Consider the following 144,179-nt stretch of genomic DNA (forward strand, 5'->3'; position numbering starts at 1 on the left):
CCAATGGACAATAAACCGATATCATTCAAATTTGTCTCCCATTATTTTTTTTTTTTAGTCCGAATATTCTCTGTGACCCGGGCTGGCCCCTTGGATTTTATTAAAATCAAATAGAATGAAAACAATACAAGAGGGGGGAACATACCCGCCTTACCCTTGGCCAAACTCAAATGACACTCACAAATTAACCACAACTGCTCCAAAGAGCCTTCCCCCGACCCACCTGAGCACTCTAGCCTAGTGCCTAATAATCGGTAATCCCATAGCATCTTCGCGGACAATCTGTCGAAGCTCATGAGGCAGGTTTAACTCCCCATAAAGAACTAAATTCCTCTCCTTACTGCAGGCTAAATTCGCCAAGCAGTCCGCTGCTCTATTTCCCTCCCGATAGGTAAAAGAAACTGTTGAACCCAGTGAATTAACCAAATCCAATACTTCTTGAAACTAGTACCAGCATTCCCAGCTACCATGAGTTCTCTTTGCAATGCTCAACATAGTAGTCATCGAATCGGAATTAACCTGAAAGGTCTTAAAACCCAGGCTTTGACAGAGTTTCAACCCATCTCTTAATGCTCTTAGTTCTGCAATCGTGTTAGTGCACTCTCCATAGCATGTGGCAAGGGCAGCAACCACACGCCCTTCCCTGTTCCGAATTACCCCACCAACCCTCCTAGACCAGGGTTACCTTTACAGGCCCCGTCCACATTAAGTTTAATGTTCGAGGTGGGAGGGCACCATGAAACAGGAATTGGCGTTCTCAGAGCTTTGGGGCAATGCTTTAAACCAAAGAACTATAGAGTAATTTCTTCTTTAAAGGAAGGAAACTTACCCAGTGATAAATTGAATGGCGTTTCAGCAATCCATCTTCTTATAACCTTGACGATGCTGCTAGCAGGTCTCCCTTTTTCCCCATGCCTTCGGTTGTTTCGTTTTATCCATAATTCCCATACAATGAAAGAGGGCAGCAAGCCTATAATCATGCCATTTAAATTACTATCCTTCGCATGATTGTGCCAATGCAATATACGACTTCTAACATCCTGCAATGGAATCAGCTCCACATCACATAAAAGTGAAAATTTTCTAGACTTTACTTGCCGTTCCACCTGCAACCAGCACATGAGAAGCCGTTTCACCCCTTGGCTGACCACAACACAGACACTTCGATGCCAGTGGCTCCCCCATCCTCATGATTGCATCATCTGTAGGAATCCCCCCACACATAATCTGCCAGGAAAAAAAACCCACCTTGGATGGGAGTGACCGGTTCCAAAACCATTTTGCAAATGGCTTGACACTTGATCCTTGTCTTACTTCATTCCAAATCGATTTAGTTGAGATCTTGCTATTTCTCGAAGGGGTCCAAACCAGATAATCCTCCTTATTAGAAAGAACAAACATACCGTTCATTAAGCTATTGCGCACCGTATCTGAGCCCATGTTCCATGTCCCATCTCTATTTAGCACCTCATTAACACGAATGGAAAGGTCCAGCTGCAGCGCCCCCTCTACAAAATCCATCAGAGCGCCCCTCCCTGACCAATTGTCCACCCAGAATAATACTTCCCCTTTCCCCAAAAGCCATTGCGACTTGGGAAGAATGAACTCCTTTTGGTGTAGAGCCTTCCGCCAAGAAATTGAGCCTGCATCACTCTCCCTCTCCCTCTCCCTCTCGTACTTTCCCAACCCCCACCCCACCCCACCCCACCCCACCCCTCCCATTATTACAATAAACAAATATATAGAAACTCAAACTCAATCCCATGCTCACGATTGAGAATAATTCTAAAACCAAAAATAAGAAATATACTAATAATAGAAATACTAGGATGGGAATGTAATCAAGTTTATTTTGGTATGGAATCCTCAAGATATGCTCAATCCAATTAGCCACGTTGGCTCGAATCCTCTCAGAACGCCTCAGCACTTTTGGGTGGTTGAGTTGGCTTTCCACTTCAGTCTCTAATGCTTCTCGGCCTGCATCACTCTCCCTCTCCCTCTCGTACTTTCCCAACCCCCACCCCACCCCTTGCTGCAACACTAAACAAAAGCTTAGGAGTTTGAGTTGCAGAGATAGACACAGGCACTAGTGTTCTTGGAGATTGTGATTTTGTTTAGCTATAAACAGGAGCAGATGAAGGCTAAGCTTCTATTTGGTGTTGCATCATGGCTGAGAAATCGCAACAGGGGGTGGGGCAGGGGGTGGGGACCGGTAGGGTTGCAGGAGGAGGAAGAGGGGACAGTGATGTGGGTAACATTAGGTTATTATATTAAAATAAGGGGAAAGGTTTTGTACACGGTCGTGTAAACCGTGTACGAAACTTCCCCCCCCCCCCCCTTTACTTTTTTTTTTATGAAAACCCCCCTCCTCTTTCCTCTCTACCATTCTTCTCCTTCACCGGCTCCCATCCCCCTCCTCCTCCGGCTCCAGCTCCCTCTTCCCTTCCCTCCCTCTCTCTCTCTCTCTTCCACAACCCTCCATGCCAGTAAATTACTGCTTCTTACTAACCAAGACCAATTCGTTCACCAATTTGAAGATCCTCCCATGGAATCTCTGCTACTTCATCTTCCGACTCCTGCATTTCCTTGATAACTCATCTGTTGGAATTTTTCAAAATATTGATGTGGACTTTTAGTCCCACATCGGCTATGAAAGGAAAGCTCATTGGGTTTATATGTGTTAGTAGTAAGTAGTTATTATTATCACATGTAATGCTAGAAGAGATTGTACGGTGCACTTGCGAGTGAGGACGGTACCCGTCCGAGCGCGTATGCGGCGCGCGTGCGTGAGGCGCAATGTGGCACTTTGATGGCGCACTTTGCACTTCGCACGTGCGCATCGCCGAGATGTCGCCTTAATCTTTTCGGGATCGACGGTGTCCGATCAAAGGGTGCTTAAGATCGATCCGACCGCTGGATCGGTGGCGATCAAAGAGGGAGTGCAACCCTTGGTTTAACATTGACCCCAAGAGTTGCAGCCGCAGATGTCGCCTTAATCTTTTCGGGATCGGCGTATCCGATCAAAGGGTGCTTAAGATCGATCGGTCGTTGGATCGGTGGTCGATCAAAGAGGAGTGCAACCCTTGGTTTAACATTGACCCAAGAGTTGCAGCCCACACGAACAGCCAAGGAGCCCACCCAATAGTCATGACTGTCGGTCAAGTCATATGAGCCAATGGGTGTGACCCATCCGAGCCAGGCCTTGTGGGCCTATAAATGGAGCCGAATTCTCTCGATCCGGATGATCATAATATCTCGATAGCTTCACGGTATTACGTCTACGCAACCTTGATAACGATCACTTTGATTTATCTTGGGAGGCGGGTTTGCTGCAACCCTTTGCCGAGGATTAGGAGGGTGCAAATGCATCTTAAGGATGAGCGATTTCGTTCGACTCCGAGGCCTTCTTTCTGTCCTCTCCTTTTTGTTGATTTCTAACAATCTTAAGGCATTATTTGCTCAATGGAGGAGGCGCAATCATGAAGATACAGGAACGAGATAAGCAAACTTGAGAAGTTTGATGGGTCATTTTCAAACGTTGGAAAGGAAGATGTATTTCTTCCTCAACGCTTTGAAACTTGCTCATGTCACGAACAAAGAGAAGCGATGTAGCACCGACAGCGACCGATTTACACCCCTGCGAAGCTTCAAATGGAGAGACCGGTGCGGCAATGACGCCAGTGGGAGCAAGGCGACTTCATGTGCAAGGGCTACATCCTCAATGGGTTATCAAACACACTTTATGATGTGTATGAGCCCAAATTTACAGAACGACACGCCGAGAGAACTATGGGAGGATCTCGACAAAAGTACAAAATTGAGGATGCTGGCAACAAGAAGTTTCTTATAAGTAAGTTGTTTGATTACGGGATGGTAGGAGATAAGTCTATTATTTCACAAACCTATGAGTTGCAAGGTCTCATGAATCAAATCATCTCTGAGGGCCATTCTCTTGACGAATCTTTCCAAGAGTCATCTATTATTTCAAAGTTACCTTTTGCTTGGAAAGATTGTCTAAAGAGTTGAAGCAGGAAGAAGGATGCATGATGACTATGCAAGAGTTGATTAAGTATATCCAAGTTGAAGAGAATTCTATAAACTGGATAAACTTGAATTGGAGGAAAAATCTCCAAAGGCTCATGTCATAGAAAATGCATCTTCTAAGGGCAAGAAGAGAAAGTATGATGGGAAAGGCAGCATTTACGAGAAGAAAAAGGGTACATTTATTAACCCCAAAGCGGCTTCTTTGGAAATGCGGAAAAGCGGTCATTTTAAGAAACTTGATGCGAGTTTATATCAAGGAGAAGCAACAAAGGACCAAGCCAACATGATTGACAATGATGATCGGGCTGCTATGATATCCGGTATATGCGTGGGTGATGATGAGGAATGGTGGATCGATTCGGTGCAACCAAACATGTTGCCAAGAACAAAAATTTGTTCAAAGTTTATGAACCTATAGCGGATGGACAAGATCTCTTTATGGGAAATTCTTCATTGCTAAGGTCATAGGTAAAAAACACGATGGTTTGAATCTCACATCCAGGAAAAAGCTTACTTTGAATGATGTACTTCATGTTCCTAATATTAGGAAGAACTTAATATCGTAAGCTTGCTTGACAAACATGGATTTAAAATCTGTTTGAGTCGGGAACATCATAGTGTTCAAAGGGGAGTTTATGTTGGGAAAGGATATGCATCGAACGGGATGTATAAATTTAATATGATTAATGAAAACTCATCTTCGCTTTACATTGTTTCTACTTTTGATACGGCATTCTAGACTTGGGCATGTTAATTATAAGTGCATGAGAAATATGGTTAAATTAGGTTTATTACGAAATGCACATCTTCTAGTCATGACAAATGTTACGTATGCATCAAGTCTAAAATTGCTAGAAATTCTTTTAAGAAAGTAGAAAGGAATACACAACTCTTAGAATTGGTACATTCGATTTGTGTGAATTAGAAGGTATTCTAACTAGAGGTGGTAAAGATATTTCATCACATTTATAGATGATTGTTCAAAATACACATATGTATATCGCCAGGACTAAAGATGAGGCTTTGGAGAAATTCAAAATCTACAAGCGAGTGGAAAACCAATTGGATCGTAAGATTAAAATCTTTAATCGATAGGGGAAGAGAATACTTCTCCACGATGATTTTGTGAAGTTTATGAAATTATCCATCAAACAACGGCACCTTATAGTCCTCAACGAATGGAGTAGAAAGAAAAATAGGACTCTAACGAAATGGTGAATACACTTTTACTTACTTCGACTTACCAAAGAATTTATGGGGGAAGCATTAATGACGCTTGTCATATACTTAACCGTATACCCCATAAAAGACTAATATCACTCCCTATGAATATTGGATGAAGAGAAAACCTTCTCTTGGATATTTCAAAATATGGGGATGTAGAGCATTGGTAAGATTAAGCGATCCTAAAAGACCTAAATTAGGTGAAAAGGCAATTGAATGTATTTTCATTGGCTATGCCCAACATAGCAAGGCCTATAGATTTCTAACGATGGAATCTCTGAGACCGTTAGCCAAAATACAATTTTAGAATCTAGAGATCTTGAGTTCTTTGAGGATTCATTCTCTAGTAAACGGAAGAATGAAAATACAAACAAGGAGGATCAAGATATTGTTCAATCAAATTAGAGAATAATGAGAGTGTTGAACTTAGAAGAAGTAAAAGAGTTAGAGTGGAAAAATCCTTTGGTCCAGATTTCTATCAATTCTTGGTAGAAGGAAACAGAAATGAAGTTACATATTCTTGTGTGTATAATGTTGAACATGATCCATTGACTTTTCAGAAGCCATGAATTCTCAAGATTCGCTTTTGGCAAGAAGCTATAAATGATGAAATGGATTCTCTCATGGGTAATAAAACATGGGTTTTACAGTTTACCTCCTGGTTTTAAATCTATTGGTTGTAAGTGGATTTTTAAGCGAAAGCTTAAAGTGATGGAACCATTGATAAGTTTAAAGCTAGGCTTGTAGCAAAGGGCTTTAAGCAAAAAGAAGGCATTGATTATTTCGATACATATGCTCATTGCTAGAATTAGTACAATTAGATTGTTAATTGCTTTAGCATCGATTAATAAACTTGTTATACACCAAATGGATGTTAAAATCGCTTTTCTAAATGGAGATTTAGAAGAAGAAGTTTCATGGAACAACTTTGAAGGGTTTGTTTTGAAAGGCCAGGAAAGTAAGGTTTATAAACTAGTCAAATCTTTGTATGGTCTAAAACAAGCTCCTAAGCAATGGCATGATAAATTTGACCAAAAGGTTGTAGCAAATGGATTTAGAATAAATGAATCGATAAATGTGTTTATTCTAAATTCAAGAATGGATATGGTGTTATAATATGTTTATATGTTGATGATATGTTAATCTTTGGTACTAATGCAAGCCATCGTTTTGGAGACAAAGGCTTTCCTATCTTCGTGTTTTGATATGAAAGATATGGGTGAAGCAAATATAATTTTGGGAATCAAAATTGTTAAATCCTACGATTGTATTTCTTTAACACAGTCTCATTACATAAAGAAAATATTAAAGAAATTCAATCATGAGGATCGTAAAGCGATTTGCTACCCCATATGATCATTCTATTAGATTAAGCAATAGAATGATCATATGGGGTAGCAAATCGGTTTACATCCTCATGATTGAATTTCTTTAATATTTTCTTTATGTAATGAGACTGTGTTAAAGAAATACAATCGAGGATTTAACAATTTTGATTCCCAAAATTATATTTGCTTCACCCATATCTTTCATATCAAAACACGAAGATAGGAAAGCCTTTGTCTCTCAAAACAAAGGTTTTGCATTAGTACCAAAGATTAACATATCATCAACATATAAACATATTATAACACCATATCCATTCTTGAATTTAGAATAAACACATTTATCGATTCATTTATTCTAAATCCATTTGCTACAACCTTTTGGTCAAATTTATCATGCCATTGCTTAGGAGCTTGTTTTAGACCATACAAAGATTTGACTAGTTTATAAACCTTACTTTCCTGGCCTTTCAAAACAAACCCTTCAAAGTTGTTCCATGTAAACTTCTTCTTCTAAATCTCCATTTAGAAAAGCGCTTTAACATCCATTTGGTGTATAACAAGTTTATTAATCGATGCTAAAGCAATTAACAATCTAATTGTACTAATTCTAGCAACAGAGCATATGTATCGAAATAATCAATACCTTCTTTTTGCTTAAAGCCCTTTGCTACAAGCCTAGCTTTAAACTTATCAATGGTTCCATCACCTTTAAGCTTTCGCTAAAAATCCACTTACAACCAATAGATTTAAAACCAGGAGGTAAATCGCAGTTAAAACCCATGTTTTATTACCCATGAGAGAATCCATTTCATCATTTATAGCTTCTTGCCAAAAAGCGTAATCTTGAGAATTCATGGCTTCTAAAAGTCAATGGATCATGTTCAACATTATACACACAAGAATATGTAACTTCATTTCTGCTTTCCTTCTACCAAGAATTGATAGAAATCGGACCAAAGGATTTTTCCACTCTAACTCTTTTACTTCTTCTAAGTTCAACACTCTCATTATTCTCGAATTTGATTGAACAATGTCTTGATCCTCCTTGTTTGTATTTTCATTCTTCCGTTTCCTAGAGAATGAATCCTCAAAGAACTCAAGATCTCTAGATTCCAAAATTGTATTTTGGCTAACGGTCTCGTAGATTCCATCGTTAGAAATCTATAGGCCTTGCTATGTTGGGCATAGCCAATGAAAATACATTCAATTGCCTTTTCACCTAATTTAGGTCTTTTAAGATCAATTAATCTTACCAATGCTCTACATCCCCATATTTTGAAATATCCAAGAGAAGGTTTCTCTTCATCCAATATTCATAGGAGTGATATTAGTCTTTTTATGGGGTATACGGTTAAGTATATGACAAGCGTCATTAATGCTTCCCCCATAAATTCTTTGGTAAGTCAAGTAAGTAAAAGTGTATTCATCATTTCTGTTAGAGTCCTATTTTTCTTTCTTTACTCCATTCTGTTGAGGACTATAAGGTGCCGTTGTTTGATGGATAATTCCATAAACTTCACAAAATCATCAAATGGAGAAGTATTCTCTTCCTCTATCGTCAGAAGATTTTAATCTTACGATCCAATTGGTTTTCCACTCGGCTTTGTAGATTTTGAATTTCTCCAAAGCCTCATCTTTAGTCCTTAACGATATACATATGTGTATTTTGAACAATCATCTATAAATGTGATGAAATATCTTTTACCACCTCTAGTTAGAATACCTTCTAATTCACACAAATCGAATGTACTAATTCTAAGAGTTGTGTATTCCTTTCTACTTTCTTAAAAGATTTTCTAGCAATTTTAGACTTGATGCATACTAACATTTGTCATGACTAGAAGATGTGCATTCGGTAATAAACCTAATTTAACCATATTTCTCATGCACTTATAATTAACATGCCCAAGTCTAGAATGCCATGTATCAAAAGTAGAAACAATGTAAGGTAAGATGAGTTTTCATTAATCATATTAAATTTATACATCCCGCTCGATGCATATCCTTTCCCAACATAAACTCCAACTTTGACACTATGATGTTCCCCGACTCAAACAGATTTTAATCCATGTTTGTCAAGCAAGCTTACTGCATTAAGTTCTTCCTAATATCAGAACATGAAGTACATCATTCAAAGTAAGATTTTTCCTGATGTGAGATTCAGTAACCACCGTGTTTTATTTCTATGACCTTAGCAAGTTGAAGAATTTCCATAAAGAGATCTTGTCCATCTCGCTATAGGTTCATAAACTTTGAACAAATTTTTGTTCTTGGCAACATGTTTGGTTGCACCGAATCGATCCACCATTCCTCATCATCACCCACCGTATATACCTCGATATCATAGCAGCCCATATCATCATTGTCAATCATGTTGGCTTGATCCTTTTGTTGCTTCTCCTTGATATAAACTCGTGACTGTTTCTTGAAATGACCGACTTTTTTCGCATTTCCAAAGAAGTCGCTTTGGGGTTAATAAATGTACCCTTTTTCTTCTCGTAAATAAAGGCCTTTCCCATCATACTTTCTTCTTGCCCTTAGAAGATGCATTTTCTATGACATGAGCCTTTGGAGATTTTTCCTCCAATTAAGTTTATCCAGCTTTATAGAATTCTCTTCAACTTGGATATACTTAATCAACTCTTGCATAGTCATGGCATCCTTCTTCTTTTCAACTCTTTCCGACAATCTTTCCAAGCAAAAGGTAACTTTGAAATAATAGATGACACTTGGAAAGATTCACAAGAGAATGGCCCTCGTGAGATGATTTGATTCATGAGACCTTGCAACTCATAGGTTTGTGAAATAATAGACTTATCTCCTACCATCCCGTAATCAAACAACTTACTTATAAGAAACTTCTTGTTGCCGCATCCTCAATTTTATACTTTTGTCGAGATCCTCCCATAGTTCTCTCGACGTGCTGCTCATAAATTTGGGCTCATACACATCATAAAGTGTGTTTGATAACCCATTGAGGATGTAGCCCTTGCACATGAAGTCGCCTTGCTCCCCACTCGGGCGCGCCGTTTGCCGCACCTGTCTCTCCATTTGAAGCTTCGCGCGGGTGTCCGCTTGTCGGTGCATATGGCTTCTCTTCGTTCGGACATGAACAAGTTTCAAAGCAAAGTGAGGAAGAAATACATCTTCCCTTTCCAACGTTTGAAAATGACCCATCAAACTTCTCAAGTTTGCTTATCTCGCTCCGTGTATCTTCATGATTGCGCTCCTCCATTGAGTAAATACTGCCTTAAGATTGTTAAAAATCAACAAAAAGGAGAGGACAAAGAAGGCCCGAGTCGAACGAAATCGCTCGTCCTTAAGATGCATTTGCACCCTCCTAATCTCGCAAAGGGTTGCAAAGCAAACTCCGCTCCCAAGATAAATCAGCGATCGTTATCGCTGCGAGACAGCAGAACACCGTGAAGCTATCGTGAGATATTATGATCATCTCGGATCGAGAGAATTCGTGGCCCATTTATAGGCCCACAAGGCCTGCTCGGATGGGTCACACCCATTGGCTCATATGACTTGACTCGACAGTCATGACTATTGGGCCGGGCTCCCTTGGTCGTTCGTGTGGGCTGCAACTCTTGGGGTCAATGTTAAACCAAGGGTTGCACTCCCTCTTGATCGCCCACCGATCCAACGGTCGGATCGATCCTAAGCACCCTTTGATCGGACACCGCCGATCCCGAAAAGATTAAGGCGACATACTGCGATGATGCGCACGTGCGAAGTGCAAAGTGCGCCATCAAAGCGCCACATTGCGCCTCATGCACACGCACGCGCACGCGTACGCGCTCGGACGGGCGTCCTCGCTCGCAAGTGCACCGTACAATCTCTTCTAACATTACATGTGATAATAATAACTACTTACTACTAACACATATAAATCCAATGAGCTTTCGATACATATGCTCCTGTTGCTAGAATTAGTACAATTAGATTGTTAATTGCTTTAGCATCGATTAATAAACTTGTTATACACCAAATGGATGTTAAAACTGCTTTTCTAAATGGAGATTTAGAAGAAGAAGTTTACATGGAACAACCTGAAGGGTTTGTTTTGAAAGGCCAGGAAAGTAAGGTTTGTAAACTAGTCAAATCTTTGTATGGTCTAAAACAAGCTCCTAAGCAATGGCATGATAAATTTGACCAAAAGGTTGTAGCAAATGGATTTAGAATAAATGAATCTGATAAATGTGTTTATTCTAAATTCAAGAATGGACATGGTGTTATAATATGTTTATATGTTGATGATATGTTAATCTTTGGTACTAATGCAAGCACTGTTTTGGAGACAAAGGCTTTCCTATCTTCGTGTTTTGATATGAAAGATATGGGTGAAGCAAATATAATTTTGGGAATCAAAATTGTTAAATCCTCTGATTGTATTTCTTTAACACAGTCTCATTACATAAAGAAAATATTAAAGAAATTCAATCATGAGGACTGTAAACCAGTTGCTACCCCATATGATCATTCTATTAGATTAATTTCTAATGACGGGAATTGTATATCTCAATTGGAATACGCTAGTATCATTGGCACTTAATGTATGCCATGCGTTGCACTCGTCCCGATATAGCTTTTGCAGTTGGTGTTTTGAGTAGGTTTACTCATAACCCTGGACAAATTCATTGGAATGCGCTTCTAGAGTACTTAAGTACTTAAAGGGCACAATGAATTATGCATTAAATTATAAGGATTTTCCCATAGATCTAGAAGGATATACAGATGCTAATTGGATCATAGGATCCGATGAATCAAAGTCCACAAGTGGTTGGATATTTACCTTGGGTGGAGGATCAATTTCTTGGGGATCCAAGAAACAGATCGTAGTTTCACACTCCACTATGGAGTCTCGAATTTATCGCTTTAGCAATGGCGTAGGAAGCAGAATGGCTTAGGGACCTCTTAACAGAGATTCCTCTGTGGCCTAAGCGAATACCTGCTATATCAATATCTTGTGATAATGAAGCAACATTATCAAGGGCGCACTTTGCACTTCGCACGTGCGCATCGTCGCAGTATGTCGCCTTAATCTTTTCGGGATCGACGGTGTCTGATCAAAGGGTGCTTAAGATCGATCCGACCGTTGGATCGGTGGCTGATCAAAGAGGGAGTGCAACCCTTGGTTTAACATTGACCCCAAGAGTTGCAGCCCACACGAATAGCCAAGGGAGCCCAGCCCAATAGTCATGACCTGTCAGGTCAAGTCATATGAGCCAATGGGTGTGACCCATCCGAACAGGCCTTGTGGGCCTATAAGATGGGTAGGGAATTGTTAAAAATCTGAACAAAAAGGAGAGGACAGAAAGAAGGCCCGAGTCGAACGAAATCGTTCGTCCTTAAGACGATTTGCACCCTCCTAATCCCGCAAAGGGTTGCAAGCAAACCTGCCTCCCAAGATAAATCAGCGGATCTTTGGTTGCGAGACAAGAACATCGTGAAGCTATCGAGAGATATTATGATCATCCTGGATCGAGAGAATTCGTGGCCCATTTATAGGCCCACAAGGCCTGCTCGGATGGGTCACACCCATTGGCTCATATGGCTTGACCGACAGTCATGACTATTGGGTCGGGCTCCTTGGCTTTCGTGTGTGGGCTGCAACTCTTGGGGTCAATGTTAAACCAAGGGTTGCACTCCCTCTTTGATCGCCACCGATCCAACGGTCGGATCGATCCTAAGCACCCTTTGATAAATCGTCGATCCCGAAAAGATTAAGGCGACATATGCGACGATGCGCACGACGCGAAGTGCAAAGTGCGCCATCAAAGCGCCACATTGCGCCTCACGCACACGCACGCGCACGCCAAGACGCTACGCGCAGACGCGTGCTCTTATTGGACAGTACCGCCCTCGCCGCAAGTGCACCGTACAATCTCTTCTAACATTACATGTGATAATAATAACTACTTACTACTAACACATATAAATCCAATGAGCTTTCCTTTCATAGCCGATGTGGGACTAAAAGTCCACATCAATATTTTGAAAAATTCCAACAATTTCCCCCAATTTTTAAAATAATTGAGCCTCAGTCAATAAACTCTCTGTACTTCTAAATCATACTTACATAAAGGTGTCTTTCGACTTGAACCTTTATGTTGTCAAAATACATTAGTACTTGTCAAAAACGAAGTAGCCGTAGCCTTGAACTTAGAATTTTATAGCGACAAATCTAATATACTAGACATATGACTTACTTGAACATAGTTTCAATAACACCCGCACATTTATGGCCTTGTGCTTTCATCTTAGGTTTTCATAAGTGCCTTAGAGACAAGCTTTGAATCTCGCAGAAGCGGCCCCACTTCCTGCACTTATATAGGTGAATCTAATCAAATGCAATTGTATGACTTGCATTTCCTATAAGGCATAGACTCATTGAAGGATTGATCCTACCCTCTGTCGGTTTCTCCATACAAACATGCACTACCTTGAGATGTCAAGAGATCTTATCTCTACTAGTTGAGTGCATAACCGGTTATTACTACAAGTGTTTTTCTATTGAACTAGTTGACTAGATGTTGGTCTAGTGTCTAGTTGGTTTCCACTTGCAGGTTACCTCTCATTTAAAAGCTTTAAACCCCTCTCCCCGGAAGTCTTCCATACCACATCCCTACCCAGGCCTTTTGTAAAGGGATCAGCCAAATTTTCCTTTGACTTTACATAACTAATAGTCACAACTCCTTTGATGAGTTGTTCTCTTACATAGCTATGTCTTAAACTGATATGCCTTGACTTTCCATTGTAGACTTTATTATAAGCCCTTGATAATGTTGTTTCATTATCACAAGATATTGATATAGCAGGTATTGGCTTAGGCCACAGAGGAATCTCTGTTAAGAGGTCCCTAAGCCATTCTGCTTCCTTTACTGCCATTGCTAAAGCGATAAATTCAGACTCCATAATGGAGTGTGAAACTACATATGCTCGAACGTAGTTGGAATTTTTCAAAATATTGATGTGGACTTTTAGTCCCACATCGGCTATGAAAGGAAAGCTCATTGGGTTTATATGTGTTAGTAGTAAGTAGTTATTATTATCACATGTAATGCTAGAAGAGATTGTACGGTGCACTTGCGAGCAGGACGGTACCGTCCGAGTGCGTATGCGCATGCGCGTGCGTGAGGCGCAATGTGGCGCTTGATGGCGCACTTTGCACTTCGCACGTGCGCATCGCCGCAGATGTCGCCTTAATCTTTTCGGGATCGACGGTGTCCGATCAAAGGGTGCTTAAGATCGATCCGACCGTTGGATCGGTGGTCGATCAAAGAGGGAGTGCAACCCTTGGTTTAACATTGACCCCAAGAGTTGCAGCCCACACGAACAGCCAAGGGAGCCCAGCCCAATAGTCATGACCGTCAGTCAAGTCATATGAGCAATGGGTGTGACCCATCCGAATGTGCCTTGTGGGCCTATAAATGGGCCACGAATTCTCTCACCAGATGATCATAATATCTCTGATAGCTTCACAGTTGCATTCTCTCTCGCAACCAAGAATAGTCCGCCTGATTTATCTTGGGAGGCAGGTTTGCTGCAACCCTTTGCAGGATTAGGAGGGTGCAAAATCGTCTTAGGACAGAACGATTTCGTTCGACTCAGGCCTTCTTTCTGTCCTCTCCTTTTTTGTTCAGATTTCTAACATCATCTCACCCCCAGAAAAAACATTTTCAAGTTGCTTTGGATCAGAGCCAACTGCACATGGTGCTGGAAACTTCTGAATTTTTTCTTCACATGCAGTTCTAACCAAAGATGAAACAAGAACAGGAAGCAAGCCTACAACTATGGAACCATCCTGGGCCATGTCATTACCTTCATCATTAACCAACATAAACCCCTCACCTCAAGCCATGGGAGGTGAACAAACACCATGGCTGATAGTGGTTTTGCCAACAACATTATGAAGATCTGAGCTGGCAAAAGTAAAACCTGGTTTATCTGTGATTGAATTCAGAATTGGTTTCTCATCTTTAAAACTAGCTGAATCAGATGCATTCTCTTTCTTTTTTCCTATCATCTCCCCTGTTGAAGTTTGTTGTCTATCTTGAGTTACTGGGTCCATGCTGAAGCAAAACTTATCATGACAAAATTCTTCCCCATTATCAATCTTGTTCAAATCCATAGACTGGCTTTGACCAAGCAAGGTATGTCCTTTCAGGAATTGGGGAGTTAGATCAGAAAATAAATCTGCTGCATGAAGTTCTGGGCAAATTCTGGGTCTTGTGCCGCATTGATCACATATTCAGAAACATCCTTTAATTTCATCTTTTGGACAGATGAAGCTCCTCCACAAGTGCCAAATGAATTTTCATGCGGTTTATGCAAGGATAGAAGAAGCTTGCCAAATTCATACTCAAATCTCTCAGTTTGATTCTTTTCAGAAATATTTGCATCTTCCTTCTTTGCTTGAATGACAATATCATCTGACAAACTAACTTTGGAAACATGATCTAGGTGTCCAAATATAGTTGCTTCACTTGTTTGATTCTCAAATTGACAATTGAGCTTGCCGAGTGCAAAACATGAACCCTCTACATTCTGTGCAATGTTAACAGAGCTCCGTACATCTAATCCTGGCATGGAGGGTTGTGGAAGATGAGGGGGCGAGAGGGTAGGAGCCGTATGTGGAAGAGAGAGAGAGAGAGAGAGGGAGGGAAGGGAAGAGGGAGCTGGAGCCGGAGGAGGAGGGGGATGGGAACCGGCGACGGAGAAGAATGGTAGAAGGAAACGGAGAAGAAAGAGGAGGGGGGGGTTTCATAAAAAAAAAAAAAAGTAAAGGGGGGAAAAGTTTCGTACACGGTTTACACGACTGTGTACAAAACCTTTCCCCTTAAAATAATAAAAAAGTTATTTAATTGTAAAGGTAAAATTGAAAATAAAAAATATTGAGTAAATAGATTAATTATAATTCAATTTAGGTATTCCAAACATAATATATGAAACGTTAAGTATCTAAACTACATTAGGATTTTTAATTTGTTTGAAATTATAATTCAATTTAGGTATTCCAAACATAATATATGCAAGCAGCCAATAAGAATATGCTGACATCTCAGGAAATAGAATTTTTGCTTTTCATGGGGGTGGAACGGTCATTTTAGGCTCCCATTGTGTCTGTGTCTAAGGATGACCTTTGGACCCCACCCCCCACAGAGAACATTTTCCCATAGTCGGACATGGTGACTACAGTTGACTTCTCCGTAAATGAGAGTTGATATCCTCTCCACATACGCTGTGGCAACACCTCTCTTTTATTTTCATACATATCTCTCTTTACCTATTAGATGACAATAAATAGAATATATGTTGGCACCTGGACGTGCAACAGAGGATCTGAACCTCGTAAATGATATATTTTAGCCAGTGGTGTCAATTTAGAATCAAAATCAAAACCGAACATTTTAAGTCGAACTAACCAAAAGCTGATATATTTTTTATTTCAGTTTGATTCGGTTTCAATTTCATGACTAAAATCGTTTGAATTGAACATTATTTCTTGCTTGTTTGGGTTCATGGAGGGTTTGCGAAGGGGTTGAGGGAGGGGGACTATGTGAAGGGCTAGTTTGGGGTATTGTGACAGATGAAGGGACTACGCGAGGAGCTACGGGAGGTGATCACAACTGAAGAAAAAGAGAGTGCCACAAGATCTGTCGGGCATGAAGTTGCTTGGTCATCAGGGAAGGGGTTGCGGAAATTGTAGAGAGAGAGAGAGAGAGAGAGAGAGAGAGAGAGAGAGAGAGAGAGCAAAACGCAGATGTGTATACTCACAAATTTGGCATCGACGCGATAGATTGTGATGTGCGGGTGTGCCAGAGTCACTAAGATTCAAGAGATGATCGAATTGATCGTATTCAACTTCTAATCAAGACCATATGAGATCTTTCCAATGCCTCAATTGCTCCAAGGACTTCAAGGAAAAAATTCGTAATGGAAGAAGCAAAAGAAGAATATTGAGAATTAAATTGATAACTTGACAGTAACATAGCCATTGAAAACGTTTACACTTGGCCGTCTACGGACTGTTGAATACATATAACTTGGTGTTGAACTACACTAAAGTACTAAGCTACACTAACCACACCAAATCTTTTGTTGCCAATAGCGCAACCGTTGAAATGTTCATATCTTGCTTAGCGATGAACTGTCGAAACTTGCAACTTGATTTTGATGATTGCCTTTTGAAGCACGGGCCAAAAAATAATATTTCTGGAATTATTCTCCTAGCAAAACCTACATGAATGCCTCTTGAAATACGGATCAATGAGACATTGGGAACCAGAATCTAACTCTAGCAAAAATTACAGGATAAACATCTAATTTTGAAAAGATGAGATGATGAAAGATAGAAAGATAAATTGTAAAGAGTGTTGTTGACAAGAACCCATTCTTCTTCGTATTTTCTTCTTTTATAATTGCTTCCTTGGTAGTTGTGGGTAGTTCTAGTAATTTCCACTTCTCAGTTTGAATTCGAATTTGATACCCTTTAGGTGACTAAGTAATTGTCTATAACCTCCTACATCACCTCCCCAATTTTAACCCTTTCATGGCACGACCTTAAACCATCATGGTGTTTTGGTCACTCACCGAAAATTGAAATTTTTTTTTTGTAAATTTAAGGTGTAAACAAGATGTAGCCGATAGAATAGAGGGCGATAGTCAACCGTCAGGACAAGACAACGAAGAGGTCCAGCAGTGCTACGCACTTTATAGGCAACAAGAAGACCATATTTGTTTCGTTTGCTGTAAATTATTTTTTTATTTCCCATTCATTCGAGTCAGAGGCGGTGGTGAGGCGTGTTTTTTGGAGGAGATATGGGTAAAGTTGAAAATATGAAAAAGAAACCACAAACATAATATCTTAAATGTGAGATACCCCAGAGGTAATTTCATCAACAATAGGTCCTTCAAGTGCTATTTAATCCTATAATTAATATGGAAGATAATGATGTTTTCCACAAGCCCTGTGGCTATGAGTGGAGCTTTTTTTTTTTTTTTTTTTTTTTTTTTCACTGAGGTGAGGTAATAGATGAAGAAAGTGATTGGATATGATTTTTTTTTTTGTTAATAAGAGAAAATTATATTCAAAAACGATAATTTACAGATGGGTTTAATATACAAAAATATTGTTTTCCAATAATAGCACAGTAAGCTAGATGCTGCAAAATAGAAGTAACTGGATCAGGTTATAATCAATAATCTTCAATTGAAAGAGACTCAAAATGTGATGGAGAGCTGCGGGTAGTAAAAAAGATGGCCAGTATTCATTTGAAGTCATTGGATATGTAACATGTTAGATTTGGTAATCTAGCTCAACCATATGACCTATTATATATAGAATTTGTTTTTTTTATTTATTACACTCTTTATTCAATCTATCCTAGAGGCTCAAAAAGAGATCCTCTCCAGCGCACTAGCCCCTTCAACGCGCATCCAACAATTGGAGACACTCAAGGTGCGTGCCTGGCTGTCTCCAGCCGTTAGTTGTGCATTGGAGGGGCTGACACGCTGGAGAGGGATCCGGGTCCGTAGAGGCCTTGCTTGTTTTATTAGAAAATTTTCAGGAAAACTATACATTGGATAAGGTTAGAGTTTTATAAATATGTAGAACCTGTATGGCTCCTATTCAACAAAGCATTTGAAAATTCAAGATTACTCTTGAAAAATCATAAATATGGAGAAAGGTACATACATAGGCAGGTATATGATTATATGAGTCTGAAATTTGATGTGGCTAATTCACACCATTACCTAGATGTCCATATGGTTGCAATTACTAAATCACCTTACAAGTAGCAAAAATCAACGTGCTAGTCTAGGGATCCCTCTACATCTGCTAGTGTGGAGAAACTTTTCGCTTATATCTTGTCCATCATTTCTCATATTCTATTTGGTTGACAGTGAAGCACATTTAAATATGGTTTTAATGAGTGAAAGATCTAGTTATAGTTATATCTTACCCAAAAATAAAAAATAAAGAAAGATCTAGTTATATGCATGCGGGTTTGTTTTGAAAATTCAAAAGATGTTTATTGCATCTGTTATCCATGATCATGGGGTATACCTGAGCTGGTTGCTGAAAATCTTCTTCAAGCATCGAATCGGAACCTTTTCTATCAAAAAAAAAAAAGCCAAATGTTCTCTGTGCGCCGGGGCACCCAGACACATGGGGTGGACGAAATGACCACCCTGCCCCCCCTGAATGGCAGGTCCATGTGTCTGGACGCAGGCTGCGCTGAGGCACAAAGAACATCAGCCCCCCAAAAAACAGGGGAACCTTGGACTACCATTAAATATGTTGTCATCTTTTTCAAATGGAACCTTTATTTTCTTTGTTAAAAAGAAAAGAATATGATTGCAAAATGTATTAAAAAGTTAATATTCAGATTTGGAATGTTTTGAAGTTAGTTATATAATAATGATAAGAAAATTTCAGTTTAGTTTTGATTTGATTTCAACTTTCCTTTGATAATAGATGGAGCCTAAGGGATGCCTCTGCATACTGGAAATCTGAGAAAGTTGAAGCTTTTAATTCTCCAAAATCCCACAAAATTTCATAAACTGAGAAGAATATCATGGTCACCGAGTTTATGTTGACAATCCAAAAAATCATAAATTATTGGATAATTTGCTGATTAAGAGTAATCACAAAGAATGTAGAACTAACTAAAATCTTATACTCATACCGGGAAAAAAAAAAAAAAAAAACTAAAATCTAATACAAGAATTACAGATGGAAAACCCAAGTAATTGAGTACTTCTCGGGAAACACAAATCTTTGTTGAATAAAAAAAGAAAGGGCGTACCCAATGGACAAGGCTCCAGCCACTACGGGGTCTAGGGAGGTTCAACACAAATCTTTGTTGAATGCTGTCAATAATGTTGGTGGGGAAGCCTTCACACCATTTGTGACTTCTATACAGATTCAAATTGTACATTCTGTACAGTTAGGATGGGATAGAGATAAAAGGCTCCGTCCAACACCCCAAAAATGTTGTTTTTCAAATGTTAAACAAGAAAACTATGTTCCTCTGTGTTACAAGAATAATGTTACAGATAAATTGGCCAAATGTAATCACACTCGCAACCAAAGAATGGGATACAGGCAAACTTCAATAGGTGTTCAGTGGTAGCTCTTTCAACCATTAAGCAGAGAGGACACATCCTCTCTATATATTTTGGTGGTGGAGAATGGATCAGTAACCATGATTCCTACACAGGTTGAACTTGCATTTTCTCATGTATGTCTACAATAACATCATGCAACTCAGGGAAGACTGATACAAGTATCTGTTCCAACATTCCATATGCAAGTTGTTTGATACAGATAGTTGACTGCAGTGTGGGAAAAAACCACATTGTGAAAATAGGAGCAGATGAAAGAACAGAAAAAGTAGAGAGATTGAACTTATAATTGGGACAGTGAATGTTTAAAAACTTTAATAGAACTTACCTGAAGAAAATAATAAATGTCCTTTGCACAACGTTTGTACTGTTTATTCCCAATCAGGCTAACTAACGCAGTAGGAGTTCCACCTGAAATAACCAAATTTCTTTATTAATTGCATCTGCCTAGTAAGTAAAACTCTTCTGTCTCCATGGTTAGGCAAGAAAATGGAGAAAAGCTAGCTTTTGCACGAAGGTCTCCAGTATTAACATCCATAGAGTAATTTTAGAAGGGGTGGGGGGGGGGGGGTTGGGAAACAGAAATTTTAACAAGACAAATGAACAAAAAAGGAAGGGATATCCAACCCTCACACAGAGGAGGGAAATAAGGTTCATTTATTGGTGCTTAAATTTCACATATTATGCACAGAATTTTCAAATTTTCAAACCATGCTCTATATACAGAAGGTAAATAAACTAAATCTCTCTTTGACAAAAAATATCTTTTCAGTCACAGTGAAAGTTATCAAATTTCTGGTGCATAGGATTGTATTACATGCAATATTAGAGAGATTGTTAGTGACATACTAATAACAACAACACTGACGATAAACTCTACTATTGCATGGTTTTCCAAGCAAGCTGGAAGAAAGAAGAAAGAGAGAGAGAGAGAGAGAGAGAGAGAGATGATTGGCTAACTAAAATTGACCTATGCTCAGAAAGCGACGGTAGAAAGTCATTACATAATGAAGTGGCAGACAATTATGCTAACCATGGTTGGACAGTTCAAGCCAATAACATCTTCCAAGCTACGACGCTATCACCAGAAAAGGAAAGAAATGCTGTCCTGTGTGCAGGGTCTTTCTCCTTTGTCAGTAACATCCATTAGATTACAATCAGAATAGAAATCTGTTTGCCACCGTTTCATCTAAGCTCGAACTTTTAGGGAAGGGCAGCGTTAATGTATACATCAACACTTCCCCACATGTGCAGGCCAAGATCCCATGGTCCTTGCATGTGGAGCTCATGTGGCATTTCCTTCGCACAGCACCGAGGGAGTAGAAATGTCGGGAAAACTCTTCCGACTCACTTCCCAGGAGTTGAACACTCGACCTCCTGGCTCTGATTCCATGTTCGCTACCATTTCATCTAAAAGCTCGAACTTTTAGGGAAGGGCAGCATCAATGTACACATCAATAGAATCTGACTCTACCGCCAGCCAATATGACTTGTAGACAGATAATCCTAAGAAATCCTAACGACAATATGAAACTGTATCTAGTACAAAAGGAAATAGCAATGTAAATCAACAAAACATCCCACGATGGTGAGGTCTATGGACACCCATAGACCTCCAATCGACACATATACTGTAACATCCTACACAATAGCCATAAACCTAATGCTTGGATCCAGGTTTTAGATGAGTTCAGTTTTGTATTAATCTTTTTCCTGTGCCAACTCTATTAGATATTCTGTAAGGCCCTATCCACAAGGTGTACCTTCTCCCCCCCCCCCCCCCCTTCTCTTGGTATGTCAAATTTAAATCTGCACCTGTAACATCCACTTCCACCCCCCCACAAAAAAAAGCGCAATTCTAGAACTACATGCACTTTAATCCAGGGTATTGCCGCTAGCCTTATTTCCCAAGGAACAATAGAACAAAGGTGGGGATGTTGCTTGAAATTATGGTGTTTCTAGAATTTTCCAGGAAGATATTAATAAGCTGTTCTCTTCTCTTATACACTATGAGGTGTCTTGGAGGATTCATCATTTGTAGACCTTGTGAAGATTCTCCTGGATGCTTGCTAATGACATCTAGGAATTCCATGATGCAGATCCAAGCATCACTAAGAAGAAGAGACGGCCCTAAGCTTATGGCCGATTGGATTGAGGAGCCTTAGTTTATTTTCTGTTTTCTATACTTCGTTTATTTTGTAAACTTAAATTGAACCTGGTTCAATTTTGGTTCAATTTAAGTGAGTCAGTTCTATTGGTTAGACCTAGTTTATTTTGGAACTTAAACTGAACCAGGTTCAATCTTGGTTCAATTTCCGTGATGTTTTCTATTTCTATTGGTCCTTAAGAGGATCTTTAAGTTGTATTAGGGTTTGGGCCTATGGCCATACTATTAATAGATAAATCGTGGGAGGCTTCCCCACAATTGAAGTTTAAGAAAAATTCTGTTTCAGCTTTGCTGCCATGGCTGCTGCTGTAGCTCCTTTGTGAGTGTTCCTTGTGGGTAATATCAAGAAGACCTTGTGAGTCATATCAAGGTGGAAGGGATCGGTGGACTCCGATTGACTCCTTGCATCTGTTCAGATCGGGAGGTCTTGCTCAAGCTCATCTTCAAGCTACTGTCTTGCAATCTTTGCAAATCAGTAAGTGTTTACAGTTTTTCTGCAATTTCTTTCTTAAGATTCAACTTCTGTCCATCACTTCCAGCCATTAGAATCCATCCAACTTTTAACCACAGCATCCCTAGGCCATCCCCTTCACTCGATCCAACTTTCGGCCCCTTCCCTCTTGCAAAACCCTAAAATCTACCTTCTCCCTCAAGCTGCTGAAACCCTAAAATCCCAGCTGAACCAATTCCACCATCAGAATCTGTTCATATTTCAGCCACAGCCCCTTTACCCCATCCCCTACACTCGACCTTGCTTGCAACTCCCTCTTCCCATCACAACCCTAATTTCCCTCATCTCCCATTAAACCCTAAAACCTACAATCCTAGTTAGCCAATTCCAACCATTAAAACCCACCCATATCTTGGCCGAATGTTCAGTCCTACCCTAGGAGAACTTGATCCAAGCCCCTGCCCCCAAATCCACGTCTAAACCCTAGATCTCATCATCCCCCTTTTCCCAAAACCCGAAACCCTTCTGCTTTTAAAATTCTCACTCAAATCTCTTCAAACCTGTTTCATTAGCCTTCCCTAGACCTGCCCAGCTTTACCAAATAAATACAACCCCATTCCCTAAACCCTAACCCTAGTTTTGACCAAATTCCTCAAATCTGACCCTCCAAACTAGCAGATTTTATAATCCTGATTTACATGGCTCCTAGTAGATCTGAATCTATCTAGGACTACATTATTCCATGTCTCAGAAGAAACATGATGCCTTCAAGGAGTAGCAGCTGCTTCCCAAAGTTTTGGATGATTTGGGAGGAACTTTGATTAATTTGTTCTTTTCTTTTTCTCCATTAAGAAAACAATTGCGAGTTTGTTTAATCATTCCATGGGTCCGGGATCCTTATAACTTGCTGTGCATCGCACAATGAGAAGATTGGAACCCACTGTTGTTTGGGTCCCAGATATCTATCTTTTGAAGAATAATAACTGTATTGTATTAACATAAACCAAGAAGGAAAAAAAAGAGGCAACCTTTGCGAGGGTGTCATACAATTAACTGAGTTCTTAAGAAGATACCCCTTTCCAATTGCAATCAGTCCTTAAAAAAATAACCCAATTAGTCCACGACTAGTATTCTGCCCCAAGTTCTGGGACAATAGACTACCAAAGAGAAAGGTTGGATTTTTCTTAGCCACTCTATACACATACCTCTGTGCATGTCCTCAAAATCCTAGCATTCCTCTCCTTCCAATACAAAAAATGCAAGTAGAACACCTGCTGATAAAGTTACCACACAGACTGTGGACCACTCTTCCAATACAGACACCAATATAAAAAGGGTGTACCCAGTGCATGAGGCTCCCGCCACTACGGGGTCTGGGAAAGGTCATAATGTATGCAGCCTTATCCCCGCTTTGCAGAGAGGCTGTTTCCCGACTAAAACCTGTGACTATTGGGTCACAATGGGTCAACCTTACCATTGCACCGAAGCCTGACCTCTTCAATACAGACACCAATGAGAATGAAAAAAAATGCAAGTAAAACACCTGCTGATAGAAGTTTCCACACAGACTGTAGACCAAGTGCCTTTGGTTTGCCCTATATGAGATGCTAATTTAAAAGGAAAAAAAGGCACAAATGGGTGATTCCAACAATGTGTTTTCAGTCTCATCCATTTAAATGGTCCAGAGGATCTTCATAGGTATTTCAAAAAGAACCAAAATATAATATCAGATCGGATGGTAAAAAGTAGATAGATCATGTTATTCTAGGATGTGTCTAATCTTTAAGATGAGACATAACATGTTATTGGCGTCTGACTTGTGTATAGGTCCTGTAGCCCCTGACCTGAGATGTTTACTTGCTCCAATGGTGTAAAGCAATCATTATCAACTCAATGAGTCAAGTTGGACTTGGACCAAGTCCAACATTACAACTCACCCAAAACTAGCAACTTGAGTCATAGTTTGAAATATTGGTCGAAACCTCCGACATTTCACAAAATATTTTGTTCTCAATGAAGGTCGCAATGAACATGGTGCAACTCAGTAGGAAATAAGAATGCAAGGTTTTGACTGAAATTTTGGTTTTGGCACAAAACAATGCATATAAAAGCACTGTTCCGATCGAAATGCATTAAAATTTTGACCCATTTCGTGAGTTTTGAGTGGTTTTTCTTGTTAAAGGGGGAAAAACTCCAAAACAAAAAAAAAAACCATGATGTGATATTTTGGTCAAATCACCCACATTTCTTAGTGGAACAAAATGTTGGGGACTACTACAATGCATCTACATCGACGATTTCTGCATTTGAGTAAGATTTGTATAAGTTTCAATCTTAAAGGTCTACACTTTTTCTCCAAAGGTTAGCCTTCCCGGAACTCTATATGGCACTGACGTAGAGTTGGAGGACGATTTCGTTGAGGTGTTTTAACCTTGATTGTACACTTGTATTTGACTACTTGTAGCACTGTTTTTCTAAGTTGTAACACTTTGACATTGTGCAATATTAAATGATTTTTCTTCATTCCTAATGCATATTTTAGTTGTTTTCTATAATTGTCAAGTCACCTTGGTCACCTTGTGTCCAAGCCCCCTCCAATGCCTTGAATCGTCTAGATGCTGTGACAACTATGTTGTTTTCATTCAATTTTGTGTGTTCTAATACTAAATTATGTATAGAATAGGATATATTTGAAAAAGTACATAGCAGGGCACGACATATACTACCAACCTAGGGTATGAAACCAAACTACCATTTTAGGTTTTTTTTTTTTACAATCTAAAGATTTCTATATGTTTAGAAATGCTTGATTAGGGTTTTCCTAAAGTTTCAGACCAAAATATGGCCATTTGATCACCGAAACGGCCAGCGGAAACATGCAAAATTTTGGTCGAATGGTCAAAACTGAAATCTCAAACCTTGACTTATGTCACTGATTTCACTAGAAATTGGATCAAGCTAAGGCAACTCGTTGAGTTTTAGAACAGTGCCTAATATAATGCATCATTTTTCAAGCACACTGGTGCAAGGCACCATTGGTTCCAACCGACCCTTTGCAATTTATAGGGTATGGTAACCATGTTTAGTGGCTAACAGTACCCACATGGTTTATCTTTTCACAGAGTTAAAATTTTCTCTTCCGAGATTGCAAGGTTGTTTTGTGACATTCTTTTATTATTATTATTATTATTTTGGAGGAGGGTGTTGGGTCTTAGTTTGGTTGGTTTCATTTGTATTGAATTTAGGTTTGAACATTTTAGCCATTTTCCAAGGTCAAAGTTGAGTAATGGTATTATCCATAATTATTTTCTCCTTGTTCTCTCTTTCAATCAGTCCAAATGATCATGCTCATCAGATATTTTTCCTATCCTGCATCACATTATTAGAGATTTATATTACTGCTAAGATCATGATAGTTACAAGACTTCCACTGGAAAGCTGGTATAAAAGTTTTATTCTAGGTTAGTAGGTTGAAAAAGGAAACTATCCCAATGAACAGCAGGAAAGCATGTGACCACTCATCAAAAAGTGCAACCAAGAAAACTAATTCATTCTAGGTCTTGTTAATGAAAACGGATTCATTCTAGCTCTTGTTAGAGAGTCTAGCTCTTGTTAGAGAGTAATTCTCACCAAGGATCATTTTTTTGACATCACTGGCTCTACGAGCCGCCTCAAGCTGTGACTCAAAAGAGCCTGGTCTAGAGATCCTATTGCCAGCTAAGCTTTTTGCAGTTTGTGCTGGTTTCTGGCTGAACTCAGAGTTGCCTATATCACCTTGAATGTTATCCAATTTCAAGAAGAATGTGCCGTTGGGCCAGAGAACCTGTCAAAAGAGAGAGACTCAAAATTTAGAATAAAACGATAAATTTTATCAACCAGGTAAGTTCCATAATAGTTTGGATATTATACAAAGCTATCTCCATATCCTGCAAATATATTATATCCGAAATCTAAAGATAGCTTCTTGCTCGCAATAAGATTTTGAAACTAAAAATGGTAATCTTAAGTTCTTACAACAAAGGTATAATTAGTTGTAAATTTGTTTCAGCAGCTCTTTCAGTGTGCTACAACACAAGTTTTTGGTATTTCAATAATTTCAGTTAACTTTTCAGTGAATTATTAAAAGAGTAAGTGCTAACATGAAAGAAAATTGTAACATAACAAAATAAAAATAAAGAGTTATAACCTATTAGATGACACTGGCATTAGCTACAGCCTACACATCATCAAAGTAGCAAGTAATTAAAAAAATACCACCCATTCGCCACATCAATGCAAAAAACCTTAAGGCATCTTTCTACAACTCATTAAGAAACAAGCAAATGCCAACTTTTCTTACCCAAGACCTGGGTTCAAAACCTATTTTCATCGCTAACAAGCATGGACCAGCTTCCACACATGCTTCCATGCACAAAAAGCAGAAGATGCTAAAGAGACAGCCTGGATTGAATATTTCAGAGAGCAAATGCCAAGAAGCGATAAGGATACATAATATTTCAAAGAGTTCTTGCCCACTCATGTACGAGAAGGAATTTTCTGCAATTAAGATATTGGAAAGAAACTCAGACATACATAGTGGAAAAAATAACTCATTACTTAACGAACTTCAAAACTTTTTCCAGGATCATTTATTTCTGGACTTCAGACTGCTTTGATTGTGGCTTTCCTTAAAACATCTGCTCTACTCATGGTTCATAATCTGGGATCGGATAGGCCGATACCAGCCGGTTTGGATCAGTATCGGTCGAGGCTGATCCCGAGATTAGACTGATCTGGCAAGGTTTTACTGGATCGTTCCCTGGATCGGCTGATCCAATCCGATACTCCTCATTTTTTGGGTTCTAAAGCCCATATTTTTTCTTCGTCACAAGCCTTTCATATTGTGATTCATAGATTTGGGGTTTTGAATCCGAGAGAAAAAAGGGGGGATCTTACTGTTTTTGACCAGGGAATCGATTAAGGGAATATTTCATTCCATGTAAACATTGATCTGCTTAAGGTGGTCAGGGTTTTAAAACCCAGATTTTCATGTTCTTCTTTGTCCCGAGTCTTTAACGCCGTTATTTAGAGATTTAACCTCAAGTGAAAGGGGGGGGGGGGATCTTACCGTTTTGGACTAGGAAACTATTATGGGAAGATTTCATTCCATGAAAACATTGATTTGATCCCACGAAACCTGGAGTTTTTTTAGATAATGGAGGTAGGGGAAAGGTTGAGGAGGTGGAAAAGATAAGCTCAACCTAAAAAATAGGATTAGGGAAGCCGTCATAACAATGATTACCATTTTTTCAGCCTTTTTTTAATTTTTTAATTTTCTTGATTTTTTAATATTTTTATGACCAATACAAACTGTTAGAGTTGTTAGAATATTTTGTATAAGGGTAGTTCTGTCATTATCTTGTTACAAGACATGACTAGTTGTATTTTTCCATTCTTTTCTTATTTTCATTTACCTCCCTAGGGAAGTCTGTGTAATTCATAGAAGTTAATTAATGAAGCTAATATGTGTGTTGAGAATCACTCCACACACAATCGATTCTCTCTCATTCTCTCTTCTCTTCTCCTAGCTGTTAACCCTTTGATCTCTTACTAGAATCGATCCATTTCCAGATTTAACTACAACAACCGATCCAATAAAACCTGGATTTTAGTCATTTTTGGCCGATCTAAGACTATTTTAACCGATCCGGATCGATATCAGTCTTGACCGATCCCGAGATTAGGAAACTTGGCTCTACTAGAAGGCGTGTATGATCTTAGTACATGATAAAAATAAATGACTTGTGCTGAACTGCAAAAAAATACCAAGAAAGTCCTTGCAAGGAAAAAACTACCTTTGAGGCTGTGATTGCCAGAAAACACAAGATCTGGAGGGAGTTCTTCAACTGACAAGGTTCCAATTTGACTAGATAGTCCTTTTAGAATTGTGAGGTTTTAGAAATAAAGGATAGTTGTTACCAAATGTCTGTTTCTAGAAAGAGAGTCTTTAGAAAATCTCTGATCAATTAATCTTCACTGCGTTTTGCAAGAGACACTGAGAGGATGGAGGGCCAGGTAAAGAAGTCAGTTAGGAAGAGAACCTGAAGTGTTTTCTCTTGTTTGTAGAAGAGAAACATTGATTGGGACGCCACTGTATTTCATTTGAGATGGCAAAGAATCTTGGGAGGTGTTTTCTCTAGTCTGAATGTAGCACAAATCATTTCAACTGGTTGTCACTCTCTTATTTCAACACCAGCACCAGAATTCCAGTCTTTTTGACTAAAACATAATGGTGCATGTAACTAATAGGTTGCATGCACCAATTAAAACACATTTGTTCAGAGGAAAAGCATTTTAAATGCATCAACACTCACATCTCAGAGCAACATCTTATTAACAAAACCCAGTATAATTTTTCCCTTTCAGTAGTAAAGCAGTACTATTGAAGGGGGTGACAGATGCACAGAAAATAAAAAGTCTTTAAATACTGTACAAGGATTAAAGGACCCTAGAAAAGTATTGTACAACAAGTCCTCTCCTCCTTCCCAAAAGTAAGGTATCAAGAAAATGAATCTCAGTTTAGAAAGGCCTGAGTAGTGTCATCGTTCCTTCAAAAGTCATACTATATGAAAGACGGTCATACTCTTAGCCCTAGAACCCCACAACCCAAAAAAAAAAAAGAAGTATCAGAAAATGAGTCACAGTTAAAATGGACCCCATTGGTCAGATGTTCTTCAAACTCATACAATATCAAGGACGGTCATACTCTTGCCACTAGATGGAAATACATAACCTGCCTCAGCATGGTTATTGTAGGTCCTACTGTTTCTTCGAGGCACTTTAACTAGACTCTAAAATACTGGCCTTAATACTATGAGAAGTTACATGTAGATCATCAGCATCCAGAATATTTGCTCCCTTAAGCTGTTGTACCTTAACCAGGAGAGAATTCAAGAAATGCCAAAAACTGTACCTTGAGATGACCACACAATCATCCCCTTAAAACCTATTCTTATACACCACTACGTATAATGTGTAAAGGACATTACTACAACGATACATTTCACTTATCGAAAATTTCTTACTGCTTTCCACTATTGAAAAAAAGTCATGTTCCTATTTACTACGTGCTTAAAGTATTTCAAGTTTCAGATGCTAATATGGAGTTCAGAAATTTAAAACGGGATAGTGATGATAAGAATAGATTTAGGCCTTACATTTTGGACTCAATGGATAGAAAATTAAAACGGGATAGTGACGATATAAATAGATTTAGCCCTTACATTTTGGACCCAACGGATCCCTTGAGCAATAACGTCATCTCTCCGAAGCCACTGGATTTGCCTCAAGAGGCAGTCCTCAATAGCATCTTCCATTACCAGCTGCAAAATTTGCTTCGAAATCCAGAAAACTTGCCTTCTGCAAAAGGAAAGATAGCACGTAGATCTCAGGTTGATCACTAGTGGCAGGTAAAATGACTACAAAATTTTTCATTAGAAATTTTTTTTTCAACCAAAGTTCAGGGCAACAGGACAATAGAATGACAATCTTAATCCATATGACTCTGAAATACTACAGAAATTACTTATATCGAGGGAAGATAATTAGCATCCGATAAACATACAAGGACAGACTTGGTATCAAATTTTAAGATGGGAACATAGTTGTCACGGTGACAAGGAGACCCAAGGCAGTGGAGGGGTGCCTATGCGCTTAAAAGACAAGGCGCCCAAGTGTTATTTTTTATTTCTCCTCTTTTCTGACATTATTTAGTATGCTACAATATATATCCTTATATCATAAAAAATCAACATTAAGTCACATCAAGTCATTAAAAATCAACATTAAGCCATATTAAGTCATCAAAAATCAACATAGAAGTGATAGAACTAGAAGGCAGCAGAACTGAAGAAGCAAGCTATTGAAAGTTTGAAACAATCAAAACATACATTTGGTTTATACTGTTTTTGGAAACGATCATTGTCCAGGTATACCTAGTCTCACATTTGGTTTATATTGTTCTTGGAAAATACGATATTATCTATAAGTCATTAAACTGATCTTGATTTAGAATGTTTTTGTTCTCTAATAAGTTTGACTGATCAAATGAGTTTTATTTTTACTGAGACATTTTGTATTAGGTAGATCACAAAACCAGCTTTCCAACAAATCCAAGATTGCTTAAATCTGATTTATATTGAAGGAATTATGTTCCGGAAAGAACCTTAATTGGTGTGCACAAATGTTGTTTAAAATCACCCTGAATGGAAATAAAATTTTAGACATCAAAACAAAAGATTATTTTACAGCTCTATCAGTTTTTAGTGATGTTTGGGTAAAATAAGATTTATAGAATTTTTTATTAGAAGAGTGAATTGGGAGAATACTTGAGTGGTCGATTAGATCAGTCAAGTCCTTTATTTATAGAATGAAAAATACAAAGCAAAAGTCCTAGTCCTAGCCGAAATATGACTAGGAATCTAGGAATACATAAAACAGAATAATAACATAAAATCAAAAGGGAAAAAGGACCAGAATACCCCCACGGTTGGAATTTTGGTATATCTTAACACTCCCCCTCAAGTTGGAGCAAAGATATCAAGCATGCCCAACTTGACTAGGTTAGGATGAAAGACCCGTCCAGGCAGTCCCTTGGTGAACATATCAGCAAGCTGATCAGCAGACTTCACATAAGGAACAAAAATAAGGCCTTCCTCTAACTTTTCCTTGATGAAATGCCGATCCATCTCAACATGCTTCGTGCGATCGTGCTGTACCGGATTATGTGCAATACTAATGGCAGCCTTGTTATCGCAATACAGCATCATACGAAGGCGAATAGCAACGCCAAGATCTTGTAGCAAACCTTTTAACCAGAATAGCTCACAAATATCATGTGCCATAGCATGAAATTCGGCCTCAGCACTAGAACGGGCCACCACATTTTGCTTCTTGCTACACCAGGTGACAAGATTACCACCCACAAAAGAACAGTAACCGGAAATAGACTTACGGTCTGGAGAACCTGCCCAATCAGCATCAGTATACGCCTCAATGCGTAGGTGACCATGGGGAGCCAAGAGAATTCCTTTCCCAGGAGCGGACTTCAAGTAGTGAAGAATCCGAAGAACAGCCTCCATGTGTGAAGTATAGGGATCATGCATAAACTGACTGACAAGACTAATAGCAACCGCAATATCGGGACGAGTAGGAGAGAGATAAATCAACTTTCCCACTAGTCTTTGATATCGCCCTTTATCAACTGGATCACCCTCCTTTTCCTTGAGACGAACATTTGCATCCATAGGAGTATCGGAAGGACTGCATCCTAACAACCAGTCTCAGTCAGTAGGTCTAGGACATACTTTCGTTGGGAAAGAAAGATGCCTTTTGAAGATCTGGTAACTTCAATCCCAAGAAAATACCTTAGTTTTCCTAGATCCTTAATTTCGAACTCTTGGCCAAGAAATGTCTTCAACCTACTGATCTCAACACTATCATTGCCAGTGACCACAATATCATCAACGTAGACTATCAAGATAGTGAGTTTTTCGCCTACTCTCTTGATAAAGAGAGTGTGATCTGCATTACTCTGCTTGTAGCCTACAGAAACCATTGCTTTGTGAAAATGGCCAAACCATGCTCGGGGGGACTGTTTCAACCCATAGAGAGCACGTTTCAATCTGCAAACCTTGCCTCGATTATTGTCAGAAGAAAACCCTAGTGGAATGTCCATGTAAACCTCTTCATCGAGTTCCCCATTGAGGAAGGCATTCTTCACATCAAGCTGTTGTAAGTCCCATCCAAGATTAACGGCACAAGATAATAGTACTCGGACAGTATTCAGCTTAACGACAGGAGCAAAGGTCTCCTGGTAATCTATCCCATATATCTAAGTAAATCCTTTGGCCACGAGACGTGCCCTATACCTATCCACAGTTCCATCCACCTTCTGTTTCACTACAAACACCCATCTGCATCTAACAGTTCGCTTCCCTGGTGGAAGAGTCATAAGCTCCCATGTGTTATTTTTTTTCAAGGCGTCCATTTCCTCCATCATTGCAGCCTTCCACTTTCCATCTGTAAGAGCTTCCTGCCAATTTTGAGGAATACGAACAAAAGAAAGCGAGGAAACAAATGCACGAAAGGATGGAGACAAAGCACCATAAGAAACAACATGAGATAAAGGGTGTTGAGTGCAAGTTCTCACACCTTTGCGAACAGCAATGGGGAGATCCAAAGAAGAAGTATTACCAGGTGGAGAAGTAGGTTCCGGAGCCGGAGTTGGCAATTGGACGGGAACAGGTGTCACAGTGGATTGAAGCTCCCTAGTTCTGGTCCTATTCCTTGAAAAAACCTTCAAATTTGTTGCATCAATCCTTCGCTAAAATTCACCAATGGTTCTCTGAACTAGGGTGACCTCCCCTTGAGCAGGAATTGTGGGAACCTCCCCCTGTGCAGGAACATCTCCCCCTGAAGGAGAATGGGGAACCTCCCCCTGTGTAGGAATATCTCCCCCTGACGTAGAGGGAAGGGTAGGGGTAAGCAGGGTAGGCATACTCGGAACAGCAGGAGTAGACTCCTCATAAACATGCCTAAGAGGGGGCTTAACGGTCAACACATCTTTACTAGGACTCTCCCCTTGAAGAGGTGGGGACGAATAATAGGAGAGAGTTTCGTGAAAGATAACATCCATACTGACCATGGTACGGCGGGCAGGAGGATAATAACATTTGTACCCTTTTTGGGTGGCAGAGTAACCCAAGAAAATGCAGCATAGACTGCGGGGCTCAAGTTTGCTAGGAGATCTAGTATCCCTAGCATAACATACACACCCAAACACCCTAGGGGGAACAATATAAAAGGAAGAGCCATGTAAAAGCTCAATAGGGGACTTGGAAGCAAGAACCCGAGTCGGCAGCCTATTAATCAAATAGGCGGCAGTAAGGACAACATCCCCCCAATAAAAGGATGGAACATGACGGGCAAACATTAGGGCCCGGGCCACCTCCAAGAGATGGCGATTTTTCTCTCAGCCACACCATTTTGGGCTGGAGTATCAACACAACTAATTTTGTGTAAAATGCCATGGGCAGATAGGTATCTTTGGAACTGACCGTCCATATATTTTGTCCCATTGTCATTCCTCAAAATCTTGAGAGAGGCATTAAACTGAGTTTGGATCATTTTATGAAAATGCTGAAAACAAGAGAAGACTTCACTCTTGTTATGCATAAGGTATACCCAAGTGAAACGGGAATGACAGTCAATAAATAAAGGTAACAAACCATCGCTGGCCATGAAGAGGTCTTACGACTAGGTCCCCACACATCAGAATGAATTAAGTGAAATAAGGAAGAACTTCGTTTATTAGATATACGATAAATGGATCGTGTCTGTTTGGCCAAGACACAAGGCTCACAACAAAATTCTTCCTTATTACAATCTTTAAACAAAGTAGGAAACAAAGAGCTAAAGTGCCCAAAGAGGGGTATCCTAATCTAGAATGTCATTGGTGTAATTCAAAAGAAAAGGAAGATGACTGACATAATTGAGAAGGTAAAGCTTGTTGCGGTCCATCATCAAGGAGATACAATCCACTATGCAGCCTACCCAATCCAATCGTCCTCCCCGAGTCCAGTTCCTGAAAAACACAATGAGTAGGAAAAAAAGTCCCTTTGCAATTTAAATTTTTGTTAATACTACTAATAAAAAGAAGGTTAGTAGTAAATATTGGAATGTGCAAAATAGAGGATAGAGTAAGTGAAGGGGAGCAACTAATGGACCCCTTGCCTGAAACAGAGGAGAGGGAACCATCAGCCACCCGAACTTTATCTTTCCCAGAAGAAGGGGAATATGTGTAAAAAAGGTTAGAAGAACGTGTCATGTGATCAGTGGCACCGGAGTCTATAATCCAGCGAGAGGAGACAACCGATGCACAGTGACCAGCAAAAGGGATACCTGAGAGAGCAAAGTGTGAACCTGATGGGGTGGAATAACTGGCAGGATCAGATGTAGTGGAAGACTGTAACATACGCCGGAGAGCTTGGAACTCCTCCTGGGAGAAACTATTGTCAGCAGTGGGTGCCAGAGCTACACTTTCAGTGTGATTGGCTTTGTTTTTAGGTTTAGCACGACCACGTTTAGCCTCAAAATCAGCAGGCTTCCCATGTAATTTCCAGCACTGAGCCTTAGTGTGATATAGGTTATTGCAATGTTCACACTTGACAGGCTCCTTTGGAGAGGCAGCAGCAGTAGCAGTAGCAGTGACAGTAGAGTCAGAAGAAGTGGCTTTAGAACCAACAGCCTGTAGGGCTGATCTCTCAACAGAAGGACCCAACATCATTGCAGCCCAACGTGTTTCCTCAGTAAGAACATAAGAGAAGGCCTGCTCTAATGTAGGGAAAGGCACCCTACCAAGGACTTGCACACGGATTGGATCATAATCAGCATTAAGACCAGCCAGGAAGTCATAAACACGAAACTTATCCACATAGGCTGAATAAGCAATAACATCAGCAGCTGTGGTGGGCTGAAAGGGAGCTTAGTGATCCAATTTTTGCCACAGACTTTTGAGGACAGCATAGTATTTAGTCACGGACAGCTCCTTATAGGTAGTAGACTGGAGTGTCTTCCGAATGTCATACACCTGTGCATCATTCCCCAATTGTCCATAAGTGCCCTTAGCAGCAGCCCATATTTGTGCAGCGGAGTCAAGAAGAAGATATTGGCTGGAAAGCTCTTGTGGCATGGAGTTCAAGACAAAAGACATAACCATAGCATCATTAGCAGCCCATCGGGTCTTGGCATTGCCTTCTTCAGTAGGCTGTTTGGAGGTGCCATTAAGATGCCCACTGAGTCCCCTACTAGCCACAGTCAAGGAGAGAGATCTGGCCCATATGAGGTAATTTGATCCATCAAGTTTAATAGATGCAGCATAAGGGAGGAATTCTGTCCGCGGCTGAGAATCAACTCCAGAGTTGGCCATGGTCACTTCTGAGTCCCCCATATTGCAGACAAAACAGTGGCAGCAAAACAGAAATAAAAAATTGATAGATGAATGAATCCCTTTGGCAGCAACAAACAGCCCTAAATCCAAAAATCGATAGTTAGGGTTTTGAGTAAAACCCTAGAAGAGAGATCGATTGAGATTTAGGGTCCTTCAAATAGAGATGGAGAGGTCTTCAAACAGTGAGAAAATACTGCAGAACCAGCCTTGAAAGTTGATGCAGATGTGTTCAAAACAACAGCCCACGCAGAGAGGAGAAACAAACCAGATCGAGAAGTAGCAGGTTTTTATTTTTTTTTTCAAAAACCTGGAGAGGAGATCGATATGGATAGATGCCTCAATGGTGGGAAGAGAAACAGAGACAGCAGCTGTCCAGAAAACCTGCAGTGTTGGATCCCAAGAAAACCAGCTTTAATTGCAAGGAGAATCTGATCTTCAACAGGGGAGAACTCCAAAAAAATTCGCAGAAGTGTGGACAGCAGCTATCGATCCAAAAACCTTCTTAAATCATCAATTGGTGAGGTGATAAATTAGGGCAGCATCTATCTCACAGATCACCTCATTAGATCTGCCCTAATTGGAGAAGAAAAACAGAAAAAACGTGAAGAAATTCGAGTGGGAGGGGAGGGGAATGGATATCGAGTGGAAAAAAGATGGAGAAGAGGACAATGGAAGAAGGGGGGGGGGGGGGGCTAGGAACCAGGCTAGATCAAAGAGACCTACTCTGATACCATATTATTAGAAGAGTGAATTGGGAGAATACTTGAGTGGTCGATTAGATCAGTCAAGTCCTTTATTTATAGAATGAAAAATACAAAGCTAAAGTCCTAGTCCTAGCCGAAATATGACTAGGATTCTAGGAATACATAAAACAGAATAATAACATAAAATAAAAAGGGAAAAAGGACCAGAATACCCCCACGGTTGGTATTTTGGTATATCTTAACATATTTAGATTTGAGAAAAATCCCAGCATTTGCCAAACCTAGTTCGATATCAGTAAAATCAGCGCCTTGCACTAAGGCGACAATCGCCTAGACGTCAAAATCCGCCTGGATGCCAAGGCGACGCCTTAACAACTATGGGTGGGAAATGTAAAATATTACACTTAAGGGATGATGAATGGCTAGAAAAAAAAGACTACCATGCATAGTTATCAAGGCATTGCCATGGCGTCCAGGCTCCTTGGTCGCCATGGACGCCTTGGGCACCATGGCGGTGTCCCCTTGAATTTTGACCATCTAAAACGCCATGGCCGCCTTCCCGCCTTGATAACTATGCTACCATGTCAAGTTTGCCCTTAAATATGATTGCCCCTCATAGTGATGCCAGCATAAGCCAATGTTCTTGTTTGGAATTTAGAGATGGTTAGTGTCGGACTTTTAGGAAGATGTTGGTTCAGGAGTATGACCCTCTACCTCTTTTTCAAGCCAAATGAAGCTAACATTCATTTCATGACTGTTGATTCAAGGAAATGGAGCTGGGTACACTCAAAGCTCTCTTGTAAACCAAATTCTTCACAAGAACTTAATTGAAGAGGTAGCTGCTGGAATGAGATTCAAAAGCTGAATAGAAGTGTAAACATATGCTTAAGGTTTTTCTTTCTCCTGACCAAAGTCTAAGATGTTTAAAATAGGGTTGGAATAATGGAGAATGAGTAGAGAAGGATCCTTTCCCATTTTCTCCCCTCCACCCCCTCCGCCCACCTCCTTCTGGATGAGCAACCATGAGGACTGCTGGGGTTGGGTATGTCTTGTATTCTATGGGTCCACATATGTATAATTGGATCTGTATTTGTATTTGGGTCAGTTTTTGGGGTCCATTACATGTACGGGGTAAAATTGTAATTGTGTGCATAGTTGTCAAGGCGTCTTGTCTAGGCGTCCAGGCACCTTGGTCAACTTGGGCGCCTTGGACGCCTTGGTCGCCTAGTTGATGTCGACTTGGTCTTGGACCCTCTCCAACCCCTTGGGTCGCCTAGACGCCGTGACAACTATGCTTGTGTGTGGATTTGGGTTTTGGGGTTCCCTATATATTTTCTTTGTGTCAAGGCGACACTTAGATGCCTTGTTGGTGTCACCTTGATTTTTCCCTCCAACACCTAGGACAACTCTGCTCAAAACATATCTAGGTTAATCCCAATACCATCCCAAGCATAATTGTCAAGGCCTTGCTTAGGTCCCAAGGCCCTTCAGGATGGGAAAGGCCTGCACTTGCAAATTTTTTACATGTTGGTTGTCGCCTTGGGCAAATATTGACCTAGGAAGAACCATTTGAGGGGTTTTTTTATTAAAAAAAAAAATTTAGATCATGCCTGGTTGTAAGCTTTTATAGTACACTTTATTGCAGCTTACCAATATCCTTAAGGGGTTAAATTTTGAAGACGGTAAAATTATGGGGCTACAATGGAAAACCAAATATAACTAAGCCCTAAAATCTTAGTAATGGGAATGAATACTTCCTCGATCTTTTATTGCTTGTTTTGATGAATACTGAATGATCACTGATTGATTGGTAATTGATGTTTCCTTATTAGTTTTTCATACTAATAACTAGTCTAAATAATATCATTGGTCAAGACATTAGTAAATAAGAAGTATTAACATAACCTGCAAGGACTAAAATTAAACCCTTTATGCATGCATTGACCAATAAGGCAATAAGGCAATAAGGCCCCAAGGCTCTCCAGGCCAGTGCCTTGGCTCAATTTAGTGCCTTAACAACTATGATCCCAAGTGACCAAAAACTATCAAAATTCCTACACTATAATGAATGCCTGCATGCACATCATGATGGAGGAACTCTTTGTTTGGTTGTTCACCTTTTTGGTAAAGAAAAGTACTTTCTTGTATTTATATTGCTTTAGTCCAATAGCTCTAATCAATATTAACTTAGAGTAGAGCACTGGATCTAGATTGAAAAGCTTTTGAGAAACAAAAACCTTAGCAGAGAATCTCATAGACACTGAGAATTTCCTGACAGAAAATTATAAGGTGCACACCATTGGTTCTCCAAAATCATGAACAGAGTGAATTATTATGGAACTAATTATTCATAGTAATTTCCTAAAATTGAATAGAAACCATGTGAAAATACAAATAACTGATTTATGAGTATCTCACCTTAGCCAACCTCTTCTTTTAAGTTGAAATATCTTATCAACTAAATTCAACAGAGGAACACTGACATTGGGTGGTGTCCACTGAAAGAAATCACAGGGTAACCATGTCAAAAGAGTGAGAAATACAAGCCCAAAACTTATTGCCACTGCTGCTGAAGAAAAAAATGAAGAAACAAAAGAACAAACACTTGTAGACATGCCATTAAATATTGATACACTGCTCAATTTTCTAAAAGACTTCAAAGCTTTATGTTCTGCTAAGAATGTCTAGCTCTAGGAGAAATGGATGATGTTTACACAAATGACTATATCTGGCATATTGCATGCCTGTTACTACTTAAGAGTCAAGGGACTACGATCTCGGTAGACCACATACTTAGTCTAGCTATTATGCTAGTCCAGACTGGTTTGGATCCCCATGTAATCCTCGCATTCTGATGGTGGAGGTGTTCAGTGTCAGAATGAAGAAAGACTAACATATTTTGACAGTTTATTTTGGAAAATTCGGTTTACAGGTGAACTTCCTTTGGTTAAATGGCGTGATTCTGTGGTCAAAGAGGGGATTCCACAAAATTTCTCAACTCTGTAGCTCATGCCTGCCCAACAATTATTACAGCCTTCACAAAAATTTGTTGACTCAAGAGCCTTAGACCACATATTTCTTCCCACATTTTGCATATTTCCGCTTCTTGGCCTTCATCCATGTTTCGAGGTAAAAGAGGAGTTATATGGCATGTTACATTAGCATTTATGTTTTGTATTTGGAAGGATAGAAATAAAAGGATTTTAGCTGGGAAAGCCGATTAATCTGTCCTATGCGTTGGTTACAAGCATATAAATAATAAAAGGAAAAGACTTCAATAAGGAAATAACCATACCAGGATTCCTAACCAAAAACAACTCCTAAACTTGCTAAACTCTTCCTATGTGTCCAACCCAACCATAATATTGTTCCTAATAAAATAAAGCTTCCTAAATAACCTACTGAACCAACCAACCATAGTTGGACGTGGTTCATCTTGATATGGGCCTCCAAATGGATTCGTAAAGGGCCATGGAAGTGCCCTTGCATCAATTCCCTTGATGTTGAGAAAAACTCGACTAGGAGTTTTAAAGAACGACAAAAATAAAAGCACACGAACAGGGCTATTTACTCCTTGTTTACAGCCCGAACAAAATTCAAGATATGAAGCTTTCGGGTTGCATCCATGTCTTGAAATATGTAGGGAATAACAAACTCAACGCGTAGAAAATTCATCGCTATAGTACAGTCTGTTGTTGCTTCACCCACAGTAACCGTCTCGTCTCCCTTGACCATTGTTATCCCATATCCGAGAGATCTTCTTCTTGTGTGGTGACCCATTTGGCTCGTCCTGTGGCTGCACTGTCAGTATCACCTTATTTGACTCCGAGGATATTTTGTCAATCAATCCTTGAAGAACGAATGTTTGGCGCATGTGAAAAGGTTGTAGGGTGCACAAATTTCTGTTGCAAACAATGACACCACGTCGTTCTTCCAACTACTCTCGATCCAATTTAATACTGTGCTGAGAAGAATCAAACACTTCACAATGGGCACTATCACAATACTGAGAAATAGAGAACTCGACGAAGACAACATCCTCAGACTCAATGATGGTCTGGTTGGTCTTTGATAACATCTCCACCATAGACTGCAAGATGAAATTGTCACTTTGCCCTTCATCAACAAACAAAATAGCAAGCTTCAGTTGGGCAAGCGAACTCTATACTCGAACACAAAGGAATCCATGGCCAGGTTTGCTCTGATACCAATTGATGCAGATCAAAAGAAAGATCTGCTGTGGTGGGTTTAAGAAAGAGAAGATAAAGGGCTGTACCGGGCTGTGAACAGTATCCATGAACAGTAACGTGAACAGTGATTCTAGCAGAGAGAGAGAGAGAGAGAGGCAACAATCTCCACTTCAAAATAAAACTAAACCTTCATTAATTCTGTTCTGTTCTAATCTGTCCTATGCGTTGGTTACAAGCATATAAATAATAAAAGGAAAAGACTCCAATAAGGAAACAACTATACCAGGATTCCTACCCAAAAACAACTCCTAAACTTGCTAAATTCTTCGTACATATCCTACCCAAAATAAAAGATCACATAATATTTATCCTAATAAAATAATGCTTCCTAAATAACCTATTGAACCAACCAACCAGAGTTGGACCCGGTTCATTTTGATATGAGCCTCCAAAAGGGTTCGTAACGAGCCATGGAAGCACTCTTGCATCCCCCACATTGGCATATTGGTTATCTGGGACCTTTCATGTGTCTTAATATACCCTTGGGCCATCTCCTCCACCTAATAGCTTAAGCTTTTGGGCTGGACCTGTGAGCTATCCCACTTTATTTAACACTATGGTATGCTGAGAAATTAGTTCTTCTGTAGTTTTCTTCGAGTTCCTTTATTCTTTGTTCTTTCCTGTAATCCATTTCTAGTTTTGCCCTTTTTTTTTTGGAAATTGTGATAATTCGATAAAGTTAACTATTAACTATTTTTATCCTCTGGGTGATTTTCTGTAATAAGTAATATAGAATTGTATTGATAGAAGGAAAAAGGGGATGTCCAGTAAAATCCTTTACAAGATTTTATTAGTTTATACTTATTTTTTTTTTGGTAAATGAATATATTACCGAGCCCCAAAGGAGGTAATGTAGTCGTAGATAGTAGGAGACCTACTAGGAGCCAGATAACAGAATAAATAGCAAAAGGGGCTGCTGGTTCACATGGACAGCCTAGGTTTTAGGTTAATTCTAGGGTTTAGGATGGGAATTTGGGAATGGGTCTTATATGGTTTTAATATGCAGGTTTAGGGGACTATTATGATATAAAAAAAACAGGATTTGGTTCCGTTTAAAATTCCTGCAGAATTAAGGTTAGGGTTTCGGGTTTTTAGAAATTAGGGAAATCACTAAAGCTAGGGTTTAGATGGATGGATAGGGCTGGGCTTAGGATCGAGTTTAGGGGACTGTGATGGGAGGCTGTGGTCAAAGTTTGGATGATTTCTTATGGGTAAACAGATCTGGACAGAACTAAGATCCTCCTAGGGTTTATGAAAATAAAACAGAAAAAGAAAAGGGGATCGAATGGGGAAGGGAAGGAAAGAATAAAACAGAAAATTAAAATTCAAACTCACACTGGAATCCACCGACAGTAGCTTGAATGTTTGAAGGATGAAACCACCTTCGAAGAGAGATCCCCCCAACCGTCACGGCGTAAAGAGTCGCAGGAATCCACCCACCCTTCCACCTTGAAGTCCACAAGGATGCACACTCACATAGGGGAGCAAGGAACAGCAGCAATGGCAGCCACGAAATCTGTTTTTTAAATTCAAATAATCTGTGGAGGAGCCCTCCATGATCTACTTTATTTATAATAAAGGCCTAAGCCAAATCCTAGTACAACTTAATGTCTCTTCCTTCTAAAATCGTGGAAGGGAGAGTTCTAATCTAACTTAATTAAATTAAAATAGTAAATGTCCTAACTACCCCTACTAACTTAAAATAAAAGAATCTAACTTAAAAACAACTAATTTAAAGTAGATTCCATATTAACCAATAGGATATAAGAACCTATTAACCCAATAGGAACACTTCACTTAAATTAGACCCATTGAACCAATTGGATGCAATCAATTCTAAACCGGTTCAATCTAAAAACAAAAAAAAAAACTAAGTATGGAAAATAATAAATCCTAATCTATGGCTCCCTATTCAAACCCTAAGTTCAAGGCCTCTTCTTCTTCTTCTTCCTTCTTGGAGCTGCATCAGGGGGGCAGGGAAAGAACCAAAGAAGCAATGTACAAGAGAGGAAGAAAAGGGGGAGAGAGAGAAAGGAAAGAAAAACAGGGGGAAGGGGGACGATCCTCCAGCTTACGCAGAGGAGGAGGACCGTAACAAGGCAGTATCAAGGCCCCAAAAAGTCAAAATATGTCTGTTCCTCAGAGTGTTTTGAACGGGCCTCTGACGAATACAACTCAGCTTGGAGGAGACATCGAAGGAGATGGCTTTCCAAATCACATCAAAGGATCTAGATTTGGAAGTCCATCTCCTAAGATTCCTCTCCATCCAGATATGGTGAATAGCGGCACTGAAGACTAGCTTCCCTGTAATGTCACAAATGGAGTTCCCTGCAAAACTTTTGAGGAGCCAAAGCCATTTCCGGTCAAAGCACCTGATCCTTCTGCTACGCGGCCAAATGGAAGAAAGGGCCTTTTTCCAATGGTGGAGGTGAAGGGGCAATCAAAGAAGAGGTGAGGTATGTCTTCACGGCCAATCCAACAAAGGTTGTAAGAAGGGGGCACAGGGATGGTGCGGTGAATAAGGAAGGCTTGGGTAGGCAAGCAAACTCTAAGGGCTCTCCAAACAGTTAGGCTGTGTCGGGGAATGTGGCCTTTGAACCAGACTAGGTTGTGCCAGGGGACAGAGGAGCTAGATTCTCTGAAGAAGTTCCAAGCTAAAGAGGAAGATAAAATACCAGAGGGAGAGGGGAGCCAGATGACCTTATCCGCACGGGGGGGGGGGGTATTGCAGCAGCAGGGGAAGGGTTGCCCAGATTTGAGAGCTGATGGTTGGGTTGAGGGAGGGGTTGGGAGACCAAGAACCAGAGGAAATGAGGGAGGAGACTGGGGCATCCTTAGGGAGGCCAGAGGAGTATATGGCTCTAGGGCCAAGAAGATTATAGAGAATACCTAAAGGGTGCCAGGGATCGAGCCAAAGAGAGGTGGAGTTGCCATCAGTGATGGAGGAGGAGATGGCTCGGAGAGCCAACGGGCGGAGGTGGAGGATCTTGCGCCAAATCCAAGAGGAATTGGCATGGATAGGGACAGTCCAAATGGAGTCAAATTTGAGGAGGTGAGCGTAGACCCAGGACACCCAGATAAAATCCTGACGAGAGCAGATTCTCCAGAGGAGCTTAAGGCCCGCCGTGTTGGAGTCACGAATGCGGCGAATGCCAAGACCACCCTCAGACTTAGGGAGGCAGATAGACTTCCAACTAATAGGGTGGAGAAATCTAGGAGTGTCACTACTCTTCCAAAGGAAAGCGCAGAAGATACGCTCAATCGCCTTGATGGTGGAATTAGGAATGTGGAAGATGCCGGTCCAATAGATGTAGGTAGCTAGGAGGACCGAACGGATACATTCGAGTCTGCCAGCGTAAGAAAGAAGCTTGCCTTTCCATAGCTGAAGACGCTTGTGAATGTTATCAAGCATAGGAGTACAATGGTGACTCGAGAGTCTGGCTGATATTAGGGGAAGACCGAGGTAGATGACCGGAAGAGTGCCAATGGAGAAGCCGGTTAAGAGGCGGAGGGATTCTTGACACCAGAGAGAAATATTTTGGACTTTAGGAGATTGACACGGAGGCCAAAGAGGGACTCAAAAAGGTGAAGCAAGTCCATAATAGCCGAGATGGAGGAATGATCAGCCTTAGAGAAAATCATCAGGTCATCCGCAAAGGCCAGATGGGAGAGATTGCTGTGCTTGCATTTAGGGAGAGGGGAGATGAGATGGAGATCGGTTTTGGTTTGGAGGCTTCTGGAGAGGACTTCCAGGTCAAGGGAGAAGAGGAAGGGGGAGAGGGGGCAACCTTGGCGAATACCGACATTGGATCGAAAAAAGCCAGCGGGAGAGCCATTAACCAGAACAGAGAAGGAAGGGGTGGAAATGCAGGCATAGATCCAACGAATGAAGACAGGACGGAAGCCCATGAGAGAGAGGGCGTCACAAATAAAGTCCCACCGGATGGAGTCAAATGCTTTGTGGAGATCGATTTTTAGGAGAGATGCCGGGGTGTGAGATTTGCGATCAAAGCTTCTGACGATCTCAGAGCAGAGGATGATGTTGTCCGCCATGCTCCTCCCGGAGATGAAGGCCGACTGGTTAGGACTAACAAGGGAGGGGATGACTGCCTTGATGCGATTGGCAAGGATCTTGGCAATGAATTTATAGATGAGGTTGCAGCGGGAGATGGGCCGGAAGTCAGACAGGGAAGTAGCCCCTTCCTTTTTGGGGATGAGGCAGATGAAGGTTTGGTTGATCTGAGCTAGCTGACCGGGCTGGAAAAGAAGCTGCGGATGGCTTTAAAGACCTCCCCTTTAAAGGAGTCCCAGCAGCTGAGGAAAAAGCCCATACTTAAGCCATCCGGGCCCGGGGCCTTGTTGGACTTATGGGAAAGGATAGCCTGGGAAATTTCGTCATCAGAAGGGATGGCAAGGAGGGAAGTGGAGAGGGAGGGGGGGATAACCTTATCGATGAGATTATGGGGAATAGGGGGGAGGGGGGAGGGAGGGAGGGGTTGAAGAGAGAGGAGAAGAAGGAGGAGGCAGCTTCTTTGATGGTGGAGGGCGAGGAGAGAGAGGTCTCATTAGAGGCAAGGAGGAGGGTGATGGAGTTCGAATTCTGCCTAGCTTTAAGGGAGCGGTGGAAGTAAGCAGAGTTCGAGTCACCAAGTTCCAGCCATTTGGAACGAGATTTCTGGCGAAGGAAACTCTCCTCAGAGAGGGCGAGGGAGGAAAGCTCATCGGAGAGACGCTTCTCATCCGCGGCGAGGGACGGGTTAAGAGGGTCGGACTGGAGCTTGAATTGGATCAGAGAGAGATCAGAGCGGCAGGAGGAGAGCCTGGAGGGAACATTCCCAAAGGTGGAGAGGTTCCACCTACGGAGGACAGATTTGGTAATTCGGAGCTTGAGGGCTAGGGCGATCAGTGGCAGAGAGGGAGAAGAGACCGGAAGACGCCAAGCTTTCTTGACAGTAGGAAGATAGAGGGGATGGGAAGTCCACATGTCAAAGAACTTGAAAGGTTTGGGGCCAAAAGAAGAGTAAGGCTGTAGGGAAACGAGACAGGGACAGTGGTCGGAAAGACCTTGGACAAGAAAGGAGGCATGGGAGTGGAGGAGGGTAGAGAGCCAAGCTTCATTAACTAGAAAGTGGTCAAGCTTGCAGGCGATACGATCAGGGCCACCACGACGGTTATGCCAAGTGAGGGGGGAACCTGACCACCTGAGGTCCTCCAGCCCAAGATCCTCTATGCAGTCATTGAAAGGATCAACTGCCGAGAGATCAATGGGTTGGCCGCCAAGTTTTTCAAGTTGAGAGCGAACAACATTGAAGTCCCCTCCGATTCCCCAAGGGAGAGAGTCCAGACCAGGCTTAAGAAGGGAGAGATCAGCCCAGAGGGGGAGGCGATCGGTGGCCTGGTTGCACGCATAAACCACAGTGATAAAGAAGGGAGAAGGGGAGTTGTGAAACGAAAGGCGGAGGTGAACAAATTGGGAAGAGGAGTGTGAGAGAGAGATGTGGAGTTTGGATGGGTCCCAGAGAATCCAAATCTGACCAGAGGGGGAGTGGGTGTAATTGGATAAAAAGGACCAAGAGGGGGCGATGGAGGCAGCAATGCGGGAAGCATTTTCTTGAAGGACACAAGTTTCAAGAAGACCACAGAAGGAGGAACTAGAGGATTTAATGAAGGAACGAATCTTAAGATGCTTGGCCAAGGAGTTGAGGCCACGGACATTCTAAATAAAACTAGACAACATGGGAGACTAAAGAGAAGAAGGCTACTCGATCCTAGGAGGAGTGCTCTTGTGACGCCTGCGGGCAAAGGCGACTGCTGGGCTGCGAACTAAGGGCCTACGAGAGGGGAGGGGTAACGTTACCCCGGGAAGGAAGGGGTGGAATTTAGAGGATATGGCGAGCTAGGTAGGCGAGGGGGGGGATAATGGTGGGATCAGAAGAGGGTGGTGGTGGGTAGGGTCTAGGGGAGAAATAAGGGGTTCCAAGGTGGAACGGGAGAGGGTAGGGTTGGAGGGGAGGGTGGAGGGAGGAGCGTTGGGGTATGAATTTTGGTAGAGATGGGCAGGGGGTTGGAAGATGGGAAGGTTGTAAGAGAAAAAGGATGCTCCAATAAGAGGGGGAGTTAGAGGAATGGAAGGGTTTAGGTGGGCCGAGGTAAAAGGCTGGGGGGTGTTTATGGATTGGTTCAGATGGGCCGATTTATTGGGCTGAAAGGGGTTAAAAGAGAGGGAGGGGGGAGGGGGGATGGGCCGTTAGGAGAGGGTTGGTGGGCTGGGGTGGTTGAAACCAAGGGAATGAAGGGGGGAAAGGGTCACGTGTAGGAGACCACGTGGAAGGAGGGGGGGTAGGTAAAAGGGGTGGCAAATTTGTAATAAGAGAGGGAAAAGGGGCTGGGGATTTAATAATTGACAAAAGGGGGGGGTTTTATACCTTGGCGCAGGGATCAAGGCTAAGTCACGCAAATGGCAAGTGCTCCGTTGCAGGGAGGAAGCAGGGACCAGATCAGAGACACATCGACCCAAATCCAGAAGGGGAGGAGCCTTGATGGGAAAGCCAGACTCCGGCATATCTTTAAAACGTGAAAGAGGAGGTGACAACAGCGGCTTTCCCAGATTGGCAGGTTGCAGAGCTTCGGCATCGTTAGGTTGACCAGAAATGGTCTCGCGAAGGGAGGTCGCTGTTTCGCTTTCCTTCGTAGGGGCCAGGCTAGCAGGGGCATCAGCAGCACAGACAAGCGCCAGAGTCTTAGGGATAGGATTGACAACAGCTTTCGAGGGATCTCCCGAAGCAGGAAGCACGTGGCAGCGAGAGGGGCATTTGGGACGACGTCTTCGGGAGATCAAACAACCTCTTGGCGGCAGAGAAGTCGTTGCAGCAGGGATGGAACCTGGAGCAGGGGCAATCGCAGGAACATCAAAGGGAGGTGGAGACGAAACCAGCATGGCTGGAAGGGATAAGTGGGCAGCAGCGTCATCGATCTTTGTAGAAAGTCCAGAAGCTTCAGCGTAAGGAACCGCAATCGTCATCTCAGAGTGAGACGACGAAGAAGAATCCGGCATGGCAGCAAGGGAAGGGGGGGCACCGGCTGCGCAGTTCTTAGTAGCATGTCCAAAAATCTTGCAGTGAGCACAACGGGGAGGAATCCAATCATACTTGATGGGCTGGGCGAAGCTGAACCCATTGTCTTCAACTACTGTGATGAGAGAGGGAGGCTCAAACTCAGCAGAGGCGTCCATGCACAGTCTTGCGTATGAAAGTCGATCCATCTTCAGAGTACGAACGTCGGTATGCAGCGGGAATCCGATGACTGGGCCAAGTCGACTAAGACAGTCGCGGGTCCAATAGTGGAGGGGCAGGCCAGGGAGGGAAATCCACAAGGGAACAGTGCTGAAGTCGACCTTGTGGAGCAAGAGATGGGGAGTCCATTGCCTGAGAAAGATAGGCTTGGAACCCACCATCCAAGGGGCACCTTCAAGGACACGAGCTTTAAGATCATCAGAGAAGAAACGAAAGACAAAGACTCCAGTGTCAAGGAGGAACATGTCAAAGGAACCAGCTGATTTCCATTGTTTCAAAAGGGAGGCTTTCACTAGGCTGAAAGGAGGACTGGATCCAAGAAAATGTCCAACCAGACAAGAGTACCATTTAGGAATTTCCGGAGAGAGTAGAGAATCAGGGCAGTGGGCAACCGGGAGTCCATTTTCAAGAGCTGGGGGAAAGAAATGGAAGGAGGAGTCAGTAGGGGAGGGTATGAGGTTGGTTGGAAAAGAGAGGACCAGGGCTTGTTGCATTGGGAAAGCAAAGGGGAGGGGGGGACTGGCGGAGATGATGCTGGCAGGGGGTCCGAGGGTGGCTGGGTAGGGGGTGAGAAGTTTACCGGAGGAGGGGAAGGAGGAGGAAGGGGAGGATGTGTTTACTACTTACCAACTTCTGAGAATGTAAATGCTTCAAAGCCTCCAGTTTATACTTATTTGTTTTTGTTGTATCTCCAAATGGGAATAACACTCCTCATAGACAGTTAAGTCATACCTATAATCAATAAAAGATGATCATTTGGAAGCTAGTTCCCTTCAATCTACATCCCTGAATCCCTTGACGCTAAAAACCAGTCCAGGAGATGCACATAAATGGTGGGCTAGTTGGCTTTCCCATCTCATATCCTTTTATTTCTTTAATTCCCAATACAAACCATAAATGCTAATGGAACAGCCCTTTATCTTCTCTTTCTTCTCATATTCTCTCTCTTAAACCCGCCACAGGAAGTCTTTCTTTTGATCTAAATTAGTGGGATTATATATATAACTCTCAACATTCTAAACACATAGATGTCTTATAATCTTCATGCTGAACAATAACATTTAATGAAAACCTGAAATTCTGTTGAAACGTTCTAAGATTCGGCTAACGAAGACCTGATTTTAAATTGCATTCCTATCAAGTTCTTTCACCAATTTCTAGTTTCAATTTCCTTAATAGTCAATGGATGACGTTGCTTTGGGGATTACAAATTGGATGATTTATTGTTTCATGATAATTCCTCACTAATGTAGTGACTAGTGATGTATGTAGTGACTACTGATGTTATACAACCATTTACCTTTTAAGCACTCATTAAAATCAAGATTTAAAGGAACGCCAAAAGTACATATTGTATTGGAGATTATGTTACAACTGCCAAAGCCTAGTACTTTCAGTTAGGAATCTAGAATTGAGATACCAATCTCCCAAGTTTTAGGATGAACGAAATACTAAGAGACATGCTTGATCTGGCATGAGTTGTTCATAAAACACAAACATGAAATAAATTAGTATAGATAAGGACAAAATGAAAATTTCTCCCCACTATGAGACTAAATTTACCAAAACAATAACCTAACCCCCAAACACTCCAAGCAAGTTTTACCAAATAAATAACCCAACTCCTGGACACTCCAAGTCAACTCCCAACTTAGAATTGAGAAATTTAATAATTTTGTGGTTCAAGTAAAAATAACTGATTCATCTAACAGTACCATAGAAACCAGATTCCCGATAACAGAAAAGGAGGGCTCACAAAACTAGCAGCTAGAACACTCAGATTAACCCCAAACTACAGATCTGGTCAGCCCCAAATTAACAGTATTAATAGGTCTCCTTATGGTCTTCAATAACCCAAAAGTTGATCTCAATCCGACGGTCAGATGGAAGGACATCGTAAGAAAACCAAATTAGTAACTAGGTTCCAGATTAAGCAACTAAGCAGTAGCTTCCATCAACAGTCACTCGTCATCAAATTAACAATATAAGAGCCAATCAATAACTGGAATAACATATGTCAAAACTAATGTAAACCAACGGACAGATTGAGGCTACAACACAGTTCCAAGATTAGCAACTAAAGAACCTCAAACAGCAGCAGCCGATTGGTTTCAGGGATGGGGTTGAGATTGCTATCGAGTAAAGAGGATTGGGCCCTCAAAAACCTCAGCCACATCGGATAGTCAGATTCCCAGTTATGAAGGTGACTCAAAATTAGAAACATCAACTAAGATTTACTAACTTATTGGCACAGAAGTTTCTGGCCATTGGATGATCTTGAAGTTGCTGTCGAAGGAAGACCACGATAAGGGGAATAACAAACCAGTAATGGCCTCCATTGATGGTTGGATGAAGATATCTGTTGGCTAGAAATTTCTGCCAAGACCTCCAGGACAGTAGATGCTGCAGGATGGGACAGCTTTCTAACTACCAGCTTCTTTAAATATTCGATGACTCCACCTTACGAGGAATACACAATAACCAAATAACAAAGAAGCTTGACTCGGTTCTTCTCACAGTAAACACATGTTGCAGGTTGCAGGTTGCATAAAATAGAAACTAAGAATAAAGAAAGTAGAGAAGGACAGTAGGAAGAAGAGGGATAGGGTCAGTCTCTGACAGACTCTGGTTTCTCACCAATGGTCTCACACCGTGGATTGTCTCTCACAGCAACTGAATCACACAGCACTCGAGGCAAAGCCCAATTTTTTTTCAACAACAAATCGTGGGGTAGTACTCCTGATGCAGTCCAAGTCCATTGGTTGGGCTATCAAGTGGGCCAATATTTGGCTCATCTCTTGGGTCGAATTCTGCCATATCTTGGTCCATAGTTGCCACATCGAGCCAGCAGCTGAAGGAGTATTTTAGATCTCAGGTGGGACCCAAGACAGCTGGTGGAGATTGAATTGAAGACCAAAAGACTGATCACATAACTGTTCACGTTAACAGTGTCACAGCCCATATTTTCCTTGTGTGGGGAATGCTTCTAGAAGATCCTGCGGGGCCCAAAGCAGTTTGCGTGGAGGAGGAATCGTCGACTTTCTATTTTTGTCCTTCCCTTATTCAAAATAGCCATAGTTAGATTTAGTTTCTATTTTCTTAAGTTACTATTTTTGTGACCTGGACTGAATTAGAAGTTTCTATTTTTATTTCAGTCCTTTGTTTCCTTTTAGTTGGTCTAAACTAAATTAGGATTTTATTACTAAGGGATCAAGTCTCAATTATTTCTTTGTAAGAGACTTCCTAGATAATTTTCTTTTTGTAATCCATGCATAAATATAAATAAAGATAAGGGGATGGACAAAAGGCAATGATTTTGAGATTAGAGAAACAAGTTTGTTACAAACTTTGGCTGTGAGATGCAGTGAGGTGAGAGATCTATGAGAGAGTGAGAGGCCCAGGGAACATTGAGAGGCTCAACCCATTCTATCCCCCTTCTTCTTCTTCCTTTTCCCCTACCAATTGACACCTCTTTCTACCTTGTTCTGGTTTTATTTTCTGGGCATATCTGAGATCATTCGAGCCTATTAGACGCTACAGATTTCTTCAATTGAAACCCATATAGAAGATCAAGTTTCTGTGGTTATAGACTTATAGTTACTGATCTGAGGAACTATACAAGAACCTGTGATTTTCCAGATCTGAGGATTATCACCAAACCTTAAGGCTGGTTGATCTCAGCCACCAGTGATCAGTTGTGGCTGAGCTTTTGAGGAACAATCCACCATCCAAGTATCTCCACTCAATGGTGAGGAGACCCTGTTCTGTGGTCAATTATGTGCTCTACAAGAAATCTCCTAATTGTGCCCTAATTCAAGAACTCAGATAAACTAAAATCAGCCCATGGGTTTGTTCTGAAATTTTGGGAGTTGTTTCATCCTATTAAGACCTATACCTGACTGTAATGTGAGACCTTACAGTTGACTATTGGTTAGTCTACTGGTCACATTCAGTTTTCTGGTTTTACCCTCAGTTTATACCCTTCGAGAGTGAGATTGTGCCACTGTTTGTGACCTATTTGGGCCAAGGTTATATCGTACAAGTGTAGGGTATTATTGAGACTTTAGGATTTTATTACTGTTTACTTGCTGATTTATACCGATATTAATTCTGTAGTCGGTACTTGTTTGGAGTTGGTTAGTGATCCTATCTGGGGTTAGGGATGTTCCATACCTAGCCTTACATTAACTCCAGCCCTTTTCTTTTATTAATAGCTCAAAACAGAGAATAGGAACCCCCATGTGTGGATGGAGATTCCATCTACAATAAGTTCTCAAAATAGAAACAAAATTAAATAGAAACTAATCCTAACATTAAATCTAATTTTTTTTTTTAAAAACTCTAAATAGAAACTACCTAATATGCAATACTGAAATAGAAACAAAAGAAAAGAAAGATCTTCTAAGAATTTAATCCTCCATTATGCTATCACCCACAGGGCCCACCAAGGATCTCCTAGAAGAGAGAATAAACCACCAAGCATGGACTAGTTAATTAATGTAATAATGGGCCTAGACCTGGCCCACAAGTGTGGATCACTCAAAGAGGGCCTAGGCTGGCAGGCTGGGCCCGATGGGCTCACTTTAAGATGCCTGGACCATTCTCCCTTACTCCTCAATCGACCTACATCAACAACCCAACCCCGAAGACTCCAAGTCAACTCCCACCTTAGAATTGAGCACTTCAATAATTTCATGTTTCACAAAGACTATGGCATTCCAATCAAATAACATCCACATCACACAAATAGTAGGCAGTAAGAGAAAAGAAACTAAATAGATTGATAAAGAAGTGATACCTCAGGTGGCATTCCAACAGAATCCTCCATAATATCAGAAGTTACAGGGCAACTGGCTACAGGAAATCCATCTGGCCCAATCTTTTCAGGTTTTACCACTATATTATGTCCTCTATCATAATCTAAGCTTTTAGACTCTTGACCACGTTTGATCACCCTAGGTGAAAAATCTTTTGAATTCAATTCATTGTCTGAATGCCATCCATTAGCATTCGCACCAGAATCTATGTCCTCATGGCCACTGTCTCCACCTTTGACACCTTCCTCATGATCAGATAAGTAATGTGATGCTTCCGTGTTATCATAACTTGAATCAGTTTTGCTTAACAGATGTTTATTCAAGTCATCTGAATTCCAGGAAATATTCCTGCCTGAAGTAGGAGAAGCTTCTATTGCCGATGGTGATGAACCTACAACCTTACGCATTAAACCATCTGAAACCCCTTTAAACTGGCGCACAATATCATCCATCGCATCATCCACGTTTACTGTAAAACAAGGGGGGGGGGGGGAGAGGGAAAAGGCATTAAGTGTTGTTGAGCAAGAACATGAACAACAGTTAAGAAAATAAGAGGTACAGTCAACCAAGAAATAATAAGTTAAATAAAAGATCAAGTAGAGAAAGTATCATAAATAGATACCATGATGCAACATGTGGTCCAATGGCATGATGCCACCATGTAGATTCCACTAACTCTATTAACCTCCAATTAGTTTAATTAATGAAAGTTAACTCTTAACTCATCATAGTTAATATTAGTTAAACTTGATTACTACTAACCTTGCCACCTCATACTTCACTATTCACTTAGTGTATGAAATTAATACAAACCATATATATACATGAACCATAGTGTATTATATAATATAAATCCATATAATTTATATAACGTAAACTAAAAATAACAGAATAAAATAACACGCATTATAGTAACCTCAATATTACTTAATTCACTTGAATAATATTTTAAAATATACTAAACAGAATTCAAAGCAATAAAATATTCTAAAAATTAATAATCCAATCCATTATTAAATATAGGAATAAGAATGCAATGCATTACAAGATCAATGGGATTATGCCCATTTAATGGGTTAAATTCATTTTGGGGGTGTGGACTGTTGAACCTGCTACGTAGTTGTAGGATTCTTTTTTGTGTGTGTGTGTGTGTGTGTATGAGACAAACACATAACTCCAAAGGTCTTGGCCATTTTAGTATGGACAATTTCCATGTCCAAGTGCACACAACCTGTTTGTGTGTTCAAATGCACATGTGTGTGCTATGACTAGTTCGTAGATTATATAGAATTGAGTGGTAAAGAGAGAAGGGAGAAGTATAAATAATCTTCTAGGCCAAAAAACTTGGAGCTTTGGGCTTCAAATCGGTATCACATATGATAGGGCTTTGCTAGGGAAATAGATGTGGAGGTACTTATCTTAGAATCTATGCCACCTCAGAGGAAGGTTTTTTTTTTTTTTGGAGAATAACAACTCATTACCAAAGAAGGGAAATAGGGCCCCCCGATGGGAAATACAAGAAAAACTACAATATAAAAATTACCACACCACACTCTTGTTAGAATAAAAGGGGGAGACCCCAAGAGGCAACAATAATATCTTTGGGGGAATCAACACATCTAGAGCACCACCGACAATTTGGCCTTGACATCAAAGAGGATAGAATCCCAAATCTGATGAAAGGACCGAGAGTTGGAAGACCATCTCCTGAGATTGCGCTCCAACCAAATATGATGGATAGCAGCTCCAAAGGCAAGCCTTCCTACTTGATCACAAATTGAAGTACCCCCAAAGGTCATGTCCACACAAATCCATTCGTGCTGAAAAGGTAGAATTCTTCTACTCTTAGGCCAGCAACGGGTAAGAAGCCCGGACCAAATCCTTGATGAGAAAGGGAAGCTGAAGTAGAGATGGTCAACATCTTCATTGGCGTTCCAACAAAGGCAGCAAGATGGAAGAATTGGGGTGTGCCTCTGGATAAGGAAGGACTGTGTTGGGAGGCAATAAGAGAGGGCCCGCCAGGAAGTGAAGCTGTGGCGAGGAGAGAACGACTTGGAGCAGACCAAATTGCGCCAAGGAAAAACTGGGATTCCTTTGTGGAAGAAAGGTAGAGATTTTGATTTTTGGAGTTTGGTAAGAAATTTTATGGGGGTTGTGGAAGGAGAGAAACAGAAGGGCCTTTAAAGGCCACACAAAATCATTTCCTTGAGTGTGTGCTAATATCAGCTCTTAATTGATTGGGCTTTGGAAACCAAGGAATATAGAGGTGTTCCTAGAGAGACTTTTGCTTCCATTCGGTTTCCATTGCAGATGAATGATGTGGTTTCTGTATGGGGGGTTTCTAGCTTCTATACATTCTCCTTTTGTATTGATACTCCCTTGGTGTTTCATTGTAACGATGAATATATGTAAGTTTGAGTGTTCTGGAGGAATATATTTTGTTGTTGCTGATAAAAATAAAAATAAAAAGAAGGTAAAATCGTATGGTTGAAAAAGAAAGGAAGTTTGAAGTAATATTATTTTTAAATATTGGTGTAATTTTGATTATTAACTCTTCAGTAACCACCAAACAGATGGAATATCAGTTGGACCATTCAATCCCCCTTTGACAAAGTAATGCATATGCAGTGAATGGGAGAATGGAAGAAATTTGTTGTGAATTGACAGACAGAAGAAAGAAACTCACCTGCCAGTGTTTTCATTACTGAAGTTGATTTTCCAAATGAGTAATTCTTCAAAAGTGAAAATGAAAAATGCTTAGAGCAAAGCTAATTGTCATTCAGCTCCAAAAGGCATAATAAATCAGAATCAACCATCTTAAATATCACAATTGCATGTTCATGAGATGCACACCTTTGAGGAAACACTCAAGAAATCCCACACCTCATGCTGTTCAGCAACATTGGCAATTGACAAAAGATCCTGAGGAATGGAAGCATTAGAGAAATAATAGACAAATGACATAAACACACTAAAATACAGATATGGTAATCGAATCATACTTGCAAATATTTGTCAAGCTGAATGCAGCGTTCATGAACAAAAGAATCATCAGTGCTTGAGGAAAGAAACCTTTTGGGGGGCAAATGTAAATTATAATTGGGTATATCCTTCAGGTGTCGGTGCAGCCGCTCAAAGTTACTATATCTGCATGGCAGATGCGTCAAATAACAAACAAATGAAATGCTAAATACAAGTCAATGAAGGAATTGAATGGTCGATAAAAGGAACATAAACAAGACCTTCTTTTGACAAACCAAGTTCTTATTTCTGCATCTGTCACAGCAATCGAATAAACTGCAAAAGATTTTGACTCGATCTTTTCAAAGTATGCTCCCGCTACCTGCAGAAATATTGAAAACACCAGGAAGTGGAAGTGAGGTAACAGAATAATAAATTCAAGCAGAGGTATCTGTTAGAAGCCACGAAATATAATGCTTGAGTGATCATAATTGATCACACAGGCCCTGTATTTATATTAAGCTGAATAATAAAGAATCCAAGTACAAATAGGAATCTACCTCAGTCCTAATCCTATTAGGGATTCCTAGTACAACTAGGAATACCAAACTAGGACTCGGCTGAGGGAGAAAAACAATTAAAAAAAAAAGAGAAAAATAAAAGAGGGAATAAAGAGGGAAAATCCTAATATGACTAGGAGTACTTCCCCAATCGGGTAGGGGACAGTCCTAATTCGGACAGTCCTAATAGAATTAGGACTGCTTACCCCAATCGGGTAAGTGATAAGTAGCCTATTTCAACACTCCCCCTCAAGTTGGAGCAAAGATGTCGATCATGCCCAACTTGACTAGATTAGGATGAAACAATTTTTCAGATAATCCCTTGGTGAAGATATCAGCAAGTTGATCAGCAGATGTCACAAAGGGAATACAAATCAGCCCATCTTCTAACTTCTCTTTGATGAAATGTCTATCCACCTCAACATGCTTGGTACGATCATGTTGTACTGGGTTGTGTGCTATGCTGATTGCAGCCTTGTTGTCACAGTACAACATCATAGGAAGACGAATAAGAACACCAAGATCTTGTAGCAAACCTTTAAGCCAGAGTAACTCACAAATACCTTGTGCCATAGCTCGAAACTCAGCTTCAGCACTAGAACGAGCAACTACATTTTGCTTTTTGCTACGCCAAGTGACAAGATTTCCACCTACAAAGGAGCAATACCCAGAGATAGACTTACGATCCGCAGAACCAGCCCAATCGGCATCAATGTATGCCTCAATCCGTAGGTGACCATGTGCAGACAGAAGAATTCCTTTTCCAGGAGCTGACTTCAGATAGTGTAGAATACGAAGAACAGCCCCCATATGAGAAGAGTAGGGATCATGCATAAATTGACTCACAGTACTCACAGCGACAGCAATGTCAGGACAAGTATGTGAGAGATAAATCAGCTTCCCTACAAGCCTTTGATATCGGCCTTTATCAACAGGCTCACCCTCTTTTTCTTTGAGACGAACAGTAGGATCCATAGGAGTATCTGAAGGGTGACAGCTTAACAACCCGGTTTCAGCCAATAAGTCTAGGATATACTTTCTTTGGGAGAGAAAGATGCCCTTAGAAGATCTGGCAACCTCAATCCCGAGAAAGTATCGTAGTTTCCCTAGATCTTTAATCTCAAATTCTTGTCCAAGGAAGGTCTTCTGATCTCATCACCATCATTGTCAGTAACCATTATGTCATCCACGTAGACTATAAGAACAGTGAGTTTTTCACCAACCCGCTTTAGAAAGAGTGTGTGATCAGCATTACTCTGCTTATAGCCCACAGAAATCATCGCCTTGTGGAGCCGACCAAACCATGCTCGAGGTGATTGCTTCAACCCATATAGTGCACGCTTCAATTTGCACACTTTACCTTGGTTTTTTTCACAAGAAAAACCCGGTGGAATATCCATGTACACCTCCTCATCCAATTCCCCATTCAGGAAAGCATTTTTTACATCCAGCTGTTGTAAATCCCATCCAAGGTCGACTGCAAAAGATAACAACACACGAACAGTATTAAGCTTTGCAACAGGTGCAAAGGTTTCCTGATAATCAATGTCGTATGTCTGAGTAAACCCCTTGGCCACTAGTCGTGCCTTATACCTATCCACGGTGCCATCCATCTTCTGTTTCACTACAAACACCCACTTACATCCAACTGTTCTCTTCCCAGGTGGAAGAACCACAAGCTCCCACGTGTTATTTTTCTTCAAGGCCTCCATTTCTTCCATCATTGCTGCCTTCCACTTTCCATCTGATAGAGCTTCCTGCCAATGGTTAGGAATACAAACAGAAGAAAGAGAAGAAACAAAAGCACGAAAGGATGGAGAAAGGGAGTCATAAGATACAACATGGGATATGGGATGTTGAGTGCAAGCCCTGACACCTTTGCGAAGAGCAATAGGTAAATCAGGAGAAGGAACATTACCAGGTGGAGAGGCAGGTTCTGGATCCAGGTTCGGCAATTGGATGGGTACTGGAGCAACAGTTGATTGAACCTGCTTATGTTTCCTTGCATAGGTCTGTACACCACTGTCATCAATCCTCCTCTGAAATTCACTAATAGTTCTCTGGACAGGAGTCTGGACAGGGGTAGTTCTCTGGACAGGAGTCTGGACTACGGTAGATTGCTCTCCCTGAATAGGGATGGTCTCCCCCTGTATAGGGACCTCTCCCCTGACTCAGAGGAAGGACTACAGGAGAAAGAACTAGGAGCAGGCCGATCAGGCTCATTGTAAACAGACTGAAGTGGAGGTGGAGAGTCTATAGTCAGCACATCTTTACTAACACTCTCCCCCTGAAGAGGAGGGGACACATAATAGGATACATTCTCATGAAAGACGACATCCATGCTGACGAAAGTCCTACGGGATGGAGGGTAATAACATTTGTACCCCTTCTGAGTAGCAGAGTAACCTAAGAAAATGCAGCGGAGACTACGTGGTTCAAGTTTACTAGGGGACAGTGTATCCCTGGCATAACAGACGCATCCAAACACCCTAGGGGGGACAACAAAGGATGAAGAGCCAAGTAGGAGCTCAATGGGGGGTCGGGATTGAAGAATCCGACTAAGCAGCTTATTAATTAAATAGGCTGCAGTAAGGACAGCATCCCCCCAATAAAAGGAAGGCACATTGTAAGCAAACATAAGTGCTCTAGCGACCTCCAAGAGGTGGCGATTTTTCCTCTCAGCCACACCATTTTAGGGTGGAGTGTCAACACACTGGTGCAGTAGAGGATCCCGTGGCAGAAGGTAATTTTGGAACCGACCGTCCATGTACTCTGTCCATCATTACTCCACAAAATGCGAAGAGTGCACTGAATCGGGTTTTAACCATTTGGTGAAAATGTTGAAAACATGAAAAGACCTCACTCTTTGTGTGCATGAGGTAGACCCAAGTAAATCTAGAAAAACAATCAATAAATGTGACATACCACCGATGACCCGAAAGTGAAACTTTTCTACTAGGACCCCACACATCAGTATGAACAACATGAAATAAGGAAGAAGACCTATTATTAGAAATGGGATAATTTGAACGTGTCTGTTTGGCCAAGACACAAGGCTCACAAAAAAAATCTTCCTTATTACATTCTTTAACTAATGCAGGAAATAAAGTGGATAAGGTTCCTAGAGATGGATGACCTAGTCTAGAGTGCCATTTATGTAATTCAGAAGAAAAAGATGCCGGGTGATAAAGCCTAGAAGGTAATGCCTGGGTAGGAGCAGGGTCGCCATCAAGCAGGTACAATCCGCCATGCACTTTACCAGATCCAATCGTCTTCCCCGAGTCCAGTTCCTGAAAAACATAATGAGTAGGAAAAAAAGTCACTTTGCAATTTAGAGATTTGGTAATACTGCTAATGGAAAGAAGGTTAGTGGTAAACTTGGGAATATGCAGCACAGAAGACAAAGTAAGGGAAGGGGAACATCCGATGGATCCTTTCCCTGAGATAGAGGAGAGGGACCCATCAGCAATTTTAACCTTATCTTTCCCAGAAGCAGGAAAATATGAATGGAAGAGGTTAGAAGAACCTGTCATATGATCAGTGGCACCGGAGTCTATAATCCATGGAGTGGAGACAACCGATGCGCAATGACCGACAAAGGAAATACCTGTACGGGCAAAGAAGGAACCTGTATTGGCAACAGATGTAGTAGAGGCAGCGGAAGTGTATAACAGACGCCGGAGAACTTGGAGTTCTTCCTGGGAGAAAACAATATCAGTAGTGGGGCTTGGAGCTACACTTTCAGTATGATTAGCTTTGTTTTTAGGCTTAGCACGACCCCGTTTGGCCTCAAAATCAGCAGGCTTCCCATGTAGTTTCCAACACTGTGCCTTAGTGTGATACGGTTTGTGACAATGATCACACTTCACAGGTTCTTTGGCTATAGCAGCGGTAGCAATACTCTCAGAAGAAGGAGTTGAGGTGGAGTCAGAAGCCTGTAAGGCTGATCTCTCAACTTTAGGAGCAACCATCATAGCAGCCCGTCGAGTCTCTTCACTGTGAACATATGAAAAAGTTTTCTCTAAAGAGGGGAAAGGAACCCTACCAAGGACTTGCACCCGAATAGGATCATAATCATCATTAAGGCCGCCAAAAAATCATACACCCGAAACTGGTCCACATAGGAGTGATAGGCAATAATGTCGGCAGTAGTAGTAGGCTGAAATCGAGCATAATGATCCAGTTGCTGCCATAAGCATTTGAGGGCAGCATAGTACTTAGTGACAGATAACTCCTTCTGAGTAGTGTTCTGAAGGGTCTTCCTGATCTCATAAACACTGTGCACCACTTCCGATCGGCCATAGGTTCCCAAGCAGTCCATATCCGAGTAGCGAGTGTCAAGGAGGAGATATCGGCTAGAGAGGTCGATGTGCATAGAATTCAAAACAAAGGACATGACCATAGCATCGTTGGCAGCCATTTAGTACAGGCAGCACCTTCCTTAGTGGGTTGTTTGGTGGTGCCAACAAGGTGTCCAGTGAGGTTTCTACCAGCCACAGTCAAGGAGAGAGATTTGGCCCATATGAGATAATTGGTGCCATCTAGTTTAATGGCGGCAGCATAAGGGAGGAATTCTGTCCGGGACTGAGAATCCCCTCCAGAGTTGGCTATGGTAACATCTGAATCTCCCATGGTGTATAAAACTTGGGCAGCAATGATGTAAAAAAAACTAGTAACTTCTGATGAGGGAATAAGAAACCCTAAATTTGAAAAAATTTAGGAATAGCTTAAAAAAGTTGCAGGTCTGAATCTGATTTAGTTTGGATTCAAAAAACTGCAATCTGAAAGTATGTAGGTGTAGATCAACAAGTGCAGGAACCAATCTCCAAAAAAATACAGAAATCCAGCTTGAAAAAGGTAGTAGCTCGATCTCCAAGGCTTGGAGGAAACCTGCGGCAGATTCTGATCACACCCAAGTTTATATAATCTTCAGTGAGGTGGCATTGAGGGCAGCAGCTAAACCTTCATTGGATCACCTCAAAGGTGCTGCCCTGAATGAGAGAGAGAGTCCAAGAGTGGTGGAGAAGAAGAAGACCTGTAGCCGAGAGAGTTGGAGAAGAAGAAGAACCAGAAAATTTGAGGGGAGGAGCTGCTCTTCAGATCAGATCAGAGGTGGCTCTGATACCATGTTAGAAGCCACGAAATATAATGCTTGAGTGATCATAATCGATCACACAGGCCCTGTATTTATATTAAGCTGAATAATAAAGAATCCAAGTACAAATAGGAATCTACCTCAGTCCTAATCCTATTAGGGATTCCTAGAACAACTAGGAATACCAAACTAGGACTCGGCTGAGGGAGAAAAACAAAAAAAAAAAAAAAGAGAAAAATAAAAGAGGGAATAAAGAAGGAAAATCCTAATATGACTAGGAGTACTACCCCAATCGGGTAGGGGACAGTCCTAATTCGGACAGTCCTAATAGAATTAGGACTGCTTACCCCAATCGGATAAGTGATAAGTAGCCTATTTCAACAGTATCAAACCACCTATAGTACTAGATTACAAAGACAATGACCAAAAATTGGCTTTGATTCAACTTTTACTGACAATTTCCAGTTTATTTTTCTAGAATTTCATAAACCTCAAACATTTATACAAAACAAAAAAATCTTACCCGGCACCTCAGCTTGGGGGCATGCAGCCATCCTTCCTTCCAGATCACCATATCAGAAGTACCCTTAACATAATATTCTTCCTTACGCCATCCAAAATTTGGGCCGTAGAACTCCTCAGAAATGATTGACCCTCCAGCAATTGTTTGCTCAAAATCAGTTTGAGTTTGCAAAGAAGAAGTGCTATTGGATCTCTTAAGCTGAGTTTTACTGCCATTAGAATGTAGAATAGTATTATCTTCTGACCCAAAAGATGGTCCCTTGTGCAGATCTAGTGGCAATCGTGTCTCGATGTCTATCCTATCACTTGGTGAAGGATCAAGATTTGCTCCATCAGTTAACCTAACCATGAGTTTATCATCCATTCCAGTAGAAACTATAGGTCTGTTGGTTAATATTTCCTTGGAGTTTTTCACAGGCATGGTAGTACTGGTTTGTGAAGTACTCATTGAAGGTGCCAGAAGAATTCCTACTTTAGCATGCTTTTCAGATTTCTTTCTATAGTTTCTTCCTTTAGTCCACATGTTCTCAAGATTTTCAGGAGCAAGAACTTCTGTTCTTCTCTGCGTTGCAGCGTCTAACACCCTTGCCCAATCTGCAGCCTGTGGCTGGGCAGGACCTTCATCATATGTAAGTTTCTGGCTGTGCCCAGATGTACCCAACGGCATCATTCCCTGATTGCTGGATTTTTCCAATACCATGTCACTCTGTTGATTAAAAGTGGAAACGTTTCTTCCTGCTGTAGATTCACCACTTTGAATAACTCCTACAGAACCAGAATTATCATGGTGAAGACCAGTTGCAACAGCTGACTGATCATCGCCAACCTCTTTACTCCTATCCTCTTTCGCGGCGAGGAAGAGATGCTCGATTAACTCGTTTATGTACCTGCAAAAAGAAGAATTTTGTAAGTTGTGTGGTGGATGTAGCAACTACGAGTAGAGGTGGGAGTTCTAATGTTAGCAACTACAAGCAGAGGTGGGAGTTCTAACTTCTATGTCACAATATTAAATGTTAACATCCAAAGGAATAGGAAATTTTCACGAAAGCTTTTTAACAATATTGCACCTATAAACTAAACCTTGAATAATCATTTGACACAATAGATGGCAGAGCTGATTGCTTCAAAATTCATAACAATCAGTTTGTTCAAAAAACAAAAAAGTGCAGGCATCAATGAAAGAACTTAGTAATTAGAGAAGCAATTACACATTCAAAAAAGTTGTATTTGTACTAGTACTCGACCTGTTGCTTTGCTTGATTAACTTGTCCCAGGAAAAAAAGAGTGGAAGCAGAAAATCGACATAAGGTGCGCAAAATAAAAAAAATTCCTCATGTAGAATAGAACAGCATTTGCTTCAACACAGGACTAATTTTTTTTTTTTTTTTATCAGCAAGGATGTAAAATTTTATATTTATATATGCAATTGCAATATGATTTAAAAGTAGGTAAAAGCATCCCCTAGAAGAACTTTTGCTGTTCAATTGTTTGTTATAGACCGTTGGATTGGGATTAGAGTTTTGGTAGCACTGTACTACAGAACCAGAAAATTGAATTATTCAGTCACTTCCTGATGTAGATCAAAACATAAAGAGGCCAAAACACTGTTCAGGTTACTGTTCATGTGAACAGTGTCACAGCCCCCTATTTTGCCTTTGTGTGAATGCTACTAGAAGATCTTGTGGGGCCCAAGACCAGATCATGTGAAGACTTTATTAGAGGACTCAATTTTGTCTATGCGTGGGGAATTAAGGGTTTAGTTTAGTTTCTTATTTTTAGAATTATTCTCTTAGATATCTTGTGGTTGTCTATTAAGCAACCTTAGCTCTTTAGTTTCTAATTCTAGATTTAGAAAGTAGCCTTAGCTTTTATTTAGAAGTTTCTATTTTGCTTAAGTTTCTAATTTAGTTTGTTTCCTTTTCTTGCAAGTTTCTAATTTTCTCTTACTTGTAAGGCAAACATAGCTGCCCATAAAAATGTAATGCCCTTAGAGGCCCTCCAACCAACAATTTTAGTTGATGAATGAAATTTGCTTGGATGTAATGAATCTTTTTTTGCCCCTTGGTCGAAACCGTTTTGCAGCTTTAGCTTCAAGCTCTGTCGGTGATGCTGACCCCTCCACCTCTCTCATTTCTCCATCTGATCAGGGTACCCCGACCAATCGCGACCCGTGTGAGAACCTTGCAGTTGATAATCAGACCTCTGCGATAAGATCGCCTTCTCTAGCGAATGATCTCCCCCTACACCAACAGTCTGAAACCCTTCTACAGCCTGAGGACCCTCTCCCTCTCCTTAATATCTCTCTTCCCAGCAATCTTCCTCTGTCATTTTCTCCCAGGCCTGACCCTGTGAGCCTGGGGATTACCCCCTTCCTCAAAAGCCAAGTCAAAGCCTTTTTAGTCCCTCGATCCCCTGAGATAAACTCTCCTGTGGTCCCTTCTCTTTCTTTGGCCATTCCTTCTCTGGCCTAGCCCACCACCCGCTTCCCTTTGGCTGATCCAGCTAGTCTTAATGGGCCAGCTCATTCTAGCCATCTGACCCATTGCTCTAACCGTTCTGTCCCAGCTCACCCACATTTGGGCCTAAACTCCAACATTGGGTTCCTCCACTCTACGCCCCAGTCTATTACCCCCCCCATCCCTTCGAGTTATTCGCCACCATAACCCTAGCTCCCCTCCTTTTCCTAAGAATCATCCCTACATTGCCTATTCCTTGCCCTGTCCAGAGAGGATTACGCCTCTAAGCTCGGATATCAGAGGTCATGCCCTTTGCCGTGAGCCTATGGATCTTGGATAGTTTGCTTCGCATTGGATGGCTTTGGTTGTTATTAGTTCAGGCGTCTCCCTTTCACATAATTTATGTCTGTGTTGTTACTCAATCCTCAATCTTTCTCATACTTCTTATGGGTCATCAAAACAATAGTCATGTTATTCAATAAATTACAACATCCCATATCTGCATATGCTTTGGGTATACATGCAATCCTCAATCTTTCTTATACTTCTTATGGGTCATCCAAACAATAGTCCTGTTATTCAATAAATTACAACATCCCATATCTGCATATGTTTTGGGTATACATGCAATCCTCAATCTTTCTTATACTTCTTATGGGTCATCCAAACAATAGTCCTGTTATTCAATAAATTACAACATCCCATATCTGCATATGTTTTGGGTATACATGTGTGTGTGTGTGTGTGTGTGAGAGAGAGAGAGAGAGGTGCACAAATACATAAATATGTAAGGAAAAGAGCTTACCCAGGGCTCGCAAAATTCAATATGGGTTGCATAACCAAGCAAGTTAAGAGCTCTCTAGAAATACAGTGGACGATAGGACACCGAGCTTCTCGAGGTCTTAACACCACAGCCAATATGCCTCCCATAATTCGTTGAAGAACCTGAAAACAAAGCAAAAGATATGACTATGAGAGGACAAAAAGTAAAGCAGAATATCAATAGCTAATAGCCAAAGGAATCATCAGAACACTCCACTCACACCTTGTACTCACACTCAGGAGATACCAGAGCCGGGTGGAGCTCCTTAGAGGCCATAAGGTGATGTTTCAGCCTTTCATCTCTTTCTTCAGAAGATAGTGTTCCCATGACGTCCACACCAATCGCAGATTGGTTTCTTCTGTAAAGGTCTATATTGTCCCCTATCAAGTCAACCATGTCCCTGAAACATTGGAGATTCATTTGGTTCTGACAGCACACAAACTAAGATATCAATCATACTAAAGAAAGCATATTGATGACTTACAAAAGTAACACAAAAGCACCTTGTTAACAAGTCGAAAAGGTTAATTTCTTTAACCCTCCTTGATATTTCACCAAGAACATCAATAATTACTAGGCGTATCTGCTCAGGGGCCTCTCTATCTGGAGTGATGGCAGAATACCACAAGTCTACCACAAATTCCTGCAAAATCTTGTTTATGAAGTCGTCAATGGCAACCTCCACTAATGGAGAGTCAATTTTCCTCTTCCATTTTGGGGGGGATGGCAAAGTAGAAAGGCGAGGATCATCTACAGACAATTGCTTCTTTGCCAAGTGCGATAGATAGGACTGCCGACCTACTGGTTGAACCCGCCAGCGGATCTCCACCCCACAAGTAAGAAGCCGTAATGCGTAAACCAACAGAATAGCTATGGGAACATTCATCAACATTGATTTACTTGTATCTGCATAAAAATTAGAAGGGAAAAATAAAATTCAGAAACAAGGATGTGAGTAAATACATAAGACGAAAGAATGCATTAAACACGAACAGGAACTGTAAAAGTTGATAAAAAAATTCTGGCATTATTCAATTCAAAATGGAGAAACCACCGAGCAACTCGATTAATGCATTGAAGATTACTACTGGAGTTAATCAATTAGATAAGTATCACAAAAACAAATTCGTTTCGTTGTCGATCCGATTTGCAGGAATCAAAATGTTTCTTCTTGCAAGACCAATTGAATCAATGAATGAGTAAATTCTTGAAATAAAATCGGATCGAATTACGTACGGGACAAGAAGTATGAAACGGCGAAGATGACCAACGCCCACCATACAGTTCGAATCTTAGCTTCCTCGATCAGATCATGGAAGGTTTCCATCGCCTTCATGGTGCCAAATCCCCTAGAATATTTTCTTCCTTCAATTTATCTTTATCATTGATAGAACAGACACCGAGCTCAGATGATTATGACGCATATGAAGAGAAATTTGGCGAAAAAATCTGGAAAGAATAGATCATGTGTCCAGCTATTGTTGCAGAAAACCTGGTCTCCACTTCCACAACATCCAAAATCGCTTCGGCTGTCACCTGAAGGGAGATGGTCTTCTGGTGTAGAAACTACATATTGTCACTCGAGGGGAACGAAAAAGTGGAAAAGACGATTTAATGCTTCTTACAAAAACCCCACAAACAAACGTGGTCTAAAAGCATTTATTTTGCCATGTTTGTGTGAAAGTCATCCCTGTCAATTCCCACCCTATCAAAATCCCCCACAAACAAACATGGCCTAAGGGTCACGGATCCGACCGGACAAATGATGACGAGACAGTGTTACATTGTAACGTGGAACACTTTAGTGGATTAATTTCTCTCTCTGCCTTCAACCGTTGCTTTTAACTAACTGCATGGAATATTCTACAACGCATTTCAGGTGTCATTGGACCCAGTAGTGGACGTTTTTTAAGGCCCATTTTCTTAATGAGCTGGACAGATGGGGCACATCTCTGAATCGCTCGGCAGGGGCAGAGTTGTCTTTCCCAGGACTGAAACTGGAATGATCCGAGGCCTCCTATCATAAAGGGTGTCAAAATGAAATCGGAACCGAATACCAAAACTGGAATCCATCTTTTACGATTGAGCTGAATAGGACCGTAGAGAAATGACTTGATTCTGATATAATAGATTCTTTTTCCGGTTCGATTCGATATTGATTTACACCAGAAAATCGATAGTTCTAAATCGAATAGGAATCGATAAAATTGGACCCAATAGATCAAAACTGATAAAACCGGACCGAATTAACTCAATTTTTTAAATTGTCTTAATCGAGCAAAAGCTAGTTTTATGTTTCTAAGAGATTATATTTCTAAGGTAGTTTTTTCTAACATTAGAATGTACAGTAAGAGAATCCGCAATATTTGTTGAGACGGTAAACTTTAGTTATTCGACACTTATCTATTTGTGCTATCAAATTAAGTGTAAAAGGAATCAATTAAAGGGTATAATGGTGAAAACCCGATGTGAACTGGTTTAAATAGAATGTGAATCAGATTTGGCTATGAATCGGTTTAAATAAATTACAAATAGAATGTGAATCAGGTTTAAATAAATTACAAATCAGAATTCCATATCATTTCCCAAACCAGTACTACAAGCTACATGTAATCCAGATATGAATCTGATAACGAAACGAATACAAACCAATAAAATCGAATGTAAGTAAAACGATTCTGATTTTGATGGATTCTAGTTCGATTTTATTTTATACATTATCAAAATATAAATCAAACAGAAACCGAACCAATTGACACACTTAATCCCATTACGTGGTTCACAAAACAAAAAGGTGTAAGAGTGTAACTGTAAAGAGGAAAGCAGGATGCGGAACCCACTAGCCGCTCCCATTGTAATTAGTCACCTCATGACCAGCTTGGTATACAAGTCTAATGACCTTTTGAATGTTTCTTAAATTTTTTTTTGGGACAAAGAAAGCTGTCTGGTTGTGTGGCTTTGCGTCCAGACACAACCCCCTGGTAATGACCATCCTACCCCTATAAAATGAAAAATCCTCATGTTTGATCCCCATGTCTCCCTCATTGGCCCTTCCATTGATGCAAGGGTTACACGCCCGGGCAGTGTTCTTCTTCCCTTTCTTTTTATTTCCTTTTATTTTCTCTTTTAAAACTCCAAAGGACTGATGAAGAGATTGGAGTATTTATTATGGGATAGTGCACGTGTGGATTTGCTCTCCCGCATGGTTTGTATGTACCCATGTGGGTCTGAACCGTGGACGTTTTATATTTTTTTTGTGTCACATGCATGGTTTGAAGAATCGGTATAATTGGATCGATTGGATCAGACAATTCATATCAATATAATATTGATAGAGATTGATACGGATTCGTAGCCAATTCTATATCGATGGATCAGTATGGACCATGTTAACAAAGAAAAAAAATTCAAACTTTAAAAGAAAATAAAGATAAATCTATCCGATCGAGACCAATACAGGCGATCCAGATCCCTGGTCAGACTGACAGATGATCTTATAACTCCCTGGCATAAACAAAATAGAATAAGTTTGGAACAAAGAAACTGTGTTTTTTATTTTGAAGATCCCAACCTCCTCAAAGATAATAATGACTTTAAGCGACACTATATGTAATCCATGACAATCCCAAGACTACAATATTGATTTATTGTAATAAATAATGAAAGTCTTCAATCAACTTGATAGTTGATACTACTGCTCGATCACTTATTACTTGCTGCTTCTAAAATATTTCCAAAAGCCTCCTTCATGCAAGAGATAAGCAATTCAGAATCAATAAACCCTTTTTCTGCCAATGTTATCACTCTTAGCTTCCCCATGTAACTCATCACTGTGAAGAAAAGGCTCTGTATTAATTCAACCACAACAAATAAGGTCATCAATGAATAACACTAGATTTAGATCTCCATTGTCATTTTCTAGAGAAGAAAGAAACAGAAGAAGAAACTCCATTAATTAGGAGAAAGAGATCAGAATATGAAAACTTAGAATTTCTCTTCTCTGTACCTGTGGAATACCTCCTACAGTGAAGTAGAAGCCATTAAGTGGATTGTCTGCAAGTGCCACTTTTTGGATTGGACCAATCATATTAGAAATCCCAATGCTTGTATTTTTACTAGTTGAATTCATCAATCCAGCCACTACCTATGTATGAAACCAAAAGATTAAATTCTTCTAATTATAAAAACTACGTACTAAATAAAGATCTGGGTCGGCATTCTCTGGGGAGTGTGGCCCCTGGACTTGGCTCCTGTCCTGCAGTGGCAGGAGCTGGAGCGTCCAGCACCTCCCTGAGATCCCTCCACGTGGCCCTCTTTGAATCCAACGGCATAATATTGTTTGAACTATTATGTTAATCCAGATCTCCCAGTAACCTCTCACCCGCCTAGATCTCATTAAACCCGACCCGATGTATTTCACTTTTTGTAAACCAAAATCGAGGAGTGGGTCTTTCTCTTCCCTTCTTTTCCTCTGTTCGTTTTGCTTAAACAACGACAAACCCTAGGGAGCTCTCACCTCCATCTCTACTAGTTGAATGGCGAACGGTGAAAAGCAACGAAGGCAAACGGCGACCGACGACGATAGTTCGTGTAACTCTCCCCTCTTCTTCTCTCTCTTTTTCCGAACGCCACATAATTCAGACGACGGTGGCACTGAATCAGCTTTGGATCAGAAAAGCAATTGGAAAAAGAGGCTGGGTTTTGAGGTTTTGCTAGTTTTCGGTTTCTTTGAAGAAACAAAAGAAAATAAACCCCGGCGAAAACCTTCATCGAAGCTTCATTTAAATGGGTCCTTCTTCCTCTGTCTACTTCTCTCAGTCAAGAAAGCGGCAAAAAGGTAGAAATTGCTGAAAGTGGTGGTCCTCTTCTTCAATTCTTAGAGTTTTAATCTCTGATTCACAGTCACATGGGTCCCTCTTCTCTGAGTTTAATCTCTGATTCACATTCTTATGTGACTTCAAAGCTTACACGGTAATCTCCAACAATAATAAATGGAAAAAGCGTGTGATATATCGGGTCGGGTCTAATGGGATCTGGGCGGGTGAGAGACGTTAATGGGAGGCTTAAATTAAAATAATGGTTCAAACAATATTATGTCGTTGGATTCAAAGAGGGCCACGTGGAGTGATCGCAGGGGGGTGCTAGACGCTCCAGCTCCCGCCACTGCAGGACAAGAGCCAAGTCCCCCTGTGTTCATGGGATCAATGACAACATGCATGTTGGCAATGTTAGGGTGGGATTTCCATCTTTTATGAGGGGTGGGGCAGTCATTCATCCCTTCTGATACACTCCCCCCACAAAGAATATTTCTCCTAAAGATATATATGCTATAATATAATTGAGTTGGCATTCTCTGTGGAAGAGCATGGCACCCAATGAGAACATGTGTGTTGGCATCATGAGGGGTGGGGTGATCATTTCGCTCCCCCTAATGTCTGGCCATGGACGGTACACTCTTCCCACTGAAAACTTTCCCCCTAAAGATATATATATGTTATAACATAATTGGGTTGGCGTTCTCTGTGGGGGAGTGTGGCACCCAATGGGAGCACACGCGTTGGCATCATAGTAGGTGGGATTTCCATCTTTCATGGGGTGGAGCAATCATTTCGCCCACCCCCCTCAATGTCTGGGCATGGACAATACAAGATATATATATATATGTGTGTGTGTTATAATAAAATTGGGTTGGCGTTCTGTGTGGAGGAGTGTGGCACCCAATGAGAATATGCACGTTGGCATCATAGAATTTTTTTCCTAAAGATATTTATATGCTATAATAGAATTGGGTAGGTGTTCTCTATGGGAAAACGTGGCACCCAATGAGAACACACAAATTGACATCATGGAGGCGGAATTTTCAACTTTCATGAGGGTGGGACGATCTGCCCCCCCTCCCCCTCCACCCCGCCCCCCAACACACACACAACTTTTCTCCAATAGAATTTTACTAGTAGAGATACATTTCCAAACCTTTGAACCAATGATGTTATTCAAAACATTCACTAGTATAGCAAAGAAATATATCCCAGCAGAATTCTTCTTTTTATCCATCTTTTTCTTCGCTTGGATGATGAACTCAAGAGGACTCACGTTTTCAGAATCTCTAAATAAAGGAAGTGATATGGTTAATGAGCCACAATGGTTGCCCCTTTCATCAGCTTTTAACTTATCTTTCGCATTTTGATATCCTTTCTTCTTTCTCAAGTTCTTAATCACCCTAGCAGACACACGCTTGTGGCCAGAAACTGATTCCAATCTTTGCATGTACAGTTGAATTGTGAAGGATATCAACCCAATGATTACATCATTAACAGTCTATAAACAGAAGCATTAAAAATTAGAACTTGAAATAGAAATTCTTTCTCTGTGCAAGTGAATTCTAGAGAAAGAATGGTATAGAAATAAGGGCAATGATGAGTAAAGCTAGGATTTTTATCTCGAATTTAGAGCCTTAACCCAATCGATACCGGTCGATCCAAATCAGTATCCGACAATAATAATAATAATAATAAGGAAGATTAATGTTCTCACAGCGCAGGCTGCGCCAGGCACATGATCAGCCTGGGCAGGGGCAAAGTGATCATTGCATCCACCCCATGTGCTTAACTTGCTTAATTTCATCTAGGTCGAATAAAACCGACGAAATAGTCTTGGGCTCAAACTCCAGTTGAGGTGTACCCGACCGGATTGCCGTCTTATCATCTTCAAGGAACGTGCATTGCAACAATGTCGAAATAGAGTCCGAAACTGTGTTAAAGCAGCTAGAGATGAAACTTGAGATTTTGGACAAACACTTCATCCTTGTTCCATACGTTGTCGATGACGACGAAGACGAAGAGGGAAAAGTGATGGGAAGTGAAGGATTATCTGTCCGTTTGAAGGACGGAAACTCATTAGTGAGTACCCATCTCCAAGCGCATGGTTCAGTTTAAACACGAGAGACATGGTTGCATTACTTGTGGGATACATGATCAGATGGACTTCCCATGGAGGCCGTCTCTCAGCTGGAAGATGTTCTATAGATATGTCAGACAAGTATTCGTAAAAATGTTTGTGAGAGTCTTGTAAGGATAACCCTGAAGGAAAAGTGGGAACAATAATTTGGTCTTCGATATTGAAATCTACCTTCTTCCATCTTTGTACCCCTTTTGTATCCCGAAAAATGATACAAGAGAAGCGAGGATTAGTGGGAAGCAACACATCTCTGAGTAATTCAATAGTCTGAGACTTGTTGAAGGGTTTTTCGAATTCAAAAACTATGGTGATGGTGAAGGACACGATAGGAGTGTTCATGGCTTGTGAGAGTGGGCTTAAAGGGGGTAGTAAGTTCTCTGCTTTAGGCACTTGGTTTAGCTGTTTAGAAGCCATTGATCAAATTCTGGGGGCTAGACTTGATATTTCTTCTTATGCTATTAGCTATTTATATAGATAAAATAAACAAGAGGGTTGAGGAGGAATTACCTTTTACTGATGGATGTGGGTACTTGGGATGGGCATCAGGAACAGTGGGACCTGGGGCATTATCGACTTGGTACATCGGGAGAGTAATAATGTTCATATGGACCTCCACACTGACACTCTCTCATCTCACACCATCTAGAATCATAAGAAGAAAAAGGGACTCTACGTGTCTCTACGTAGTCACATGGTTCTTGCGCCCAAACATAAGAACGCACAAAAGTACCACCCTACCCCCATGATATTAAAAAAAAAGATTGCATCTATATTGATATCCTTGCATGTACTCTCACTGGTCCATGTGCTTGTGATGTGCCATAGGACCAGACAATAATCTCTTGCACTAATAGATGTTTGGGAAAAAGATCGCTTCCTAATCACATGCAGCCTGTGCTAAGACACAACCCCCTGAAATGACCGTCTCGCCTCCCTACAAAATGAAAAATCCTCCTAGCTAGTTGATGTTCATGTGTATCCCCTCATTGGCTCACATACTAGTGTAGGGGCCAAGTGACCAAGCAACATTAATTCTTCTTCCCTAAAAGTTTTTACTTTTAAATTAAAAGAGGGTTGGGCATGTTATGGCTTGGCCCAACTATGACCTGAACCCTGATTGTAGGTCCGGAACCCGAGGTCATTGCCATCGGTACCTTGTGGTGTATTGACTGAATAATTGATCGAGAGGAAGGAACCCCAGTAGTGAAATTTCACTTACCGATAAATGGACGGATACCTCCTCCATGCAACTGCAAAGTCCACCACCAAATGTATAACTCATGGTAAGTACCCCTGGCTGACGAACCCTAGCCGCAAACTTAATATTTTATGTTAGAGAATTATGTTGGGGGAGAGTTAGTACACGAAGACACCAACACCCGGGGTGTTTCAACACTAAAACAGCAAGGAAAACACACTCTGGTCAATTACTCAAGTCGATGTAGGATCGACCACTCCCATCGACCAGACCTATTGTTTTGGCAAATCCCTGTCCCATGAGTACGGGGCCCAGTGTCGTGATACGAGGATCTCGTTGTCGTATCCCAAATACCTAATAGAAGTGTTCTCCTGACAATGTAGGTAAGCGGGACCCACGTATCGACTCGTGTACGTGAAATCAGATAAATAAACAGTTTCTAGACAATTAGGCCCCAACCCAAATAGACCATTAAGCCCATTTCTATATAAACCAAGTAAAATCTAATAACTCATTTTACTGTTGAAAATGTTGGAGTAGGGGAGAAGAAAAGAGAAAAGAAGAAGGAAATTGAAGAGAAGGTGATTTGGAGCGGTATCTCGGGCTGGTCGAGATATCCGAAATATGGTAATTTTTCTACCATATTTTGGCACTCCATCTCGGTGGGTTTTTGGCCATATTAAGGCCTGATACTTCATGTACACCCTTATTTAAGTTAAATAAACACATTTAAACCTTCATATTGTAAAAAAATGAAATCAAAGTGGTGTTTTGGGATTGCACCCTTGATTGACAGTAGATAGTCGGGCCCTGATGTATAAATTGTTAAATACACTTTATTTATGAAATATACCGAAATTTTGACAAAATATCACGAAATATACCGAAATTTGGATTTTTTTTCATTTCGTATAGTCATCTTGTCATCTTGTCTCGGCAATGTTGAGATATCCGAAATATACTGAAATATCGACGATATATCGCGAGATTTTGAACCATGGTTTGGAGTGAATTAATCCTTAAGCTGGGGTAAGGGATTACTCTCATCTTCTTTCTCCCACTTTTGTTTATTCAGTTCTTAGTAAACCCTTACCAAATCAAACCTCAATTGCCATTTTTCAACTTATATGGTGTAGACCAAGTTGTGAAACCCATTTAATTGGTTCCAAATTCAAGATAAACCCTAGCTTAACCAAATTCCTTCTTCTGATTTATTGTCTAGACCTAAATTCAGGTACACTTCTGAATCTAAGCTTTTAATTGAGCATCTAACTTGTATGCCTAATAAATTATATGAATGGAATAGTTATGAACCCGATTCCTCTCATGCATGCTCGGCATTCTTGTTTTTATTTCTTTCCTAGACCTAGAACTAGGTACAAGTGTTGAGATAAATGGAAATAAACCCTTCTACTGTCATGCATGTGAAGTGGAACCTAAATTGGTACAATTAAAACCCAAACCCCCATGCTTAATCAATCCCATCTTCAAATTACCACACCCCCATTCCATTGACCAAATTAGGGTTTCAAATTCATAATTTAGGTTAAGTACACATCATCCCAGTAGTCAAATGGAGGAATCCCTACATAAACCTTCCAAAAACCCCTATTTTTCCCTTAGATTTTGTTGTTGTAAAATCTCTAGTCGATGTCTCCGATCGATCACCCATCGATCACAGGATGGTTTTTTCAGGAAAATTATTATCTTATCTACTATAACTCTTTGGTCGATGTCTCCGGTCGATCACCCATCGACCACTTCCATCTACAAGAGTTACTGTCAAGCTTGGACTGGAGTTATAACTCAACCTAGCTTAAACCTAAGTGAAACCTAGGCCCCCACCTACACTCAAACACAATTTTAATGCACTAACCCGTACTAACAAGCCATAAATTGGAGAAAATCATTTTTAGGCGATGTGATGTTACATAGGATTTTTTTGTGATTTTTCTAGGCTTTATTTAATAACAAATAATATGAGGGAAAAAAGAATCACCACGACGTCAGAGTACTATTTCCCTTTAACATACGATTCTTTATTATTTTCTGGTTTGAACTTTAACCTTACGGGTTCTATGTGGATGATATCGTTCTCTCTACATCATTGTTGATATGGGCTCTATGTACAGATTCATCTTCACACTAACATCATGGGAAACCTTCTCTTAAATCTCAGATACTCTTTTTGTCACTTCGTGGTGATGTTTTGCCCTTACACGTTAGGAATTCTCACAAACTGTGTGGAAAGATTGAGAAAAATGTTTTTTATTTATTATTATTTTTTTTTAGATTCTTAAACCTCTTCATATATTATTGATTTGCCCCATTGTATAGGACTAAAATTAAGGCTTATGTAATATTTTTGGGGGGGGGATTAATTTATTGAAATGGATGGTCAAGTTGACTTCAGAGGTCAGCTTTGTAAATAAGTTTGCTCATTGAGTACTGATATGGATGCTCATACATAAATGACTCAATGCAGATCGTCTACGGCCCAGCTGCCTGTAGCAGCCTGTGCGGCGCAGATTGGGCTGCGTGTGCAATGACCGCCTTACCCTTTGCCCAACGCTTTACCCCAGCGGGGATAAGGCGGTCATTGCACGCGTGGCCATGTCACATCGCACAGGCTGCTATGGGCAGCTGGGCCGTAGGAGATCTGGATCCTAAATGACTAACATCCTCTATATCCATAAAGGAAACTGAACTTTCTATATAAAGGATTAAAGGTATAGTTGCCAACCCACATTGTTATTTCAAACTATTTGTTCTATTAATAATTTAACAACTTCTATTTACCAAAAATAAAAAATTTATAATTTAACAGCTTCCATTTATATTTAATTATCAGTTAGATTCTTAATTAATTTCTTAATAGCCATTGTGTGTACGGGTTAGTGCATTAGCATTGTGTTAAGCTAGCATTAACTTTGCTCAACAAAATAGATTTCAGTCCCTGTCATTCAGAACGTGACCTTAAACCTAAACCCGTATGAAAAAGATTGCGAATGGCATAGGGCAAAAGCATCTGCACCGGCATAGTCACAACTAACAATCCATAAATTGGAGAGGATCCCAGTTCTAAATTCAAGGTGTGTTTTCTGCTAAAATTCTTATTTTAGCCAAAAGTTACTGTGATTTCCCTCCATTTCATTGTCCTTTTATTTATTTATTGATCTATTTACACATTCATTGTAACAAAAGTAAATTCAAATTTTAATCCGACTGACTCACAAAAAAGGAGAGAGATTTTTTTCATCACACGGTGAATGTTCACCACACCATTCTAGGATTCACAAATCCCAGAATTTTATGTTTTCTCTCACATCAGTGTACGAGATCGTGTAATTCATCCTCCCCTTCCCTTGGCCACCCTCTTCTCTTGGAGTTAGGACACCACCCCATGGCCGCCTTCTTGGGTTGCCATCCTAAGTGGCTTTGGGTCCTCGATAGGAATGATTAAAAAAACAAAAAACAATATAGATCTATGTGGATTTTTTTTTCTACCCCTAAAAAATAAAGGTAGGTTATATCTATAATTCCCATACAACTTGGCATGTTCTAAGTTCTAAAAAGAAAGTGGGTAAGGACGTGTTTGGTTCGGTGAACCAATTGGTGGTTGCATTGATGTTGGAGTTAACCCAATTGGTGCTGCACCAATGGATCCATTGTCCTGATAGATTAACTGTTTGGTTACCCTGAGTCTGTTAGTTGAATCATCCTCAAAAACTGTTTGGTTACCCTGAGTCTGTCAGTTGGATTCTATTTAGATTTGTATGAAAAACTGTTTGGTTTCCCTGATTCTGTCAATTGGATTCAGATTGAATCTGTGTGAAAAACTGTTTGGTTCAAATAGACCCAATCATCACATTGGCTACTCTATGGCTAGAAAATGAAACAATTATGAAGAATTTTGCATACAACTAATGTTTAAACTTGAATTAAAATGGGAGTTAATAGAGTTATTATCCAACAGTTGTCATTGTCATTCATTACATGAATAAAATATAGATTTAAAAAATTGTTATACTATTGTGACATTCTATTCCCTCCTCCTAGACATCATCACTTGTTAAAGTCAAGTTTTTTGATAGCATCAAGGACGTCCTCCAACTCCCTTGTATATTGCTCCAACATCTTTGCGTAACATAACCAAAGTAATTATAAAATGCCAAATTAAAAAATACCATTAAAATTAGGCTCTTGTGTGGATTAGTGTCCTAACTGACTATGCTATGAACAGTTGAATAAAAATTGGGCCTTGGTAAATTCGAACCACCATCCCCTTGGAACATGCTCATGTTCCAAGTGCTCTACCAATTTGAGCTAAAGACCCATCAAGTACTCATTGATTAGGGAACACAGGATAAAGTATTCTTAATTAATTTACTGTGTTTTACCAAAAAAAAATTTAATTTACTGTGTTAAAAGTAAGTCACCAATGCCAATACTGTTCACTCATGAACCAATAACTGTCACTCTGATGTAATTTATCTCAAATCAAATCAAGAGCGCCATTCAAGGCCAGTATATTTGTACCCAAATGGAACTGAATCTAATATTTTGTTCGTATTCATACTTCAACAGTATAAGCACCAAACTTTACCCTAATTTAAGGGAAAATAAAGAAAACCCACTAGTAAATGAGAACTTCCAAATATCTCTTAAGTCATGAATCATGATCATAATTTACAGTCCACATATTAGGAGCCAAAACAAGAAGAAAAATTAAGCCAGAGAGATCATAATTTACAGTCCACATAATATGTCATGAGTCATGAATCATGATCATTATTCAGAAACAAGATGTTTTTGTTCAACTTTAAATTTGGATTGTATCATCTCTTCTCTTCTCTTCTCTTCTCTATACAAAAAGGTTGGAAAGTCTTGGAATCTGTGTCAAGCTAGAGAGATCAATATCTCCACATTGTTGCACTCCACAAAAATAAGATTAAAAACCCAATTAGGTGGAAAGAAGAGAAGAGGAAAGAAAATCATCTCCTCATCTGTGAAGAGAGAAGGTAAGCCATTGAGGTGTCACTACTAGCTAACTCCTTTGAATGGAAGGTCTATTCCACTTGTCCCTCCCAAGTAAACTCTCACATGCAGCTCAGTTGGTAGTTCAAAAGGGCTCCACATTGTCATAGTCATATCGCCCTCAAAGTTTAGGGCTTCACAGACTTTGCCAAAACGGACTCTTCCCTTGTCATCTTCAACTTGCAAAAAGATAAATTAAGAAAGTGTTGATTATGGTCTGAAGGGGAAAATCTCAATTCATCAGAAGCCTAAGAATGGCCGAGAATGGCCGGCATGCATGTACTGAAGAACCTGATACGTGGTCATTCTAATATCATTCATTCCCATCTCATTATAATTTGGAAACATCATATTTACCGATTAAGCAATATATGTCTTAATTTGCTCCTTGTCAAGTGAATCCATCACCATATATTGAAAAGTACTCCACTCTTGTAAGATGGGAGAGCCCAATTTAACTGTACAAAAATAGCTGATAGAGACCAAACTTGCCCAAGTGATCTCTGTATAAAATACACTGCCTTAGTCCCTCACTATAAGAAAGTCTTTCTGTAACACTTCATATTCCCTTTAATCATGGACCTTTTTTGTTATAGAAAATTGATGTCATGAATGGTTCTACCAGAGCAAGATTGGTTCTTTTTTGTTTTTTATTACATTATTGATGGTGTTGGTTCTGTACAACAGGAAGGAGCTGTGAAAAAGTTCTTGGACCAAGATTTCTCAGGTGATGTATTGGCGCAATTCAGACGTGAAGTAAGCATCACAAAGTTAAACTATGTCACGTACTGCTAAAGCAGTATGAATCGTGTTTTCTTTTTCTTTTTTTGTGTGGCTTTTTTCAGTCTTCTTAACGTATCAATTTTGTTCCTTTAATGCCATCAGAATCTCAACGATGTCACACCTGGGTTCAAACCCTAAATCGATTTGGGGAAAAAACCAGTTTCAAATCCTAAGGGGAAGATGAGGGCATTTTGGTGGATTTTTATCAACAGCAGCAAAGGAAGGAAATTAAAATCGAAACCCATATACACACAATTTCAGGTATGAAAACTGAAAACAAATGAACTCATACACTTACCCTTGATTTCAGGTATGATAATGAGAGAGAGAGTGAGAGAAACCCAAATCTGACCTGCAATCACAGAAATTGAAACTCAGATGTACATTGTTTAAACCCTACTGATCTTGCAGAGAGAGACAGAGAGAGATAATGAGAGAGAGAGAGTGAGAGAGAGAGATTACAATGAATCTGGATCTACCTCAGTTGCAGGTTTAAGTTGCAAGTTCCCTTCGCCTTCTTCTCCAGTTGCAGTTCCAGTTGCAGGTTCCACGACAACCTTCTCCATTCGCCTTCTTCTTCCTTCGACAAAACGAAGAACAACGTATGTCGAGGCTTTCGTTCTTCTACCTTCGCCTTCTTCTCCAGATGCTCTTGTTCTTCAAGCTTCTTCTTGTTCTTCAGCCTTCTTCTCGCAACTACGAAAAACGTATGTTGAGGCTTTCGTTCTTCAAGCTCGATGAATAGGAATCAACATTGGTTCACAAATAAGAGGGGTATTTACATTAGGGCTTATTTTCCTTGAATCAAATATGGATCCACCTCTATAGGTGGATCCAAATATAATTCACATTTACATGAAAATTGGAAATCAAATAGATTCATGAACCCAGATCATTTCACCATCATTTTGAACTAAACGATTTATTTAATTCAGAATCATGAATCTATTGGTGCAGCACCAATTGGTTCACTGAACCAAACACGTCCTAGGAAGATCTTGAAACCAAATCAGGTTCGGTTTACGAAACGTACCCTTGGCGGCTTGGCATTAAGGTTAGGATGGGGACTTGAGGTACGTTACCCATTCAATCAGCCTAGTGACATTAAATTTCAATCATTTTAAACTGAAAGCATGGATTCTCATAAATAAAATAAAATTAAAAAAAAAAAAAAAAAAAGCATGGATATAATATATCGTTGACTTCTTTCAAGAAACAAACTTATCCAAGGACTCCCCAATTGTATGATGTCCGACAAAACCTTTTCAATCCTTTTGGAAAAGCTCTTGTGTAAAGGGTAGTCATCAATATGTACCTAAATTTCGGGTATGCGAGTGTGGTGTGTATATCTGCCCTTATGGCTTTCGAGGTCTCAAAAATTGATTTTCATTTGGGATTGGCATGTGATTATCAAAAAAAAAAAAAAAATGGTTAATCTGTTGCGGTCCTAAACACCTGGTCCATACAAATCTGAAAGATTTCTACTTGACAACTTTTTTCAATCCTAAACTTAACAAACGTTCATTAGTCTAGTTTTTTAGTGTCTTCATTATTGCTTGTAATTTTATTTGGATTGTCAGAAACAAAGTGATCATTGGGTCTAAAAATCCAAACCCAATATGGATAATGACTGAAATCAATCAGTGGTTAGTAGATTTAAATTTATCCCCCCCCCCCCTCAACTTCCTCACCTCATGTGTATCCTAGTACTGAGGAAGCTTTATTTATAAACCCTTCGCTAGCCTTACCAATCTTAGATTTTCCTGTTTTAATTTGTGTCGGATACCATATACCTGGATTAAGTTTGGCAGGATGGTCCTACATCTTTTTGGTAGATGGCAAATTTAACTTTTTGGTTGCAGGGCACATAACATCTAATATATCTATGGTACCCGAACTGTTTAGTATACGTACTGGCTTGGATCATGCAAATAGTATGAGGTTGAAGATTAAAGAAATGTGGTATTCCAATCAGCTAATCACTGATGTTTTTTCCATCTCTTACCGATTCTCCTTGGCCTTGGCGCCTTATAAAGGAACTTAATCTATATTACTGATATATCTCATGATATATGTTTTGACAAACAAGAAATTTCTTTTTGTATAGCCTTAGCTACCAACCTAGCTAGATATGTTCAGACTAAAAACATTGTTTATTAGTCAGTTCCGAAATAATATATTTGTTTCTTTCTCATCAAAAAAATATAAAAATATGCACCTTAATTTCAATCTTAATTAAATTGAAAGCTTATATGTTGACTCCGACCTGAAAAAACAAAAAGAAAACTCATATGTTGACAATAAAACTCAGCTAGACAAGGTCGTATCCCCACTAAATGGATCAACTAATGACGTAAACGGGATTTTGGGCATTCAGGGGGTGGGTCGGTCATTTCGCCCACCCCCCATGTGTCTGGACACATCCTGCTCCCTCGATGCAGAAAACTTTATTCCTAAAGTTAATATCTACTACCCAACATATATAAAACAAATAAATAAAAGATCTAAGCACACTCCAACTCCAGCATGGCTCTCTACTCACAATTGGACTTCCTGACGTCTTCACAACCTTTGCTCCCCATCATTTCCACCCTTGCATACAATGTGGGTCACCCGGAGCATGATAGTCATACAAATCAGCAACATTAAAGGTTCGAGAGATTATCCAATCCGGTGAGAGATCCACGACGTAAGCAGTGTCGTTTATCTTGGAAAACAAGTCTAACGCATGCTTGGAAACCTTTTGGTACACAACCGAAAAAGGTGAGCGTCTAATTGAACTGTGATGGGTGCTATTACATGCAAACTATGCTTGGGCAAGGGCATTATCCCATTGTTTAGGCTTCTCTCCATTGGGTACAGTTGCTAGCGCCAGAAAAGTTAACAGCATGCCCAACCCTCTCCCATATTATTACAAAGGATAAACATTTTATTTCTATAGCTAGGAATGTAACTGGTGTTTTATTTTCTTTATATATTGGGAGAATCTTCTCTGTGCTAGGGGTGCAGGCTGCGCCCAGACACATGGGGGTGGGTGCAATGACCACCCTACCCCCCTGAGTAGCAGGCCCATGTGTCTTGGCGCAGCCTGCACTGCGACACAGAAAACATGAGCCCAAAAATAAAAAAATAAACCTTGATGTTTCATTACAACAATGCACTAAGACCATTTTTTTTTTGGTTTCTAGAAGGATAGTGGATCGCACAATGGAGTAGAAAGTGATGATAAAATTCTAATGGCGTTGACCCCTATTAGGATACATATCACCATCAATATGAAAGGAAAGGAGTAGCATATGTTATTTAGGAAACTTTAAGGATAAATGGCTGATTGTAGGGGTCTAACTTAGGCCCGAAAAGCCTGAGCCCATCCAAAAATTTTCAAGCTTGGGCTGGGTTTCTCAGCCCGTGGGCTAGGCTCGGTCCCTAAAGTCCCAGCCCTAAGTTGGGTTGGGCTCGGCTTCAGGTTAAAGCCTAGGGCCAGGCCGTGCCAGTCTTAAGCTACATATGTGTATACAATTAGCCTAGTTAGGAGAGACGGTTCTTTGAACAAATGACATGGAAAAGTGCATCACTGAGGAGCGACAAAATGATATTTTATATTGGAGGGCAGTGAGTTCATTTCATGTGAGGAAAAGAGAGAGACACACAAAATGTGCTAGTGTACCCTACCCAGGGGCTCAAAGAACCTTTACCCATAAGATAGGTTTGTTATATCATACAGTACTATCCACATGTGAAGTTCACCATTATTTAACATCTAAGGTAATACACTAATATGAGGGCAGTATGTGGCCATGTGGGTCTCTGCTCATGGGCAACAGCAGACGCCGGCAAAAACCTTTGCATGTTAACTCTAAAGGCTCTGTCTCGGTATCAATGGGGGCATGGGATGAGGCATCATATGGTAAGGGTAAGGGCAAGAGCAAGGGAATCATTTCAAAAGGGTGAAAAGAGAGAGATAGACACAATTAATAGACGCTAATTCGTGGTACACAACCAGTGTGCCCAGCCTTTATAGTAAAAAAGAAATTCCATTAAACATAGCAAATGGGTCATAATGCTCCATGTAACCAAGCACTCGTTACATTGAGCCGTAACCATATATGCCCATATTTTTTTTTGGTGTGTCACATGCATGGTTTGAGGAATCGGTATTGGATTGGCCAGATCAGGCAATTCATATCGATATCAAAAGAGATTGATACCAATTCCTAGTCAATCCCATATCGGTGGATCAGTATGGACCAAGGATAAAAATGTAAAAAAAATGAATTTTTTTTTTAAGAAAACAAGGGTAAATCTATCTGATCCAGATCCCTGGTCTTCATTTTAGGCATTTCAGTTGAAATAAAAAAGCAAGTGTACAATTTGGTCATGAAAATATTCACATTAGGCAATTAAGTAATATACCTCCCTCGCATAAACAAAATAGAATAAGTTTGGAACAAAGAAACTGTTTTGTTGCTTTTAAGATCCCAAACTGTTCAAAGATAATAATTACTTTAGGAGACACACATATATATAATTATCCATGACAATACCAAGACTACATTAGATCTATTGTAATAAATAATGCAAGTCTTCGATCAATTTAATTTGATTCTACTGCTCACTTTTTACTTGCTGCTTCTAAAATATTTCCAAAAGCCTCCTTCATGCAAGAGATAAGCAACTCAGAATCTATAAACCCTTTTTCTGCAACTGTTATCACTCTTAGCTTCCCCATGTAACTCATCACCGTGAAGGAAAGGCTCTGTAACCCAGCCACAACAAATAAATAAATGTAGCTTGTGAGAAAATTACTTATGAATATCATGAGGAAAAATTAAAAGAAAAAATTGTAAGAGTTTTTATCTTAGTGAATTTATTAATTTTTTTTTACGTCAAGGGATGATGAATTTTTCATTATACAGTGATCAAATCAGATATGATACTGGTTCAGATGGGTTGGCCAAGGTTTTTTTTATTATACGAGTTGGAATTTGGTATGTAGGGCCTAATACTTCCAATAACTTAATTGAAGTTTGATATAATATTCCTTCCACACTGGTAAAGCCAAGAGGGAGTGGCGATTTAGTCTTATGGTTTGCAAATTCTTTAAAGAAATCCATTTTTGTCTTTGCTTGGAATTTGATTATGTCAAAATCCTAGAAAATCCCTTAACATATGATTGTCTAGTTCAGTTCAAATATTCCTAGGCATAGTTTTACTATTTGGCAGGCTTTGACTCAGTCTCTTCCTGCCCAGGAGTTTCTTCACAAGATAAACCTTTCCATTCTTAATTATTGTCTCCATTGAAACTCTCAAGAAAATGTGAATCATATGTTCTTTATTTGTCCTTTTTCTAGATCTATATGGAAAGGATCTTTAGAAAGTATTAATCTTATCAAAGAACTATCCTTCCTTTTTTGGGGGAATAGAGGTGGATTTCAATTAATTCCAATGGTAAGTCAATTGCTAATATTATTAATAATTAAGCTTGTCTTTTGCGCTATGATATGATTCATCATAATTGTTAGGAAAATACTAAAAAAGATGGACCTCTAGTCGCATACTATAAAACAGATGTACCATTTCTTTTGAGATTAGAAATAAACTTCTACCCACATCCGTTCTATGAGCCCATACACATTTAGAAATAGGCATCTATGGGACCTCTCTCTTAGTTCACCCCATTCCTTGCTTTTTGATGTATCATCTTTTGATTAAATGTTTTTCCCCTCCCTTGATTTTTGATGTATCATCATTTTAGTCTGTCTGATTTTCTCATTGGGGTCTCCCTATTGTCTTGGGTTGGGGCTTCGTTGTTCTACCCTCCCTTTTTTTTTTCTCTCTTAATTAATTTTTCATTAAAATAAAATTAGCACACTAAGAAAGAAACAGAAGAAAATTTAATATTACTTCAATATACCTAGAATATTTTTCACTAGAAAGAGATCAGAGTATGAAAACTTGGAAATTCTCTTCTGTACCTGTGGAACACCTCCTACAGTGAAGTAAAAGCCATTAACTGGATTGTCTGCTAGTGCCACCTTTTGCATTGGACCAATTATATTAGAAATCCCAATGCTTGTATGTTTACAAGTCGAATACATCAATCCAGCCACTACCTATGAAAACCAAAAAAAATAAAAATTTCTGGTTATAAGAAGTATTAATAAAGACATTTATATTTGCTATAATAGAAGTTTAATAGTAGAGAAGAAATGCATTTCCAAACCTTTGAGCCAATGATGTTCTTCAAAACATTCATTAGTATAGCAGAGAAATAAATCCCAGCAGAATTCTTCTTTTTATCCATTTCTTTCTTCGCTTGGATGATGAACTCAAGGGGCTCCAGGTTTTTAGAATCTCTAAATAGAGGAAGTGATATGCTTAATAAGCCAAAATGGTTGCCCCATTCATTAGCTTTTAACATATCTTTCGCATTTTGATATCCTTTCTTCTTTCTCAAGTTCATAAGCACCAAAGCAGACAGACGCTTGTGGCCAGAAACTGGTTCCAATCTTTGCATGTATAGTTGAATTGTGAAGGATATCAATCCAACGATAACATCATTAACAGTCTATAAACACAAGTATTAAAAATTAGAACTTGAAATTACAATTCTTTCTCTGTGCAAGTAATTTCTAGAGAAAGCATAGTATAGAAATAAGAGAAATGATGAGTAAAGTAAAGAAAAAAGAGAACTGTTGTAATCAAACATTTAATAAAAAAAAAAGACTCACTATCTCTGTTAGAAGGATAAAGTTTTCCTCCATCTATCATCCTAGGGTACACAAACCCCTCCTAGGGTTTTCGTATATTCCAAAAAACCCTTCCTCTCCATGGAAATGATTCACCTGCCCTCGCCTTCTTACCCTCTCTCTCTCTCCATGGGGGCACAACCATTAGCTCTAAGAACGCTAGCGGCATACGTGCCCAACCCTCTCCCATATCATTATGATGGACAAAACACTTTATTTCTATATCTAGTGATGTAAACTGGTGTTTTATTTCCTTAATATATTTTTGGTTTCTATAAAAACAATAAACCTTGATGGTTTATTACAACAATTAATGCAATAAGGGCACTTGTCTTTTGTGGGGGATGAAGGCCATGCCAAAACATAGTGGGGGCTAAATGACCGCACCGTTCTCATGAAAGGCCCCCTAGATTCCAACGTGTGCATTCTCATTGGCTGCCATGCCCGTGTAGCCCTTGATCTCCCCAAAGAGAATGCTCTCCTTTTTATCTTTTTTTTTTGAAAGGATAGTGGATCACATAATGGAGTAGAAAGTGCTGATAAATGGAAACAGATCCTCCACGGCCTGCTGTGCAACACAGGCCGAACAGGCAGCTGCGCCGTAGAAGATCTGAATCCCTGATAAATCCTTATGGCGTTGACCCCTAATAGTATGAAAGGAAAGAAGTAGCATGTGTTATTTAAGAAACTTTACAAAGTCCATGATTTGGTGCTTCCAAATACCTGATACTTGACTGTTGGCTTGATATTTATTTTTCAAACCTAAGGTTTTTTGAGGATAAATGGCTGATTATAGGGGTCTAACTTAGGCCCGAAAAGCCTGAGCCCTCCCAAAAATTTCAAAGCTTGGGCTGGATTTCTTAGCCCATGGGCTAGGCTCGGTCCCCAAAGTCCAAACCCGAAGTTTGGGTGGGCTGGGCTTCAGGTTAAAGCCTAAGACTAGGCCGTGCTAGTTTTACGCTACATATGCGTATACAAGTCTGGAGAGATGGTTCTTTGACTAAGTAACATAAAAGAGTGCACCAATGAGGTGCGACAAAATAGTATTGTATATTGAAGGGCATTCATCGAAGTCATTTAATGTGAGAAGGAAAAAGAGATACATACAAATGTGCCAGTATACCCTACGTCCCTATCCAGGGGCTCAAAGAACCTTTACCCACAAGTTAGATTTGCTATATCATATAGCACTATCTACATGTGAAGTTTACCATTATTTAACATATATCTAAGGTAATACACTAATATGGGACTATGGATTTCACTGAAAATTGTAGAGTTGTTTTTGGGGGGGTAAACTTAAAATTATAGAGTTGTCGAGTTGGACATGTTTGAAAATAAATAAACCATGAACCATCAAGAAATTAAGAGCATTGATTTTTTTTCCAGAGTAAAATATTATATGGGAAAGAGAAAGCTACTTGGGTGCCTGCAGTGCGCTGTCCCTACTCCTACGCCTAGACATTGGGGACATGAAATGATCTCCATGCCCCCAAAAAATTCCGTTTTTTTCATGGACGTGCGACGGTCATTTCGTGCACCCCTATGCCTAGGCGTAGGGCAGCTCACCGCATGCACCCAGGTAGCGTTCTTTCTCCCAAATTATATATAGGTTTGAGCCCCTTAGTCAAACCTCGAGCTCGTAAGGCTTGGCCCCAAGCCATTGGGATGGAGTTGGGCTGATGCCACCCAGCCCAAGCCCAAGCCAACATCGGGCTGAGCTCCTCAACATAACCCGACCCAATTGCACCCCTATCTGATAAAACCAAATTACCATGTAGGGATTACTTGAACTAGTGTGAACATCGAGGCCGACTTAGGTTCACGTACGAGAATGTTCTCATACGTCTACAAGCCATCCAGATGGAATCCATAGGAGGAGTGGATTCCATCTGGATGGCTTGCAGGCGTATAAGAACCTTCTCGTACATGACCCTGAGCCGAGTCTGTGAACATCCTATAATAGAGAGAAGGAAAAGTAACTCTGAGAATAAGGTGTTTCTCAGAGTTCGGATTCTCTTACCCACAAACGATGAGATTCATAGGGATGGCACCCCATTTGGGGAGCTGATCCCAACTTGTTTCGAGCTCGGATTTTCTATCTACATGGGGTGTCACCCTCACTACATGGATCTCACCGTCCATGTGGGGGTGCAGACCCATCTCTGGTATACAGGATTCACACCCTATGGACGGTGAAATCTATGTGGGGAGCTATAATTCCAACTCGTTTCCTATGTCCTCTCACAAATGAATTTTTTATTTCTTTTCCTATTTTAATTTTAAAAAATGAATATAAGCAAAATTGTGAAGGGCGTAGTGGGATCTGGTGTAGGTTAAGAGTAATAGTAATGCCAACTTCAAGAAGTAAAATTAGTAGAATGTAGAGATTCAATAAAGGTGAGAGAACTTACACATCCAACTATGTTCTTAACTAGCCGTATTTCACCAAGGTCGAATATAACCGCCGACGCAATAGTCTTGGGCTCAAACTCCACTCGAGGTGTAGCCGACCGGATGGCCGTCTTATCATCTTCTAAGAACATGCCTTGCAACAATGTCGAAATAGAGTCCGAAACTGTGTTAAGGCACCTAGAGATAAAACTTGACATTTTGGACAAACACTTCATCCGTATTCCATACCTTGTCGATGACGACGAAGACAAAGACAAAGACGAAGAAGGAAAAGTAATAGGAAGTGAAGGATTATCTGTCCTTTTGAAGGACGAAAACATTGCACTCATTAGTGAGTACCCATCTCCAAGCGCATGGTTCAGTCTAAACACGAGAGACGACATGGTTGCATTACTTGTGGGATACATGATCAGATGGACTTCCCATGGAGGCCGTCTCTCAGCTGGAAGTCGTTCTATAGATATTTCAGACAGGTATTCGTAAAAATGTTTGTGAGAGTCTTGTGAGGATAACCCGGAAGGAAAAGTGGGAACAATAATGTGGTCTTCGATCTTGAGATCTACTTTCTTCCATCTTTGTACCCCCTTTGTATCCTGAAAAATGATACAAGAGAGGCGAGGATTAGTCGGAACCAACACATCTCTGAGTAATTCAATGGTTTGAGACTTGTTGAAGGATTTTTCGAATTCAAAAACTATGGTGATGGTCAAGGACAAGATAGGACTGTTGATGGCCTGTGAGAGTGGGCTTAAAGGGGGTAGTAAGTTTTCTGCTTTAGGCACTTGGTTTAGCTGTTTAGAAGCCATTTGATCAAGCTAGACTTGATATTTCTTATCCTGTTAGCTATTTATACAAGTCCTATTTGTCTGCAACGGAAATTATAAGTTTATAACAAACAAAAGGGATGGGGAGGAGGGAATCGTTATCCTCCCCTGTTACAGCACGGTGCTGTAACGCATCGTGCCCCCGCTGCACAGGCCATGGGGCACAGCGAGCCCCACATGATGCACATGGCCTGTGCAGCTGCCGCACGATGTGTTATAGCACCATGCTGTAACAAGACAGGATAAAAATTTGGAGGAATTCCTTTATTGATGGGTGTCGGTACCTTGGGATTGGCATCAGAAACAGTAGGATGAGTATTATCGACTTGATACAGTAGGAGAGAGTAATAATGATCCTAGATAAGTCTCATTTAATTAAAAAAAAAATATTCTCACGATTGTATGGGAATTCCCACACCCTCTCACATTCTGACAAATGGACCCCCCACATTCACACACTCTCATCCCACACCAAACATGAAAGTGTCTCCTGCGTGCCTATTGGTGTAAGTTATGACATTTTTTTCTTTTTGGGTAGAAGTAACGTATGACATTGACATCGTGAAAAACCTTTGGCCTTTGTTAATTGGCCTTTGTTAATTTTACGTCTTCATTGGACTCCATGGATTTAACAACGAAAATAAAAGATTGCAATTGAAGAGTTATTAACCATATTAGACAACATTTGAACATAGATCTAGACACAGGATCACACGAAAGTACCACCCTACCCTCATGAAATAAAAAATTGCATCTTTGTTGATGTCCCTTCATGTGCTCGCATTGGCTCTTATGTTTGTGCAGGTGCTACACGACCATACAACGATCTCTTGACCCTAATAAATTTTGGGAAAAAGACCGTTCCCTAGTCGCATGCGGTCTATGTTCAGACACAACTACATGAAATGATCGCCTCACCTCCTTAAAAAATGAACTCGGATCTACATCATGTTTTTTTTTTTTTTTTTGATGTGATGCATCATTTCCCTTTGCTTCCAAGTTGATGAGGCATTAACTTTGCTCAACAAACTAGATTGCAGTCCCTGTCATTCAGAACATGACCTTAAACCCAAGCGGTATGAAAATGATTGCAAATGGCATAGGGCTAAAGCACCGGCATATTTATATGGATAAAAATTAACACCAACCAGAAGTTTATGAAATTTGAAAACAAATGGAGCTTGCAAGTGACAAATATTTGAAAGGTCAACTTTATGACTGAAAGATACTTCCCCTGAATAACAAATCAATTTAAATTTCTAAAAAAGTATTAGCTTAATTAGTTGTTAAGAGTTATCTTAAATAACAATAAATTTTTTGAGTTTAAATCTTATAAATAGCACTAATTGGCTTCCAGGAGAAAGTTTTTTGTCAGCCAAGTGACAAAAATAATCTTTTCATCTACAGTGATTTGATGCCATGGCTGGATTCTTGATACAATGAGGGAAGAGATATTCGGTCCTTTAGGAAAAGCACTTTTGTGGCCATTCAATTCTATACGTTTTTGTATTTTACACGTAATGGTGGGAGCCTCGTGCATTGGGTATTCCGCTTTTCATCTAGTGGCAATCTAGGTTTCATGGAGGGAGGTCTTTTAGGACGTCCTGACCTGTTTTGTCCTTAGTTACTGTACAAATTAATGTGGAAGACATAACAATGTTGATTGATTGTCCTTTCTTTCTCTTTTTTTTTCTTCTTTTTTTTTTTTGTTTTTTTGTTTTTTTGATAAACAATATTTTTTTGGTAAACAATGTTGATTGATTGTCTTATCTTCTATACTCTTCTTTTGGTTTCACTCTTTTTTTTGGGAGGGGGGTAAGCACTCATATGTATTTTGATAGAGTATAATTAAGAGCTAATCATTAATTAATGTTGTTAATTAAAAATTGGGGCCTTCTTGGGTTTCATGGTTCGTTTTTTTATCTTAGGTTATTGAAATCGCACTATAATTATCACATAGGATTCGTTGTCTTCAGATAGTTTTCCTTTTTCGTTTGATCGGCCCTTATACTTTGGGTTGGTTTCCATCTATGATCTATATTTTGACTCAGAGTTTCTTGTTCGTAACGGTTTAGGGGATACCTCAATTCCAGACTTCAAGATCCAAAGTGCAGCCCCTAGAGATTGCCAACTTCAGTGGGTGTCGAGGATCAGGCTCCTCTCCTGCAAGCCCAGCAAGCAAAGTGTTTGGGTACGGGTCGGGTGGTCATTTCAACTTCCCTTGTAGTAGAAACTGGGGAACTGGGCCGGGCAGGAAACTGGAGGAGATAAAGATCCCCTAGGACCTAGCTAGGTCCCCTCACTGCTACATTGGAGCAAAGTTAGCTTGTTCTCCACCATTATTGCTCAATTAGATAAACTCACAAACTCTAGAAGGGATATCTACAAATTGCCTAGGGCTAGAGGGTTTATTGGGCCAGGTTTTTTAAAACTCTAGCTCAACCCTAAGTTCTCTTAACTCACTCCAGGCCTAGCCCAATCCTACATCGGTCTGTGATATCTCAGCTCAGGCCCAGTCTTATTGGGCTCAATCCAACTCAGCCCACCCCAGCATCCTGATTGGGCTGGGTTGAGCCAGTTGCTCCTGATTGATCCTGTCTGCCCCTAATTTTTGTCATTACAAGGCCGGGTTAGCCCTAATTGACCTTGGTTCTTTAGGTTTTAGGATGGTTCGATTTCTTCTTTATTTTTTTTGGTTTTTTTGGTGAATTGTCCTTGGCACCAACCGCGTCGGTTGTTGTGTTTGGGTCGATGCCACGGATAGACTTCTTCTTTATTAACAAGAATTAAATGAAAAAGGAATGTGTCAATATGAGAGGTGGGTGGTTGGTGGTGTTGATGGATAAAAAACTAGAGAGTGTGAGTGGTGTAGATTGATTAAAAAATAAAGAGTGTAGGTGGTAAATCTACATATTTGTAATTTACTTATACATAGGGCTGGGTTGGACCGGGCTGGGTTCAACCCAAGACCTCAGCCCATGCACAGCCCTGCCCGGCCTCAGACATGAAAATCCCAGCCCAGGCCCTATCCGGGCTCAGGGCTGGCTCAGGTTGTCTGGGCCAAATTGACACCCATAAAAATTACCTATGCCAAAAGTCCCAACATTTCCTATTTTCCTTTGGAGTCCGGAAATGAAGATCAAGAGAATGAAAACATTCAGATATTCTTCAGTTTTTAACTGCAATTTTAAGTTCTAACTAAGACTAGTTTTGCAGAAAATGAACTGCTATCTTGACTACTTGTTATCTGAAGCAAAGACAACTTCTAATGTTGTTATGGGAAGTAATTGTTGAGTCCTCGGATACAATCTTGGTCACAACAGAGTGGTCCATGTATGAACTTGCAAAAGATGCAACCCAACAAGTGATTTTTCTCAACAAAAATTTCTTTTCTGCTTCGTTCGCTGTTTTAGTACATTCTGATTAATTCCTTTTGGTCTTACAAGATCACCTCTATTTGGAGATACAAATTTTTTTTATTTTTTAGTAATTTGAAGCCAAGGAGAAGAATTTGGTCATTCTGTCGCACATATGGTAGACAGTGCCTATCGCCCTGAAAATGACACCCTACCTTCAAGGAATTCTTGCCATAAGCCTCCATATCTATGTCAATATAAATTGAATCGTAAAGTTCCACAATGGATGTTGCGATATAACTTCCCAACCATTCAACATCTAACTTCCAACCTCTATTTGCTTAATTTATTTGTGTGTTAAAGACACCATCTTTTGAACCTCAAGGTTGCAAGGGGCCATACAAGGGACCCATATAAGGAGGGCCACACACTTTTTGAAATGCAAGAAAAATATACATAATAGTTTTGTGACCAAAGATGTCATCAATGGGATTTGATTCACCAAATCCATGGGTACTCTCCTAAGAGAGCAGCGCCAACCATCAAAGCAAGACTTGGATTGACTTGGAGGATTCCTCGAAACCAAAGTAACTACCACAAGTCCATGACACCTTTGGTCGATGGACCAATGCTGATGAACTACCTTTTGGAATCTTTGTTCCACACATTGTAGGATTAAATTCTCTTTTCACTATAGAAGATAAATCTCTTCCCTACTTGTGATGTGACTGGCTCTTGGGTAATTATTAAATCTCTTCCCTTTGACATTCCCCATGCATCAGATATTTAAGTTCTCTAGGTCTATTTTGGTATTCTTGAATGATAAAAACAACTATTTTTATCATCCGAGAATACAAAATCAACTTAAAATGCATTTCAATAATGCAAACCAAACACAGTCTTAGATATAGATATATCACGTGTCAAATTTTGGCATCTTCCAATGCATTTTGTCTGCTATCCATGTCATGGCAGGCACCCTCTTGTAGTCATGATTTTTCAAAGCTCAATTTTATCACTTTGTCAACTCGATTTGGTTTGGAAGTTACTATGTTAGTAAGGGATCATTTGGATGTACCTATCCACAAAATTTTGAAACTTATCTACCTATTTGTGTCAAAATGTGATCTCAAACTAAAGATCATAACCGAAACTGACTATTTAAAGTTAAATCGAACTGCAACAAATCAGTTTAGTTTTGGTTTTGAATATAAATTTTCGATTCGATTGTGAATAAAAAACAATCAGTTCCAAATCAAATAAAAATTTAATAAATCAAATAAAACTATAAACCGAATAAACCTTAAACTGATTAACCGAATTAAAGCAGAATCTTGGTTGGACCAATCCAAAGCCATTAAACCATAAACCAGAAAAACTCCTCGTTAAGTGACCCTCTTCGACTCCTCCTTCTTCAGTCATGACTTGAGATGGTTGTTGTCTATATGAACTTACTGGATGGGTTTTTAAAGAATAAAATTTACGAGAAAAGGTCGGGCATGCCGCCCATGTCTCTTTTTCTTACTCCTTTTGAAATGACCTCCCTACCCTCTTGTATAATGCTCCATCCCGTAGCCTTACTGATGCCCCCTCTCTAAATTTATTTGGCAAAAAAGAAGACTGTCCGGTTGCATGGCACCTATGCCTAAACACAGTAGGGCTCTTGCACCAACATGAGGCCAAATGCACTCTTATAATTATTGGACCCTGTGCCGATGCATGTGCTACACGACCAGACAGCCATTTATTAAAAATTTTACAATGCGAAAAAAATAGTTGTGTGCACATCTTTGCTCCGTAGGATGAGGAAAGAGGAAGAGTGTGAAATACCATTTCTGCCCTCCTGGGCTATGGGCTGAACCGCCGGCCGCTTACATACACCATCGTCCGCTATGTATGTGCGCGAAAGAGAAACTTTCGAAGCATTTGTTTGTTTGATTGTTTCCGACTTCGTTTATTAATGGACGCGGGATATTTACTCATATTGCCAGCAGGCCAGCAGCCCACACCAAGCAAATCGTGAGCATTTTATTCAGTTCGATTTCGAACAAAGGAGCTCAGAAGAATCGAAATATTTTGATTTGAACTGCAATTTCTATGATTAGATCAAGTTAAAACTCCGGAGATCGAAGAAGAACAAGCACCGGTTCAAGGAAAGAAGTCTGATGGAGGAAAACATGCAGTCACCAATAAAGAAAGAATTAGAATCAGATTCAGCATCAGAAACAGCATCGACACCACCATCAGCCAAAGGAGGTTGGAGAGGTTGGGGAATTTCTCCATTCTCTGTTTTGTCAGATCTTCAGAAAGCAGCTGCAGTTGCAGCCGAGGAGATATCTCGAAATGTATTTCATTCTCAACTTTCTTCTTATCAAAGGAGTTTAATTTTTAGAATCGAAGTATTATTTTCTATGATTTGCAATGATTGATAATAGCGTTGAAACAATGCTAATTTGAGAAATTCGCTTTTTGTCTATGTATTACAAACTTCCCCCTCTTTTGGCCGCGTTTTGGTATTTGACTTGGGAATATTTAATATCCAGATCTGTTGTTTTGTTAAGGGATTATCAAGCTGTTGAAGTTTTACTCTGTTTGAGTTGAATTCATTTTTGCTACTAAGTAATGTTGCTTGATTCATTCCCCCCCTCCCCTTTCCTTTATATGGATAGACTTTTTTAGAATATACTTCATGATCCATTGTGGAGGGGGAGATCTTGAAGATTTAATGATGATATATATTTGTGGTGGATTTTGATTTTCGGATAGAGCTCATTGAGGACTTTTCAAGTAAGGAATGGACATGCTGAAATTGTAAAACTTGGAATAATTGAAGCCAATTTATGTGGCTTTGGTTTCACTCCAATGATGCCTTCTTGGTGGCAAGGCTTATCTGTGCTTGTGATTGGGATCCGAGTTCATTATCTCACATTACTCTATGGGGATACTCAATCCGTCTATTAGTAGTAATACTCAGAGGAGGTACATAATTTAATTGAAAATTGAGTCATATGAAAACGGTTATCTATCATCTACAGATTCAGGCTGATTTAACCTTAATGTGAGATGGTTGTAAATGAGGGTATAGAGGCTCTTTAGATTGACATTATTTAGTGTGGGAATTTTTGCACTTTAGTGGTTATCACTCTTTGTTGCCGTCTTTTCATAATTCTGGTGTTTTTTGTTTCCCCAGGCTGGTCCTATTGCTTGCACATATTTACAACAACAACAACAAATTCAGCCTTATCCCAACTTAATGGGGTCGGCTACATGGACCCAAACAAAACAAAGTAAGGAAACAAAGATCAAATGAAAATGGGGAAAAGAGGGATGGGAAATGAGATGTAAAATGAAAAATGGAAAATGACAAATGAAAGATGGAAAATAAAAAGAAAAATGAAAGATGGAGGAAGAAAGTAAGAGGAAAGAGGCACAACCCAGCCTAAAGGTCTGCTACGTGGGTCCTTGCCCTCCAATAGGCTATCTGAGGTCATATGTGGTACAAGACCTAGACTATGCATGTCCTTCCTCACAACTTCTCCTATGATCATTTTAGGCCTGCCCCTAGTTGTTTTAGCTCCTTTAATCATGATCATATCACTCCTCCTTGAACATTTGTACAATTTAAAAAATTATCACCCTACCATGGAGAGGTTGTCTTTGCTTTATTTCCAATCATAATAAGTCATCTTTTTAGAATACATGTAACATTTTATTCATTGTGCTATTTATATGTACTTATTTTCCCATTCTATTGTCTGTAGGACAAGGATCCTTTTTTTTATTCAAATCCTCTTATGGAGTAGGTAGTAGGACAAGGGTCCCTTGTGAGAAACATTTTTTAACATGGGTTTGAGCAAGTATATATACACATCCCATGTGAAACCAGAAATATACATAGATGGATAGATAGAAGAAGGATCCATTGCCTTACCGTGGTTATCTTGGAGATGGGAAAAGAAAGCTTAGTTCTTTCTCTGCTTTCTTTTCTTTTCTTTTTTTTTTGGTGGGGGGGGGGGTCACTTGTGTAAGTCCTCAAATTTTAATAAGGGGCAGGGGCTAAGTTACTTTTGGACAGGCTATCCTGATAAGCTTGTCAGGATGGCCCAAGTCTGCCACGTAGCAGATCAGATAGGGCCCAAATTTTGTGGATAGATAGACCTCAAGGTCCCATTGCTATGTGTCGAGTTCAGCTCAAACAGATTTCATCAAGTGGGAAAATAAAGCTCTGAAAATCTAGTGAATACAATTTGTATTGCAATTGGTATCACATATTAATTACCTAAAACTATGAGAAACCAGATATATACATGGATGAATAGATAGAAGAAGGATCCATTGCCTTACCTTGGTTATCTTGGAGATGGGAAAAAGAAGCCTTGTTCTTTCTATGTTTTACTTTCATTTTTTTTTTTTTTGGGGGGGTGGGGGGGGGGGGGGTCACTTATGTAACCTTCAATTTTAATAAGGGCAAAGTTACTCGGGATGGGCTGTTCTAATAAACTTGTCAGGACAGTCTAAGTTTCTGCCATGTAGCAGATCAGATGAGGCCCAAATTTTGTGGACAAATAAACCTTAAGGTCCCCATTTTTATGAATTGAATTCAGCTCAGAGTTCACCAAGTGGCAAAATAAAGCTCTTAGAATCTAGTGACCACAAAACTCTTGAGTGCATTGTAGTTTGTGGCAAATCTAGTTCTGCCCGGCCTTACCAACACCCCCACACTTCTCCCTTAAGAGGTTTAATGCAAACCCGTGGTTGTATACAAAATTGGTCACTTGTCTTGCCCTATCCACAACACTTTGTACTAATTTAGCTTCCCCATATCCTTTAGCATGAGGTCTATACAATAGGCAGTACAAGGTGTTTGAAAAAGACGATGCTTACTGTTATTCATCAACCTCTCACCGGCCTTCTTGAAGTTGCTTTAGTTGTCCGTTACAACCTGGACAACATTCTCCACTCCTACCTCTGCGATCACCTCCTTAAAAAACTTGTAGATATGTTTTGCATCATTTTTCTCCTTGGATGCATCCACAGATTTGAGAAATATTGCTTACCCATCATAATACACCATAAAGTTGATGATGGATTTTCTTGTAGGACCAATCCAACCATCACACATGATAGTCACCCCATAGCTCTCCCATATCCCCCTCATTTCAGCAATATACTCCTCAAGCTCACTCTTCTATTGGGGAAATTAAACATTCATGATCTCATATGGGGTGGGCCCCTTATACCTAGGGCCAGCCTCAACAATTGAATCTATCATAGTCAGATAAAAGGGGCCTCGGGTAGTGTTTGCTTGGATAGTATTGTATAACATCCACTTAGCTATAGATTCCTTTACCATCCCCTTCATGTTTTTCCATGCTTCCTTTATCTTAGGCTGCTTGCTGCCTTTCTTCCTGTAGACACTAGGATTCTGGTGTAGTGTCGGGTCAACTCGTGGAGTGTAGTGCCGGGTCAACTCGTGGCGGTACTACTAGAGGTGTTGGAGGCAGAGCTGCCCTTGTACTCCGTGATCTCCTGAAGGGATTGGGCAACCTAGGTTGCCTACCACCTGCTCTAGAGCTACCAGCTCCTCTACTACCACTACCACCTGCTCTAGAGGCACCGGCTCTTCCACTACCACCTACTCTCAGTCTCTCCTGATCCTCGTGATAAGTGGCTCTGCTCCTCACCTGTACCCGTCTCCAATCCCTAGCCTCTTCCTCGGTCTATATATCATCAAGCATATACACAAGATCATCACTGTCATCCATCATCATCATCATAGCCTCCTACTGTACTCCTCACTGCATCCTCAAGTTCTACCCTTGCTTTCTCCCTCTGAGTCTTCCTCTTACTTCCTCTATTCATGTACTCCTTTATGGTCTTAGATACCTCAGCAGGGACCATATGACATGAGAGCACTTCAGAAAAATTCCCAGCCAGATATTGTTTGAGTCTAGTGGCACCGCCTTCCAAAAACTTCTGGTGATAGTAATTGCAATGTTTTTCTTTTATCCCCATCAATTGCCACTCCATGCAATCATGCAATGTCAGCCCTAGGGCGCCTAGGTGGCCTCTGCTCCCCCTGCCTCTTTCGTCTATCACGGTCCGCCATAATCTGACTTGTTTACTGTTGCATGAATAAAACAATTCATTAATCACTGAAGCACATCAATTGTTATACTTAGAGAGCACTAAAACAAGTATATAGCTTTTTAGTATTTTCCCCCTAACCCTTTTATTTTCCTTATATTTAAAAAAAAAAAATTCAAATATTTTTCAAATAATATTGGCCTAGTACAACAAAACCAAAAATGATTTGCAATGGGCAGCACTTCAAAACCATGTAGAATATACTTTCATATTTTTCAAACCAAAACTTCATATTTTTTTCCTTGTATTTTTTGAATTTTAAATAATTTTCATACTTTCAGAAAATTAAAATAATTAATTATTGACAGAAAAAAAATTTCAACACTGTAAGTCCATAAATCGGCTAATGGTATCTAACATATATTTAACTGATCCCCGTACAGTTTACATAACCCCAATTTTTTTTTTGTTGTTGGAGGAAAATCAAAATTTTGAAGTAGAAAAATAAAATATATATAGAGAGAAAAAAAAAATCGACCCCGTGAAGAGATCGGCCTCTGGTGCCTAACATATAATAAATTCATCACTAACCATCATGTATTGATCATATTTTTCTTTAAAAAAAAACATTTTTAGAGAATATGGTTTACCTGAAATTGTAGAACAAGCTTCAATGATGTGTTTCCAAGTGATTCTGGGGTTGATCCTGCGAAAAATTGAAGAACAAAGCTCATAATAGCAAGCTGGAACTTCAAAAGTCAAAATGAGGTAACCCAGAGAGGTCTTGGTCGAAATTTCGATCGAGACTGACGAGATTTGAGCCTTTTATAATGTGACTTTGTAACGTCTGACCAGAATTTCGGTGAGATGTTACAAACAGTCTAAATTTCAACTGAAATCTTTCATTTTTCCATTTCAAAGTACCATTTCGTTTCAGCTCGACCAAAATATTCAATATTTCCAAGATCTCAACGAAATTTTGATGAGATTTTGAACTATGTATTTAACCAAGTAAAATATAAAAGGAAAAACCACAATTTCCAATTTTTTGGTTTTAGCAAAGTTTCTGGGTAATCCACAAGATATGATCAGATTGGGTATTCCACCAAAAGTGGGAATGACCCAAATGATTCCTCCTTGTGGCCCAAATAGGCTGACTATTTTGTATACTCGGCCAGAGGTGCATTCTCTAATTATAGCTTCAGTGAGAGTGATATTTTATAATGGGTTTTTTTTTTTTTTCCTGATAATCAACTTGTTGAAATGATGTTACACTTTAAAATGTGCTCAGCAAGTTATTTGTCAAATAGTTGATCTTATGTAATTTCATTCATACTTAAATTAATTAAGAGGTTAATACTTACTACAAGGAAAGAATTTTGCAAGAAATACCTGCATAATCGGTGTTCATTACATATATTTTATGAAAATGATTCTTATAGCATAATGTTTATCAATTTGAACTGATGTGGGATGCATCAAAAGTATGAGATGTCTTGCTGAATAAGGTGTGGTTAGATATGGCACTCTGAAGAAGGTATTAGAGAGTTGCAGTGTAGGAAATGGTTCTGTCATATACCAAAAAAAATATTTGGTTGCTTCTCCTTCAGCTAGGTGGTTATTTAGAAAAGGAATGCAATGTCTTTTGAGGAATCAGACGGAATCAGTTCATAGGGAGGCTGCTAAGGCTATGAGTTTGATGTTTTTTTTTGGGATTCTCTTTTTGAGTATACCCATGTCCAGGATATCTGTAGAGACTGGCAAAGCTATTTTTGTTAGATATGTTCTCTTTTTTGTTCATTTGTTAGCTCAGCTGGGGTTTCTCCCTAATAAATTTTTCGACATACAAAAAGAATATGATGAAAAAATATGCATCAGATTAATTTAGGATATTCTGAAGTTAATTACTATTGGACTTCACATGTTTCACACTAACTTTTTGTGCATGGTGTGTGGTCTTGTTAGGCATGGCCTAGGTGTCACCTAGTGAACCCAGCGGCCAAGGGAGGGCTAGGCAATACCAGCTTTGGTGAGATGTGAGGTTTAACTAGGTGCTCGTCTTGGTACCTACGTGACCAGGCATGCACTTGGGTTGGAACTATGGCTAGGCAACCCAACCCATAAGACTTTACTATCTTATTTTCTTATGTGCCATTTGTTTTATATTTGTTTCTTGTTTATGTCTAGCACTTTATCATCTTCTTCTAATTATTGTGTGAGAAAGGCAGATTCAAACTCTCAGGATGTGTGGATATTGTTGGTTTTATTTTTTTCATATTAGAATGTACAATACATTATGGAAGGAGCTGGGAGGTATAACCTAAGCAACACTGCCTTGGGTTGCCAATGCATTTTGACAATACTAGATGGAGTATCTCATTCTGATGTATTCAAATTTTTTTTTTTTAATTTATTGGATTTGCGTTCATATGTTCAATTGTTCATTGGAGTTTGTGTGTAGAAATCCTTTATGGATACTTGAGGTCTAGCATACTCTATATGCTATGATAGCAAGTACTTCCACTTCGTATATTTTTTTGATAGTTCTTCCTTTAATTTAGTGACTTGGGACCTGGCAATGTTGTTTATTCTCACCTTTTCTGCGGTTCCAAACAGAAATTCACTCCCCTTACTATTTACCTTCAAATTTCCAAAACAGAAAAGAAAAAAAGAAGAGCTACTTCAAAATTAGCAGAAGATTGTCAAAAAACGTCCAAATTTTTTCTCAGGCCAAAATTGTAAAACGAGAGAGATGTTTTTGCTTGTGAATTTTCTGTATATTATAAACTCAATCTCTTGGTCTATTAAAATGTGGTAGTAAATTCAATATTGTTGTATACTTAAATGACATGACCCAATTTTGTGGACTTAGGCTGCTGCAGTTGCTAAGAATGCTGCAAAGGGAATTTCAGAGATTCAAAATATAGAACCTAACTTAGAGTCTGAAAAGGAGGGGGAATCAGAGGAAGCAGCAAGTGAAGGGGAACATGAAGAAGACGATGACAAACTGCGGAAGTCAGCCCTGGATAAATTGGAGAAAGCCAGTGAAGAATCTTTTCTGGGCCAGGTAAGCAGAACTTCGAATTTTCTATTATATATTCTTGATACATGATATTAAATACTGCTTGTAAATCTCACTGTTTTTCATGTAAGTAGTCCTGTACCCTAATGCAGGTTCTGTTCATCTCTGCTTTTATTTCTGATATGCTACTACAGCACTGTTCTCTCTAGGGACTTGCTTTTTAATAAATTGTATAGAGTGCTGTGTGACCGACGTAATTCTTTAAAGCTTAAAGGGAAATTCTATAGAACTGTGGTACGACCGGCTATGATGTATGGGGCAGAATGCTGAGCAGTTAAGAAGTGTCATATTGATAAGCTTTGTGTAGCAGAGATGAGGATGTTAAGATGGATGTGTGGTAAAACAAGGAAGGATAAAGTACATAACGAACGTATTAGAGCGGATGTGGGAGTCGCCCCGATCAGTGACAAACTCCAAGAGAGTTGCTTAAGGTGGTTTGGTCATATTCAACGGAGGCCTAGGGACGCCCCAATAAGGAGGAGTGATATGATCCCGATTGAAGGAGCTAAAAGAGCTAGGGGAAGGCCTAAAAAGACCATAGGAGAAGTGGTGAGGAAGGACATGCATAGCCTAGGTCTTATACCTAGTATGACTTCGGATAGGGCCTATTGGAGGGCAAGGATCCAGATAGCAGACCCCATTTAGCTGAGATTCTCCTGTAATGATAGGTTGGGCTTCTTTCCTCTTACTATCTTTCATCTTCCACTAGTCATTTTTCACTTTCCATTTTGTATCTAGTGTCATATTGCATCTTTCCTCAGTTTCCATTTCTTCTTTCATATTGCATCCCCTGTTAGAACTTAGTTTTCTTTTATTGTGTTTAGATCCATGTAGCCGACCCCATTAAGTTGGGATAAGGCTGATTTTGTTGTTGTTGTTGTATAGATTGCATATTGCAGATATAAGTCACAACATACCTACTCCAAGCCTTTTGGACTATGCTGATTTTTGTGTGTGCTAGTTGTTTTTTACATTGAACTGCTTTAGCTTTTGCAGGTGTATTTTGAGCTTTTGTTTATCGTGTTAAGAGTATGAATCTATTCTTTCTGTCATTCCTCTGGGTTTCAGGGTCTTAAAGTTTTCGACAAATCTGTGGAAAATCTTGCTTCAGGAGCATGGCAAGCCTTTGGCAGTGCTTGGAAAGGGGGTTCTGACTTGGTCCACAAGTAAGTACGACGCATTGTTAACCTTGTATGACTTAGATAATTTACTCTGTCACTCTTTCATTGTTGTGATGACTGATAAGAAAAGTTATGCTGTGGAACACAATAATGGGAGACTTTGTGATTGAGATAGCATTACATTTATTGTTTGGACCGTAATTGGGCCTTTGAGACAATTGAAACTCATATGCCTACAGTCACAAGCTGTGCTGATTTCCTTATAAGCCTTTATATGTTCTATATTCTATTTGTGTGGCTTGGTGAACAAGTATTACAGGCATGCTTCTTAACATTATATTTCTAGCTCAATGCAATGAATTTATTCAATGAAGTAAATAATTATATGCTGAAATGTGTCATTGGAAAAACTTGGAGAGCAATTTTGTGATTAGATTTGCCTATATATGGTTTCTTACGCAACCTTTTGGATAAAACCTGACTAACCAGTGATTCTCTGCAAGCAGTATGTTATTTCAATATTGATTCGTAAATGAATAAGATAGGTAAATAAATAAATGACTTCTTATTATTTCATATAATATCTCTGGTGAGTCTCAAAAAGATAAAATTGGACTGGGAACTGGAATTCAAGAGGGTGGGAGCATTAAATTTTGTGTTAGATGCAAAGCATGGATAGAGGCTTTCCTATGTTTCATTTGGGTACATTCTTTATGTGCAGCAAATTATTTAGTATTGATTAATGCTACATGTATAGTCAAGTTTACATAGTTTCTGATGTTTTTATCCTGTGAATTGATGCATTTGAAGTTGAGTGTGATAATTGAGGATTTTTGTGGGAAGAACCATAGAAGTGTTTATGTATTTCATAGTCACTTGTTGTAAGGGCTGCTTTTCGACTTCATATCTTGCATTATACTGAACCGTAGCTATAAAAATTTTCCCAATTGTGGAGAACAGTTGCTGCTGGTGGTTCTACTAATAAATTGTTCCTGTGCTTTGTAGGCTTGAGCATTCTGCTGTAACATCAGCTCCATCTCTAATAGAGGTTTGCACTTTGGTTGCCATATTTGCTTCTTAAGAGTGTCGGACATTTTTAGCTCATGTTTTTTCATTGTTACAGACAGGAAAATCTTTTACATCAAGGGGAATAGAAGTGCTTGAACGTGTGGGTAAGGAGACCATGGAACTACTGATTACTGAGACTGGTATTGAAGTTGAAAAGAACTCCAAGAAATCTGAGCAATCAACTGATTATGAGCAACTTTTTGAGGAAGTAACATTTGACCGATGCTTTTATATTTATGGAGGTCCAGAACAGCTGGAGGTAAATTTCTTTTGCTTTCGAGGATGCCCTTCCCTGGATGTGTCAGTGTGTGTAATTATGACTTCTTATGGAAGTTGAAACTTGTGGTGGATATCAGGAACTGGAGGCATTGTCCAACCATTATGCTTTGTTGTTTAACCGGAGAAAAGCAAAATTATCATCAGAACAAAAGTCTCTCTATGATGGGAAGCTTAGACAAGTTCAGCAAATTTTAAGTTTGAGTACTGAAATTGATGGAAGTGGTGTGGACTCGGACAAAGGAAAGAAAATTGAGACAACTGAAGAGGGAAGTGCTGGTGAGATGAAAATTTTACGTGATTCAAGTGTCAGCAAGGCTGCTAATATGGCTGCCGGGTAACAAAACTTGTACAGAGTCTCCCAGTTTATAATTGCTGTCCTTGTGTGCATATCTTCTATTTTTTATGCTTGCTTCTACTGGCTCATCATGATTTTGTTTTTTTTTTTTTTTTTTTTTTTTTAAATCATTGGGATGCCTAACAGCAATGCTACTTGCTGCCCAAGTTCTGGTGTATCTGACTTTATATATGCTTCAAAGGGTTTGAATTTTTTGTTTAATGTTCCCATATGCTCAGTTCAGGTAATACAATAACTGGTGCTAAGTGATTTGATTTCATTTTGATGTTTTTTCAGATCAATACCACTCTAATGATATAGTCATTCTGTGAGATTATAAATGAGATTATCTATTTGATTGGCTATAGGTCATGAGGTTTAATGTCCTATTAAAATAAATAACAGTGGACCAATGAGAAGGTAGTTCCCTTTTATGCCAATGCCAAAGCACTGGACTGGCAGCAGTCATTTGTTCCAAACTAGGCCAACTAGGAGCTTCCTTGAGGAGCATGTTCCCCAAGAAGATATAGTGAATCCAACTAGAAACTATGCAGACAGTTCAAGTGGCAAAGGCTTTGATTATGGTGGTTAGTATGTAATATTTATGCAAGTGTCTCATCTGGTGCCACAGGATCCATATATTTGTGTCGGGCACCCCCTACAGCTCACCATGTGTCTCGAAGTTTAGAGTATCTGGACCTAAAGAAGTAGGCTTCCTACCTACAAGATTGATCAGATGATTTTTAACCATAGAGTCAATGCATTATTTTATAAGCTTTTTGAGCTCTCTATTAAAGTTGAGATGTTACATGCCACACTGTTGTTCAGATGATACTACACCTCTAATTTTTCCTTTCAGATGCTTTGTTTTTGCACCACTCATGGGCAACCTGTCTCCCTTTCTGGCACTATCCTTTCACATCAACTTTAATATATTTTGTCAATGGAAGCTTTTCCTCCCTTCCTGCATCAGTTACTTCACCAGTTTACCTATTTCGCATCTTCTCTGTTTTCATCATAATTATGAGAACCAGACAGGTTGCGTGAAACTCGTCCGATTTCGACATTTACCTGGTGGCCCTGGTTTGTGTGTGTATTAGAGATGTAAGTTCTTTAAGGAAAAGAGAGAGTTTGGAGTTGAGAGACACTCAAAACCGCACCTGGGTTGTAAGAAGAATGCAAGATTAAGATGTCCAGAGAAGTACTGGCCATTGAGCCTCCCACAATTTTTGTGAATAAATTTCCTGCCTTCTTGCATATTTTGAATATGTGATTCATAGCAATTCCCTCTGGTGGATTCTAAGATCCTCTCTTGTTGGTGGATTACTGTTTCAATATTCTTTTTTATTTCAGTTCTGTTCTACTGTCAACGGGTCAGTTTTCTAAGCCCTCCTTTACATCTAGAGATTCCCTGATTTGGTGCTTAATTTTGCTAAGTTTCTTCTTGTCAATTTTCTAGAATATGACAAGATTACTCTCAAATTTCATTATTAAGTTTCTGATATGACATTTCAAATCTGGTTGCTGAAACTTAGTTTATTATGTTCTATGTCATACTCCTGCTCTCTTTTATAGAATTTGCCATATAATTCCTGTCACACCACTCCATTCACTTGAGAATTCTGTCATTTTTTCCTATTGATAGTCCTGGACCTTTTCTATAGACTTGAGTTTGGAGGCTTTTAGTCCTTTAATTTCCACATATACCAGATTTCTCCCATTACCACCCTAACCTAACTTGTCTTGGTTTTACTTTTTTCTTATTCCTTTCTAATAGTTCTATCATGCTATTCCATAATTCCATCATTTGATCTGTTTTAGTTCCATACTTGCTCATTATTCTGCATTCTTGTTTCTATTTTTCCTGTTATCCTACCAGCAAGTCCTATTCTCATAATATCTAAAATAGGGTCTCGGTCATTGATCTGCATTAAGGTGACAGCTGGTTATGTTGGAAATGCCTTAAGGTTGTCATCCCCAAGGACTGGGATTGAATTCCTACTTTACCAATACCCCTCCCACAAAAAAAAAAATCCCCAAATTTAAAAGAAAAGGATGGGTCCTGATTCATGTCACTAAGGTTTGTGATATGCCTATTCCCAAAACTATTACTTAGGCAAACATGGGTACATGTGATAAAGGACTCCACATCCATCTCATTAGTCAAACTGCAGCTCAAAGAAGCAGGGGAGATATATTAAAATTGTGTTCAAAGAGACAAGTACATTTAAATGCCATTAGATTCGTTTGGAGTGGAATTGCATTCTTGTGATTATTTAAGCTGAATTTGAGGGACGAGTTGGGCATGCTGTCATCTACCACATGGCAAAGAAATGTGACTTTGTTACATGAGACATCTTTGTGACACTAAGATTCCCCCCGCCCCCCCCCCCCCCCCCAAAAAAAAGAAGGAGATTAAGATATCTGGAATAATTCAGGACATCTACACTCATTACTCTTACATTCTCTTTACATTTTCAGGTTTGCAAATTCCCTTGTGGGCCTTGCTTCAAATGAGATTATTCAAAAGACTACTGGCAGGCTTGAAACCATTCACTCAGAGGGGGTCCATGTATGGGAATACTTGAGAAATTGCTTCTTATTGAGTTCTTGTTAAAATGGATTTTGCTTTGTAGTCTGTATGGTACTTAACTTTATGATTCTCACGCAGAGACTCTCAGAATTGTGCTGCTTAGCTGTGTCTCAACTTCTGATGCTTGGAAAATCTGTCATCGCCAATTCAAACAAAGTGCAGAGTGAAGATGCTGATCCAGAAACCCTGAAAATTGACTGGCCTGATGATTCCCTTGCGAAGGCGAAGATCATCAGACTTCGTGCACAATCAATGAGTGGAGATGTAGAAGCAGTTTCTGAGAGTTTTATCACAGGTATGTTCTTGAGCGTCCTGTCTTTTGATCATTTCATTTCCTTAATGGTATGAGATCATTTTATTTATATAATCACTTTGGTGATAATACGAAATTGTTGGCTAGAATTCTGTAACCTTGGTGGCTGCTGCAACCACAAGTGTGATGCCAAGGGGACTGCCTTGTGTTGGAATCAAGGCATTCTGGGGCTTCTTTTGTTTGCCCTTGATTCCAGAAGAGCACAGCTCCTCTGCGGAGCACTTTCAAGGTAGTTCTATTAGTATTTCCGTGACTACAAATATGTTTTACGTTCATGCCAATGCAAAAAATAATGCCCCTCCCCCCTGCGCAGGTAGGTTCTTTCCTTTTGTCTCTTTTAGTTGAAGACAAAATATTGTAGCATCTCCATGTCACCTAGTTTGCAACTGCTTCCATCTGTTATTTTATGTCATGGAGTTGATAAAATCTACTCCTGCTGCTCACATAGTCCTGTTTTAGGTTTTTCACTGTCCCAAAATGTTTGCCCATTTTGAAAACCAAGTAATAAAAGTTTGTTGGATTCCCTATAATGCCCCTATTTAATCATTCACACATTTATTGTATTCACTTGTCATAATTGTTTCCTTCTTTTACAGAATCTAACTAATAGGCCAATGCTGGAAACACTGTTTGAATTTGTAGGATCGCATGCAACCCAAGAGGGAGGTGAATTGGGTTGTGACCAAATAAAACAAAATATAACTAATTAAACACACACCCAATCCTAATCTTAATAGCATCACACAATGGCACAAAACAGAAAACAAATAACTAACAAACATAGAAGGTGTCATGAAGGATATTATCGGATTGTTTGATGTAGATTGCTTAAGGATTTTATAGTGGTTCAAACCAACCTGTCCTACGTCCACTATCTTGATCACGGGCCAATGATTTCTCCACTATCCGATTATTTTCTCAGGTAAGAATCAAGCCTTACAAAGCTAATCACTTTTTCATGCTAAGCACCCAGACCACCCTGGCCAAGGATTTCCAGCCAAGTCACACAGACCCAAGGATTTCTCTTTAAGCCACTCAGGCTTCTTTTACAGCAGAAATGGCTTCTTCTTTCAAGCCTGATAATTGTAAACCAATTAAGCACACTATGATCAATACAAGATATTTTAGCTTTTAAACTATACGCATTGCAGCACAAATTTCAGCGCTTTCTCAAGATATGACACTTGATCATAGTCACAACAGCTCTTCCCCAAAATGATGTTGTCAATGAAGTACACAGCTCTTCCCAAGATGATATAGCGATTTGTGTAGTGTGTTGTAGATCATATTGATTAATCTGTTTCATGAAATCAAATGATTCTATCCTCTTATAGGCAAAACAAACAAGCCGTTAAACTAGTTGTTAGAGTCAAGCTAAGCTTCTCCTTTGAAGATTTGAATTCATCTTTCATTCCTAAGAAAAACTAGCTATTGGAGAACCACTAAAAATTCAAATCAGTTCGAAGTATAAATTAATTTTAGTCTCCAAGATTCAACTTAAGATTTCCGAGAAAAACTAGTTGTTGGAGCTCCTCAGCATCAGTGAAGATGTTTAAGAGCCCTACAAGTGGTTAGAGTCAAAGTGGTCATTAATAAATAGTCAAAGACTTTTCAACTTCTTGACCACGCAACATTAAATACTATCGCACGAAAGGCCGCGTGACAGTCATGGAAGACTTTGGTTGCAAGGACTTGAGATGGTCACTCTTGGACATGCACAAAAGATGGTCATGGAAGATCGTGGCATCGTCTATCTGAGATGACTTAATCTCATAAACTCTCAGATATTCACGAAAGATCACACGAAAGACCGCAATGGTAGCCCGCGGACACAACATTATAAGCTTGGTTGTCCGTGAGTTCAGACTTTGAATATTTTGGATCTGCCAATTAAGCTCAATCATCCGTCCTTGTTTACAAAAGATTGTGGACAGCAGACTTAGATATCTTTCTAAGTCAAACCACATAGTTTTTTTATTTTTCCATTTAAGTCCTTTTTTATGTTATTTTTTGGTTTTAAACACCTTGTTGATCATGTACATTAGGATTACATAAGTACTCCAATCGTATTCAAATCCTAATGCCGAGTCTTGAAGGAATCTTCCATTTGATGTAGCATTCAGCTCGTTGATTCTTCAAGCACACGGAATACCTTCTTTTCATGGAATACCGTATTCAATAGTTCTTCTTTCAATTAACATGTCTTGTTCTTTCTTCAACTGTACCTCTTCAGCAGTTTGGGTAACCTTTATCTCTTGCCACATTTACCACACACAACCCATAATGGTTTTCATATCCGAAACTCATAATATATAAATGGAACGTTCTAGGTCCAACACAATTAGTGGGTGATTAATGCATTAATATAACCTTCTTAAGATGTGGGTTTTTTCAACCAAGGTAGTCGTTTTGGCCTTTTGGGACAGAGGGAGTATGATACATTTCCCTTTCTTGGGGCTGATAACGTTCACAATGGTTCGTGAACTTGTGGACTTGTTAAGTTCACAACTTGCCACACGCAAGCAATTGATCTGCATCTGGGTGGGTCCATGGTATAATGGGCTCTTCACCCATGTTATTGATCAAATTTAAACAGAAACTTAGCATCCTATGTGAGTTAAAAGTTTCTCCTAAGTTGTAAAAAGTTACAATTATGCTACTAACCTCCATTAGTTCATTTTAGACATTCATGGCATTCTTGTAATTTTTCATAACTTTGAACCATGATTTGGCCCACGTTATACATGTGTTGGACTGAAAATTTACAGTGAGATGGGTACAAGATCCTTTGTTACTTGGACCCACGCATGTCCATCATTTCTTGCTACATAGCAACTAATGTATTCCATAAAATTCAAATGGGAACTGTAACATCTCCCTTTTCTTTAATTATTTTTTGATTTAATGTTTTATTGAGCAACCTAATCTCGGTCCATCATGCAGGGATCTCAGATGTTACCGAAGCCTATTTGGCAGCCGTAAAAGATGCCAGTGCAGATGTCAAAGAGAGCCCTCAACAAACTACCATCCAGGAAAAGGCCAATGCCATCTCTGATCATTTGCGAGGTGACCAGACCACAGCCTTAGACAAAATCCAGGATGGGCTCCAATACTTGGCATTTGTTGTTCTTTCTACATCAATGCTCACTGCTTGAAACTTAATGATCTTCCTCCATGGTTCAATTTCAAGAGGTTTGTTTGGTAATATCTGTAAATAGTGTCCTTATGTCCATTGAATTGAGCCCAGGGCTGCCAGTGGATTATCCTCCATTTTGCTGCCTAGGATATTGCAGGCAGGGTTTCAAACATACCCAGTTAAAATAGGAACTTTTAATTGGACTGTCTTCTTATCACCAACTCATCATGTGGCGAAGTGGATGTGATTCATGCAGCTACCGCCATTTCTTGCCTCGCGAAAATGTGAAAGGTGAGAAGAGTGTCTGAAAGGCAGGGTGCAGAGGTAGAGAGCGGAGGATTGTAGGTGGCAGGGAAGTGGCACAATTTGAGGTTTGAGGGGTTGAACCGCTGCATAATTATGTTACATGAATTCTTTCTCACAACAGATTTCTGGGCCAGGAAATTTGCGCTCGTTCGCATATACATCTTGTACTCTTCTCTTGTTTATGATCTTTTCCTTTGTATGCGTTCCTCGAGGCGGGGGGGAAAGACAGAAAGGTAGGGGGCTAAAATGCTGTTGAATTAAGATCCGTTGGTGCTATGTTGGCTTTGGATTAAGATAATGTCTGCATATTGGATCTGCAACTGAGTCACAGGAAATTATCATGCATACATGCAGAAAGCCAGAAACACAAGTTTATGTAGATTAATGGTCATAGATATGTGTTCTACAATGATGAATCATAGAAAATGTGAGATAATTTGTTCTAGGATAAAATGATGAAAAATTAGTAACACAAGGATTATGGGATTTTGATGATTTTTAGCAATAGTATGATATGGAGCAAAATTGTTATTATACTAAAAATGTAGATTAAGAAGTTCTAGGCAAATTTTAAAAAAAACAACATTTATCTAAACAAACTTGGTTGTGGGTTGATAAAGTTCAAGCAAACATTGAGGTTACAAACATTAGTTTTAAAACTTGTTAAAGGTCTAAGGACGGGAAAGATTTAACTAAGGTATAAAAATTTGTTAGAAATGAAGCTACACCATATTAGGGAAAGCAAAGATTAAGAAATATTAGGATATTTATAACAAATTAAGCATAAAATAAGGGTGAAAAGGAAAAACATAATAAGACAAAAAATATGATGATACAATCATTGATGTATCTATCTCTCTCTCTCTCTCTCTCTCTCAAATTCAATTTTTTTTGAATTTTTTTTTTCTTGGCTTCCAGACATAGCTTAGACACAGAGGAGAGCAAAATGACCGTCTCACCCCCCATGAATGGTAGTAAGAGTAAAATGACCGCCTCACCCCCCATGAATGGTAGTAAGAGCAAAATGACCACCTCAACCCCCATGAATAGTAGAAATGATTGTTTTGTTAATGCCATTGCACGTGCTACCATTGGCTCTTGTGCATGTGTAGGGACCGCGCTCCCCCAAAGAGATCCCCCACATGAAAAAGAAAGATTAGAGATTTCAACCAGAATAAATTAAAATTATGTTTTAAAAGAGTGATAAGGATATTAAAGAGAGGTGGAAAATCTATTTATAACACTTTAATAAATGAAAATTTGAGAAAAGTTTTTTATGGGGGGAGTGTACTGCCCACCCACGCCCAGACCCAGAGGGGTGAAATGATTGTCCTGCTTCCCATCAAAAGCAGAAATCCCATCCCCCACGATGCCAACACATGCGTTCTCATTAGTCATCATGTGCGCACAGGGACCATGCTTCTCCACAGAGAACACCGAATGGATAAAATTACCTACAACTTACTTAAGAATATCTCATAACGGATCTAAGGGTGTGGAATAAATATTGTCTCCACCCTAGTCTATCAAAGCAGCTTATTTAGGGAATCCAGATCCTTGATTGGACAAGAAAACTTTTTAAAAACTCTTTTAAAACATAATTTTTTATAAAAAAATTAATATTTTAAAACCTTCATAAATTATTTACAAAACTGCCACTAGACCCATACTTTTGTCCAATCACAATCATCTCTAAAGATATTTATAATATTTAGGAAATGGATTCCATATTGAGCGTCTTATTCATTAATAGACAAACATTGTGAATCCAGTGTATTGATATATAGCAAGTGGTGGCATCAAAACACAATATCTGTTTGCAATGGTAAGGAACTCTCAAGTCAGGGACCAAACAACTATCACAGAACTCCTTGCTTCATAAATAACTGACAATAATCCATACAATGTTTTGAAACGATCTTTTTTGTTTTTTTGGATAAATTGAAACGATCTTGTTCGATACACACAGATATGAGTACCTACATTTGTAACTAGAATTACCATTTGTAAGAACATACAATGAAACACCATGTCAACTGAAAATCCTACTTGTCTCTAGGACACACCATCATCCAAAATTTATATCTGCAAATTAATGTTTATTAAACCATTTAATTGGATACAATGGACACACTCACACACATGTCCAACAATGAAGTGCAATTATTTTCTTTCATGAAGAATCTTAAATGAAATTTTGGATTTCTTCTGGTTTAGATAGGGAAGATAGAGGAAGGATTTTCGTTTTGGAATTTAGATCCAATTTCAATGGATTTTTTTCCTCAAGATTCTTTCTTCTTTTTTTTGGGGGAGGGGGGGGTGTAAAACTTCGATTATAAATTATGGACAAATAAGGAGAGGAACAACTATCATATATTTCTATTAGAAGATGGGGAAACTGAAAGCAAATAAAAGGTCAATCAGTAATTATTATTATGGAAAAAGTGGTGGTTGCCGACTATCTATCTTCTATCTAGAGGGTTTCTGTGTTTGTTTTTTTTTTGGTTTTTTGGTTTTTTGGTTTTTTGGTTATGGCTTTGGTACATCTAATTTGATTTGGTCACAAATTACTAAAAATGAACCCTATGCTCTGCAGTATGATTCCAGCTGGCTTAAGTTGCTGAGTCCACCTGATCTATAAAGAAAGTATGAACATGGATTAGTCCTTTATTTTTTTTTTTTCAGCTTTATTCTCATTATTTTTAAAATTGGGTACTTGGAAATTCGATCCTTTGAAAATTATATAAGCGTGGAAGTAGTCTTGGAGGTATGTGAGATATGAGAATTTTCCGGAAGGGAGAATACACTGATCGATACAGAGATGAATGCATCTTATGTGTTTGTAATTGGGTTGTTTGTGTGATTGTGATTGTGATTGTGATTGTGATTTGTTGAATGAGGGTGATGGCCCCAAGGCCCTTGGCTTGTGGGTTGTAGAAATGGAAACTGGGACAGAATTTTGGCTGGAGGTCAATTTCAAACTTGTCAGATGTTGAAGGAGCCCAGTTTTCAAACTTGTCAGATGTGGAAAGAGAAAGAAGAGGAGGTGAGAATTTTCAAAGTTTGAACCAGGAGCAACCAAGGAAGAAGAGAACAGAACCAGAAGGAAGACCTCACAATGCTGGTACGTGGTAGCATGGTAGTTGGGTCAGTCTCACCTAACCTAAGGATCAGAATTATGGTGTGTATGGAAGGTCGGTTGTTTCTTTGTAGGGTCTATAGCTAATTAAGGAATGAAAATGACATAACTAGTAATAAGCCTAAGGAGAAGGAATTTGGAAGAGAGAGAGAGAGAGAGGTTTTGCCTCATGAGGCATAAAACACCCCACCTATCAGAGGCTACCACGTGGCCGACCCGACCTCAGTCCGAGAATCGAGTTGGGTCGAGCACTAAAGTCGAGGCCGAGCACTGAAGTCGAGGCCGAGCACAAAAGCCAAGGCCGAGGCCGAGCTCGCACAAGTCAGCTGGGGCTAAGGCCGAGCTCACACAAGTCAGTCATAAACTCCTGACCGAGCATACACAGGACATCCTAGGCTGAACTGACTGTCGAGATCAACCTAACAGGCCGACCTCCCGGGCCGACCTCTCAAACCGACCTCCCAGGCCGAGGTGACTGTCAAGACCGACCTACCAGGCCGACCTCCTAGGCCGAGCCCTCCTCCACAGAGGCTACCATAGCGCCCCACCGGGGATCGCGGGGCCACGTCAGCACATCCCGAGAATCACGGGATAAGGATCGAGCCACGATCCCAGCGCAATACGAAATCACAATTTACATGGACTCTTACCTTAATAAGAGTCCGACCCCGAAAATAGCTCTCCACTCCGCTCTACGCGAGAGAGCCTTCCAAAAGAAGGACTCCTACCATACTAGGACTCTCCCAACCGCCTCATCTCATCCTCACTCTATAAATACCCAGGTATGGAGCACCATTCATCATCTTGCTTTCTACTACACAGTTACGCTGTCGCGTTGGAGACCTGACTTGAGCATCGGAGAGTCCTAGGCCGGACCCACACCGGCCCTCTTGCGCTCATTGCTTGGTTTTTGCAGGTTCATCCACGGGCGAACCAAGCACTGGAGGTTTTCACACGCAATGATTTGGCGCCGTCGTGGGAACGACATCAGCAAGCCTCGTCGTTTACGCCAATTCCCGAGCAATAATAATGGTGCACACGAGGTCGGACAGCATGGCTCTACTTCCCGCACGGAGGAGCCGCAACCCGTTGTGCGGGCGAGGCGATCACCGCCCCCCGAAGCCTCTCGGCATGGGATAAATAGAAGACCCCCTAGGGCAGGTGGTGCGCAGCCCATCACGGGCACCATTCCCCCTCCAGAGAGCGGGAATAGGGGAGGTGCGCTAACCACGGCCACGGCTAACCGGGTACAGGCCGAGCCAAGTTTGGACGGGAATGGCCTACCAGCACCGCCACCCTTGCCAGAGAGTTTGGACCCAGAAGCCCCGGAAAATAATCGACAGGTTATGGATTTGCAGCTGCAGATGCTCCACACCAACGAGATGTCTGCGCGCTTCATGAACTGGGATGGCCCGAGGCGGGCCGATGGGCCACCGCACGGCCGCACTCCTCCGGCTCCGGTCCGGCCGAAAGAAACTTGCAAGCAAAATGGTGGCCGGCGTAGGGCGAGCCGAGTCGGGCTGCGTCCTCGCACCCGTCTCGTCAGAAGACTCCACCTCCGCGCCCCAGTAGAGGCGCTCGGCGGGGTGAACAAGAACATCGCCAAAGCCCGCGAACAGGGCAGGAAATTGAACCGGCCGGCTCTGTAGCAAGGAGGTCGGTATTTTCTGGACGGATCGGAGAGGACGAACCGCCGAGGAGATTTTGAGAACAAAGGAAAGACCCGGTTGAAAGGCGCGCGCCGAGACACGGAGAAGGATCGCGTCATACTCCCCGGCGTCAGAGCTCACCTCCCCGAGAAGAACAACAGGGGAGCCCCCGAGGGTCCAACTTCCAAGAAGAAAAAAGAACAAGGAAGGATGGTGAGGACCGAGCTGACCAGAATGGCCGACTACAGCGGGACGACCGACCCTATCGACCCCGGGCCGAGGAGCCGGTTGGCCGAGCACCTGAAACCGAGCTGGAGAAGCGGCTACGAGATTTGGCCGAGCAAGTGGAGGGGTTGAAGAAACAAGCGACCCCGGATGCCTACTCTTTGGTCGGGCGTCACCCGTATCCTCCCGAGATCATGAGCGCGCTACCCAATGGTTTCAAACCTCCCCGTTCGATCGACACGACGGGACGATCGACCCGACAGATCACATCAACTACTTTAATGCGATGATGACCATGTACGGGGAACCGAGATCGTCTCTTGCCGAGCCTTCCCGCATCCCTCAAGGGCGCGGCGACCTCATGGTTCTCCTGGTTGCCGTCGATTCCATAAAAGCTTCGCTCAACTCTGCCGAGCCTTTGTCACGCGCTTCCGAGTAGTATGAAACATAAGAAGACCACGGTCAACCTCCTCGGCGTGAAGCAAAGGCCCGACGAGTCGATCCGAGCATTCGTCTCCGCTTCAACAAGGAATCCTTGGACATCAAGGATTTGGATGAGGCCACGGCCCATACGACTATGAGCAACGGATTGGCCGACATGGACCTTATCAAGGACTTGGCCCGGAAGCCGACAAAAACCTGGCCGAGCTCTTGGAGAGGTGCAACGAGTTCGTAAATATGGCCGAGGTCCTCCAAGCCCGGAAGGGCAACGAAGGTCGATCGACAAGAAAAGGCCGACAAAGACGATAGAAGGGAAGACAAAAGGCCAAGGATGGATCACCGAGCCGCAGGTTGGATCGAGCACGGAGCCCCGACTACACGCCATCGAATGCGTCTCGCAAGGAGATCCTGATGCAAATACAAGATGGGGGTACATCCGCCGACCCCGACCGATGCAATCGGGGTCATCTCGAAATCCCAACAAATATTGCCAATTCCACAAGGACACCGGTCATGACACCGAAGATTGTTATCAGCTGAAAAGAGAAATCGAAGAGCTGATAAAAGCGGGCCACTTGAAGCGATATGTCAAAGGAGGCCGAGAAGATCGTGGAGGTCGGCGGCCTGATGACCGAGATCAAAGAAGAGCCGAGCCTAAGGCCGAAAACAGGCGAGTTGAAAGAGACGATGACAAGGTCCGAGCCGAGAAGAAGGAGGACGGATCCGGGCCGAGCAATGACAAGGGAGCCCCCATATATACTATCCTCGGAGGGCCCGGGCAAGAGAGTACTCGAAAGGCTAAGGCAAACGCTCGCTTCATCGGAGTAGCCGAGATGCCCGCCAAGAAACTCAAGCCGGCGGTGACGATCTCCTTCACCGAAGCCGACCTCGAAGGTATAAGTTTACCTCATGACGATGCTTTAGTGGTGCCCGTCCACCGTGTATTGGTCGATACCGGCGCATCCGTGGACCTTATGTCACTAGAAGCGTACCGGCAATTTGGCTTCGGCGACGATGCGCTCAAGCCCGAAGGCACCTCGCTTCACGGGTTCTCGGGAGCGGCCGCGACCATCAAGGGCTCGATCGATCTACTAGTCACAATTGGGCAAGCTCCATGCCAGGCAACGATCCAAGTCAAATTTATGGTGGTACGGTCGGTAGTGGCTTTCAATGCCATACTCGGCCATCCTTCATTGACCGCCCTCCAAGCCATCATCTCCCCGACTCACTTGAAAATGAAGTTCCCCACCGAGAACGGTGTCGGCGAGGTCCGAGGCGATCAGAAGAAGGCACGAGAGTGCTACGCTACTTTCGTCAAGCAAAACAAGGGTAATGTTCGAGGAATGGCCATGTGCGTCGAGCATCTCCCAGAAGATCAGCGGGATGAGCTTATCGAGAGAAGAGGACGACCCGTGGAAGACCTGACCCCACTTCATCTCAGCGAAGATGACCCAGCAAAGGTGGTCCAGCTCGGATTACTACTAAATGAAGATCAAAGGAGGCGGGTCGGAGTTTTCTTAAAAGCGAACGCCGATGTCTTCGCCTGGTCAGCCGCTGACATGTCAGGCATACCCAGACATATAGCCGAGCACCGACTCCATGTGGATCCGGGTCGAAAACCAATCCAACAGAAGAGAAGGAACTACGCACTTGATCGACAAACTGCAATCAAAGAAGAGGTGGAGAAGCTTCGCCGATCAGGATTCATCCGAGAGGAGAAATTCCCGACCTGGTTGGCTAACGTCGTCATGGTCCCTAAACCGAACGGGAAGTGGAGAATGTGTGTTGACTACACCGACCTCAACAAGGCTTGCCCAAAAGACGAATACCCATTACCTCGGATCGACCTCTTGATCGACGCCACGGCAGGTCATGAGATGCTGAGCTTCATGGACGCGTACTCCGGCTACAACCAAATCATGATGCATGAGGAGGACAAGTCGTACACGGCCTTCCGAACTGACCAAGAGAATTTGTCACGCCCCCATCCCAACAAGGGATAAAATACATTATAAGGGGTGACTAGGACGACGCTTGTCATCCTACTAAGCTGCCAGGATCACTGACACAGTGTCCCAACGCACAGTCATAACTAATATTAAAATAATATAATATCAGAGTGCGGAAAGGGAAATATTACATTCCAAATGATCAGTAGTTTTATGAAGCGTATAAAATCAATAATTACAAGATGATCAAAGCCTAGATGATAAATCGTAGTTAATCCATTTTTCATTACCATCTAATAATGATCAACAAGGGTATAACAAAGAAATGTTTATACATGGGCCTACGCCCTAAAATAAACAAAAGGGGAACAAGTCCCTAGAATTCTCACGCCCGTAGGCACAATTGTCACAAGGACACCCGTGCCATGTTCCTCTAACACGCCTTCGGCTCCTCCGCACCGCATCATAATCTAAAAATTGTGTACACGAGGGGTTAGCTCTCCACCGAGCCGTGAGGGGATGGGGATGCACAAACACACAATTCACATAGTCCAATGATGCATGCATATGTTAAGTAAATTTTCCACCTAACATCACAACTAAGTCAATGGCATATGCTCTGTGACAACTCGGAGACACTGTGGGTCACTTAACTTATCGCCACAATGAAACCTCAATTGTCACCGGGACCTACGCCGATCGAAGCCTCCAAGACCACTCAGTGGCAGACCCCGATAACCAATACTACCATGATGGCCTCTCCCACCTCCACGTAATCCGGTGTACCGATTACCCAACACCTAAACCCCTGTTGGTAAGGGTCGTAGCATAAGGGTGTAAAATCCTAGCCACACGCTACATGCAAGTCCTATCGTCCCGAGAGGTAATCCGGCGCATCAACTTTTCATCTCGGTTTAGTGCCCGGTTACCAAGACGGCACGCACGCATACATTCAACATGACATTCAGCATAATTTCTTCATAATTATATATATTATCGGTTCCAAAGACCGCACCCACCGCATCGAGACCCATCAAAGTAAAGCATCTCCAATTTACATCATAACATTCATATATAAAAGATGCAATATGCACAAGCATGCTTAATAATTTATAATGATGACATAATATACAATGCAATAATAATATCAAGCCCAAACAACCAAACCCACTCACAATATGTGTTATGCCCCGATGTTATGAGTTGTCGCCGAAATCAAGTAACACGTCACAAGATGAAAACTTTAAACCTAAATAAAGAGTGAAAATATGGTTAATTAAGTAAAGGGACGGATCCCCAAAAGGTCTCCCATAAATCATTTAAGTATAAGGTTTTAAGTAGAGTGGTTGCAGGAGTGGTTTCATGCCCAAATTCTCGCAACCACATGTAAATCCTAGGAAACCCGGGCCCAGGACGGTTTTAGTCAAGGTCGGATGCGATGTGGTTTCGTAAAATCGAATCCGAGTGTAAATCCTAGGAAACCAGGGGCCTGCGACGTTTAGTCAAGGTCGGATGCGGATGTGGTTTTAAAATCAATCCGAGTGTAAACCGAGCTTCACGGGCTCGGGGACAATTTTGGTCAAGGTCGGATGCGATGTGGTTTCGTAAAATCGAAACCGAGTGTAAATCCGACCTTCACGTAATCCTTCTGGAAGGTAATTTCGTGGTGGTTTCTTGCAGTCTAAACCACATGTAAATCCTAGCTAACCAGGGGCTTAGGATAGTTTTAGTCAAGGTCGGATGCAGATGTGGTTTGAAATCGAATCCGAGTGTAAAACCACATACCGCAGAACCGAAAATTGAAGGGTTTCTCACTAGGGATTCATTTTCCAAGGGGTTTAAAGGTAGGGAGGCTTCAAAAAAACTTCCTCCTAGGTCCATTAGGGTTCTAAGACCTCATTAGGTCCATGAAATCCCATGGATTTAAGAGAAAACAAAGAGAACCTAAATAGGACATAATATGGTAGAAACCTTAAATTTCTTAAATGGAAAGAGATTGCGTAGGCTTAGGGCTTGTAATGGAGTGAAATAACTCCACCATAGTCTAGGTTTAGAGGTTCCATCGATTCCTTGGGTTCCAAGAGAACCCTAGGTTGAATTTCTCCCATTTCCCAAACCTCAAAAATCAAAATAGATGAAGAGATGTGGGTTTGAATGACTTACCTACCCCCAATATAGAAGGCTCCATGTTGAGGCTCCAAGAAGTGCTCTTCCAACCTCCAACCAAGTTTCTCCACCCTTCTTCCTCCTTCTCTCCTTCCTTCTTCCTTCTTTCTTCTTTCTTCTTTCTCCTTTCTCTCCTCTTTCTCTCCTCCACGATTTAGGTTAGATGGGAGAAGAAATGAAATGAATGCTTCTCCCCCCCCTTTGTCTTATTTAAAGAAAATGGACCTTGGATCCTCTAAGTTAAATGGGTCAAATAGCTAAATGGATAGTTTAAGTTAAATGGGTCAAGAGTTAAATGGGTGGATCCAAGATAAATGGGTCATTAGGCTAAATGGGTAGTTTAAGTTAAATGGGTACTCTAAGTTAGATGGGTCAAATAGAGTCAAATGGGCCTCTTAACTAAATGGGCCTGCCCACAGGTTTCAAATAGAAAAGAACCCACTTGGGGATGGGTCCATCCACCATGGGATTATAAGCCCATCACACGCTCCCTTAAATAAGGGGGACCCACAAATAGAATATTCCCAACTCAACTAAAATAGCCCGGGCGGTCTAAATCTTGACCCGCACTTCGAGGGCATCGAGGAAAAAGATAAATAAATAAGCCAAGGGCTAAAACTTACTTCTCCATTGCCATGGTGTGTCAATGGTAAGCCCGTATCATGGTCAATAATGTGTAACGGGTTTGACCATCGGTGAGAACAGCTCACCAAAGACGCGGGCGATGATAACCACACGTCACGGGAAGAAATAATAATTAATTGTGATCCGGGTACGGGTATAACATCCTCCCCACCTTACAAGAAATTTCATCCCCGAAATTTGAGGCAGCTAGGGTCTCAAGTGAGAAGGGTTGTTGGATAACAACATCCCAACTCACCCACATCTTGAACTAAGTCAAAGGTCGGGTCAAGATGAGGCGGTGCCTACATGGCACAACAAGTCAGTTCCACAATTCTCTTTTCCTTACAGGTCACATTACCACAGGGGTGTGGTTCACAATAACCCTAGAAAAACAGGGTTCCAACTACTAAGTTAAGTCTCAAGGAACAGAGTTCCCTAAATCTTCCAGATCAGGTGATACCATTCTAGCCTTCACTACTCTGGTCATTCTTGGGTTACAGGACTTAACCTTTCCATGCCCCAACATAGGGTTCACATTCTGAAGGCTTTCACATCTGGTTGTCTCATTACCTAACCCAACTTTAGAATGATTTGGAATATTGATGGAATCTCCTATTGTTCACTCCCAGTACGGAGGGAATGCATTTGGTGATCCATTACCCCATTCATATCTGTCGTTGGAGAAGGTCTTGTTACATCCTTCAGTTTTAGCTTTCACAACCTTTAAACCTACTACACAGTTATCCCACAGGGAAGAATCCACATCAGTCCTCTTTCGAGAACCAACAACCTTTACTAGCTTTTGTCCAAGTCAACTCTTCAACGGTCTCCATAATTTAACCTATCCGGTCATTAAATTCATTATTCATTACCCTAAGGTTTGGTCAACCAAGGTCAGGGCTCCAACTAGTTTCACAGCAAGGTCGAGGTAAGTCATACTTGTAGTACCAAAGAATCACTCTAGTCACACAAGTCCAAGGTTCTAAGGTATATCTATATATATTTATCACACCAATATGTAAGCATAGATTCAATAATTACATTCAAATCCCTATGGACATATCTGTCATCTAGGTCAATCCACAAGAACAAGAAGTTCTCAGGTACGGTTCACTAAGTTTTTTTTTTTTTTTTTTTTTTTTTTTTTTGGAAAGTCAAATCACGGTGTAGGACTTTCTCTATGAGTCTAAACAAGGTTTGGATAAACCAAGTAAAGTTCAAATAGAGTCGTCACTAGCTTGAGGTGTTATGAATGACTTCCAAATACACGTGACCTTCATGGCTCAATCACATAGACCAGCCCAAACCAGCCTATTACTTTCCTTTCTTAGTACCTACCCATAAGGTTTGGGTCCTTAAATTCATAGGATCGAAGGTCTTCATCCTCAAAGGTAACTCTTCTCCTCTTATGTAAGAGAGGAGTCACAACGGTTACCAATGCCTGCTAGTTCTTATTAGCTGGCCCGATGGGTACAAGTCCTAACCTCTTTCAATTCAAGGTATTGACTAGACTTAGGTGGTTCCCACAAATGGGTCACACAACGGGGTGTCCGATCTAGGGTATAGGCACATAATCATCACATATAAGTGTAGTCAAAGGTCTCCAAAACAAGCTAAAAATCCTAAAAGAAATTGGGTGGACTCACGAGCGGTGTCGACTCGGGTGCTTCGTGGCTCCTCCGCGAAAATAGGGGAGAGCGGACTAACGGGCGGATGTGAAATGCGAATCCGTTCGTTTGTCCGATCTCAAAAGTCTCAATGGCCGAGAGGGTTTAAGTCAAACGGATTTACGGACGGATGCATGAGTGTGGATCCGTTCGTGATCGCATGCATTTATAATGATAATTTCAAGTTTTATGCGGAGCGGATTCACGATAAGTGGATTCGCGTTCGCTCATTTGCAGAAATTTAACATAATAGAGCCGCGAGTTTTAAAACTCACTTTTGGCTCCAAAGAAAGGAACATAACCGCAGAGGGAGAAAAAGCTCTACAGGGACTTCCGTTCAAGCTTCCCTTGGGTGGTTTTTCTTGTAATCTCAAGCCTCAAGGTTCAACTCTCAGTTGTTCAAGATATGGCCTTCTTCCCATTTCTACTTCCTCTTTTCTTAGATTTGGGATGAATCATCTCAAGTTGTGATCATGTCTTGATTTTGCTTGTAATTCCATAGCCATGTACACCAATTCCATACCAAACCGATTGGAACTAGGGCTTTTGGGTGTAAATCAAGTCCTATTTGATCGATGGCACTAAGTTGTTGGATCTTTGTTTGATTATTGCATCTTTTATAATTTATCAAGTCTTTGGAAACATTTTAGAGATTGTTGCTATGTCTGTCATGCCTAGTTGAACTTTACTTGGATTATGTCTAGGTTTTGATTGTGGTAAAATCCTCAATTCACAATATTTTGGGAAAACTCTCCAAGTTCAAATCTAATTCTTTTACATGCCATAAAATCTCATAGAAAATTATCACATTGTCTTATCTTCAAGCATATTCTCTTGTATACATGATCGTTAATAAAAATCCTTACAATCTTTCCTCTTTTCCTCAAATAAATAATTCTTGTCTTTTGTTGGGGTATTTTCATCCAATAACTTGTTTGTTTGATATTGGTTGGGATGTAAAGTCGCCAAAAGTATATGTTGTTCACATTGATCTCATTATTCACATCCACGCATTAGGAATCTCACATGGATTTTACATGTGCATTGATCTTATTCATTTCTCTTCACTCCAAACATCTTCCTATGGTTATCATGTCTCATTTCCCTTACATGCTCTTGTCACAATACAATTTTCACATCTTATAGGCATTTCACTTCTATACTTTTATTTGCCAAGATAAAGCTTAAGTTATCGGGGTAAGATATGCCACAAGAGGGGCGAGGGAAACATCAAATAGAAGTAATAAAAGCCTAACATAGGTTGGTTCATCAAGACAGGGCAAGAAAATCCTTTATGGCTTGGGCGGTTTTAGGTGTGGTTTCAGTAAGTTGCAACCACAGGTAAATCCGAGCTTTCACAGAACCAAATTTGTTATTAGAAATTCACGGATTCTCAGTCGGTTTCACAAAATTGAATCCACGGATGAAACCGCATGGCCCAAAATTAAAATTTTAAAACCCACGACTTAGAGGTTTATTTCCCTCCTTCAAAACACAACTCTAATACATTTGAAGAACCAAAAGCCGTGATCGTTCTTGCTCTCTCTTCCCTCAGTGGATTTTAGTGCTCCAAATTACTCCTCAACAACATCCAATCGCATTCAGGTAAGATCTTTCTCTCTCCCATCGAGTTCTCTCAAGGAGAAACCCCAAAACACAATTTAGGTTTTGGAAACTTGGGGGTTTTGCTTTCTTTTGCTCAGTAGATTGTTCACAATCTAATCTTAACCATTTTCTCACCATAAGCAACCTATACAAGGGCTTGCATACGATCTTGGCATCTAACTCAAGGATTTAGGTTGGATTTTGGAAAAACCAAAACCTACTCGAATTTTCCTTTTCTCTTTTGCCATGTATGAATCAGTCTTACTAGATAGGGCTTAGTTTACATCCTTTGAGTGGTCACAAGCCAACTTTACTTGTTTCTCAAGATTCAAACTTCCAATCACAAAATCTAAAAATTTTCTTTAAAGTTTATAGCATGTTTCAAGATCAAATAAGTCCATATTTTGCTTGAACTCACTGTTTTGCATAAAGCATTACTTTCTAGGCATATTATGACCATGAATCTTCATTATTTATCATGTCATTCACATAATGGTCATGCCTTTTCTTTTTTTCCTAACTTCTTAGATCACAATTGGATAAAAATCAGAATTTTCTAGCCTAAGAATTCTGCTGTAATTTAATTTGCTTTGAAAGGAAAATCAAGGGCTAGGTTTTGAACTTCACAACCTTACATTGATCATCTACTTAGGCCTTAGCATTCAAGGTACTAATTTGCTATCTATTTGACTCTTGGCTGCAGGTTAAAATAATTAATGGCCCCATGACCACGGCGTACATGCGTTGAACAAGTTGCACCAACTGTCCTAGATCCACTATGGTTTCAAAAGATAGAGGACCAAGAGCTTTACCCAGACTACTTCCGCTTTAAAAAATATAGTGGAAGGGCGGGATGTAGTGTTGGATGATCTCAAAGCTTACATGGTGGGGCAGAGATTCGAGGCATTGGGGTGGACCAACATTCTCAACCTTCCTGAACCATACTACCTACAACTCATTTGCCATTCTATACAAATCTGGACACCGAGAACCCGGCATGAATTATCGGGTTGTTTCATGTGTCAAGGGGGTTCCTATAGCCTTCATTGCAAGTACGTTGGCCGGCGTTATCAACGTGTCCATTGGAGGAGCAAGGACCTATTGTTCACTTAGAAGGAATCCCTATACCTTAATCAAGCGGGAGGTATTGACATTCTGACGACCATAAGGCAGCTGAACCTACGAGTGGTGGATGGCTTCGATGAGGTCATGAAGCAACTCTCCAACCAGACTTGGCGCCTAGAGGTATCAAGAGAGGGGTAGGTGACATCGACACCTTTCTTGGTCGCGGTGGTGGCGGTGGTGCAAATGACTAGCCCAGCTTTCTCTCAACAAATTGAAGTTATCCCGGATTAGTTCTTCTAGTTCTTATCTTAGGATGACCAACTAGGAACTTTTGAAATGGTAGACTTGTATATTTAATCTGAGATGAACATAATCAAATGTTTTGAGTTGAAACAGATGAGATCTTGCATTTCGAGTTGGGAAAGACACAGCTTATGCCGGCGAGAACTGGAACAATCATGGTGTTTAGATTAGTATCTTTTGATTGAGCAGATAGAATCACATGTCTTTGTTGGAATAGATGAAATCATGAATGTTGAAATGGGAAGGATATGATTGCCTCCCAAGAAGATTTGGAATAATTGAATATTTGTAATTAATCTTATATGTATCTCTATGTATTTGCTTAATTCTCTCTTACTTAAATCATTGTTGATAATTGTGCTTGGTTATGATTGATTCATTATTGTTTATGAATTATAACATATAGTTACCCATTTATGACCTACTTAAGGCTCAACCAAGCAATTATATAGTTGTAGCTTAACAGCCTATGGTTCAAGTCCTAAGTGTCATGTTGTCTATTATCTTCTAAGTTCTTGTTTCACCACAATCAGTCTTCTCCTATGTTTGCACCCAATCATTTATGTTCTTGAAGATTTTTAGTTTAGAACCTAATTGTGGAGAGTAAATCAAGAGTCCGCGAGATCTGTGGCTGCGGCAGAGCATCATTGCTCGATACCACTGTCACGCCCCATCCCAACAAGGGATAAAATACATTATAAGGGGTGACTAGGACGACGCTTGTCATCCTACTAAGCCGCCAGGATCATCGACACGGTGTCCCAACGCAATCATAACTAATATTAAAACGATATAATATCAGTGCGGAAAGGGAAATATTACATTCCAAATGATCGGTAGTTTTGGAAGCGTATAAAATCAATAATTACAAGATGATCAAAGCCTAGATGATAAATACCGTAGTTAATCCATTTTTCATTACCATCTAATAATGATCAACAAGGGTATAACAAGTAAATGTTTATACATGGGCCTACGCCCTAAAATAAACAAAAGGGGAACAAGTCCCTAGAATTCTCACGGCCCGTAGGCACAATTGTCACAAGGACACCGTGCCATGTTCCTCTAACACGCCTTCCGCTCCTCCGTACCGCATCATAATCTAAAAATTGTGTACACGAGGGGTTAGCTCTCCACCGAGTGAGGGGATGGGGATGCACAAACACACAATTCACATAGTCCAATGATGCATGCATATGTTAAGTAAATTTTCCACCTAACATCACAACTAAGTCAATGGCATATGCTCACGTGACAACTCGGGAGACACGTGGGTCACTTAACTTATCGCCACAATGAAACCTCAATTGTCACCTGGGACCTACGCCGATCGAAGCCTCCAAGACCACTCGTGGCAAGGCACTCGATAACCAATACTACCATGATGGCCTCTCCCACCTCCACGAATCCGTGTACGATTACCCAACACCTAAACCCCTGTTGGTAAGGGTCGTAGCATAAGGGTGTAAAATCCTAGCCACAGCTACATGCAAGTCCTATCGTCCCGAGAGGTAATCCGGCGCATCAACTTTTCATCCGGTTTAGTGCCCGTTACCAAGACGGCACGAGCGCATACGATTCAACATGACATTCAACATAATTTCTTCATAATTATATATATTATCCGGGGTTCCAAGACCGCACCCACCGCATCGAGACCCATCAAAGTAAAGCATCTCCAATTTACATCATAACATTCATATATAAAAGATGCAATATGCACAAGCATGCTTAATAATTTATAATGATGACATAATATACAATGCAATAATAATATCAAGCCCAAACAACCAAACCCACTCACAATATGTGTTATGCCCCGATGTTATGAGTTGTCGCCGAAATCAAGTAACACGTCACAAGATGAAAACTTTAAACCTAAATAAAAAGTGAAAATATGGTTAATTAAGTAAAGGGACGGATCCCCAAAAGGTCTCCCATAAATCATTTAAGTATAAGGTTTCAGAAGTAGAGAGTGGTTGCAGGAGTGGTTTCATGCCCAAATTCTGCAACCACATGTAAATCCTAGGAAACCGGGGCCCGGTGACAGCTTTTAGTCAAGGTCGGATGCAGATGTGGTTTGAAAATTGAATCCAGTGTAAATCCTAGGAAACCAGGGGCCCGGACGGTTTTAGTCAAGGTCGGATGCGGATGTGGTTTTAAAATCAATCCGAGTGTAAATCCGAGCTTCACAGGGCTCGGACAATTTTGGTCAAGGTCGGATGCGATGTGGTTTCGTAAAATCGAAACCGAGTGTAAATCCGACCTTCACGTAATCCTTCTCGGAAGGTAATTTCGTGGTGGTTTCTTGTGTCCGAAAGCACATGTAAATCCTAGCTAACGGGGCTTAGGATAGTTTTAGTCAAGGTCGGATGCAGATGTGGTTTTAAAATCGAATCCGAGTGTAAAACCACATACTGCAGAACCAAAAATTGAAGGGTTTCTCACTAGGGATTCATTTTCCAAGGGGTTTAAAGGTAGGGAGGCTTCAAAAAACTTCCTCCTAGGTCCATTAGGGTTCTAAGACCTCATTAGGTCCATGAAATCCCATGGATTTAAGAGAAAACAAAGAGAACCTAAATTAGGACATAATATGGTAGAAACCTTAAATTTCTTAAATGGAAAGAGATTACTTAGGCTTAGGGCTTGTAATGGAGTGAAATAACTCCACCATAGTCTAGGTTTAGAGGTTCCATCGATTCCTTGGGTTCCAAGAGAACCCTAGGTTGAATTTCTCCCATTTCCCAAACCTCAAAAATCAAAATAGATGAAGAGATGTGGGTTTGAATGACTTACCTACCCCCAATATAGAAGGCTCCATGTTGAGGCTCCAAGAAGTGCTCTTCCAACCTCCAACCAAGTTTCTCCACCCTTCTTCCTCCTTCTCTCCTTCCTTCTTCCTTCTTTCTTCTTTCTTCTTTCTCCTTTCTCTCCTCTTTCTCTCCTCCACGATTTAGGTTAGATGGGAGAAGAAATGAAATGAATGCTTCTCCCCCCCCTTTGTCTTATTTAAAGAAAATGGACCTTGGATCCTCTAAGTTAAATGGGTCAAATAGCTAAATGGATAGTTTAAGTTAAATGGGTCAAGAGTTAAATGGGTGGATCCAAGATAAATGGGTCATTAGGCTAAATGGGTAGTTTAAGTTAAATGGGTCACCCAAGTTAAATGGGTACTCTAAGTTAGATGGGTCAAATAGAGTCAAATGGGCCTCTTAACTAAATGGGCCTGCCCACAGGTTTCAAATAGAAAAGAACCCACTTGGGGATGGGTCCATCCACCATGGGATTATAAGCCCATCACACGCTCCCTTAAATAAGGGGGACCCACAAATAGAATATTCCCAACTCAACTAAAATAGCCCGGGCGGTCTAAATCTTGACCCGCACTTCGAGAGCATCGAGGAAAAAGATAAATAAATAAGCCAAGGGCTAAAACTTACTTCTCCATTGCCATGGTGTGTCAATGGTAAGCCCGTATCATGGTCAATAATGTGTAACTGGGTTTGACCATCAGTGAGAACAGCTCACCAGCACGTGGCAGTGATAACCACACGTCACGGGGAAGAAATAATAATTAATTGTGATCCGGGGTACGGGTATAACAGAATTTATGCTACAAGGTCATGCCGTTCGGACTGAAGAACGCCGGAGCGACATACCAGCGCCTCGTGAACTATATATTCCGCGGGCAGATCAGAAAGAACATGGAAGTCTACGTGGACAACATGTTGGTGAAAAGTTTGAAGGCCGAGCACCACTTGGCCGACCGGAAGAAGCCTTCGGCGTATTGAGGAAGAACCGGATGAAGTCGAATCCCGCCAAGTGTGCATTCGGGCGTAACCTCGGAAAATTCCTCGGCTTCATGGTCTCTATCGGAGGCATCGAAGCCAATCCGACAAAAATCAGAGCCATCCAAAAGATGAGTCCTCCAAGGACGATCCGAGAAGTACAGAGCCTAAACGGACGTGTGGCGGCGTTGGCGCGATTCATGTCGAGATCGGGCGATAAGTGCCTACCATTCTTTAAGGCCCTAAAGAATATCCGGAACCCAAAAGACTTTATCTGGTCGTTCGAATGCCAGGAAGCTTTTGAAGAGCTGAAGAAATATTTGGAGAACCCGCCTCTTCTCAGCCGACCTGAACCAAAAGAGGAGCTTCAAATCTACTTAGCCGCCACTCCAGTAGCGGTCAGTGCGGTGTTGATCAGAGAAGAGAGTCGAACTCAAAGGTCGATATACTATATCAGCCACGTTCTTGTTGATGCCGAGACAAGGTATTCCGGGTTCGAGAAGGTAGCATTCGCTCTAGTCATGGCTGCAAGGAAACTGAGGCCGTACTTCCAAGCTCATCCGATCGCGGTACTGACCGACCAGCCACTCAAGAAGATATTGCAAAAACCCGACGTTTCGGGACGGCTGATTTCCTGGGCGGTTGAGCTAAGTGAATACGATATAAGCTATCAACCGAGGACGGCGATAAAAGGACAAGCCCTTGTCGACTTCATCGCCGAATGCACGGGTTTCGAACATGAGGCCGGAGAAGAAAAGATAGTCGAGGAGGTTGGGGCTACGGCCGACCCGATTTGGACCATGAATGTCGACGGCTCAAGCAACTCCGGAGGAAGCGGGGCCGGCCTAATACTTGTAAGCCCCGAAGGCTTTCTGGTCCAATATGCCCTAAGGTTCAAGTTTCCCGCCTCGAACAACGAGGCTGAGTATGAAGCCCTTTTAGCTGGACTTCGAGTCAGCAAAGCTATGGGCATAAAGCGGTTGAAGGTGCGAGGAGACTCCCAACTTGTGGTCAACCAGGTCAACGGAGACTACGAGGCGAAAGACGAAAGGATGATAGCATACCTGGGCCGAGCCCAAGATCTGATCTCCGAGTTCGAGCACTTTGAGATGACTCGAATACCGAGAAAAGAGAATGACGCGGCGGACTCCTTATCCAGGTTGGCCGAGGCCGACCTCCAATACCTGAGCCGGTCAGTATACATAGAAATATTGGAGAAGCCATCCTTACAAGAAGAAAGCGTAAAGCACATTGAAGAGGACGGGCCGACCTGGTTGGACCCCATTGTCAACTACTTGGAGAATGACCTGCTCCCCGGGAACCGAGACGAAGCAAGGAAGGTCAAGATCCGAGCTTCCAAGTACTCGATGATCGACGGAGTACTCTACAAAAGGGCAATCTCGGCCCCTCTTCTACGATGTCTGGGACCGAAGGGGGCCGAGTATGCACTAGCCGAGGTGCATGAGGGAATATGCGGGAGTCACATGGGCGGCCGAGCTCTTGCATACAAGATACTTCGGCAAGGATTCTATTGGCCAAGAATGCAAGAAGAGGCCATGAGATACGTGAAGACATGTGAGAAGTGCCAACTGTTCGCGCCAATCCCAAGCCGACCAGCAACAAAGTTAAGCTCAATGCTGAGCCCAATCCCATTCGCTATGTGGGGAATGGACATTCTCGGAGATTTCACCCCGGCATCGGGAAACAGAAAATACGTAGTAGTAGCGATCGATTACTTCACCAAGTGGGTCGAGGCCGAGCCCCTTGCCACCATCACCGAGAAGAACATGGAGAAATTTTTCCGAGATAAGGTCATCTACCGGTTCGGACTACCGAAAGTTCTCATCACTGATAATGGCGCGCAATTCAACAACCCGGCCTTCCGAGAGTTCTGCGAGCACTTCCACATTGACTTCCGACCCATCTCGGTAGCTCATCCGCAAGCAAATGGACAAGTAGAAGTGTCCAACCGAACATTACTCGCCGGCATTAAGAGAAGGTTGGATGAGGCTAAGGGGAGATGGGTGGAAGAACTCCCAAGCGTCCTATGGGCATATCGGACGACTGTAAGAACTCCAACCGGGGAGAGTCCATTTCGCCTAGCTTATGGGACCGAAGCCCTCGCACCGGTTGAAGTTATGGCCTCATCATACCGAGTGCTCAACTTCGATGAAAAGACCTATGAAGATGGGCTGAGAGCAAATCTTGACTTCCTCGATGAAGTCCGAGAAAATGCCCTACTCCGGAACGCGGCGTACAAACAGAAGACGGCAAGCTACTATGATTCAAGAGTCAAAGAGCGGCATTTCCGTCAAGGGGACCTTGTTCTCAGAAAACTCAGCGCATCCCACCCGGAGCAACAAGGAAAATTAGCACCAAATTGGGAAGGTCCGTACATAGTCTCCAAGCAAATTTGCCCTGGCACGTATCGCTTGCAGACTCCGGGGGGCAAGAAGGTACCGAGACCTTGGAACTCAGAAAATTTGAAGAAGTTTTTTCAATAATTGAGCATGCTTGTATTCGGCTTCAGTTCCGACATTTGATTCAATAAAGTCTTTTTCTCCAACACTTAACGTATTGGCAAGCTCCCAAGTTGAAGTCGTAAGACCGGTCCTCATAGACCTGGCCGACCTCAAAGACCGACCCTCATAGGTCGGCAGCCAAGTCGTAAGACCGGTCCTCATAGACCTGGCCGACCTCAAAGACCGACCTCATAGGTCAAAGCAGCCAAGTCGTAAGACCGGTCCTCATAGACCTCGGCCGACCTCAAAGACCGACCCTCATAGGTCGGCAGCCTAAGTCGTAAGACCGGTCCTTATAGACCAAACCGACCTCAAAGACCGACCCTCATAGGTCGGCAGCCAAGTCCTAAGACCGGTCCTTATAGACCAGGCCGACATCAATGATCGACCATCATAGGTCAACAGCCAAGTCGTAAGACCGGTCCTCATAGGCCAGGCCGACCTCAAAGACTGACCCTCATAGGTCGGTAGCCGAGTCGTAAGACCGGTCCTCATTGACCTGGCCGACCTCTCAAGGGCCGACATCCCTGTTTGGCCGAACCTAACAAAGTACAAAATTAAGCTAAGGCATCAGGCTCGGCCAGGAAGGATACTCGGCCACGAGTCCGCTTATATGATAGCCTCTCCAATCGGACCGAAGGGAAAGGCGAGTTAACCAACCAAAGCGAGGATCACATTGACCTCGGGCGTTGTATGACCGAAACCGCCGACCACATGAGGCATGGATAAAAAAGAGACGAGTTCCTAAGCACGGCTAGTGAAACGACTCGGTAGCTTGGCCACAAACAAAATAGAATACGCAAAGAAAAGAATACTGAGGGCGCCGAGTTCAAATTCTTAGACAAATTCTGGCAAAAATAAGTTGTTTTATTCATTGTAAGCCGACTGATCGGCACGGTTACAAAATTGGGCAGTTCGGCCCCACAAAAAAAAAAAAAAAATTTATTTTTACATCTCCGTCTCCTCGGCGTGGGACTTGGAGGCGACCTCGAAGCGCCCACGTGATCGGGCTCGCGGCAGTGGTCTTGGGGTCCAGCCTCCCGAGGGAGGACGCCGGCAGGAGTAGGTGCCTCAAGGGGCGAGCTTGGGTGACCTCGGCTCCCTCCTCATCTCCCATCTCCCCCGCGAAGGTAGTCGCATCATCATCAAAACAGGAGAGATTGAGATCCGGGCACGCCGCCTTGATCTCGGCCAAAAGTTCAGCTCGGCTCGCCTCAAAACCCTCGCGAAGGGAGGCTTCCTAATCTCATGGCAAATATCGGCGTACTCCTCCGATTGGAGATAGTCGCCGATCGCCGCGCCCGAGCCGTGGCCGATCTTCCTTGGCCTTCTCCTTCACCTCGGCGAGCCGAGCCCGCAGAGCCGGACCTTCTCTCTCTCGCTAGCCACCTCGGCCTCGAGAGCTCTCCACTTCGGCCTCGGCAGAGTGAGCTTCTCTTGGGTCTCCCGACGCCTCGAACGGCATCTCGGGCGCCCCGATAAGCCTTCTTGCACTGGACGCCCAAAGAATAGTTCTCGCGGAGCCGCTCAAGCGGAGCATGGTCTCCACTGCTTTGGCGAACCCCTACAAAAAGCATGAGAACAAAATTCAAGACAAATTACCAGATCATATCTAATGACGAAAGCCGACAAGAAAACTTACCATGTTAAAATCTTGGAATAGGGTGGAGAGGAGCTCTGGTCGGACAGCGCCTCGAGCTTCTCCTTGTCGCGGAAGCCGACCGCATCAAGCCATTCCTTGGCGTGAGCGGCCGACGTCAGGCCGAGTCCCCCGAAAGAGCGCGCAGTCGGCCTCACGGGGACATTATTGGCCAAGCCCTCCCGGGATGTATCGGGAGATGTTGGTGGGAGAGGCCACGGGCGGAAGGCCGCCACTCGTAGGTTTACCGAGAGCTTTTGACGCTTGATATCTCTCGGCGGGCTCCTCTCGCCTTTTCGGCCTTTCCCTTTCCTCGGAGACCCGGCTAGACCAGTGTTCTTCTCGGCCTCCAGACCGACCACCGCGTTCGACGGTCCCGGCATCCCTGCCTTGCCCTTGGAGGCCTTGGAGGACTCTCCCCGGGGTTTCTTCTCGGCATTTTTCTTTTTCCTATCAGCGATGGTCTCGGCCCTTAGCCGAGCTGTGTCCATTAGAGGAATGTGACCGACCACTGCAAGAGAAACCGAAAACATAAAAAAATGAGTCAGAAAAAGAAAAGAAAACTAAGTAAAGGGGTCGGCTCGGACAACAGAGACAAGCTCGGCAAAGGTTCCTACCAGGGGTCATATGCCAACTATGAAGAAACCCCTCGTCCTGAAGCTGGAGGACATCGAAGGGCGGACGCTGGGGGATCAGGTCGAGCGAGGTCATCTCGTTCTCGGTCAGGGGTAGTACCCTATTTACATAGTTCAGGTTCATCTCCTTCCACTCGGTTCGGAGAGGGCTGTTGGGAATAGAAGCAAAGAAAAACGGGCTTCCAATACTTGTTGAAGGTCGGCGTGCCACGTAAATTTGTGGCCGCCAGAGACGCACTCCGATCGGGCGGCGAATAATACCACCCCTTCTCGGAGACTTCTTCAGAAGAAAAGCCGAGAGAAAAGCGCCACGCTCCGCACCTCGGCCCATCTCGCAGAACAAAGCGTAGAAGCCGTACACGGCCAGCCAAGAGTTCGGCACCAGCTGACCAGGAGACAAATGGAAGTGGTCCAAGATCTCGGTCCACCGTGCGGAGAACGGGGAGCTCGAACGCATACTTGAAGGGTGTCTCGCATGCAGCCACCTCGCCGGGCCTAATGAAGCGTGCCATCTCCTCAGGGGTTAGGAACTCTGAGTGGATGTCCTCGGGGATGGCGTAGGTCGTCCTCAGATAGTCGGGGTCGGCCTCCGTGATTGTGCTCGGAACGGTGCCGACACTGCCTTCCTCGGGCTCAGGGGCATCGGTAGACGAGCTTACCGAGCCAACCCCCATCTCGGACGAATCTCCCTCGCTTGATTCCTCATCGGATGAGGACGACCCGGAGTTCTCGGCCCGGTCTATGGCTGTGGATTGGGCCGCGTGGTCAAACTCCATGGGTAACGGAGGCTCGGCCACCTCGGCCTGACGAAGCTCCACTACATCGGGCTCGTCTGAGGTCGAGCCCAACAGTCTATGGTGGGAGAGCGGATGGGGAGTTCTCGGCTCGGACTCGCGCCCTCGCCGCCCGGCGAGCGTTCGCCCATAGGACTACTACCAACTGACATACTGGGCGGAGAAGACTTACTGGTTGAAGAAGAGCTGAGCGGGAACGAAACGACGGCCAAGTCGATCACGAACGAAGCTTCGGCCGAGTCGATCACGAGCAAGCAAACGACGAGATCTACCGAGTTGACGGTTCCAAACTTGCCGAGAAGTCAATAACTTAGAGCGGTGAAGAATGAATAGTTAGGAGTCTCCTATTTATAATCCTTGGGTTTTATCGATCCAACGCCCGAGATCAACATGATCCAACGGGATCAAAGGACGTTTCAATTCCCGAGCCCGCCATAATGACTCGCGACGTGGCACGAACACCCAACCGCCGGATCGTGCAACGCCAAACCGCAGCAATAAATAATCTCGCCCAACCGCAAGAATCTTCCGAAAAGCGCCAGAAACTTCACTCATCAACGCCGAGCCGACACCGATGAGTGGGGGCCTGTGATGAGGCATAAAACACCCCACCTATCGTAGGCTACCACGTGGCCGACCCGACCTCACCCGAGAATCGAGTTGGGCCGAGCACTAAGCCGAGGCCGAGCACCAGCCGAGGCCGAGCATCAAGCCGAGGCCGAGGCCAAGCTCGCACAAGTCAACGGGCTAAGGCCGAGCTCACACAAGTCGGGCCATAAACTCCCGACCAAGCATACACAGACATCCTAGGCCGAGCGATCGCCGAGACCGACCTAACAGCCGACCTCCCGGCCGACCTCTCAAACCGACCTCCCTGTGCCGAGGTGATCGCCAAGACCGACCTACCAAGCCGACCTCCTAGGCCGAGCCCTCCTCCACAGAGGCTACCATAGCGCCCACCGGGATCGCGGCACGCAAGACATCCCGAGAATCACGGGATAAGGATCGAGCCACGATCCCAGCGCAATACGAAATCACAATTTACATGGACTCTTACCTTAATAAGAGTCCGACCCCGAAAATAGCTCTCCACTCCGCTCTACGCGAGAGAGCCTTCCAAAAGAAGGACTCCTTCCATACTAGGACTCTCCCAACCGCCTCATCTCATCCTCACTCTATAAATACCCAGGTATGGAGTACCATTCATCATCTTGCTTTCTACTACACAGTTACGCTGTCGCGTTGGAGACCTGACTTGAGCATCGGAGAGTCCTAGGCCGGAGCCACACCGGCCCTCTTGCGCTCATTGCTTGATTTTTACAGGTTCATCCACGGACGAACCAAGCACTGGAGGTTTTCACACGCAACATTGCCTTCTTATTTTGATGATTATTTTCCTTTCTTTCTTTTCGGACTTCTCTGTGTGTGTTGTTCGATCATCGGATGTTATAGAATGAATAAATGCCGATAGATACAGTAGTAGTAGTAGTAATAATAATAATTAGTAGTAGTAGTATATTATACTAGAAGTTTTGACAGAGATAGATAGATAAATGTGTAAAGGTTAAGAAGGGGAGCGAGTAGGTGACGAATCTACAGTAGAAATTAATGATACATTGTTCCTCCTCCTCCATTAATACTACTTCCTGATGATGAAGCCCGGAGGAGGACCAAGCAAGTGAAGTGCAAACAACCCAACAATGGTTCTTTGCTTGTGAATTTTATTAGGGGGACACTGTCACTGTCTCTCTCTCACTCTCTCTCTTTCTTTCTTGCTCTGTCTCTGTGCGTCTGTGAGACAGAGAGAGAGAGAGAGAATCAAAATTTCTACGAAGCAACAGTAAATGGAGTAGACATTGCGGGGACCGAGAAATCCGGCCGAAACAACGTACAATTAGAGAAGGGGAATCTGATGCGGCTGTCCACACCCAATTATTGCCCCCCACGCTGCCCGACACCCCATCATGATGTCCCCCCCCCTCTCCTCTCTCTCTCTCTCTCTCAGATCTCTCCCCCTCCTACTACTCCTGCTACTACTCTATATCACCAGTCCCCAGGCCTCCAACCCAACCCAACAAAACAATTAGGTCTTTGACAGTTAGCCTAGAACCAAGACCCATTGTAACTCGAGCTGGCTCGAACTCGGCTCCTTCAAATCCAGCCGATCATGACCTTCTACTGTTCCCTTTTTATTTTGTGTCTACTCCAATATATCTTTTTGGAATGGATTTATATTTCAAATGTTTTACATGATTTTGATAGTGTCCTATAGTATTAAATCTCATGAGTCTATCTCATCTCTCTTCGTCTAATATGAAACGATACATTTATCTTTTTATTTGGAAGAGACTGAGATAGACACATGAGAATATTGACATAGATAAGATATAAAATTACTTCTATATTTATTATATAGATTATTATTATTATATCATCATCGTTGGACATTCTACAAGAGTAATCGCCTGTACCGTAGGTGCATTCTCCAGCGTTTGGTCACGAGGTGAAGATGGAACCACACGCAAAAAGAAGAAATTGGCTCCATTCCCCTAAACTCCAATAACCCTACTCCCATCAGATGTCATGTGTCATGGGGAGGTAGTGGTGGGGCACATATCAATCTGGATTCTGGAGCCGATTCCCCACAAGCAGAACCTACGGCTGTAAGAGCTTATAGCTGTTGCCTTCCCCCCTTCCCAGTTCCAGTTTTCGAGTCTCCCTGGGGCTCAGACCTCAGAAAGACCCGTCATTATCATCCATACCCTTCGCTGCTCTCTCTCTCTCTCTTTATAAACCCCTCGCTACTTCCAAAACATATCCCCTTCATTCTCTCTCTATCTCGCGCGCGTTCGTTCACGTTTTCACATTCTCTGATTCTTCCTTCATACGCACAACATAGTAAACTCAGAAGACAGGAGGTAGTGGGTGTTGGCACCAACGGAAGAGGGAAGGCATGCCATCCGACACCAGCGAGCGGCGACTAGCGAAGCCTCCACACACAGGAGCTCCACCTCCACCGGATCATGAAAACCTTCACTGCCCACGCTGCGATTCCACCAACACCAAGTTCTGCTACTACAACAACTATAACCTTTCCCAGCCCCGTCACTTCTGCAAGTCTTGCCGCCGGTACTGGACCCAGGGTGGTACTCTCCGTAATATCCCTGTCGGTGGCGGCACCCGCAAGAATCCCAAGCGTTCCCGCACCTCTTCCACCTCTTCGTCTTCTTCCTCCACCTCCTCTTCTACCTCTCAAGACCCCAACTCAGCCACCCCTATTTCCATCTCTGCTGAACAACCCGACATGTCTTTCCCCATATGTGGCGACCTCAATCTTGAACCAAACATCTCTGGTACTGGCACTGGAACTTTCACTTCCTTGCTCAACTCTCAGAGCACGGGATTTCTTGCTCTGGGTGGGTTCGGGCTTGGCCTCAGCTCCGGGTTTGACGATCTAGGGTTTGGACTCGGTCGAGGGGGTTGGCCTTTCACGGAAGTCGGAGAAGTTGGAAGCACATGGCAGCTCGGGAACGCTGAACCAATCTTCGCTGACGGTGATTGCTTTTCTTGGCCGGAACTTGCCATTTCCACGCCTGGACACGGTCTGAAGTGAACCTCCTTTCCTATATCTGTTTTTGGATTGGGTGAATCTCTCAGGTGAAGCTTTTCGTTTTTTCTGTTTTTTTGGGGGGGGGGGGGGGGTTGGGGTTGGGGTGGTCTCTCTGCTTTGTGGGGGCATAGATAGACAGACAAACTATAATATTGCAAGCAAACTGGAAGTTGGAAATCAGAATTGAGTGTACGTATTAGAATTTCCTCTCTTCTATGTTTTTGGACCCTTCTTGGTCTTAGGATTGTAGGTTAATAGAGTATTATATCATTAGTTTAACAGTTTTAGTCGAGTTTACTGTTGGAATTCTGTATATGTTTGGGTTTTAGTTGATCCAACAGCAAAACCCACCCAGTTCTTTTTTCCATTTTCCTTTCATCTGCGAAGTGCATTTTAAGATCCGTTTATCGTTCCTCTTCACTGTGTTGCTAAATAGTTAAAATTACGTGAGAATGGATCAGTGCGCACTAGAACAAATGAAACTCTGATTCATCGTACTATTCTTGAGGAAGGGTTACACTCCCTTGCCTGTAAACTCTCTCTTCTGCCTCACATGCTGCGCATTAAAAGCAGAGCTCAAAAAATGGTTTTCTCTTTTAAGGTTTCGAAACCAGTAAATATGTAGAATTGGGGCGTCCTTTGGTTGCTATAATGAAGCAGTGTCATCCATTAATGAATCTGACATTCCCGATCCCTTCTGTTATAGTCGACCATTGGTGAGAGAACTGGACCGTATTAATCTCGAGAACAATCGTATAAACCTCTTTTAACTTCATATTAATCACCTTCTAATGGGGTAAGCAAGTAAGACGGAGTTAATTTACATGTTGGGTTATGCTTTGTTGGTGGCTTTGGCTTCTGTAATCACATTTTCAGAAGCCTGAAGTTACGGGCACTTTAAGGCGGTGAGGGGTTGATAGATATACCTGGTTAGAGTGGGGCCTTGAGCATTACCCGGTTTCCTATACAGATACCTCATGAGTTGCAGAGCTAGCCCATAGTCCAAGGTGGGACAAAGAGAAGGGTTATATGGGTATTCTTGGTAAGGCAGAGAGAGAGAGAGAGACAGACAGAGAGAGAACTATGCTTTTGATCGATTTGGTGTGATTGAAGCGATGTTTCTCCTATATATATGGTAAAAGGAGATGGGCGGTGGAGTGATTGACTGATGGTTGATGAATAGTAGTGTAGGTGACACAGACTGACAAGTCCAAAAGTCTATTATGTTTACTGCTCCAAAGACGGAACTGAAATTGGTACTACCCCATCGACTACGACATTTTTACCAATCAACAGCAGTTCCACCGCCGGCGCCACCGCCACCGCCACCGCCACCGCCACCGCTGGAGTGTGGGTCTTGAAATGAAGCGTGGGAAGCCAACTTGTTCCCATAACCTTTCCAGCTCAAGAGATTAGTCTTTTTGAGTTTTGACTCACTTAGACCCGGCAATTCGAAAAGAAGGGAAATGGGTGGTGGTGACTACTGGATTATGGGCAGAGGACTCAGAGAAAGAGAATTTTAAATTGTTGATGATTAATGAATGACAATAATGATGATGGAACCCACGAAAGAGAGAGTGAAAGAAAGAAAGAGAGCTTGTTTTTTTTTTAATCACACCATTCATTTGTTAATGGACAATGTTATATCTATATAACTCATCCATGTCTGGTCTGTTTGATAGCGAATTTTGCGCTTTAAAAATGAAGGTGAGAGGGCTGGGTGGGGGCTACTACTGCTACTGGGTCCAATTAGCTTCTCATGTTTTAATGTGTAGTGAGTGATCTAAGCTAAGAGAAGCCTTAGAATTAATGGAAATCTGAATCCGACAAGAGTCGGTGGTGGTGGATGGGACAGATGGGTCAAACAAACCCCTAGAATTTTGATTTCTCTAGCTATAATCTTCCCCTATTCTCTTTCTTTATCAGAGTGTGTGTGAATGTGATGCGAAAACACAATAAGGAAGGAGAGAAGAATCGGATAAGATCTGGCTGACTGACTTACTTACTTGACTGACTTGACTCCTCAGTCCTACTGCTCCCCCGCTCCAGAAATGATCAAATTCCAAATTTCTCAAACTCTATTTTTTTTTTTACTCAGTTCTGTTTTTGTTGGGGGTTGGTCTTGCTTCAAATCCAGCTTCTTCTTTCTACCCAAGAAAAAAGAAAATCCAGGTTCTTCGTCTTCTTCTTCGATTAGAACTCAGAAAGACAAAAACGTAAAATTTTAAAGATCTCTGTAATCAATGAGATGAAGCCGTTCTTCGCATGGCGAAGGAAATGTAAATAAAATAGTTATAAAGGATAAGAGAATAAAAGTGAGTGGGAATCTAGATGGAAGGGAAGGGAAGGGAACTAGGGGCTCTCTCTTTCCAAAGCTGCACATAGACCAAAGGGGGGTGTTTATATATTAATACTATAAATACGGCCATGAATATCCCGAGGAGGGAATCGGAGGGAAACCGAGAAGAAGAAGAAAATTCCTATTCAAGACAAAGTTTGATTTGAGCTCATCTCTTCATAAAACCTGATTTTGTTATGCTTATCATGAAATTAAACATTATTAAAATATAGTGTTAAGGCAAAACGGACAATTAATATAACGAAATGGATGTTTTTTTTTTTTTTATAAACTCCCCATAGTCAACAGAGAGATCGAACAAAGATCTTTGTTGGCACGGCAAGTTAGGCACCAACCCACCCCCACCTTATTTGTTTCTAAAGAATACAAAACGAAAATGCCCCAGCCCCCCCCCCCCCCCCTCCCCCTTCCTGGTCCACTCGGTGGTGAGCGTTGATATTGGGGAAGAATCACCAATACTTGTTGAGATCAGGTTACACCGATAATATAAATTTCAATGGATCTTATTTCAATTGACTCACCTCATTTGATCTTAATTTTATTAAAAATAATTCAATCTAATTTGATAGATAACTCGTGTGATGAATCAATTTTAAATCTAATCCCCCCCCCCCACCCCAAAAAAAAAGTTGCCATGGCAAAAGAAAGAAAAATGATTGAATGTCTCCCAAACACAGGGTTGGGTAGATGACCATTCCCCCCCCCCCCCCATGTTTGGATTCGTGGTGCATTCTCCCATTGAATGCCCCTTATTAAATTTTTCCATAGGCTGCTCACAAGCCTCACTATATCTCTGAATCGTTATCCTGCTTGGATAGGATCGTGCTGTCCCCTCACATGGGACACAAAATGACGATCTAACCCTTTACCCAAACACATTGCTCGGGTGAGGTTAAGTGGTCATTTTACACCCCCATGTGAGGGGACAGCACGGTTCTGTCCGAGAAGTGGACATGAGAGGAAAAAAATTCCTACATCTCTATCCCTCTCCAAATAAACTCAACTCCCTGTCTCCACTCTCTTTTTCTTCCTGTGTTCATTTTTTTCCCCAAACTTTTCTCCCCTGTCCATGTTCTTTCAAATCACCCCCCCCTCTCTCTCTCTCTCTCTCTCTCTTTTGTTCATTTAATTCTTTCCCAAACTTTTCCCCTCTTTCCTTGTTCTTTCATATCATCCCCTTCCCTTCTCGTTCATTTTCTTTCCCAAACTGATCCACTCTTTTTCCTTGTTCTTTCTTATTAGACCCCCCTTTCTCACCTTTTTGTTCAAGTTCTCATGGAGTCAAATTTTGGTTAGTACGAGTCAAGGGGAACGGCTCCCTAGGCTCTAATTTCAATATAAAGAACACGGCGAGGATAAAAATTCTCTTTAACTTCCATTTTGATTGATTGGATATCTTTCACAAAGAAGCAAAGGAAGATGCGACGATTTTTTCTAGAAAAACTCCAATGAAAAATACACACTATTCCTTCTTTTTTGTATCGAATCGAACATAACCACTACCTACATTCCATGAAATTATGCATCACAAATAGGAGCTAATGAACAGACCTGTGATACCATGGAAAGACCCTCTCTCTCTCTCTCTCTCTCTCTCTCCAAGTCTTCCTTTCCTGTCTCATCCAATATATGGCCCCATGTGCAGTTTCCTAGTATATATTCATAGTGCATTCTACATCAATACATCGGTAGACCCACTTCAGTAGTTGCCTCTTGACTTTGTCTCAAGACGCTCTTTGTCAAGTATTAGAAGTGTGATTTGAAATGAAATAAGATTTTTTTATCCAAATTTATGGGTAGGTAGGCTAAATGTCTTCTTGTGCTCATAATTTTTAGCCGTTATGGAGTTGAAGATTGGAAAATTTAAGTTCTAAAACTCCTTCCATGTTAAACCCAAATTTTTCAATACTTTGTTTATTTGCCACTTGGCAAACTACATTTGGGTGAAAACTTGACATGGGAGCAGAGGACATTGGGATCTATCTGTCAACATAATTTGGGTTCAATCCAAGCTGTGCTACATGGTTAATATTATGTGCTCACATAAGGATACATAGTCTCTTACAGACCACAAAACCTCAAATTTTTTTTTTTTTTTTTTTGGCTAAGGAGGTGTTCAGACCTTCCGCCTAACTAGTCCTTTGGACATGCGCATACGCTCCTATAGATGCCCACTGGGTTATCATTGGATCCTATGAGAACCATAGAAACCCTGGGGTTGGCCCCAAGGGGGTTAAGGGGAGTTGAACTCAAAGGCACACACACTTCCTTGCCAGCATTGGATCCTATGAGAATCATACAACCCTATTTTGTATTGTATAACGAAATTTTTATGTCTTTTCAGTTGTGGTCCAAAATACCACTTCTTGTTGTTCTCAATATAATCCCTCGACATTTAGGGAAAAAAAGATACGAGATTGATATCTGGGTGTGTAGTTCCTACACCAACATGGGGGCCAATGAGAGCAAATGCATGAGCATCAACATGGATGAGATTGCAAAACTGATCTGCTATTATAACCCGAAATAAGTAGAATGAGCTTATTGGACTTGGACTGGGCTTACATTTAAGAGATGGCCCAGTTTTGGGCCTAAGTCTTACAAGTTAAAATTATCTTGTGCAAAGCTAGATTCAAATTTAAGTTTTGGGAGTGAAGAATCTTACCACAAATTTCACAAAGAAAGCAAAGTTCATAAGTAACATTAACATGAAACCTTTCACCTCTTGAATTAAATTCCATAATTCAATTCTTGACAATGAAAGTATGAATTTTGCTTTGTTTGTGAAATTTATCCTAAGATTCTTCATCAAACATCTAATTGTCACTCCCAGGCTCCAATCTCTTTTGATTTGGAAGATTGTTTATCATTGCTTTTGACATCTTGGGTCTATCTCTTTCCTTAAATTCAAAAAAAAAAAAAAATTTTGAAATTTTCAATTCTTTTCTATTCATTTCTTGTCAACCAACATAGTCTGTGAATTCTGATAATTCTTTCTTGTAGGAATGAAGTTTCATCTGCTATGGATACAAATGTTGCTCCTAGAGGAGCAATGATTGTGGAAACTTGTCCACAAATTGAGGTGCTTGAGAATTGAGAAGTGCATGCAGGGTCTTCTGTTGTTATTCCTTCTGACTCTTCGGATACTCAGAGAGTGGATCCATCGCTCCCATCTTTCATTGAGCTTTCGGATTCAACAGAAATTATGAATACCCTACTAGCCATTCATGAGATGAATCCTGAGAATGTGATGCAAATGTGGCCGAAGCCCCTAGTGATGCTTCGACTTGGCCTTTCTACGAACACCTTCCCTTTGGATTTGCTGCTATGGTTAGAGATGTACAGGTTCAGTGTTCTTCCATGTTTGATAACAATGGGGGGAAGGAGCTCTGCCAGGGTTTGAAATTAAGATCCGAAAATTGAACAAAAAGCCCGGTTAAAGGAAGGAAAAAGTAGGGTTGGTCAAGATAAAAGATCGACTTCTTGTGCTTGATGGGAATTAGCCGCTATAGACTGTAGTGGAATGACGGAGCAAGTTAGTC

General features: G+C 41.2%; 4 protein-coding genes across 5 annotated transcripts; 2 read left to right on the forward strand and 2 right to left on the reverse strand.

Annotated features, from left to right (window-relative positions):
* Positions 1-19,464: 19,464 nt before the first annotated feature.
* On the reverse strand, positions 19,465-66,232 carry LOC122658623. Of its 2 annotated transcripts, none has more exons than XM_043853649.1 (16): positions 66,056-66,232; positions 65,323-65,725; positions 65,042-65,219; positions 64,802-64,941; positions 61,542-62,427; positions 55,645-55,745; positions 55,405-55,549; positions 55,256-55,324; positions 55,089-55,134; positions 52,384-52,871; positions 38,462-38,541; positions 29,614-29,749; positions 25,982-26,174; positions 20,062-20,144; positions 19,800-19,943; positions 19,465-19,764 (listed from the first exon to the last, which is right to left on the reverse strand). In XM_043853649.1, the coding sequence occupies exons 1-15, from the start codon at positions 66,153-66,155 to the stop codon at positions 19,821-19,823; spliced, it is 3,171 nt and encodes a 1,056-aa protein (XP_043709584.1). In that variant the 5' UTR covers positions 66,156-66,232; the 3' UTR covers positions 19,465-19,764; positions 19,800-19,820. The 2 variants fall into 2 exon arrangements, with proteins under 2 accessions (XP_043709584.1, XP_043709583.1); XM_043853648.1 differs by having other exon boundaries at positions 19,465-19,757; positions 19,793-19,943.
* A 2,278-nt stretch (positions 66,233-68,510) lies between these two features.
* Positions 68,511-88,764, reverse strand: LOC122659019 (wax ester synthase/diacylglycerol acyltransferase 4-like). Its single transcript, XM_043854184.1, has 3 exons — positions 87,958-88,764; positions 84,770-84,907; positions 68,511-68,665 (listed from the first exon to the last, which is right to left on the reverse strand). The coding sequence occupies exons 1-3, from the start codon at positions 88,762-88,764 to the stop codon at positions 68,522-68,524; spliced, it is 1,089 nt and encodes a 362-aa protein (XP_043710119.1). The 3' UTR covers positions 68,511-68,521.
* A 5,389-nt stretch (positions 88,765-94,153) lies between these two features.
* On the forward strand, positions 94,154-110,356 carry LOC122659674. Its single transcript, XM_043854774.1, has 9 exons — positions 94,154-94,483; positions 101,098-101,292; positions 102,376-102,473; positions 103,434-103,476; positions 103,552-103,755; positions 103,853-104,109; positions 106,591-106,681; positions 106,781-106,997; positions 109,959-110,356. Exons 1-9 carry the CDS (start codon positions 94,304-94,306, stop codon positions 110,168-110,170), a joined length of 1,497 nt encoding a protein of 498 aa, XP_043710709.1. The 5' UTR covers positions 94,154-94,303; the 3' UTR covers positions 110,171-110,356.
* Positions 110,357-137,434: 27,078 nt separating this feature from the next.
* On the forward strand, positions 137,435-138,333 carry LOC122657745 (dof zinc finger protein DOF3.4). Its single transcript, XM_043852535.1, has one exon. It carries the CDS (start codon positions 137,622-137,624, stop codon positions 138,279-138,281), a length of 660 nt encoding a protein of 219 aa, XP_043708470.1. The 5' UTR covers positions 137,435-137,621; the 3' UTR covers positions 138,282-138,333.
* The last annotated feature ends 5,846 nt before the right edge of the window (positions 138,334-144,179 follow it).

Source organism: Telopea speciosissima, chromosome 4 (genome assembly GCF_018873765.1).
Source record: "Telopea speciosissima isolate NSW1024214 ecotype Mountain lineage chromosome 4, Tspe_v1, whole genome shotgun sequence".
NCBI classification, from domain to species: Eukaryota; Viridiplantae; Streptophyta; class Magnoliopsida; order Proteales; family Proteaceae; genus Telopea; species Telopea speciosissima.

Bases quoted from the DNA above. Each gene is read 5' to 3' on its own strand.
- LOC122659674 (XM_043854774.1), top strand. From the start codon at position 94,304: ATGGAGGAAAACATGCAGTCACCAATAAAGAAAGAATTAGAATCAGAT. The intron at 94,484-101,097 runs GTATTTCATTCT...TTGTGGACTTAG, and splicing joins CCGAGGAGATATCTCGAAAT to GCTGCTGCAGTTGCTAAGAA. The intron at 102,474-103,433 runs GTAAGTACGACG...TGTGCTTTGTAG, and splicing joins GGTTCTGACTTGGTCCACAA to GCTTGAGCATTCTGCTGTAA.
- LOC122659019 (XM_043854184.1), bottom strand. From the start codon at position 88,764: ATGGCTTCTAAACAGCTAAACCAAGTGCCTAAAGCAGAAAACTTACTA. The intron at 84,908-87,957 runs GTAAGTTCTCTC...TGGTTTTCATAG, and splicing joins TTAAGAACATAGTTGGATGT to GTAGTGGCTGGATTGATGTA. The intron at 68,666-84,769 runs GTACAGAAGAGA...GAATTAATACAG, and splicing joins CTGTAGGAGGTGTTCCACAG to AGCCTTTTCTTCACAGTGAT.
- LOC122658623 (XM_043853649.1), bottom strand. From the start codon at position 66,155: ATGAAGGCGATGGAAACCTTCCATGATCTGATCGAGGAAGCTAAGATT. The intron at 65,220-65,322 runs GTGCTTTTGTGT...CCAATGTTTCAG, and splicing joins CTTTTCGACTTGTTAACAAG to GGACATGGTTGACTTGATAG. The intron at 55,135-55,255 runs GTGTGCATCTCA...TCACTTTTGAAG, and splicing joins TCTTGAGTGTTTCCTCAAAG to AATTACTCATTTGGAAAATC.
- LOC122657745 (XM_043852535.1), top strand. From the start codon at position 137,622: ATGCCATCCGACACCAGCGAGCGGCGACTAGCGAAGCCTCCACACACA.